This window comes from Vicugna pacos, chromosome 7, assembly GCF_048564905.1.
Source record: "Vicugna pacos chromosome 7, VicPac4, whole genome shotgun sequence".
Classification (NCBI taxonomy): Eukaryota; Metazoa; Chordata; class Mammalia; order Artiodactyla; family Camelidae; genus Vicugna; species Vicugna pacos.
In genome coordinates this window covers 85,140,782-85,283,122 of record NC_132993.1, presented here as the reverse complement: position 1 = coordinate 85,283,122, position 142,341 = coordinate 85,140,782, and the positions used below count along the sequence as shown (strand labels likewise).

The 142,341-nt window shown below is 55.7% G+C and overlaps 3 long non-coding RNA genes across 3 annotated transcripts; 1 reads left to right on the top strand and 2 right to left on the bottom strand.

The window, feature by feature from the left end:
• Nucleotides 1–11,430: 11,430 nt before the first annotated feature.
• LOC140697600 (uncharacterized) lies at nt 11,431–12,839 on the bottom strand. Its single transcript, XR_012074757.1, has 3 exons — nt 12,731–12,839; nt 12,319–12,408; nt 11,431–11,660 (listed from the first exon to the last, which is right to left on the bottom strand). It is a non-coding gene; the product is annotated as an uncharacterized lncRNA (long non-coding RNA).
• An 8,589-nt stretch (nt 12,840–21,428) lies between these two features.
• LOC140697479 (uncharacterized) lies at nt 21,429–22,409 on the top strand. Its single transcript, XR_012074623.1, has 2 exons — nt 21,429–21,846; nt 22,207–22,409. It is a non-coding gene; the product is annotated as an uncharacterized lncRNA (long non-coding RNA).
• Nucleotides 22,410–34,941: 12,532 nt separating this feature from the next.
• LOC140697481 (uncharacterized) lies at nt 34,942–124,208 on the bottom strand. Its single transcript, XR_012074624.1, has 6 exons — nt 123,981–124,208; nt 47,070–47,180; nt 43,558–43,692; nt 41,263–41,401; nt 36,899–37,093; nt 34,942–35,685 (listed from the first exon to the last, which is right to left on the bottom strand). It is a non-coding gene; the product is annotated as an uncharacterized lncRNA (long non-coding RNA).
• Nucleotides 124,209–142,341: the final 18,133 nt, after the last annotated feature.

Here is a 142,341-nt window from a genome sequence, read left to right as displayed (position 1 = left end):
CGCGGTGCCGTCAAGGGCTGTGGTGAGGAGGCGAGGCTTCCCCACAGAGCCCGTGTATTTGCTCCCATCTCCCCCTTGGTCGGTCCTGCGGTCAGTCTCTGCTATGCTCGGTACAGGAGGTGCACATCTCCGGGTAGTCCTGCTCCCGGAAGGTGGGCGCCGGGTGTTCAGGGGGCGGATGCAGGGGGCGCCGGCTGCCAAGGCAAGCTTGTGGATTTCCACCCAGTGCCCCAACAGCATGCTCTGGGGGCGACCTCTGATGCCTCAGGGTGGCAATTGGCATCCCTCCAGGTCGGTTGAGTCTTGGGAGGTTTCTTCCGTTAGACAGAAAGACAGACAGACAGACAAATAAATAGACAGACAGACAGACTAGACTCTTCCTCCATTTAGAAACACCCATATATCCTAACCTCCTGCTCTTCATCCATTAGATAGGTAGACAGATACATACCTAGTCAGACACACACACAGACACACACACACACAAACACACACACACACAATCTAGCCTCCGCCTGGTCATAAATTATGCAGGTACATAGACACACTAATCTCCTCCTCCATTAGATAATACTTAGACAAACTTAATAGACTTTTTATCTTCCTCCATTAGATACATAGTCAGTGAGGTTGATGGATACACACACAAGCCTCTACCTACACTTGCTAGATTGACACACTGATAGCCAGACACATGGGCCTCCTCCTTCATCTCAATTAGGTATAAGTTCATACATGGATATCTTATATATAGACAGACACACACACACACACATACTAGCCCTCTACTCCTCCATTAGATGCATATATCGACTGATAAACATAGTAGCTTCCTCCCCCTTAACTTACAGATACAAAGATTGACAGACCCGCACGCAAACACGCACACGCACATACACTGCCCTCCCCTGCTTGCTAAAACAGGTAGATGGGTAGACCGACACACTAACCTCCTCCTTCAAAACACAAAAATATAAAAGACGCACTGTCCTACTCCGATGCCTCACCTAGATAGATAGATAGATAGATAGATAGATAGATAGATAGATAGGGAGATACATAGCTAGATATGAAGGCAAGGAGATAGACATGCTAATCATCTTCTCCTCTGTTAGATAAACAGACAGACACACTCATAGACTAGCCTCTCCCATCCTCCAATAGATAGGCAGTCAGGATGCAAGTAAGACACAGACTCACTGGGGTGGGGTGCGGTCCAGGTTGGGGTCGGCAGCAGCAACAGGGAACTAGGATGTCCCTGGAGAGCCAGAGGATTTGCTCCCTTGTCCCTAGCTGCCTTGCCTGGGGGCGGCCTCAGCTCCCCCAGATTCGAGGGACTCAAGCCTTTGAAGTCGGCCTGCCCTCGGGCGAAGGCGTGGTGTGGGCCAGGGAGGATGTTGGGGGCAGAGGAGGGGCAGCACATCAGCTAAGGGGCATTCCTCGGCGATTTGGTCATTTTCCTCCCATCTCCCCTTCTCCTAGGCTCTGGGCAGCATCTACTCACCACGTTTGCGGGAGTTTAGTGTCCTTGTCATCCAGGCCATGGGATGATGGTGAGGTGAGTTCAGGGGACAGTTACGTAAGCGGGCAGTGGACTGATAAGGATGAGCCAATCAGTTTGCTCCCATATCTACAGGGGCCTCGCCTGGGGGCGGCATCCCCTGCACCAGGTTAACAGCAGGCACGTTTCCAGGTCCACCTGCCACCCGGAGGTGGGCGTTCTGCGGTCAGAGGCTGCAGTGAGGAGGCGGGGCTGCCCCACCCAGCCCGTGTATTTGCTCCCATCTCCTCCATGGCCGGTCCTGGGGTCGGTCTCTGGTACCCTAGGTACAAGAGGTTCAGCTCTCTGTGTTGGCCTGCTACAGGGAGTCGGATGCGGTGTGGTTAGGGGGCAGGGAGTGGGCGGGACAGTGGCGGCTACAGGGAAGTCAGAAGATGGGCGCTCGTGGTGGCCAGGCAAGCCTGTGAATTTCCACCCTGTGGCCCCCTCAGCCTGCTCTGGGGCGCCCTCTGCTTCCTCAGGGTGGCAATTGGCATCCCTCCAGGTCGCTCGAGTCCTGGGAGGGTTCCCCTGTTAGACAGACAGACAGACAGACAGACACACATACAAATAAACAGACAGTCAGACAGACTAGCCTCTTCCTCCACTTAGAAACAGCCATATATCCTAACCTCTTGCTCTTCATCCATTAGATAGGTAGACAGATACATACCTAGTCAGACACACACACACACACACACACACTCTAACCTCCACCTGTTCATAAATTACGCAGGTTCATAGACACACTAATCTCCTCCTCCATTAGATAATACTTACACAATCTTAATAGAATTTTATCTTCCTCCATTAGATACATAGTGAGATTGATGGATACACACACAAGCCTCTACTTACACTTGCTAGATTGACACACTGATAGACAGACACACGGGCCTCCTCCTTCTTCTCGATTAGATATAAGTTCATACATGGATAGCTTATACATAGACAGACACACACACAGACATACTAGCCTTCTCCTCCTCCATTAGATGCATATATCGACTGATAGACACAGTAGCCTCCTCCCGCTTTACTTACAGATACATAGATTGACAGACCAGCATGCAAACACGCACACGCACATACTGCCCCCATCCGCTTGCTCAAATAGGTAGATAGGTAGATAGACACACTAACCTCCTCCTTCAACAGACAAAAAAATAAAAGACACACTAGCCTACTCCTATACCTCACCTTGATAGATAGATAGATCGATAGATAGATCGATAGATCGATCGATAGATAGATAGATAGATAGATAGATAGATAGATAAATAGAGAGATACATAGATAGATATGAAGGCAAGGAGATAGACATGCTAGTCGTCTTCCCCTTTGTTTCATAAACAGACAGACACACTCGTAGACTAGCCCTTCCCATCCTCCAATGGATAGGCAGTCAGGCTGGAAGTCAGACACACAGAATCACTAGGGGCTGATTGCGGTCTGAGTTGGGGTCGGCGGCGGCGACGGGGAACGAGGATGCCACTGGCCAGCAAGAGGATTTGCTCCCTTGTCCGCAGCTGCTTTTCCAGGAGGCGGCCTCCGCTTCCCCAGATTCGCAGGACTCAAGCATTTGAAGCCCGCCTGCCCCCAGGCGAAGGCTTGGTGAGGGCCAGGGAAGAGGTTGGGGGCAGAGGAGGGGCAGCACAGCAGCTCAAAGGAATGCCTCGACGACTTGGTCATTTTGCTCCCATCTCCCCTTCTCCTGGGCTCTGGGCAGCATCTACAACCCAGGTTTCCGGGATTTAAGTCTCCTTGTCAGCCATGTCTGGGATGATGTTCCGGTGATTTCAGGGAACAGTTACGTAAGCAGGCAGTGGACTGACCAGGCTGAGCCGATCAGTTTGCTCCCATCTCTACAGGGGCCTGGCCTGGGGGCGGCATCTCCTGCCCCAGGTTCACAGCATGCATGTTTCCAGGTCCACCTGCTCCCCGGAAGTGGGCGTTCTGCGGTCAGAGGCTGCAGTGAGGGTGCAGGTCTGCCCCTCCCAGCCCATATATTTGCTCCCATCTCCTCCTTGGCCGGTCCTGGTGTCGGTCTCTGGTTCCCTAGGTACAAGAGGTTCAGCTCTCTGTGTTGGCCTGCTCCAGGGAGGCGGATGCGGGTTGGTCAGGGGGCGGGGAGGGGGCGGGGCGGTGGCGGCACTGTTTCCTTGGAGAGGAATGTCTGTTCTCTCGTCCCTCCAATGGATTGGCTGGGGCCTCTGCCTCGTCACGTTGTCACCAGGGCTGGCTCTCACTAGGCTAAAGACCTGCCAGTGTCATGGTTTCTAGTGCTGTCTCCACAGTGTGTCCGTCCGCCTGTGTCCTCCCCCGAGAGGTCGAGCACGTCTAACACACACTGGCCACCTGCTGTGCCTCTAGTTGGAACTGCCTGTGTGTGTTGTGTTTGTTTAGAGCACTGGGTTTCGAGAGGTTTTTAGACCCCGTGGATGTATAGCCTTTCTCCAAACTTGGGTTCTGAGGAACACTTCTTGCGGGTTGTGGAATGTCTTTCCGGCTATATTTCTGGGCTTTTGCTGGTTTCTTGATTTGCTTGGTTTTGTTTTTGCCCCAGGAAGTGCTAAGCATCTCCCTTCTGTCTTGTGACTGTGGTGTCTCAGGGCGAAGTGCAGTGCCTCACCCGAGGTTATGCACAGAGTTACCGAAAGGGCTTAATTGTGTACATGACATCTTTAGCCCACCTGGATTTCCCTTTCAAGTATTCAAAATGGTATTTCAAGTGAAAACAAAACAAAACATCACCAGCCCCCGCTAGAGCCATGTGGGCAGGCACGCAAAGCCACCTTTCCTGTGGCTTCATTGACAGGGAACAGCCAGGAGCGGTAAAGACACCCAGAGGGGAAGAGGACTCGGGGCTGTCAGGGGCTCGGTGGTGGGGTGGGGGAGGGGGGTAGTGCATGCTCTGGATCCAGGGTTTTACTTTGAAGAAAGGAATGGTGTGAGCCTGCATGGTAGTGATTGTCGCACGGCATCGTGAAGGCACCTAGTGCTCCTGAATTGCATAATTTCAGAGGGACAAAGTCTGTATTTTATTAAAAGAAAGTTAAAAAGGCAAAAGAAAGGATGCCATAACCAATATGAAAAAGACAGAGGCAAGTGAAGAAAAACCAAACACAAATCACTTCAGGGGAATGGAAGTCAAGGTTGGGTGCGGGAGGGGATTCATGGTGGGATTTTGAAGAAGAAGGTGTGGGTGGGCGCAGAGGGGTCTCAGCCCCACGGGCTGGTGATGCCGGAAATGTTTCTCCGTAACCCAGTGGTCCAGCTGCAGTTGCAGCATCTTCAGGACATTCGGAAGCAGTGGGAGCTGCGGGACCTTCAGGACCAGCAGGAGCTGCGGGACCGTCAGGAGCAGCAGGAGCTGCGGGAGCGGCAGGAGCTGCAGGATCTTCAGGAGGAGCATTAGCTCAGGCCACAAGCTTGGGAGGGGATCCTGGGCCACGTGGGTCGGCTCAGTGTGACCATGTGGCCCCTTAGAAGTGGACGAGGCAGGCGGGGTGGTCAGTAAGATTCAAATCATGAGGCTGCTGTTTAAAGCTCAGAGGCCACAGCCAGTCTAATGTTAGGACGCCCCAGCCGTCAGCCTGTGAGGAAGTGATCGGCACTCCCACAACCCACTCCCATGGGCGCTGAATTCACGTCGACCTGAGTGAGATGGACCCTGGGCCTCTGGGCGAGAGTCCAGTCTGGCCGTGTCGGGACCTCAGGTCCGCAGAGCCGTGGGACCCCCTACGAGTGTTGGCAAAGCCATGGAACATGTGGCCAGCTGTCACCGCTGCCGTGGGAAGCCATCAGGGCCTCGGCTGTGCTGAGACAGTGATGTTCCCCTTTGTGAGCAGCACCTCCTCCATCATCAGCAGTTCCTAACCCTACCTGCTTCCTGCGGGCACAGGGGCCCCGTTCGGCCATAACGTTCCTTGGGGTTTCGTCAACAACTTCCTTTTTATTTGTGATTACACTGTATGATACTGCCTTAGTTATTTTTAACCTTGTACAATACTCGTGTCCAAATGTTAGCGCCTTCTTAATAGGAGTCTCTCTAAGTTATTTAGGATGCTCTGTAAATAGTGCACCGCTTGCAGGTGCTGCCTGTTTCCTTCTGACCAAAATGAAGACAGGCATGACCGCCTGTGTGGACAGCCCGCCGTAGCCGGTGTGTGAGGTTCCCAACGCATCACACCCTGCTTGGCGAGTCTGCTGCCCTTTGGAACGACCCCTTCCGTGTGTCCCCTTGAGACCCTTGCATGCCTCCTGTGCCCCAGCCTCAGTAGAGGACAGCCTCGAACTTCCAAATGCTTCCATGTACCCTGACCCTGGGCCAGTCCACTCCAGGGTCTGTGTCCTGCAGGGTGGACCCCCAGACCCAGCCACCCTGAGCCTGCCATGTTTATCTGACTCCAAAGCCACCAGGGCTTCCAATATCTTCTGTCACTAGAAGCAATATCTAATTCTAAACTGTAGAGACAGGTCTGGTCCAAAGCAGATTGGTGATTCAGAGACAAGCCATGTGTACAAGTTTCCCCAGATTGCAGGGCACCATGGGGGCTGACACCCCCAAAACCTGGCTGATGGGTGGGCTCTGGGCTCAGGCAGGATCCGGCCAGCCTTCAGAGACGCGATGCTCTGTCTGCAGCTGATAGAAATCCTGCACCATCGTCCCAGGAGCGAGCTGGATAGAGTGCTTAGATTCCTGCTTTCACCTCTCTCTCGAGAAGGAAGGGCTGGGTTTGCCTGTCACCATGTCCAGGTTCACCCCCTGGCAGGGGGTGAACCATCTAGGTTCCAGGGTGCGCCCACCCCTCTGCATGGTGTGTTCTGTGATCGCCTGAGTTGGGATCCTGCTGGACTCCCCGCGTGGCCAGCCCTGCCCCTGACCCGCACACATGACTTGTAAGGAAACCGCTGCCTCCGTGTGTGTCGCCCGCGCAGGAAATGCAAGGTCACACTGTGCCCTGTATTGAGTAGCTCTCTTGGGAGGGGTCACAGATCTGCTGGTACACTTGTCATTCTCAGTATGCAGCCCCATTAGTTATGTGTGACTAACTCCCCAGAAACTGACTTATCCTTGGTTTTGTAATGGCTTCGGTGAAAAAAAGAGCAACAAAGCAAAAACCAAAAATCCAAACTCCGTAGAGACCATGAGTTTCAAAATACTTTGGTTTTGTGAAATAAATGAGGGGTGAGCTGTGGCCAGCTGACAGTTGGCGGCCTCAGCAGTGTCCCTGGGCCTGAACATCCCGCCTCCCCTGCTGCGGTTTGCTTTGAAAGTCGAATTTGCACTAGCAGCCTCTCATTTTCATGTAATACTCCAGGTTCCGCTGTGGATGATGAAAGATGTGACGTTTCTCCGTATGGCGCGTTGGGTTTCATCTGGCTTCACAAGTCCTTAGGCTGTGAGGCTGTGGGTGGGTCTAAATCAGGAGGTTCAAGGTCTGCTGGGAGCTGTGTCACCAGGCCCAGAGGTCAGCAGGTAGGACGGGGACCCCCACCTGGGTGTCAGGAGGGCGGTCGTGATGGGTCAGGCTTCCAAGTTGACTTTGGGGTACAGCAAAGAGATTTGAAGAGCTCCGATTCCACAGTACACATCGTCCAGTGACATATGTGGCCAGAAATATCCAGGCCAGGTGCCCAGTGGTTGGCAAAGTGGGCGGTGGGGGGAATAGTGTTGTGAGTTTTCCCAGGATGGACTCAGGAGCTCGAGTGAATCCCGTCCAAGGCAGGGGTAGCTGGCCCCAGGGAGCACTGACAGACAGTTGTCCACCACCGCCCAGTCCCTCAGTGGTGGGAGGGCACCCTTGATTCTGTGTGACCTGATGGGCAAGAGCCACAGGCAGGCCCTGTGCCTGGGAGGGATGCAGTGTGGGCGGGGCAGCTGAACATAGGGATGCATGTAGGAGCGTGGGGTGCAGGGGGCACTCGAGTGGCTGGGACTGGGGTTGGCGTGGCCAGCAGGGCGGCCAGTGAGACCAGCATGGACCATGGGACCAGCCCTAGCAACTGGAATCTGACCTAGATTTTCCCTCTCGTGGTCAGGGGCCGGCACCCCAGACGGGGAGCGCCTGGTGAACTTTCACATCTGGGAGGCCACAGGATGCTTTGGAAAGGATTCGGGGAGTTTCCCTTTGTCTCTCGTGTGCGCGCACACGTCGTGGAGGCAGGTCCTGTGATGGTGAAGCGGAATTTGTCTCCTCCATCATCTGTTTCATAACAAACCGAATTTCGAGGGTCCTACATTGGGGCTAGACCTCCTTACACGACTTGACATTGTGTTAACGACTCAGACATTTGTATTCCTTAATTACCCTGAAAATATAATCTGTTCCATATCAAATCTGTTTTCTAAGATAAAAAGAAATTATTCTGCCAGAGGTCATGCTTAATGCAAGTGTGTGTGTGGTGTGTGTGTGAATGGCATGGCTTAGGCAAAATTAAAACCACTTATTTGTTCCTGGGATTAAGATGGATGCATATAAAGAACAAATTAATTTGGAACATGAACAAATGACGGCCACACCCAGGGCATTCCCTGACGGACATGACTTGATTTCCCCTATAAATCCTGACCCTGGGAGGAGAGGGGGCAGCAGCTCTGGGACACAGAGGTGGCCTTGACTTCCACCAAGGTCCCAGTTGTGCCTGGGCATCTGTCTCCAACATCTGCTAGAGAGGAAGAAAGTCTCTTTTATTTTTTCCTTTACTGAAGTCCCGCAGCAACAAGGCACTGAATTGGTCCCATTCTCCGTAGTTTGTCCTTTGTTTCATTTTGTTGTGTTTGGGATTTGTGTATACGTGGAGGCCTGAGGGGAGAGATACAGGTGGGTGTTGGTGCAGGGATTCTGGAGGGAAGAGTCGGTAGCCCCTGCCCACCTCCCTCCCAGTTACCCAGGGAGCCACTCAAGTTCAGCATCTCTCAGCTAACAGTGACACCAGCAAAGTTGTGCTGGTGTTGTTGGAGCCCTTAGCTAAAGTGCGCACGGAGGTGGCGGTGCCTGGCCGCTGGTACGGAACAGCCAGGCAGGTCCCCAGGCATCGGGTTTGCCTCACCGCCCATCCCCGGATGTGCCCAGGCACAGAGTCACCCTCATTTAGGCCTCATGCTGTGAGATTGGAACAGCACATGGACTGTCAGCTGAGCCCTGCCTGTGCTTTAACAATGGATCTCTAGCAAAGTCATACAGCATTGGCCTGAAAACTCTCTGCCTTATTTTAGCGTACGTTCTATCCTAAAACTGTATCCGGCAGCGCCACCTGCCAGCGCGTCTTAGAAAACACAGACTCTTCCCTCAGTGAGAACACTTGTCCTGTCTCTTTCTGTAAGGCCTCTTTGACATCAGCCAGGGGGAGAACGCGGGCCCCCAGATGCCCTCATACTCCACACGCTTCTCCACTTATGTGGAGCCAACCCAGCCCCCAATGCCTGATCAGAGCCCTCCCGTGTCCCCGTCATGCTGTGCAGCGATGTAGGTGGTCACTGCTCCTTCCTGGGGATGAGAAGACATACAAGAACAGATTTCATTGAAAATGTGCGGGAGGCGAGATGGGGATCGTGATGGTTGGTGAGCAGTTGGCAGTCGCTGGAGCACGGGTGTCCTGGGCTCCCCCAGGCACTGACTTCTGTGGTTCCAGGCAGATCAGACTTTGGATGGGTTGGATTCCAAAACAGCTGGCAGTCGTTGACTAAGAATTGGCGTTTAAACAGAGAGGAAGTCCCAGACCAACCCCCAGGAGATCTCGCCACCTCTTGGGCTTTTAAAACATGTGCAGGGCCGCCTGCAGGCACAGCCACGTAGCGTCCAGTCCACGGGTTCTCACTCCCCGGGGCATGTGCATTGGGCAGTGGGCCCACCAGCAGCCAGAACTTGTTTCTTGCCTCCCACCAGCAACTCCCACGCCCCCTGAGGCCCGGGCACAAAGCACACGTCTCAGGGGATCACCCCCATGTCCTGGGACTCCTGATGAATAGACCACGATCTCTCCTGCTGGCCTGGAGCACCGGCACTCCCCGCCCAGGCATCAGTCCCATAGAGGCCTGTAGTTCTGCCTTTGGCCCTGGCGAAACCGTGGCTGCACAAGCCCTTTGCATCCAGCATCACATGCCGTGATGTTCCTAATTGTGTGTCACTTCCTTTGGTTTCCAAGACACGCAGCATGAGCAAAGGGATAGGCCCCGGTCACCACGGGTTGTCTGCCGGCTGGCCACAGAGCGTCCCGCCATGGCGGGTCCTGGCCCCCACGCCTCAGTGGCTCCCGCACCCTTCCTGCAGCGCCCCCACTTGGCCCCGGCACCCTCCCCATCTCTCGTGCACACTGACCGCACACCACCCTGCACACGCGGAGATGATGTAAGGTGATCATGGCCACCTCTTAGCAGCAGATTCCACTCTCAATTAAGGTAAACCCAAAGCCCACTCTTGGGTTCTCTTTACTCACTGAGAAGGGTTTTGGGAACCCTTCAGCCCTTCCGTGTCCCTTCCTGGGCACAGAGTGGCCCGGGTGACACATCCTCCCACCAGTAGAGCTCACTGAGAACGCTTCTGAAGACATGGAAACGAGATGTCTGAATCAGGACAACAACTCAATATCACTGGGTAACTTTTCATGATAGATTTGTATAATCAATACGGGTCTATTTTTACGTCCACTGGACACTGTAGAGCACCTTCCAGTCTTTTCCAAGATTGTTAAATTGAGACAAGTCATTGAATAATTTGTCCTATTTTTATTTAGAAACAAAGTGAATGGACTGAAATGTTAAATGTGAATGTACATTTCTTAATTGCAACTTTTCTACTGAGTGTTTGCACTATACTTTCTGGAATTGTATTTAACAAAAATAAAGGAAAAAAATTGCTTGACTAAACTCCGTGGCCAATTTAATTGAAAAACAGATCAGTGTGTGCATGTTTTAAAGACACTCCTGTGTGTTTCATGTACCCTGTCATTTTCTACAATGCAGTCACCCTGTCCTCCTTCGGGGCCCTGGCGTGGGGTCTGCTCCCCTTCTGATGAGCAGCCCCATCTCGTGACAGGTGGGAGCAGTGGATGGGCATACTTTGGTGCTCAATTTTTGCACCTAAATGTGAGATTCCAGGGAAGAAGATTTGAATTATTTGTAATTCCTCATGACTAGTCTCTCTAACCAGTGTCTTCCTGCTATTTTAATCTTTTATAAAACAATAGGAAAAAAACTTGCCTGACTGAAATGAAATATGGAAGTTAGGGTCCAGCCTCACTGTTGGTCTGTGCCCCAAGCAGACCTAGGGAGTCCTGGGCCCTTTGGGCAGATGGGGATAGCCACCTCCAGGCAGAGGCCTCGGTGAAACAGCACGATCCAGGGCTGCTGGGAACAGCATTTAGTAGAGTGAGTGATGGCTGTCATTGTGATTTAGGGAAAAAAACCCATCCCAGCCCAGAGTGGAGTGTGGGCTCTAATTGTGGCAGATGCTAAATCTCCTGCATCCTCAGAGAAAGTCAGTGGGTGCCTCTGTCCCCCTTGAGAACAGGTTAAGTTGTATCCCTGCCCTGGACCTTCCAAAGCTTCCTGCCCGATGACCCTGTGGGGTGGTGTGAAGCATGGTCAGGAAAGGAGCGCGGTCACCATGGAGACCTGAGAACTGCCAGTGGGGAGCCTGGACCACTGGGAAGCCATGGACAGAGGGAGGCGCAGGATGAGACCCCAGGAGATCGCACAGGAGGAAAGGTGGGGTGCGCGGGTTCCACGCTCTGGAAGCGCTCAGACTTTTTTCAGGTTCTGTGTCATGCGGGCGTGTGGGGGGAACCTAGTAACTGAGGGTGTAAGCCTGGGTGTGCTTGAGCTGTGACCGCCATGCGGCAGGCTCCACGGTGCTGCTGGTGAGGAGAAAGTATTCACCGGACACTTGTTAAAAATGGTAGGAAAGAATTTATTCAAGGCTAGTGCCAAAAGGGAGAGAGATCGGACTCCACTCCAGATACAGCAAAGACATCTGAGGGTTCTTGGCCACCGGGCAGAGTATGCGGCTCTGTGGATGGAGAGGTACCAAGAGGAGCTTGGTCAGGTATCGAGCACCAGGATTCTTGCTTCAGGTCAGCCAAGGACTTGGACATCAGGGGTGGGGGATGAGGAATTCTAAGAAGAGCCAAGATAAAATGGAACAAGAACAAGAAGTGTACATTGCCCTCCGAGGTGTTAAGGCTTCTTATAAACTTATGGACAGTCATCTGATGGGGTAAAATTGGAGGCCGAGAAACAAACCCAAACAGGTCAATGTGTAGGGCTTTAGCACCTAGAGAGAAGGCCTTACACATTGGGAGGAGAGGCAGAGAAAACTGTCCACCTGGAGAACACTGGCTCACAGAACAAGGGAATCCCCCTGGTGTCCCTTGGACGGTGCACTGGGTCTGGTGTCCCAGCCAGCGGGGCCTTTGAGCACAGGTCACTGGCGGGGAAGAAAAGCGGGCAGTGGGATCCAGATGAGGGGAGCAGTGTAGCAACTTGGGGCAAGGATGCAGATACCAAAGCTGGGCCTGTCTGACAGGGAGCTCAGGAGGGATCCAGCTGCTGCTCTGGGAGGTGGCAGGAGGTTGGGGGAGATACCCCGACCCTGGCTCCTGAAGCACCCCTCCCCTCCCTTCCTACTTCGGTCCACACAGCGCCCCTCATTCAATCCTGCCTTGGCCTACCTGTGCCCCACATAGACCCCGATGCTTCCCTCCCCATTGCCTGACCTCGAGCCTCGCTGCCTGCCTTTGACCATCCCCAGCATCCCCATCCTCCCTTGACCTACCTGCACCTGGGGTTCCATCCTGCTTCCCTGCTGGGGACTGGCCTTCTTGGATATGTGCATCTCCTGGCAGGCTCTGGAGCCCTGAAGTACCTGAAATAACCGTAAGTTAAGGAAAAGAATAAAGTTCAATGATAAAGAAAATTTCTATAATTTTATTCATTGACTAAAGTTTTTTACATTTAGATATAAAATATGCATATCTGTGTGCATATGCATGAATATATTTGGGGTATTTTTGTAACAAAATTACATATTAACATTTTATTTCTTTAAAAAATTTAAGCATTCTGGCAAAATGTTAGCATTTAAAAATCTTTCTTTTAAGAAATCAAATAATATGCAAATGCTTGAAGTTTCTTTTTCACCTTTCCTTTATCCCATTCCCTTCCTTTCATCCAAAGAGGTAACTTACCTGAAGTCAGTGTTGTTTTACTTTCCCAGCTGCTTTTTTTTTTCGCCAGTCCCGCGGCCGGGCGAGTGTGGGGCTCCAGCGAAAGCATGAGGGGCGGGTTCCTCTCCCGATCTCAAAAGATCTCCTAAAACGGCAGTGGCGTGGCCACCCTGCCGCTGCCTCACGCGGCCCACGAAGCATTCAAAGCGCCCGCACCGAGGTACCCGGCGCTCCCGATTGGCTGAGCCGGACCAGCGCCCCTGGGCGGGGCCGGCAACACGCAGCGGCCGCGTGTCCCGCCCCCACGCGGCGGCCGCAGGTCCCGCCCGCTGGTGAGCATGCGCGCAATCCCCACAGGAAAGAGTCTGCGCACACCACCGCCCGAACTCCGTCTCTCGCCGCGGCTCCATCCTCTGTCCGCGAAGGCTTGTCGGCTCCGCGGGACAGCAAGAGCTGCGGCCGGCAGGGGCTGTGCGGACCCAAGGCGGCTGCGGTGGCGCCGGCCTGTGGAAAATGCCAGCAGGCTGCGCTTCTGTTCGTTGCTCCCCGCTCCCCCACCCCGGAACCCCCTGCGACCGCCGGGGAACAGCCCGCCCACGCAGGGAGTACCGCAGCGAGACGCTTCGGCGGGAACGAGGCCGACGGCCGGCTGTGCCGTTTGCGCCCTTGAGGTGAGTACGGCGACGGCGGCGGGGCGCGGGGCGCCGGAAGGAGGGAGGATGCGGTGGTTGCCGCCCCGGGTCCCCGCGTACGGAGGGAGGCCCCCGGGCCTCTGCGGGGCGGGGAGGGCGGTCGCCGGCAGTCTGGGCGCCGGGGGCCACGGCTGAGGGCGCGGGGAGCACCCTGGAGCCCTTGTCGCTCCCCACCATGAGCACCCAGGAGCCCTTGTCGCTCCCCACCCTGAGCACCCCGGAGCCCTTGTCGCTCCCCACCCTGAGCACCGCGGAGCCCTTTTCGTCCCCACACTCAGCAACCCGGAGCCCTTGTCGCTCCCCACCCTGAGCACCACGGAGCCCTGGTCGGTCCCCACGCTGAGCACCCTGGAGCCCTTGTTGCTCCCTATCCCTCCCCTGGCCCCAAAGCTGTGCCCCCTCCGCTTGGGCGCTCTGCTGACGGGCGCGGAAGCCTCCGTGGAGCTCGGGCCGCCGCCAAGCCCGCCCCGCGCCAAGCCCGCCCCGCGCCTGGACTCTCAGAGTCGCCCCCGGCCTGCCTGGCCAGAGCGGGCTGGTGCCCTTGCCTCCCGCTCCTGCCCAACTGATCTGACTCCTTTATAATTTGGAAATCTTCCATTCTCACAAGGTAGGTTCTTTTTCCATTATAGGAAATTATAACTCTCCTTTGACAATTTTGTTTTCTGGTACTTTCTTTGACGTGACAAAGGGATGATTTTATCCTTTGGAAAGTCTAAGCCAACGAAATGCATAGTGACATTTAGGTCCAAGGCCAAAACAATCAGTTTCTTCCTATCACCGATTATGCTGTGGACATGAAAAGCATAAAAGTTGCAAAGAGAGGCACCCTTCATTGCAGATCTTTAGGCTGCTTAGTGGCTCGTTTGGCTAGCATAGGAGTTACAGAGAAATAGGAAAGACATCGCCTAATGTGTTCTGAAAGGTGGCTTTTTGTACAACTGTATACTCTGCCCTTCAAATTCTTTCAGGTTGCTTTTATAAAATATAAAATTGAGCATGTAAATATATATATTTATGTATAATATATATTTTGTTGCATATAAATGTGTATATGTTGAATGGAACATGTCTATTATCCATTCAATATATCATCGCAATAAATGACCATGAGAGAATTAGTTTCTGAAATAAAGATAGCTTATGAGTAGCTTTCTTTCTGGAATAAATGAAATAAGCTTTTCATCCTCAGTATATTTGCTTTGAAAATGGGCGTGACTTCCGCTTGTTCCCAGCTTCGCTGTTCCTTCTACCCCTCTGTGTCTCTCAGCGCCTGTCTTGTCTCTCTCTCTCTTTGTTTCTCTCTCCCTCTGCCTGTCTGTGTTTCAGTCTCTCTGTCTCTTTTCCTGGATGCATGTGCGTATCTGTGTATTTACGTGTTTGTATCATTAGGGCCCAGGGCAGGTCACTTCTGAAAATGTCTTGATGACATACTGATTCTTTTCATGTTGCTGAAGTAAAACTTCTTTGCAAGTTGTGTGAGCACTTTGGTGGGGTCAGCTCTAAGGATCGGCACTGCCGGGGAAGGGCTGCTGCGCCTGTGGCCCTTTGATGTGTCCTGCACACTGTTTCCCTGGAGAGGAGTGTCTGTTCTCTCGTCCCTCCGGGGGATCTGCTGGGGCCTCTGCCTCCTCACGTTGTCACCAGGGCTGGCTGTCACCAGGCTAAAGACCTGCCAGCGTCATGGTGACCAGTGCTGTCTCCACAGTGTGCCCATCTGCCTGTGTCCTCCCCCGAGAGGTTGAGCACCTCTAAGGCACACTGGCCATCTGCTGTGCCTCTCGTTGGAACTGCCCGTGTGTGTTGTGTTTGTTTAGAGCACTGGGTTTCGAGAGGTTTTTGGATCCCAGGGATGTGTAGCCTTTCTCCAACGTTGGGTTCTGAGGAACGCATCTTACGGGTCGTGGAGTGTCTTTCTGGCTATATTTCTGGGCTTTTGCTGGTTTCTTGATTTGCTAGGATTTGTTTTTTCCCCAGGAAGAGCTAAGCATCTCCCTTCTGTCTTGTGGCTTTGGTGTGACAGGGGGAAGAGCAGTACCTCTCCTGAGGTTATGCACAGTTACTGAAAGGGCTTCATTTTGCACATGACATCTTTAGCCCACCTGGATTTCCCTTTCAAATGATCAAAATGTGATTTCAAGTGAAAACAAAAGAAAACATCTCCAGCCCCCACTTAAGCCACAAGGGCAGGCATGCAAAGCCACCTTTCCTGTGGCTTCATTGACAGGGAACACCCAGGAGAGGTAAAGACACCCAGAGGGGAAGAGGACTCGGGGCTGTCAGGGGCTGGGGTGGTGGTGGGGAGTGCGTGCTCTGGATCCAGGGTTTTGCTTTGAAGAAAGGAATGGTGTGAGCCTGCGTGGTTGTGATGGTCGCACGGCATCGTGAAGGCACCTAGTGCTCCTGAATTGCACAATTTTAGAGGGACAAAGTCTATATTTTATTAAAAGTATCTTAAAAAGGCAAAATAAAGGATGCCATAACCGATATGAAACAAACAGAGGAAAGTGAAGCAAAACGAAACACAAATCACTCCAGGGGAATGGAAGTCTAGGTCGGGTGCTGGAGGGGATTCATAGTGGGATTTTTTAGAAGAAGGTGTGGGTGGGTACAGAGGGGGCTCAGCCCCAGTTGCATTTAAAGAGTAACCCACCTTCCTTTTTTCAGGTCTCTTAAGAAGACGTGGATCGCTTAAAAGGATTGGCAGTTACTGAAAATATGAGAGTCCCTTACTTTTTGTAGGACCATGGTCGATGCATGGAACACTTAGAGAAGATCATGGAAGTGAATGAACTGACCGATAGGGAACTGAGAGTTCTTATATATTAACTAGCATTCTTGCAAACTTAGCAAAGCTGTACCTCCATGTCTATTAGCAGTTAGGTGCAGTTAGCACCAGCAGATTTATAAAGAAGAATGACTGTTTACATGGGTTTTGTGAAGAATGATCTGCAGTCTTCAGCTGAATACTGAGGTTACGAACAAACCTTGTACTGTTTCCCTAAAATGTTTCTTTGTCTGCAGGGAAGTTACTTGTATCTTCATCTAAATCTCAGAGTCAGATGAAAATACTGCTGATGAGTGTTTTTGATGAATATTGAGGAATATTGGTCAAACTGAGTGAGAAGCTTCTGCCTGAGCAGTCAGCACTGGTCTCAGTGCCCCTGCCTGCGCACCAAGACCAGCTGCGACTAGAGATGGTATTCCACTGTTGCTCAAACTCCAAGGTTCTATTTTATTTAATAAATAATCGTAATTGTTCTCCTTTGAAAAATTAGTTTGTGTTATGCCCCCAAAAGCTATATTTAAGATTTATTATTTCTCTTATATGTTAAGTACTGTTAAAGGGAGGGAAAAGCAATTTGTAAAGTTTTTCCTAGTTTTTTGTTTTATACGTTGTTTCACCTTATCAGTTTACAGGAACTAAGTAGAGAATTCCCTTGTTTAGTCCAGTTATCCTTTCACTCTTACCCCTTCAAAATTTTAACTAAGTTTTAGGGTCTTTCCTCCCTGTTCCTTTATACAAATGTTAAGTACAAGTTTCAGGGAAGTTTTTCTACATAAATTCAAATAACTGGGGAAAAGAAAACCTACTTACCTTCTTATTAATGAGCAACAAGCAGGGGATGATTCGTGCAGGAACTGGTTTTGACTGGGTGGCATTCACAGGAAACTTGACTGTGCTCTGAGAAACAGTCTCAGGCATTGCCATTTGATCAGCCAGCCTTGTGATATTGGCTCACAGTGTTTTTACAAAATCTTCATCAAGCCAATAATAACATTTTTTGAACTCCAGAAATGTGAATTCTGCTTTGCTACATTTCTGGCTAAAAAGCTCATACACCCAGCTTTATAATTTATCAGTTTCAATATATACTTGGGCATGTATACCTGGGATCAAGTAGTTTTCAAACAACTTATTTTAATGATCAGAAAGAATACCGATGTTAACACCCCATTCAAAATTGCTGCTGTAATTTCTACCCAAAGTCTGAGAGTTTATCTTTACCTCAATTCAGGCTTAAATATGGTGCTAACGCTGATGGATGCGTACTGCAAAGCCGAGTTCATGTTCATATTAGGAAATGATTTTGGGAACTCTTACAGTAAGACTAGGCTGTGATTTTTCTCTTTCACATATCTAGAAAGGCTTGCCTCAGAAAAGACTGATACACTTCAGCAAACAGGATATACTCTAACTGGCACCTGGTGGTTCATGCACAGCTGTGCATTGGGCCTTTGGCAATAGCAGGTCAGGCCCTTTGGAGCAGGGAAGGTGCCCACACCTGTGCCATGCTGGCTGGAGTGTGGCCTGCATGTCTCTGCAGAGCTAGGGGCACAGTGCCAGACACTGGAAAACCATTCTTGTTCCCTCAACCATTATTTCCTTGTAGCAAAGTCATCCAGCTTCAGCTTCGTGTAGTGTTTTCTGACTTCACCTTTAAACTTATCAAAGGTAATTGTGAAAACGGTGTCTTATTAACTAGTATTGAAATACAAACAGAAATGGCAATGTTTATCTCCTGTGACTTAAGCCCAAATGCTTATAAACAACATTTATAGGCAGTGACACTGCTCATCTTATGTTATGGTTTAAATAGAAAGGAAACTCACAGCAGCCTTAATTTCCTGTGGGTAGGATTATCTGCACTGCTCCTAGTCCCTGAATTTTCAAATGAATAGATATTCTCTGTTTATGTGATACGAAAAAGGAAAAGTTTTCTTGCCTTACTGCTTTGGTATAAAGACAAAAAGCATGAGCACTATCCAGACCAAAAAAAAAAAATGACCTTAAGTCACATTGATCAAGGTATTCCTAAAGTTTGCAATGTACCAAAAATAGTCAAAGACTAGCAGAAATACTTAAAGAGCTCTAAGTTTTAAAATTTGAGATTGAAGATTTAATTAATGTTCATACTTTTTCAAGAAAGAGAATAAAGGTCAGTTTTGTTCCCCAAAATGAAAATTTTAAATAGAAAATCATAACAGCAGTGCTTAGGAAAATAGTTGGAGGTCATATTAGTTTTAATTATAATCATTAATTGCTGTAGGGTATTGATGATTGGGATCTCATGCATTTTGTCCACTGTAATTCTAACGTACAGTTGTATCACATACAAATTTTGATAAACTGGTAGGTTTTCACACCAGACAGATTCAAAGTAAAATTGTTTGCAAACATAAATCCATCATCTTCATTTCTTTATATTTTCACCTTTGTAAGTGTTTACAGTTTGTTATCATTTGTTTTATATATCTGAGCATTTTGTGTCTAGCTGTAACAGAAATAAAGAGCCCTGAGGTTCTCAAATGAACTATGTGGATATATACGCATGCAAACTTCTGTTTTGCCAGAACAATACTTTTATCGTGGTGTTTCTGGTTTTTTATTGTGGTTATTATTGAAAAGACGATGTTTGTCTTCTAGCGTTCTTATTTATAGGAGAGAGAAATATTCAACTTGCCACACTCTACCTTTCCCCTAATTAATTTAGCTTATATTCTCAAGTGGCATAGGGAAAATTCTGTCTTAATTTACTACCCTGTTTATTGAGTCAAGAGTCATGCAGAACCTCTTGAGGGCCAGGATCTGTGCTGAGTGTCAGAGGTCCTTTGATGAGGAAGACAACTGTGAGGAAGAGTGGCACAGACCCGGGTTACAGCACTGCCAGTCCCACACCCGGGAAGTGTCACCAAAAGACTGTAAACCACAGTGAATGGACCTGCTCATGTGTTTGAAGCACAGAGAGAAAGATCACTTGCAAAGTAGTGAATGTTCACAATGTTCTTTCTTTACTATATTTTGCAGGGCGCAGGTTCGGAGCCTGAGCAGCTTTAGCCCAGGGGAAGGAATAGACCGGGAACACAGTGGCTGGGGTCGTCAGAGGCCTGGAGGAAGCCGTTGAGGCTGTCAGCAAGTGCCCAAAAGAGTCAACACTTTTATCTTTAATTGTCTTGGTCTTTGAATTCAAACCTTTATGGCACTTGTGAAAGCCTTGTTAGCTGGCTATGATTTCATTCATTTTTGTTCACTCTGATTCCAATGGCTGAAAGAATTAATATCTTGAAACTAATGCCACGATGTGGAATACCAACATTTGTTCACTAGCTTTAAGAATATGTGGAATTTCAAGTACTCAGAGTGAAAAGCATATGCAGAGGAAGCAACAGGGCGACCATCTGCAAGCCAGAGAGATGCCTAGAACAGATCCTCTCCCTTTAGGCCCTCAGGAGAAAAAATCAAACTTGCCAATACCTTGATTTTGAACTTCTAGCCTTCAGAACTGAAAAGAATTGTACCTAAAGAAAGAGGGCAAAGCAAGGAAATCTGATCACTAAGAAGAGACTACTGAATACTCATTTCGCCCCAGCCATCCATTTATCCTCAAAGACAACCAACTTCAGAAGTAACATCAACATGGCTGAGTAAGCCATCCCTCATTTGTGTCCCCCACCCCCAACAATTTGGCATCCACTTACAGACAAAAATGCCTTTGTGGGAGCTTTGTGAGCCAACACCATGTACCAAGCAATCTGGTAGGAATCTCATCCACCTGGGCATTGGGTAATAGACATACAGACCTAGGTCCCTGCTTGGACCCTGCAGTGGTCTGTGAACCAGCTCCAGTCCCACTCAGCTACACTCTGGAAACCCCTGGAAAGTTTTATCTTAGATAGTCACCGTGGACAAGAAGGCTTTTGTGAAAGTCTGGGTTTCCAGTGGAGAATTTTCAGCGTGCCATTGAAGCAATAAAATTTAATGAGTTCAGATGCTTTGAAGAGGAGCAGTTTGATTTTACTCTCATCACCCCTCCCCTAAGGCGGCACAGTTCAGTATCAAGAGAGACCTCAACCTGTGATTTCTCCTGGAGGGGAAGGAAAGACTGAGTGCCAAGCTTTTTCAACTATATTGGATGCTGCCAAAGAGACCCCTTTTTCTCATCCAGACTACTGAATCATGAGCTGCATGACCAGAGGGTGGAAGTTGCTAGAACAGCAGCAGACAGAACCTTTGGAGGGCATTGAAGGGTCACAGAGCCTACTGTTATGGTCCCATCAAGAAGCTAGCCCCACACCACTGGGGACACTTTACCGGTAGATCTCCTGACTGGCCCATGGAACCAGCAATGCCTCACCTACACAACACCCCCCCCACCCTGTGGCTGGCTCCTCTATGTGCTCCTGACAGCATCGAGAGGAAGCTTTGGCAGCTGGCTAGTGAGCATTGCAAACAAAGCCAGCCTGAATCTACAGGACAGGGAGAGACCACAGCGTAAGCTTTAGCCCCACTTTTTGGGAGGTGGAAGGGAGGGTGTCAGCACCCAGCCTTCTGCATTGCTGAATCAAGAGAAGGCATACCACAAGACAGCAAGAAGTGTGGAGCAGGCTTATCCATAACCGATCTGAGAAAGCCTCAGAATCTCTAGCCGGGCTTACTAAAATTACTTCTCTCCTGAAGCAGTTAGTAAACACTAGAGGAGGTGACTGCTACTTCAGATACAAAGACAACAGAGCAAAACATCAAGGAAATGTGACCACAGGATTATGATAATCTTCTAGTAAATGATCCCAAAGTCATGGAGAGCTGTGATTTACCTGATAAAGAATTTAAATAAGTGTTTTTAACGTGTTGATCACCCACTGTGAATTGGGTGCCCCTGAGGAAACCCAACTGTCACCCAGATTTGGATGACCTGGCGATCAACGGAAACTCCGTGAGCTATAGGAATACACAAAGACAATTTGATGAAATCAGGAAAATACATGAACAAAATGAGCAGTTTAACAGAGATATTAAGGACCAGAAATTCTGAAGTAGAAAAATAAAATGAGGTGAAGAATATAATAGCATTCCTATCAGAACTGATCACACAGAATAAAGAATCTATGAGGTAGAAGATGGGAACTTTGAGATTATTCAGTCAGGAAAACAAAAAAGAATGATGAAAGCCTATAAGACCTATGGGATACAATCAAAAGAAACAACTTGCAAAGTATTAGCATTCCAGAGAGAGAAGGGGGCAGAAAGCTTATTTAAAGAAATAATGGCTGAGAAATTCCCAAATCTGAGGACAAATTTGGATATCCAAGTTCATCTATCATTCAAAGAGATCTTCTTCAAAATACGCTGTAATAAAACTATCAGAAATCAAAGACAAAGAATCTTAAAAGCAGCAAGAGAAAAGAAGTTTGTGAATTACAGGGGAACCCCTATACTGTAACTAGCAGACTCCTCAGCAGAAACTTCACAGGCCAGGAGAGAGCAGAATGGTAGTTTCAAAGTGCTGAGAGAAAACGGCCAACCAAGAACATTCTGCCTGACAAAGCTGTCCGTTAGAAATGAAGGAGAGAGAATTTCCCACACAAACAAAAGCTGAGGGAGTCCATCAGCACTAGATTTGCCTTCCAAGAAATGTTTCCAGGCACAATCCTCAAAGGGTATTTTTGGTAAGTTGATTATAGAGTTCTATTAGAAAATACACGAAAATGTTAAAAGCATATATATCCTTAACCCCACAATTGCACAGTATTTACACACATTCATCACATACATTGTACACCTGTGCAAATATATATGTATAAGGAAATTCACTGCAGTATTGTAGTAAAAATAGAGTAGAAACAACCTTAAAATTCATTAGCAAGGACTAGTTAGATGACATTTATAAAACTAGCCTGTTTAAAAATAAAGTAGACCTGTAATTATTGATGCAGATTCTACATCACTATAGAACAATCTCCAAGATCTATTAAGTAAAAAGCATGTTTCAGGACAGTGTTTTTAGTCTTCTTTTTTTTTTTTAACAGGAATGGTATATGTTTGTACCTGTACACACATGTGTATACTCACTGAATATTTCTGGTGGGCTACACCAGACACTGGGAAGAGTGGTGACATCTGAAGGACTAGGACTCAGGAGTAAGGGACCCATTTTCACTCCATGCTCTTTTTATTTGAATGTTCTCTGCCATATACATATACTGTCTTTAAAATTTTCTTGCCTTTTTGAGTCCATGTTTATTTTAATCAGTGTGAGTGTTAGAATTCTAGGTTTACTCTTAATCATTGCATTTTGAAAATTTTTAAATTTCACATGAAAAAATAAAATGGCATAAAGTCTCCTTCCCACCCATGACTCCAATCCCTGCAGTTCTCCCCAACCAAAGACAACTGCTCTTTTCAGTTTCCTATATAACTTACCAATTTGTGCATACACAGGCAAACAAATATATATTCTCATCCATCCTTTTTCAGAAAACTAGATTGTTACATAAATCTCCATATATTGCTATTTCCACTTAGTTGCATACCTTAGAACCAAAATCACAAGCCACAAAAGGAAAAATAGACTGGGCATTTTTCAAAATTAAGTACTCTTGTTCTTCAAAGGATACCATAAAAAACAGATGACCCACAGAATGGAAGAAAATGTTTGCAAATCTTGTATCTGAAAGGGGCTTGTATATAGAATATATAAAGAACTCTGAAAATGCTATAAATAAATGCTAAAAGAATTCTTCAGGAATTTCTAAAGGAATTTCTTTCAGGAAGCTGAAATGAAAGGATGCTAGTTAGTAACAGTGATAAAAAATAAGCATATAGCCAAATTTACAATTCTCTAATATTCTAATATGGTGGTGTGCTAATCACATAACCCTGGTGTAAAGGTAAAAGGACAAGAGCATTAAAATAACTATAGCTATACAAATTTTTTAGTGAATACACAATATTAAAAGAGGTAAATTGTGACATAAAAATGTACAAGTGGTAAGAGTTTTCATATGCCATTGAGGTTGTTATCAGCATAAATAGACTGTTACATCTACAACATGTTTTATGTGGAACTCATGATAACCACAGAGCAAAAACCTACAGTAGCTCCACAAAAGATAGAAGGGAATCAAAGCATATCACTATGGGAAATCAGCAGCACACAAAGAAAGGCAGCAAGAGAGGGAGGAAGGAGTAAGAACAACACAACAGCTAGAAGACAATAAAATTGCATTAATTCTTACCGATCAGTAATGACTCAAAATGTAAATAGATTAAGTTCTCCAAACAAAAGACATAGAGTGGCTGGATGGGGGGAAAAAAGCAAGAAAATAAACCAAAGACCCAATTATATGCTACCTATGGAGATTCTTCCAGCTTTAAAGACACACATAAGCCCATGGTGAAGATACGGAAAAAAATATTCCAGGCAAGTAGAAACCAAAGAGAGCAGAGATAACTATACTTAAATCAGACAAAATAGACTTCAAGACTTTAAGCTAAAATTGTACAAGAGACAAAGTGGGTCACATATAACGATAAAGAGGTCAATTCAAGAGAATGTAACAATCAACTGTGTAACAGCGGAGCACCCAAATATATTAAGAAAATACTAATAGATCTGGAGAGAGAAACAGACAACACTACAGTAACAGCTGAGGACTCCCACTATCCCACTTTCAACAATGGATGGGCCATCCAGACAGAAAATCAGTAGGGAAACATTTGAACTACACTTTGGACAAAATTAACCTAACAGACATATATGAAGCAGTCAATCCAACTGCAGCAGAGTACACATTCTTCTGAAGTGCGTACAGAACATCCTCCAGGATGGATCACATGATAGATCACAGAACAAGTATTAAAAACTTTAATAAGACTGAAACCATACTAAGTATCTTTTCTGACCAGAATGGCATCAACTAGAGATGAGTAGTAACAGGAGGAAAACTGGAAAGTACACAAATACGTGAAAATTAAACAACACGCTCCTGAACAACCAATGAGTCAGAAAAGAAATCAAAAGGAAATTTTTTTTTAAAAAAATCTTGAAACAAAAATGGAAACACAACATTACCAAAACCATTCATGGGGTGCAGCAAAAAAGTTATGAGGTAAGTTTATAGTGATAAACATTAATAAAAAAGAAGTCTCAAATGAATAAGCTAGCTTTAAATTTTAAAGAAGTAGAAAAAAATAGACTCAGCCCAAAGTTAATAGAAGGAAAGAAATAACAAATAGCAGAGCAGAAATAGAGACCAGAAAAAGCAATACAAAAGGTCAACAAAAGAGCTGGGTTTTTTTTTTAAGATAAAATTGATAAACCTTAAGCTAAACTAAGAGAAGAATCAAACTCAGACATGAAAACGATGTTACAACTGGTACCACAGAAATACAAAGGATCATGAGACTACCATGAACAATTATATATACACCAACAAATTGGATAACCTTAAAGAAATGGATTAATTCCTAGAAACATGCAACCTACCAAAACTAATAAGGAAGAAATGGAGCCTCTAACAGACCAATAATGAGTTAGACTGAATCAGTAATTGAAACTCTTAACAAAATCCTAGGGCCAGATGGTTTCCCTGGAGCTTTCTACCAAACAGTTGAAGAAAAATTAATGCCACTCCTCAAACTCTTCCATAAAATTGAAGAGGGAATTTTCCTAAACTCATCCTGAGGCCAGCATTACAGAGAAAACTACAGGCCACTTCTGTGATGAATATATATGCAAAAGTTCTCAAAAAATATTAGCAAACCAATTTAATAACACATTACAAAAATCGTACACCATGAATAAGTGGGGTTTCTCCCAGGAATGCAAGGATGATTTAATATCCACTAATCAGTCAATATGAAATACCACATTAACAAATTGAAGAATGGAAATCATATGGTCATCTCAATAGATGCAGAGAAAGCTTTTGACAAAATCTAACGTCCCTTCATGATAAAAACTCTCAAGTACAGGGTATAGAAGAAAAATACTTCAACATACTAAGGCCATATATGAGAAACCCACAGCCAACATCATACTCGATGTGAAAAGCTGAAATCATTTCCTCTAAGAACAAGACAAAGATGCCCACTTTCACCACTTTTGTTCAACATAGTATTGGAAGCTCTAGCCACATTAATCAGACAAGATAATAAAGAAAATTCAAATTGAAGACGAAGAAAACTGTCACTGTAGATTGCAAATGACATGATACTATATACAGAAAATCTTAAAGATGTCACAAAAAACTGTTAAAAGTAACACAAAGTTTTAGAATATAAAATTAAAACACAGGAATCTATATACTATACACCAATAAACTATCAAAAAGAGAAATTAAGAAAACAATCCCATTTATAACTGCATGAAAAAGAATAAATCTAAGGATGTAAAAGATGTACTTGGAAAACTATAAGATATTGATGAAAGAAACTGAAGATAACACAACTGCATCAGAAAAATGAAATGTAAGACCCAAAGCCATAAAATTACCAGAGGAAAACATAGGCAGTATGCTCTTTGACATTGGTCTTAGAAATATGTTTTTGGATCTGTCTCCAAGAGAAAAAAAATCATTTGTTTTGTTGATAGTTTCCTTTGCTGTGTAAAAGCTTTTTAGTTTGATGTAGTACCATTTGTTTATTTTTGCTTTTTCTCTCTTTCTATGGGGACAGACGTACTAGCCTTACTGTGATTATTTCACAATGTATGCAAATGTCAAACTGCTACGTCTCACACTTGAAACAAATATTGTACATCAACTAAATTTCTTTCCCTTTTTTTAAGTGAAAGTTCAATGGCAATAATTTCATTATATATCAGAGTTCTTAAGAGCAGCAAATATGTGATGACCTAAGGAGTAAACATCTAAAATTCAGATAAACCAGATATTTGGTTTTCTTGTCTTTTAGAAATACCTCTATCACATTTACAGTACTTTCCTAGTTAATTACTGTATTAAGTAGCTTGGATTTTACATGTAGACTGACTTTCTTGGATTTAGGGAAACAACAGCCGTCTTTCGTGTTGAAAGATCTAGTCCTGTGAGCTGTTTGAGCACCAGCAAGAATTCTTGAGTGAATTTCTGGGTGCCACTCCAAAACTGTCCACCAGAGGGACCACAGCTCTTCTTTTTCCCTTCCCTTCTAGCTCTTTTCCCTTCTAGTATTTTACTTCAGGCTGGAAGCCCTGGAGATGATTAATCGTGCTGATCGACCCTTGGAGCTACACCCAAACATATGCTCTGATTTTAAGCAGGCATAGCTTTACTAGGAACGAGTTGCCTATCACTCTAAAGAGATAAAGAGGAGGAGTTATGAAGTGTCCTGCAGGCCTGTTCCAAAATCTGTTTCCTCTTCTGTCCAATTTAAATTTCTCCTGAGCAATTTTGAAATAAAATTCCTTAAGATGGGTTGGGCTGAAAAGCAATATACATACTCTGTATAAATATAGAGAGTCTATTCTGTGCTAAAGTATGTATTATTTAGTCTTGAGAGAGATCTTCATTAACATTTTAATGTGTCTGAAACAAGCAATGTGAGATGTGAGCAATTTGAGATTCAGATGTTGTTTATCTTACCACAGCTTCCTAACATAGTTACCCAAGATGGTTCTCAGGAAAACCAGTGTTTTCCTTTTAGAGAAAAAGAGAGAAGGACACATTGAGTAAAGACACTAGATTCTTTGGCCAAAGAGATTTCCCCGCTTAGCAGCTAATAATGGTCTTCAGCCTGGGGTCTGAGCCCTAATGCTCCCCACCCGTGAGGAAACTCATTTAATTAAACGATTTATCATAATGGAGGCTGCGGGGCACTTAGGGGAGCCCATCTTCCGTCGCTGACTGTACAGACACTGTTAGGCACCCCAGAACCAAAAGCACCAAGTGAAGCTTGCCTTGTGTGGTTTGACCCCCAAGAAGCAGGAGAATGCCAGCAGGTGGGGCATCTATCTCTTCTGGGACCTTTCCTCTCCCCCCAGCTCTTCCCTCCCTCCCTCCCTCCCAGGCCACCTGGAGCACCTCCACACAAGGACAAGGCTGCACCCTCTTTCCCTGCTGCTTTCAGCCTGTGAACATCCCTGCTCTCACCAACCGGGATTTCCCATGTTACCAAGCCCAACCTGGCCTCCCAGCCACCCCCATCTGAGATGGAGAGAGTGTCCCCCTCCAGCCTCCACCCAGGGGTGAAGGGAGAAACGGAGACCCCAGGGGGACCCAGACGGCACCTCACCTCTGCCTTCGAAGCTCGTCCTTGCTGCTCTGGGCTGCACTGCACCCTGGCCCGCAGTGGCTGGGGGCCTGCCCCCCTCCCCAGCCCTCTGCTCCGTGCTTTCCATCAGTCTGTGTGCTGCAGGAGCAACTCCCGGGTCAGCCTGGGCTACTCAGCCTCCAAGCAGTTACCAGTGAGGAGGAGGCCACCAGATATACTCCCAGGACTTCCCTTTTGCTTTAGCTCCACCTGCCACTTGTTTTCCACAGGCCTCTTTTATCTGCTTGATGTGTTTCAGGCCAACAGCACTCCTTATCACAGCAACACCTGAGTCCTTAATGCTCCCCACCCACAATGAGAATCATTTAATTGGCTAATTCATCATGGTGGAGGTGGCAGGGCACTTTTATCACTGGCTACTGTTGGGAGCTGAGCTTGGTAAGCAGACACCATTAAGTGCCTCAGAAACACAGGTGCCAGGTGAAGCCTCCTCATGCCATTTGACCCTGAACATCAGGGTTGTCCCCCACCCCCACAGGTGGCCTCTTTTATGCCCAACAAACTCCTCCACAATACGGGTCCTCCCACTTTTGGTTTTAGGCACATGGCCTGCTTCTCAGCGGCAGTCAGGTCTCCCTGAAACCCAGCTCCCAGTCAGTCCCTGGCATCTGGCCTCATGTCCGTCTTTATAGTGTTGGTTCACCCCGTGGGGTCTCCTCATGCTTAGCTGGGGGCTGTCACCGGATCTGGGCAGAGATGTGGTCGGGGAACTCCCCAACCCTTCCCTCTCCCAGAGAGGCTTGGCCACCACAGAAGACGATGATGATGGTGCGGAGAAGGAGGATGCACCACACACATTTAATATTTCATTTCGCCTTTAGGATGCTATTACAGAGTAGGTAGACATAGCTCCACTTTTTAGATATGGAAACAGGCTCAGGGAAGGTCAAGTAACTTGCCCCAAGTCACATTAATAGTAAGTTTTAGATGGATTTAAACAGGAGCCTGGGCCTATAACACGTATTCCAGCTGAGCTCTTGGTGCCACTCAGCACCACCCTCCCTCTCATCCCACCAGCACCCTCTGCCTTGCTGGGCTCCAGCTCCTCCTGGGACCATTCCAGGGGTCTGCTCCCCAGGGCCAGACCAGTGCTGGGGGAAGAGCACCTTGGCTCGAATGCAGATACTGCAGAGAGTGGGAGTGAGTGTGGGCTGGAGCAGGGGAGGAGAGGGGATACGCTTGAGGTGAGAAGCCAGCTTCATGGGTCACCTCCAGGGGCTTCTAGGCTCTCTGGCCTCTCCCTGCCCCTCAGGATCTGCCCTGGTGCCTCCCCTCAGCCCATCTGCTGCCGTTCTTGGCCACAGAGCCTTCCTACGAGAGGTGAGCACAACCCGTTCCACTGGACACGCAGGGCTGAGTCGTTCTCTTGTCTCACCCCACACTGCTGCTTTCTGCTCACGCCACCCCCCGCCATCCCTCCCTAAGCTTCATTTATTCGCTCACTCCTCAAATGCTGTGAGGTGCCAGGTTCTGGAGAGGCAGAGATGACTATAGTTTTTTCCTGAGGACGCTGTCACAAAGTACCACCAACTGGGTGGCCTAAGGCAACAGAAATGTATCATCTCATAGTTCTGGAGGCTAGAAGTCCCAAATCACGGAGTCATCAGGGCCGTGTGCCCTCTGAAACCTGTAAGGAGCATCCTTTCTTGCCTTGTCCTGCTTCTGCTGTTGGAATTCTTGGCTTATAGATGCATCACTCCATTCTCTGCCTCCACCATCATGTGGGTTCCTCCCTGCATGTTTCTATCTTCTCTTCGTATAAGGACCCCAGTCATACTGGACAAAGGGCCCACTCTACTCCAGTGTGACCTCATCTTAACCAATTACCTCTGCAATGACCCTATTTCCATATTGGGTCACATTCTGAGGTAGAGGGGTTAGGACTTCAACACATTTTGGGGGGGAACATAATTCAATCCATTATACTGGGTAACAGGACCCCTGCCCTCGACAAACCATCCGAGTCATTGTGATGATCATGATCATTATCTTCAAGAGTGGGCCAGAATTCTCCAGCTTCTCTAGATGAGAACAGTCTGGCCTTGTAGTCAGGCCTGAAACCAAGGCATCCTGAGACAATGTGTGTCCTCGTGGAGGGGTGTCCTGGCCTTGATGGGAGCACAGGAGCCCAGGCATAGAAGCCTCTGGAAGGGCAGCTTTCCCTGCGCAGTTCCAATGACCTAGACCTTGTCTTACAGCCACCGGAGCTCAACTGAATCTGCCCACAGGCACTGGCTCTGCTCTGTGCCAGCACTGCTGTGCTCCAGGCTTCACATGTGGTGCCTTAAAACCCGACCTCAGTTCTGCCTCACGATATCCCTGAAATGGTGAAGTCAGCTCAAGGATTACCCCAGACAGATGTGGCTCTAGCTCCACGGAGCTCATTAGGGTCCAGCCATGTACTCCAGTGGTTGCCCTCAGCTGGTCAGGGCAAAGACAGGACTGGAACTCATGCCCTCCTACCACTTAACATTGCCCCCTAGAGCCCACCTCTGGTCCCCGCCCCTCCATGCCCACCACTGCTCCGCTCCTGGCTTCATTGCTTCCTCCAGGACCAGTGTGATGACCTGCACTTTCCTCGCCAGACTCCCTGTGCACTGCTGCTGCAGCCTCTGCTTTGCACAAATCCTGCGGAACAGCCTCCCAGCTCCTTAGCCCACTGACTTTTAAAATCTGGCCTCTGGCTCTGTTTGGTCTTCTTCTCTCAACACATCATAAACTCTTGCCAGAGTGACCTATACGGAACCCTTCCCTCCTCCGCACCCTTGCCCTCAGTACCCCCTGCCCTGAATGCCATCTCCTGCTCACCCCCTGCACCCCCAGTCCTGCCCATTCAAGATTAAGCTTAGGGACACCGCCCCCAGGAAGACCTCAGATTTGCCTCCAGGTGAAAACATACTCTCTTCCTCTAATGACACAGCGCTTTATATCTCTGCCATACAAGTTTTTCTGTGTTTGCTCTCAATTATGAACCTCTCCCCTGAAGAACTTTTAAAAGAAGGCCTTTGGAGTCGGACAGCTGAGTGTTGTAATGTCTTTTATTTATTTATTTATTTTGCTTGGGCTTTTGATTATTTATGCATTTATTTCATTGTGATTACACACAAAAGTTTCAAACACACAAAAGTAGAAAGAAGAGTAAATGGACCCCTGTGTTCCCACCACCCAGCTTCAACAACTATCCACAATTTGTAAATTTAAGTATCCTTTAGATTTTAAGCTCTACTCAATCCTCTTATATTTACTGCTCAGCGGGGAGGGGAAGAGGTAGACTATCCGATTATTCATCTTAAAGCTTCTAGAAAACTTGAGCTTTTAATTCTGTAAGTTTGATGAAAATCCTGCCTCTGGGCTAAAGGCGCACGGGCGGGTGGGGAAGCGCCTCGGAGGCGGGAGCTGGCAGCTACTTCCCTAGCCTGGCTCTTTGCTGGGGAAAGGCTCCATCACTCCGCACGGCTGGGAAGGGAGACTTTCAAAGGTTAAATGTCCCCATCGTTAGCCCAGCGGTGATGCCACGTAAGATGCTACGTCCATTCCTTCCGAGAGCCTGGAGTCCATCTGCTACCACCTGTCAACTCAAACAAAACAAGTCCCAGGTGTCATCCCTGGGAGATGATGCACGGAGTGTGCTACCTAGTTTCTCCACCAGGGGCAGCTGCGAGGGGCAGGCAGTCTTGGACCCTGACCAAGACTTCGGGTCTTTTTCAGTGAAATGTGTCCTTGTGACAGTCTTTCCTGGGTGGTGGTCCTGATTTCCAAGGGCCCAGCTAGACCAGTGTTCAGTTGAGGATCACAGACTGTTGGGAAGCCACAAAGCTCATATTCCAGTTGAGCAGAACAGACAGAATCTAGGAATAAAATATAAACCACAATAAATCATTTAACATAATTTTAAAATTCTGCTGCTGATTGAGTTCACACCATGTGACCAGAGCTCTCCCTGGAGTTGCGCCCTATGCTCAGACAGTGCGCTAAGAACTTTATAGATGATTTTAACTATTTACAACCCTGGGGGCTTCTATCTTTATTTAACAGAGGAGAAAACTGAGACTCAGCCAGACAAGCAGAATGTGCAGGGCCAGCTGCTCGGACATGGCAAAGCCGGGACTCAGTGGCCGGGTCTGCTGGCTCCAAACCCTGGGCTTGTGGCCACAGAGCAGTGACCTCACTCCTGGGGTCCTCGGGTGATTTGTGCCCCTACTCTGCATCTGCACTGTCTGCGTCCAGCTCAGGCTTAGCGGAAGCAGTGAGCAGACTCCAAAACCGAGCGTGGTGGCAATCGTGGGATGTGGGCACTGGATGGCCTGGCTCCCATCAGCTTTGCCACTCCTGGTTGATGGCCCTCGACTCTTACCTCCTCCGTGCCTCAGTTTCCTCATCTGTAAAAGGAATCCATGACCGATAACAGTACCAACTTTACTGGACTCTTCTGAGGAATAAAGCACTTCAAAATATGAAGTGCTTACAGGGAACTATAGCTTGTAATAACCTATACTGGAAAAGAATCTGAAAAAAAATGTATATATACACATAACTGAATCACTTTGCTATACACTTGAAACTAACACAACATTGTAAATAAACTATAGTTCAAATGCAAAAAAAGTGTAAAGTGCTTAAAGGAGCTATGAAGAGAGGACAAGGATCATGTGAGAATGGGAGCCAGTGTAAGATGAGTGAGTGGTGTTGCAGCCATTAATTCCTTTGCTCCGAAAGCAAACTCCGTGGTGGCCTCAGGTGAGGTGCACTTACCTCCCATCCACAGGTGGCGGGGACGTCAGCCAGGCTGGGTGACGACACAGACTCTGACAGCCCAGGTGTCTGGGCTCTCGAGTGGGACGAGGTATCTGCACTGGAGGAGAACTCCAACCATCAGGCCCAGAGAAACACAAAGAAGACAGTGACATCCCTCTGGCTTTGGCAGAACGCAGCCCTCTACCAAGGACCCCACTTGTTTTGCTCCCCCTGACATCCCCAGAGCAGCTGTGAGGGAGTCACAGCATGGGCCCCGTTATTTGAGGCTCAGGAGGGCTAAGTCTGTTACAGGGCAGGGCTGGGGCAGCAGGACTGAGCTACATGGCTGCAGGCCTCTGATGGGCTCCTGCATAAAGGGCTGGGCTCTCCCATCACAGGGTCTCCTGCGGGGCAGCGCGCAGGAGACAAAGGTTCCATTGGGGCAGGGGGAAAGGGGCAGCTGGGGGCTCTCAAGGCTTCCCTAGCACTTAATTCCCCATGCCCCACCTCCTTCCAGAAACCCAGCTCAGCATCAGGGGACACGCCTTGGCTTCTCTGACAAAGTGGTTCCACAGTTGGGCCTCTTCCTGGACAATCCTGACAGCAGGAGAAGGAAGGAAAGAATGGGGAGGGGAGAATCGGAGAGAGATGCTGTATTTGGGGAGAGGAAGTGGTAGAAAACTCTGGAGAAGGGCAGGGGCTTAGAAACAATCTGAAGGCCAAGCAGAAAAATTCCATACAATGGAACATTATTCAGCAATAACAAGAAGTGAGCTCTCAGGTCCTGGAAAGACACAAAAGCAACTTAAAGGGAGGTTGTTACGTGAAAAAGCGTCTGAAAAGGCTACGTACGTATGCTTCCAACTACATGACATTCTGGAAAAGGCAAAATTAGGGAGACGTAGAAAGATCACTGGTTGCCGGGGGAGGGGGAGAGATGAACAGGTGGAACACAGGGGATTTTTAGATCAGAGAAACTATTCTGCATGCTCTGTAAGGTGGATGGATGTCAACATGCTTTTGTCAGAACCCACATGGAGTACAAAGAGCGAGCCCTCGTGTAAACTACAGGCTTCGTTAATAATATACCGATATTAATTCATCAACGGTTAACACATGTATCACATTAATGCAAGACATTAGTAATAGGGGAAACTGTACAGGGCTTGGGGGGCTACTTTCTGCTCAAGTTTTCCATAAACCTGAAACTACTCTTAAAAATAAAGTCTATTAATTAAAGACAATGACAACAAAACAAAACAAAACACAAACAAAAGATCCAAAAAGAAAACTCAAGAGGGCTGGGCCCAGAGCAAGACCAGCGGCCCCTTGTGGCCAGGCTCCCCGAGCCGGCCCTGGATGTCAGAAGCAAAGAGGCCGAGCCCACCCTGCCTGTGAGGTGTGGCCACTGTAATGCAGCTCCCCAGCCTCTGGCTCAAACCAAATGAGCCAGAGGTCATTCAACTGAATTTCTTTTACCTCTTCACAGTTGAGGAGCCTTTTCTTCCCCCAGTTTTGGGGCAGAAATCTGGCTGCAAGGACTCGAGGCAGCTGGCTGCTGAATGCAGGTGGAGGTTTTAGCTTTAGATGAGTCAGCTCAGCAGGGAAGCACCCTTTCCAACCTGCCATGACTTTTCACTCTAACTCAGCTGCTTTGGGTCAAGGCTCAGCCCTCACAGGTTCAGTGCCTCCAGGTGCCACTCACCCTCCCACTGGAGAGACACTCCCTCAGAGTGGGCGTGGCTGACACCCAGGTACACCTGGAGCCCCCAGAAAGGACTTCCTTCTTATGCCAATGACCAGTGGTGCTCCTTGGAGCCAGGTGGCCCCAAAGGTGGCCTTTGGTGGAAAACAGGCCATCACGTCCCTGGGTTCCCACAGCGTGATGCTGGTGGTCCATGCCGTGTTCAGTGCTGGAGGAGGGCTAAGCCCTCAGAGTCCGTGGTAAACTGCAAGGAGCCGGGTCACGGCTCACATGTTCACTCTCTGTGTTGATTCTCTCTGACACACTACTTCTGGCAGCACAGGGTTGACCCATAGGCATGCGCTTTGGACTGAGCGTGGATCTTGTCTATTTACTTACTAGTTGAGTGACCTTCATGTGAAGCTCCCTCAGCCTCAGTTTCCTCGGCTGTGAAATGGGCATCATCATCTTGGTCTCACAGGGACCTCAGTGAGAACCCAACGCAAGGAAGGGAAGGGTGCCTGGTGGCAGTTAACACGTGCTCCCGGCCCCCAACACCCACCGACAAAGAAGGACCCTCCCTCCCCCAGTGTTCCCAGGCTCCCTGTGGGTCCAGAATCAACAGCTATTCCTCAGAAGCAGCAGAGGGAGGCTCTGGGCTAGAGGCTGGGAGGGCGGGGACACGGAAAGGGGGTGGAGTGGGGAGGGACGGAGGGAGGGAAAGAGTAAAGGACATCGTTCTGATGGAATTGTCCCGCAGCACAAGGGAACCTGCACTGGATCTGGAGGCACAAATGTAATAACACACATAACAGACGGTCTGACCAAAAGTCAGAAGATGCGCGCTCTGGGAGGCAGGAGATGATTTGAGATTACACAGAGGTCTCAGGGGGTCTACGCGGCTGTGACAGACACCTGTGCAAGGTCTCAGGCGGGGATGAAAAGGAAGCAGGCTCCTGGGGACTGAGGTTGGGGGGTTGCACTGTGTTCGGGACCCCTCAGGCCACAGCCCACCAGGGGCATCCAAAGGGAGCACAAAACACACACGGCAGGGGAACTGTCCCCGGGCTCTCACTGCAGCCAGGCTGGTTCATCTCTGTTTATTTTTTCAAAACAAAACTAAAAGCCACCACTCAAAATGTTTGAGAAGACTGCTCAAGTTAAAAGCTTTATGTGATCTGCAGCCAGAACATCGCAGACTGGTGGGCAGAGAGGAGAGCTCCCGGCAGCCCTCGGGCAGGTCCCGGCGGCCGGGCATCTCCCACTCCCTGCCGCTCGGCCGGCCGCCGCTGCTCCTCTCCGGGCTGCGGTCCAGGCAGCGGTCCAGGCAGCGGGCGTGGCCAGCCGGTGGGCTGAGATTGGCGGCAACCGCAGATGGCACACATTTCCGTTCTCTGCTGGGCTTCTGATCTGACCATCCAGCACTTCAAGGGCCCAGCGTGCTCCCGCCCCTGCCAGAGGTCCAAACACATCCGCCAAGACGGCAAGCGGGTCCAGGCCCGGGCGCGGACGTGGTCAGAATGAAGATGAAAAGACAGTTCCTGGCACTCTGCATCTTCACCGGGGAGGGGGAGCTCCTGGCCTCCGGGGTCCAAGGGTGGAAACCCGGTTCATTGTCATCACTGCTCGTGCTTAATGTTGGCTTCACTTCGCTCCAGGGTGACCCCGCTGCTGTTCCGGGCGCCTTCCTTCCTGTTCCAGTCCTTCTCCGTGTAAAACTCCGCCAGCACGGGGCAGTGTTCGGAAGCCACTCCGCCCCAGGACCAGTCATCTGGAATCCAAGGGTTCGTGAGGCCCTCTCTCACGACAGCCCAGTGACCTGAGGCAGAGGGAAAAGAAACCAGAGGTCAGGATATAGGGGATGGGGGATGTGAGGGCGGGGTGTCGCAGGCTGGCAAGTGGCTGCACACCTGGGCTCCCTGATGAGACTCAGCCTGGCTTGTCTGTGCAAATGCGCTGTCTCAGCCCATTTGATTTTCTCAGCAAGTGAGGGTTTACCACGTAAGCACTGAAACTACCCCTAAAAAGCTTAACAGCAAGGGGGCAGATGAAATGATTTCTAACTTCCCTACAGCCCAGTGTTCTCAGGCTCCCCAGCTCCCGTGGTGAGAGCACTGCCTTCCGCTAGCGCCTCCTTGCAGCCCCAGTCACTGTCTTGCCAGCAGGCCATTTTTACAAACTGCATCTCACCTAGTTTGATGACTGTCACTCCTCTTGAGACCCACTTTCTTCATCCTCTGGATCCTCCCATGACACAGTCCAACAGGAAACCGGTGCCCAGGACGGGAAATTCTAGTCTTGAGGATTTAAGTCTCAGCTGCATGTCGGGGTCTCACAGTGGGACCCCAGCATTAATACTTAAAACATTCTTAAATGTCTCGCTGAAGTATACTCTGCATCCATTGGCATTAGTGAAGCTTCCAGGCAGGACTAAGAACAACTGTTCTTGTCTTTCATCAAAAGACCCTACCATTGCGACTATATTTCTGTTTTCTGATCCAAAGTCTGCTCAGCAAGTGACTGCTATGGGGGGGGGACTGCTTTTCAGTGCTGAGATCACCCACCACACCCTGGTCCTGGAGGAGTCCTGTTTAAAGCACTTCTCCCATCCTGTCAGCTCACCCCTAACCACTGCTCCTCAGGGCATGGACGGTGAGTCAGTAAACCTCAGGCCACAACACAGCGGCTGAACATGATAGGTCTGGAGAGGTGTTTGCTGAATGACTAAGTGTCTTAAAATTAGGCTACATTATCAGCTCATCTTGGAATCTGGGGATGCTGCCCAGGATACACTGGAATTGCCCCTGTGGTACATCAGTGAATGTCTTTTAATTATTTTTCACACCCCTTCACTCTTAAATGTGACTCTATTTGAATCACAATGACACAGTCACCTAAATGATAACCCAGTAAATGCCTGGGAAGGCAACTCCTGGCTCTTGCTCAAACCAAGTGATCCGGAACTGTCAGCTCAGACAGGTGCATTCTACTCCATTTCGGAGCAGGAGGAAGGACGAGTGACTTGTGTTTACCTGTGAAAACCTTCTTCAAGGTTTCACTGATCCAGATGTTGTCCAGAGTCTTTGAACCTTGAGGATTCTTGGTGCTGATGTTGGTGAAGGTGCGTGCGGGGATCAGGGGGTAGAATTTTTCTTTCCTCAGAATATCATAGTCAGTGCTGTCTGGCCCCTAGCCGAAGTCCCCTAAAACAATCACGTCTTTTTCTCCTGGAAGTGAAAGAAAGAAAATCAGGAGTTTAAGAGGAGGTGAGAAATGAACCCAACACTGACCACAGCCCATTTAAGTGGGATCGTGGCTGTCTGATTTGACTCTTAAGGTTAGGACTACAGCATGGTTCTTATTCTCCCAGTGTTTCCAAACTCCTTGTGCCAACCCCCTCCCAAACTTAAGAACAGATTAGTGACACATCTGGAAATGGGGGTCAGTTTGATGGAGAGATCACCCCTGCTCCAACCCATGGGCTCCAAATCTCACAGCACAAAAAGGCCTAAGGGTCCTGCTCAGATATTTAACAAAAGCTCAACAAACATTTATCGAGCACAGAGGGAAGATCTTGGGAACACAGGGAGAAGACAGCCATCCACAAGGCAAGGAGAGAGGCCTCAGAAGAAACCAAATCTGCCCACACCTTGACCATGGACTTTCCGGCCTCCAGAACTGCGAGAAAGTAACCTCCTTTTGTTTAAGCCACCTGGACCGTGGTATTTTGTGACTGCAGCCTGAGCACACTAACACAGGGCCAAAGTGGAAAGCTTTTCCCTTTAAAGTATCTTCAATATTTCTCTCAAAGTTTGATTTACTAGAGTGAGTGGGATAGTGATGAAGTACTTTCCAAAGTGAGCAGAGAGGACAGTGGGCCCGAGCGAGCCTCCCTGGGATTCGTATGGACGGCCTGACCGTCATGGCCTGTCTCCAAGGTCCCTTCAGGGGAGCCACGTTATCACAGGGAGCGGCATTTCTGTCTCATCTTGCAAGGGAAGCTTTAAGGAAAGCAGTTCATAAACGAAGGCCAAATGCATCTGAGACTCAGCAAATCTTTTTCCTGGACATGAACATGCTTCAGTAACAATGGCTGGAGGGAAAGAAATCTAAAGTGGAAGGACACACGCCACCAGCAGAGGACTCTTGCTCACTGCACATGACGCCCTCCACCGAGGGGCGGGCGGAACAGAAGGAAAGTGGAGGGAAGCCTTCCCTGCAGCCACTTGTGTGGCCCACAGAGATTTAACCCCTCATGCTAGATCCTAACAAGAGCAGGGTGAGCCCAATCACGTGGTCTTGAGAAATTGGTGCCTCCTTCCAAATAGCAAAACTAACTTGAGAATAACATTAATAACATCTCATCCGTGGCCAGTGTTAATGACCATTCACCGAGCCCTCACTGTGCACTGGACCCTCTGTGCAGGTACGAGGCTGAGGCTCCGAGAGGTGGAAAGGCTTGCCCAGGGTCACCGAGCCAGCACTCAAATCCAGGGCTCTTAGCAAAGAGCAAGGATGGAAAAGCCCCGTGTGCCTGGAACAGTGCCTGCTGCCCGGCAGATGCTTGACAGACACGTGTGGAAGAAACAGTGAACAAGGCGAGGGGGAAAAAAGTGAGGGAAAAACCTCAAAATTAGGGTGCAGTGCAATTTTGAAAGGAAAGAAGGAAAAGGTGCTGCATTTATCGACTATCAAGGAAAACTGAAGTTAAGAAAGTCTGAGGCAGGAGGTTCCCATGTGGCAGGGAGGTTTTCACTGGGGTGCAGATCTGAAGAAGTGTGAGCCGTATGAGACACTTCTGAAGCCAGGGGAGATGCAGGTGTCGAGGGTCAATGAGCCGAGCTCTGTGTAACTTTAGGGATGAAAATAACAGCTCTTTTTGAACAGGCACGTCTAGGCTTTTTCTTTCGGTTAAATCAGTTGGGTGATAACATGGCGACAGTCCTTGCCTGAGAGTCCCCAGATGTGTGGAGACCGGAATTCTCTTAGAAGGCTGTCCACCGGGGTGGGTGCCTTAATCATCTTGGTTGCTGGGAGTGAGGGGAGAATGCTCGGGGCTGATTTGCTCCAAGTCTCAGGATTTATAAAATGCCAGTGAAAACAGCAGAAGCCGGTCCCCACGGGGGGAAGGAAGGTCCCCCCCAGATGTCAAGGATGACTGCACCCTGTGTCCCTTTTGCTGAGTTCACAGAGAAGGCCCCCTGGCGGGTGTGAAAGCAGAGAATTCCATCAGAGGATGGGCACACCCAAGCTGACGTCAACCTGGGTGCACATTCCAGACAAAGGCAGAAAAGCCCAGAGTTTACTAATCAAGTCGGCTCTGTTTGCTCTGATAGAAAGAAGCCCATGGAATATAGGCTTAGTCTTTGTTTTAGCTGAAACGCCTCTGCTCATCGATGCACCCGTGTTGCCCCCCGGGCAGGCTGCGGCACTTCCTGAATCCTGGGTCTGCCGCGTCACCAGTTAACAATGAACTGGACCTTAGTTACACACAGGGGGACACAGAAACATGAGTCACTGTCCATACATGGGTGTGTCAAGGCCAAGCCAGGCTGTGGGTCGATCGATAGTCCCCTGGCAGTTTGGAACATAACCTGCCTAGGTTTGCTAACAAAAACCTTACCAGTCCCTGGATATCAGGGAGGGGAAAAAAAAAACCAAAACAGAGAGAGACTAAGGTTATCAGAGAAGCTAGAGGCTGGCATCTTTCCTTTCTGCTTCCACGAAAAGGAAAACCTTGAGACTGAAAAGAAGAGAAACATGCATGGATCTGAAAAGCTATCAAGTCAGCCTTTTTAGGCTGGAGACTGCAGGTGAACAATTTCCCACATAGTTGCTCCTTGGATGAAATATCTCAGCTTAAACATCTTTCTGATACTATCTTAGCCTGAAGACTCATAATTTAAGGAGAATGCTGGTCACAGCACATCCTGGTTCAAAATGTAACTTGCATATCAATGTTTACAGCAGCCCTAAGATGGAAACAGCCCTAGTGTCCATTGACCAATAAACAGAATAGTATTTGGTCTTAAAAAGAAAGGAAATTCTGACACATAGTATGAACCATGAAGATGTAACATTAAGTGAAATAAGCCAGAAACAAAAGGACAAATTTTGTAAGATTCCGCTCACAGGAGATACCCAGAGTGGTCAAATTCATAGAAACAGCAAGTTGAATGGAGATGCTCAGGGACCCAGAGAAGGAGGTATGGGGACTTTATGTTTAACGGGTGCAGTTTCAGTTTGGGGAGACGAAAAATTCTAGAGATGGATGGTGGTGATGGTTGTAAAACAATGTAAATATGCTTAATATAACTGAAGGCTTAAAAATGGTTAAGATGGTAAGTTTCATGTTATACGTATTTTACCACAATAAGAAGTCTTTTCAAAATGTAACTTTGTAGTCTGACTGAATTATTTTTATAGCCAAATCTTCATAAGCCCATTGTGAGGGGCCAACTTAACAAGGAAAAAAATGCTGAGCAAGCTAGAGAACACTGGTTAAGACTCTAGTTTATGGAAGAGAATTCCAGCCTCCAGCTGTGAACCCTCATCTAGAGAAGCTTTGAAAAAACCAAGCGCAGTCACACACGTCCCTATCTTTACGGCCATGTCAAGTTTTCTTTCTGGTAAACCGTGCACAGAAAACCTTCTGTGTTATTGGCGGCAGAACCCAGAAAACAGACAGCCCACCTTTCTTCTAAAGTTCAGCTCTTTTCTATGTTTTCGTAAACCCATTGGCTTTTTTTTTTTTGAGTCAGTTCATGTTAGCTGAGTGCCTACTATGTGCTGGGCACTTCCTCAGAAGGTCACCAAGCCCCCTGAGCACCCTATCAGGTCACCACTGTCCGTCCCCCGCTAGACGGAGCTTGAAGGGGTGGTAACTTTTTCTGTCCTACAGAAAGAGCTGAGGTTAAAATTCAGCTTTCCCGTCAGCTTCAAGGCTCCTTCGGTAAGGTCTGCATCCCACCGGAGAGAAAAATGCAACTCACTGCTCGACCAGACTTTCCCACCCTTGTCATCAACTTTTCCTCCTTCACAAGAAGAGCACGTGCAGATGTGCAGGCAGCGCACCCAGGGCAGTTGACCCACAGTGAGCTGTCACCGGGGAGGGTGTCATCACTGAATCCGTTCCATCAAACAGAGGCTGAAGAGCCGCAAAGCTGACACCATGGAACCCGTGTGCTAGACTCACGAAGAAAAGCTGTCAGCATGTCCAGGGCAGCTGGGCTCCCTGAGATGCAGGGAGTGTGGTGGTTTCCTGGGCTTTGCTGCCTTCTGACCAGATGGCCAGATGGCCAGATGAAGGGATCGGACGGAGAGACACCCAGAAGAGGCAACCCCTTCTACAACTCCTGCCCTGCAGAAGTGGGAGCTGAGAAAGACAGCCTCCTACCTTTCAGGGTTTCCTGCAAGGTCTGCACGAAGCTGGCCTAGCGGTGGTTGTCGCTGTGATTCCTGCTCGGGTTCTCGCTCCCTGGGAACGTCAGGGCTGCCAGGTGAAGGTTCACAAGGATCAAGTCATTACTTCCCACCTGGGCAAGAGGAAAGGACACATCAAGGACAGGCGCGATGCTCTTACTTCCCGCTTTATCTGACTCACACACAGCTTCACGCCCAGCGCTGAGCACAGAGGCTGGCGCACCCTGGGAGATGGGCACCGGAAGGGTTTTCCGACCCCCTGCAGGACAGAGACCTATCTTGTTCTATCAGTGCACCCCGGCATCGCACCTGCTCCTCCTGGGCCTGGAAAATTGGACACATCTGGAAATGGCAAATTTTTGCTTTTTGCTTTTTGTCTTCTAAGCAACTAACACGGGGGAAGTGGGGGTCTAGCGACTGGTTGTTACCAAAGACCTGGGGCTCTTAGGCAAAGGGCCAGACCTCCATCCCCTGCCAGGACCCACTGCTGGGACCCTCCTCCTTCCCCACTGCCCACCCCTACATGTTCTTCTCCCACCAGAGACCACTGTGCCCTGATGCGCACTGTCACCCGATTTCAGACATGTCGAGAACGACAGCCGGCCGGACCCGAGCAGCGCAGGCTATGCCTGTGCCGCGTCCCCAGGGGTGGCCGTGGTGCACAGGTGCGGAAGCGCGAAGTGCGGGCGGTCCTCGAGCACCGCAGCGTTGCTCAGCTGCTCAGAGTTCAGCAACCTGCCCTTCCGTCTGTCATGGCAACAAAGAGTAAGCGCTGCCAAGCAGCAGCAGGGTGCAGGAAGTGGAGGCTGCCAGTTCTGCCTTACAGATGTGCCAGCACCACCGCCCAGCCTGGAGGGTGGAGGGCTCTCTCTGCAGCTGTGGCTCTGACCGTGGGGGAACCACCTCAAGGCTGTGGGCAGGAAAACCCAGTGTGGAGAGGTGAGCCGCATCTCTGCTCCTACCACTTGTCTGGCCCGCGACATGCCATGAAGTGCGGCAGGCTGCGCGTCTGTCGAGGCGATCGCTTCACTTGGACGCCTTGGCCAATATTTCGTGACCTGACAGCATTTTTCATTGGCCATTAAAAACAGCCTGCCTCTTAGCGTCACTGGCTGGTTCTGCCTGTTGCCTTGCTTGGCCAAAACCATTACAGCCACTTTACAGATAAAAGGGATCCAGTGTGGAGGCAAGACTGGTATTAACAGTGACACCTGGCTGAATTCCACATCAGCACCATAAGCACAACCCACAGACACCCCAGGGGTGTGCGTGTGTGTGTGTGTGTGCACGCGCACACGGAACACCAGTGCCTCTACAGCTATGGGCCTGAGGGGGACAGTCCTGGGCTGGACCCCAACCAAAGCCATCACAGCCCCAGCACTGGCTGCCCCAGCCCGGCGCTGCCAGAAACTGTGCTGGGGTCTGCAGCAATTCGCAGGCTACGGAACCTCTCTGGAGCGTGTGGTGGGTGGGCGGGGTGGGCAGCAGGTGGCTTGCTAAGTGCTATGGCCAGGGACCGCTGCCTGATCCTGTGACTTCACAGGGATAAGGCCAACTGCTGACTTGCTGATCTGTTTTGACTGCTGGCTTCTTCTTGCTCCTGCTGCCCAGCTTCTGACTGCTTGCTGTTTATTAATATTTCCCAGGGATGTCTGGGGAAATTAGAGAGAGAGCACAGATCTGGCTGCTTGCTGCTCTGGACTCTGGTGAGACAGGGCTTGTCTGGAGGTGTCAGTCATAGGGCTTCCCTGGCTCCACTGCCCAGAAGCTCCTTCTGAGCCCCTTTCAAGCCCAAATGACCCCTTCAGAGTCCCCCCTCTCCCTGGTAAGAGAGAGGGTCCTCAGAGAAGTCCAGTTGCCCTCTAATCCAGTGAGTCCCAAATGCCCAGCCTCGTTAACCCCTGTGCAGGGAAGACTGAAGAAGCATTGAAGCTTGAAACCCAGACATTGTGTGTGTCTGGGGCAGGGTCCAGGAACCCCTGATCTTAAGAATCTCTCCGGGTGATTCCGAGGTGGGCCAGGTTTGGGCAGCAGCCCCCTGACCTTCCCGCCCGCATGTCAACGTGACCAGAGCTACAGATCCTCCAGATCCCTCTCATTCTTGCTCTGGACGTGGTCCCCAGCCAAGGGAGCCCCAGGAGGGTGTGCTGCCCCAGCCCAGAGAGAAGAAAACCAAGGCAAAAGATGAGCTTCTCCAGCTCACAGCTCAGAAAGGGCCTTTTTCCCTTTTTTCAGACGGAGTGGCTCTTCACGGCGACATGAGCGGTACCTTGAACCTCGCAAGGTACGGGCTGGGACCCACGGGCTTCCCGTGCCCGTTGCCAGGCGAGCTCTCCTGCCAGGCGGCGTCTCTCAGCTCCACCCCGGCTGCTGTGTCCCACAGGAATCCCGCAAACCCGGGCCCCTGCAGGAGAAGACGAGGGTTAGTGTGTGTAGGGGGTCTATCTGGTGGCAGGGCTCAGCCCTGAGCGGAGGAAGAGGCAGGTGAGCCCAGGAGGAGACGATGGGGAGCAGCAAGCTCTGCTCTGGGTCCTGAGATTACATGCCCAGGGGCTGCTTCCGAGACAAAAGCACACCCAAAGCCACAGCGTGTTCCTCCTTGTCCCCCCACCCAATTTCCCAGACCGGCAATTTCAGGGAGCTTCACATACTGCCAGGGGTGCCTGGGCTCTTCTCTTTTTGAGGGGATGGGGCGGGAATGGGGACCCAGATTAGGCATGGAGTTATCTTTTTAATCATCACACCCCATGAAGTAGCTGCTCACACTCCCATCTGTCAGATGAAGACAGCTGCTCAGAGAGGTTAAGTAACTTCTTTAAAACCCCATAGCTGGTAAGTGGCAATGCTGAGGATCAAATACGAGAATCCAAAGGGTGGTTTTGCTTACAACAGCTGGGATCTGGCACCTAGCAGAAATTCAATAAACATGTGCTAGATGAACAGAGGTCAGGAGTAACAGTCTCAGTGGTTTGGAACCAGTCAAGGGTCCTCTTCAGGTGGATGGGGCCCCACGTGGGGGTCTGAAGCCCCAGGGCAGTGCGCTGCGAGGGCCAGTGAGTGGGGCAGACAGACAGGGTGGTGTGAGCAGGGTCAAGGTCTCTGGCCATCAGAGGGACCACTCTGAATCTGCCTGCTTCCTGCTGCTGCCACCGGGTGCCTTGTGGAAAGAGGAAAGTCTCCCCCTACCGCCAGTCCGGCTGCTGGGGGCTCTGTGCAGGGGTCGGGTATCAGCAGTGTCACCCGGTGGGGGCAGCGATGCTTGTTGCGAAAGGAGAAGTGACTGCATATCCTGAGTGGGCTCTGGCCGAGTCGCCAGCTTCAGCTTAGTCCCGGCCGCACGTGTGTGGCAGAGGAGGGAAGGGAGGAACAGCGTTCTGCCTGCTGTGCGCCTTTCTATTTTAAAATGATCGACCTGCCCACCCACTCGTGGGGGCACTAGTTTAACAATGAGAAGACCTGGGTCTCAGAACCGCCTGAGCCACTTAGCGGTGGGATCTCTGGGAGCTGCTGTGTTTTTCTAAACCTGTTTTCTCAGGTGTAGAGTGAAGGAAATATGATTTGCCCTGTTTGGATCAGAGGGTGATACACCCTTCCCCCCAATTTACTGTTTCCCAAGCGGTGGTGCCAGAGTAACCTTAAGTACCACTAAGGTCACCCTCTGCTGTAAAACCCAGGGGCCCTCCGGGTGGGCACCTCCCTGTTCATCACTGCCTTGCACGCCTGCTCGCCTATGTTCCCAGCATGACTGGGCCTTCCTGGCCTTGTATTGCTGCTTCTTCCACTACTGGTTCCTCACATCCTTCTGGGAGCTTTTCCCAAGCCCCCAGCTCAGGTGGGCCCTTATCCAGAAGAGCTGCCCTCAACATGGCGTGGTGGGAGGAGAGGGGGCATTAGAGTCAGAGAGCGCTAGCTGGGTCGGGGCCTGAACCCCACCTCGCATCAGCTGGATGACTTCTGGGCAAATCATTTTGTCTCACTAGACCTCAGTGTTCTCATGTGTGGACCGCCCCTCCACCAGGGGGTGAGGCTGGAGACCAAGGAGGAGGCACCTGGACGTCCCTTCAGACACTGGAGAAATGGCAGCTGCTGCCACACTCTCTCCTGCTGCTCCGCGGTCCAGGTGGCACATTTGTGACTTGCACACTGTTTGTTACATCCAGACAGTGTTTAAAATAATTTTAAAATGATCTACCCACATTTAAAATTCAGGAAATTTCACATTAAAATCCAGATATTGGCACCTTTTGAGAAACCAGGAGATTTGTCCACTGGCCCACAACTCTCCATGGCAACCTGAGACAGGCACCCGCTCCCTGCCCAGCACCACCGGGCCTGTCTGCCACCCGTGCCTGTTAATCAAGCATTCAATGCACGTTATCTTTCTAAATCCTACAGCCATCCTGTGAGTGAAGAGAGGGCTAGTTGCTCCCGTTTTACAGATGAAGGACTTGAAGCTGCGAGGTTTAAGAGGCTTGAACTTGGGCCTCCCTGCTGTTCTCCAACAGCCCTGACACCCTACCTGGAGTCCGGTTACCCGGCCTGTCCCCACCACAGGCTCTGTCAGGCTCAGGTTCGGATCCCCGGACATGCAATGAATGAAAACAAGCTGGGCTGGGTGGCTGGGTCTGTTTTTGTCACCATATAGATCTGGCTTGTAACACAGTGCCTGGCATGCAGTCGCCTTTCTAACGATTTGTTGAATATGAATGAATAAAAAGCGTTAAATGCGCTGTTAAGAGCCTTGTGAACCTACCTATGTGTGAAGTGCTATTAAAAAAAAGGAAAGGGGCATTATTGTTATTTTCATGTGGACTGAGAAGGGACAGCTGTGGGCTTGAGTGGTAAAGACCAGATACATTCCAGTTTGACAGTATTTCCAGCCTCCTGTGAATGCACGCTGGCTCCCACCTACAGCAACCATTTACACACTCCAAAAGCCAGAGAAATAGAACATAGGTCACACTTTAAGGTGTAGCTAAAAAGAGAGCTTACTGTCAATAAATGACTGGATACTTTTAATCCAGTAAACATTTATCAGTTAAAAGCCTCAAATCTCAACATCACTCAGCTAAGCACCATTCATGTGTGTTTACCAGCATACTAGGAATACTAGAGAGAAAAAAATATAGCATCTGCATTTATAGAAAAATTATATGATGATACATTTTTTCCACTCATAATTAGCCGGGTTTTTTTTTTTAAATCTACAACTCCACTGATACTGAACATTTCAAGTGAATAAAAACCAATCTTGAATATGATATGCCAGAGTGAAAATCTATATATACAGAGATTTACCCAAACCCAGATGGGTGATCCTACTGAAAGAACATGCAAAATTAAAATCGGCTGAAAATTCCCACAGACCATTTCCACGTGCACAGTTCCTCCCACTGAAAGCCAAGAGTGCACACGCAATTAAGTGGGTCTGAAGTTTTTAGTCAATGAACATGGGCTCGCCACAAACTTGGCAGCGGCTGGAACCGTGGAGAAGGGATTATGAGCACAAAGGACAGAAATACCCTACTTGTGGCCTTGGTTCCAGACAGGATTTCTCCTCTCCTCCCAACACCCAAACTCCCATTTCCGCTGGGTGGCAGTCCCTTCCCGATCCAAACAGGAAACGAGAACCAGGGCATTTTGAAATGAATGGCAAAGAGCTAAAAAGTGGGCAGAAATACAAAATCACACCAAGGATGTTGGCAAAGGAAACATTTAAATGTCTAGGGTTGGGAGGAAAAGAAAATGGGAAGAAAATCCAAGTTCTGCAGATGAGGATACCTTCTGGAGCTGAGTCGAGGGCGTCTCTGAAACAATGAACTTCCAGCATCCTCGGGGCCCCTTCCACTTGCGGATGTTGGGCAGGATTGGCTGGTTGAGCTCCGTACAGAACTGTGAAGACAGAGCACAGGTTGGTGTGTGTTCTCACAGCAGGCAGAGCCAGTAAACCTCGATCCTGACTCATCAGAGTCTCATCAGATTCCATCCCCGTGTTCTCAAATACCAGGGTCTGCAAAGACCCAGACGACAAAACAGGTACCACAAATTAAACAAACTGTCCACCTATGAAAGACACAATTATCACCTGGGGACACTCAGTTCACAGCAATCGACTCTCTTTGCAGCATTTTACCGCAAATAGTTCAAAACAAGTTGTCAGAATCCATTTAATTCTTGTAACACTAGGGGTTTCAAGGTTCCACGAGGGTCTACATCAGTATCAGATGCAGAGGAAAAAAGATGAATACATGGTGTCTTGTCTTCCCACCATGGAGCTTAGAGGTGCAAAAACTGCCCCCAGAATTTAGTTGATAATAGTGAAATAACTTGCATGATGAAAAATGGTAACTAGACAATGTGATCATTTCATAATGTATAAAAATATCAAACCACTATGTGGTATATCTGCGACAAATACAATATTGTAAGTCAATTATGCCTCAACTGAAGAAAAACCAGCTGACCCCTAGCTTCACCATGAGCCACCATACTGTCCACCTTGGTTTTGCTCTGAGAAGAGACGCCTCCTGTCGTGATGGTTCCTACGCCCCACGTGTGTCTACAGGGTGAGATTCTTTCCGCTTGTGCGTGTTCCACCAATATGGAACCAGAAGGCGACTTTATCGTCAAGGAAAACTAAAACTGCACAGGCAAAGTAAAATGAGGAGTTGAAAAACTATGGGCTTGAAAGTGTGTGGACCAGTTCCTCTAATTCACGCCTCACATGCAACCCCGCCGCTTGGGGATGGCTACTTTGAGGGGTCCTCGAATTTTTCAGATACGGGCTCAGTTTTTGAGATGCCCTGACATCTGGTACTGCCCCTTCCCAGTGACACCCTCCTGTCCCTTTGCTTCATGCACCTCGGAGCACCCCACTCCTCTCTGTCTCTGCCCGGCACTCCAAGCGAGTCTCTTGGCTTCCTTCTGGGGCATCACTGCTCTTTCTTTAATGAGCCAGCCTTACCTAATCTTACTCAGCCCCACGGCTTCAGCTTACACCTCTACCCCAAAGGCCCTCAAATCTATACCTGCAGCTCAGATTTCCCTCATGAGTTGTGAATTGCATTTCAACTTCCTTTTTAACATTCCCATCTGGAGGTCTCTATAGAAGTGAAAACCCAGCAGCAGGTCCCAAAGGAACATGCCATTCCTCTGCCCCACCCCATGCCCATCCTGGTTCCTGGCATTTGCATCCTTCCGGCTGCTCTGACTCTTGCCTCTCCTCCTGTGTCCCATCTTGCATCCAGCCCCGCCCATCATCACGTGTGTCTGGAGCACCCTCTTTCTTCTTCCAGTCCCACTGCTGTGGCCTGTTTCAGAGCCCCATCTCCTCTCACCTGGGTCACTTTTAAGAAGTCTCCCTGCCTCTGTTACCTGGTCACCTTCCACCTGTCCGCTGGGTCAGTTGTGACGGCTGCACTGATGCCCCACCCCTCGAAGTGTGGTCCTGGGCCCAGGAGCATCAGCATCACCTGGGAACTTGTTAGAAAAGTTCTGGCCCCATCCTAGACCTACTGGATCAGAAACTCTAGGGTGAGGCCCAGTGATCTGTGTTTTAACAAGCCCTCCAGGTAATCCTGATGCCTGCTAATGTCTGAGAACCACTGTAGCTGCTACCTCCTCCCAAAGCATCTGCCCCAGATTTGGGGCAGCCCCTTCCTGGAAGGCCTCAGCTGCAGAGAGCAGCACTTGTGCCCCTCCTGAGGCGCTCACATCCAGTGGCTGAGAGATGGCAGGATCTAACGGTCTGCTCTTTGCTCTCCTGTTGCTTATGCTGTAAGAGGGAAGATGAGGCATAAGCAAGTACTCAGCCAGTCATTTCTGTGGCAACTGCTATGGAGAAAATGAGACCGGGCAAGGGTGGAACGTGCTGGGAGGCTGCTCCAGATACACGCTGCTCTAGGAGTTAAGCTGCCTTTACAGTTAGATGTTAAGTGCCTGCCTCTCGCCAACAGTGGTTGCCATAAGGGAAGGGACTGTACCCGAATCACCTTCATGCAGCCCACCTGGCACAGCGCATGGTGCCCAGTGACGCTCTGAAAGCATCTCCTGGTGAACCAGGAGACTCCAGGGAAGACCACCGTCCTCAAATCCACGTGTGATAAATGAGAGGAGGGATTGCTCCTTGAAGCTAATTATCTAACATTGCCTCAATTTTAACCTGACTTTGAGTTTGCCTGGGAAGTGTTCTCTCTGGGATTTGCTCATCGGTGACTGTTGTCCACTCCCCTTTCAACACTGCCCAGAGGCCGTGGACAGTGTTATTCCCGAGGGACGCTTCACCCCAGATGAACCCCCATGGCCAGATGGTCCTGGCTGGTAACTATCCCTGGGAGAGAAATGAACCACTTTGGAAAATGCAAGAGGAATTTATCAACTCTGACTTTAGGGATCCAGCGAGGAAATGTACTTACAAATGGTCCAATTTCCTGCTGGGGAATCATTTGCTCAGTAGAGTAATCATTAGAGCTGAATCCAAGAATCATTAAAAGTGAGAGCAGCTCTCCACTGCCCATCTGGTGCCTCGCTGCTCTCCACGTAGGGGGTCCCAAGCCTGGCTGCTCGCCCGAGTCTCCTAGGATGTACCCCAGGAAGCTCTATTTTTAAACATCCCCCCCAGGTGATCAGCCAACCAACCACATTACAGAGCCTCAGCCTCTCGGGGCCCGCTGTGCTAGGAAGAGCCATCTGCAGGCAGCCGGAAATCTCATCTCTCCTAACCCTCGCAGGACCTTCAGACATCTGGAGACAGATGAACCTCTCGTTCACGCCACAAACCCCAGTGCAGCGTAAACATGCCCATTCCTGGCAAAGCCACTGTGATCGGCAGGGTGAGAACCGGGAAGAGGGGGCACAGGCTGGCATGTTTCCCACGTGCACCACTCCTACAGACAGGCTTTGGGGACTCACGTGGTGCTAGTCCAAGTGTGCTCATCGGTATCCCCTGGGATCTGAACATGCTATTGAATTAGAATCCCCAGCAAGGAGCCTGGAAATCTGTGCTTTAACAGCCCCTCCAGGCGGCTCTGACTCGAGATGCAAGTTGGTGTTACTGATGAAGGAAAGACGTTCTCCATTTTCTTTGCTTTATACCTGAAAGACGCTCTGCGCAGGGAAACTCTGGGAGATAAGGAACCATAACTCCTGAACCCTGAGGTATGTAAGGTATTTTGTAAGGTCCTTGATGACCTCTCTGGGCCCACAGAGTAGATCGTCCCTTTCCCTGCCCTCTTCTTCAGTATTTCTCATGTTATTGGGGACAATTAACAATATAAGGGACCAGGGAGAAGACTGCTGATGGCCGAAAGCCCCCTATGCCTAAACTTTCATGATCAGCGTCAGGTAAGGGGCAGGTATTCTCTTCTATTTCTAGGGCTGAAAAAAGACTTGCCAGCTTGTTGACATAGCTGTCTGTTTGCACCTACAGTTTGCAGCAAACCTAAGGATGGGAGCATCTTTTGGGTCCTTGCTACTCAGAGTGTGGGCCGTGGACCAGTATGTTAGAAGTGCAAGCTCTCAGGCCCAGCTCAGACCTCCTGCACTGGGATCTGTATTTTCCCAAGCTCCCGGAGGTGGGGAGGGTTCATGAGCTCAGCCAGCTCTGAGAAGCCTGCTCCAGAGCCTTCCCGTTTTACACACCGCCCCTGGCCCCCCACAGCGCTCACTCTACCAGTTCTTCACGAGTACAGCCTGGAAAGGTTATGCCCCAAAATGAGTTCACATTCAAGATTACATGGCTGATAAAAGAGTTAAGAGGTAGGGTCTGAACTGAGGTCTGTCTCCTGATGCTCCACCTCCAGGCCCGGACAGGACAGGTGGGGCAGGTCGGGCAGGTGGGGCAGATGGGGCAGGGGCAGGCTGCAGGGGGTGGGGCCAGCCCACCTTTAGCGAATCCTTAGATCCTTTCTCCCCAAAATTTCAAAGGAAAACAAAAGCTTCCTGCGAGAGCCCTCCACATCTGAATTCTGCCTCACGGGTCTTTGTTTTCTTTTCTTTTCAGAACAGCTGGTTCTCAAATTGTCTGCTTCGCCCACGTACCAGAAGGAAGACATATTACTCGTAAGTAAAAGTGGCTCACCATGGCCAAAAGGATCCTGCTGCAGCCCTGCCTCTAAGATCCTTTCCCAGGGCCCAGGGGTCTGCGGGATGGTGGAGCAGGGATTCCTCCGCCCCTTGGAGGCTCACTGGGCAACTATCATTTCCTCATATTGAAAGAAAGAGGTGGGCTTGTTTCTTTGGAGCCTTGGTAGTCTCCTCAGAGGGCCACCTCCAGGGGCTGGAAGAAGAGGAGCACGGAGGAGCTCGGGACCCTGGGCCTGTCATCTGACATCCTGGGTCTCAGTCTCCCCACGTGTAAAGTGCAAGGATACGAGGAGAGGACCCCGCCAGAGGCTCTTCTGAGTCCTGCAACTGCCTGATGCTAGGACACGAGGAGGAGAGGGTGGAGAACAGGGAAAGGTGGGAGCATGCGGGCAAAGAAGTGTAAAAATGGCAGAGAAAACACGGGATTCTCATAAGCATTAAAACTCCTTCTTCCCTCTTTCTGTGATAATCGCCACGTGAACTCCACGAAGAAGTGGGTTGCGATGACTGGGTTAACGTTCCAAAGGCTTTCTCCCAAACAGGAAGAGGACAGTCCACTCTGCCAAAACATAGCATCAGTTGTTTTCCTTAACGTGCCCTACGCCCCATGGGAAGATCCTTTGCTAAACTGCCAAAATATAACTTACTTACTAACAGGTAGTCATTCCAGTAGGTTCAGTTTGGGTAAATCCAGCAACAGTAAGAAAACATAGGTGGCCAATAATCTATGACCAGGTTAGCTCCTGAATGCTCTGAAAAACCGAGACCCAGAAGCAGGAGGAAGGGGAGGAAAGGGGACGAATGTTTCCTAAGTGCCAACTATTTGGCACTTTTCACATATTATCACCTTTAATCCTAATGCCAACCAAGGGAGGCAGTTAATAATTCTCTCATTTGACACGTGGGGAAAGCACGGTTCAGAAAGGAACACAGCAAGGTCACTCACTGCCGGCCAGTGGGCCGGGCAGGATGAAACCTGGGGTAGCCAAGCCTAATGCTCAAATGCACGTAGGAGAGAAGGCCCCGGAAACGCATGTTAAACCAACGCACCCCACGTGACAATGCACACCCACGCATCCCAGATTTGGGGTTCCCTGGAGCTAAAAGCTGCATGGCCACCATGCTGCTAATGTCAGTTTCCCAATGCGCCAGGCTGCATGGCCTGGGGACACTGCTCTCCCAGGGAGGTCAGCACATCAGGCTGCCGCCTTCCTTCTGGTAGGGTCAGGCACCAGCAGGACACACAGCCAAGCATTCAGAGCTTCCTAGGGCAGCCCCTGCTCTAATGGCTCATGGCCGTCCCTCTCCGTCTGTCGGGAGAAGCAATGGACTCACGGCCCTTTTGTCACTCCGCCCGCGAGCCCCGCTAGGTCAGCTCCATGTACATGCTCTTTCACAGGGACCCGAAAGGACTCTGGAGGACTGTTCGTCCTTGTTTACACATTCTTACCACGCTGAGGAAGATACAAAGCAAACAAGGAGGCATTTCCTCAGCCTCCACAACCAGCTGATTGTCAGCAGCTTAGAGCCCAGGGAAGTGACACCCACATGCACTCCTGTCAACAGAGCGGCTGCTGGTTCTGCTGGCCTCTCCTCTGTGCTCCCAGAAGTTACTCAGCACACGTTTCCTGACTGAGATAGTTAAACATAAGCAGGGCCAGGACGGAGGTGGGGGGGCGGCCTTGTCAGGGCAATTAGATTTCTTTGCAAGGGCGATTATAAAATGGAGAGTAAGGAGTTGAAGGTTTTGTGGAGCTGGAAGCCAGGTTAGAACAGGGAGGGAGAGGCACAGGGCCCAGGACCCTCGCGTGGGGGTTCCACACTCCTGTGCTGCCACCGTCCTCATCATCCCTTATTTCTGCCCTTCAGGGACACTTCCAGAGGCTCTTCTCCAAATGTCTCCAGATGCTAAGACTCTTAATCCTCGTCTGTAACACGGGGACAGAAATCACTCCCGCCTCTCTCGTTTGGTATGTCTGAAGCAGGGAGCACATGGCCCGGCGCCCAGCAAGCCTTCTGTGTTCCTGCAGTTGTCCCATTGACTGGGCCACACCCTCAGGACAGAGCCAGGGACAAAGGCTCCCCGCCTTCAACAATTCCTCAAACACGCCAGATGAGGAAGTGGGCAGGAGCAGGGTTGCGGCCAAACGCCATCAAGTTGCGTGCTGGAAGGGAGAGCCCCCTAAAAGTGCAGAGACGGACAGACAGACGGGACACCGTAGTGTAATGGTCTCTGTGAAGAAGGGAATGGGTTCATCCAATCATTCAATAAAAACTTAATAAGCACTGACCACATGGTCATCCTGGACTAAATTCTAGAGCTATAACAATGAGCAAAAGAGACTTGCCCCCTGAGCTTCCCTGCCCACTGAGCTTACAGTCTGGGGAAGAAGGGTGTTGGGGTGGCAGTGTAGGCATAGTTCTTTTTTGTTTTTAATTATAGCAAAAGTACTTTTATTGAGGTCATTCTAGTGCCAGGTACTTAACACATATGAATTTATTTCATTCCCACAACATTCATCTAAGGTAAGTGTTATTATGATCTTCATTTGATGCATGAGGAAACAGAGGCACAGAGAGGTTAATTAACTTGCCCAAGATCACACAGCCAGTAAGGGACAGAGCCAGCATTTGAACCCTGATAGTCTGGCTCCAGAACCCATGCTCTGCATACAGCTGCCTTCTGTCTCTGTAGTCACAGTTATTAATGAAATAATCTTCCAAATGTAAAATTGCAACTGCAATTTGTGCTACAAAGGAACAGTTAAGAGCCTGTGGGCATCCAAGATGGTACGGGTGGGGTTGGGTGAGTCTGACTTAGGGAAGGCTTCCCTGAAGAGCTGAGGCATGAGTTTAGAACTCTGGGGTGAGAAGGTGTTAATCAGGCAAAGAGGAGAGGAGCATTCCAGGCAACAGGGGAGCATGTGCAAAGGGCCCGTGGTGGAGCCCGGCATGGAGAGTCTGTAGGACAGAAAGGTCAGTGTGGCTCCAGCAGAGATAGTGAGGGGCAGAATGGTGAGATGAGCTTAAAGGAACAGTTAGAGACCTGGCTATGCTGGGCCCTGTGGGCCTGAAAGGAGTTTGTGCCTTATCCTGTGAGCAACCTCAAAAATCAATGAAGGGCATAAACGCCAGGTCTGCATTTTGAAAAGGCTACAGGGCTACAGCATAGAGTGCAGACTAGGGAAGAGCCAGACCAGCCAGCCAGGGCACCAGAGATGAGGGAGGCTCGACTAAAGGGAGAGTGGTGGACAGGTGAGAGAGACAATCAGGAAATAAGCACACCGTGGCTCAGAAGAATTGAAAACACACTCAAATGCCAGTACGTGAACGTTCACAGCAGCACTATTCCCAAGGGCTGAAAGATGGAAACAATTCAAATGTCTGTCGATTAATGAGTGGATAAATAGAATGCGCTATATCCGGACGCTAGAACAGTATCGAACCACAAAGGAAAGCCGAACTCATACCCACGACATCACTGACAGGCCTCGGAAACATCAGGCTGAGCAGAAAAGCCAGACACAAAAGGCCACAGATTGGATGATTCTATCTACATAAAACATCCAGAATGGGCAGGTCCACAGGGACAAAAAGCAGCATGGTGGTCACCAGGCACCAGGGGGAGGGAGGGACGCGGCGTGACCGCGTAACAGGTACCAGAAACTAGGAGGCAACGGCTGCACAACACGGTGAAGGTACTAAATGCCACTGAATTACTCACTTTAAGATGGACTCTGAAATAGTCAGTTTTATGGTATAGAATTCACATCAATAATTTTAAAAGTGACTTGGGCAAAGGGTGAGATGGTTTAAGGTAAAGCAGAGGAACCACTCTTTTCATTCGACAAGCACCAGGCGCTATTCAGGGAGACAGCTGTGAAGCTGGGCTGCTGCTCACGGAGCCCGGGATGAGCTCGGGAGCAGGGAGGCCGCCTCTGGGTGGGGTTTATTCCAGCCTCCTCTCCACACGGTTACCATGCACCTGGGAGAGATGCACACAGCCTGGTCATTCTTGGAACACAGATTCTCTGAAGCTCGAAAAAAGAGACAGTTTAAGGCCAAATAAAATACTTCGTCCCAAATTAGGCACTAATCTTGTGAGTAATGATTGAAACTAATTATTCTAAGTGGAAGCAGGTCTGAAAATAGCACAGAGTTTTGGAGGATTTTGTGGCTATTTTAGAAGAGCGTAGGAAGTTGCAGGTGGGGTGAAGTACCCCAAGTCAGAGCGGAGACCCTGGGATGGCCACGCCATGACCTGCACCAAGTGTGCCACTCCATAGATTCTGTCGTTTTTACGTCACTGGAGACACATGCCAACCATGAAGGCTGAGAATGCAGAGTTTCATCTGGTACCTCCTACTGAAATGATGAACCAAGAATTCAACAGGAAATGTCAACCATACATGTTACATCATTTCACTTGTAAGCAAAAAGGCATCTGATCTAAAATGATGGTAACATTTCCTAAGTCAAACCATGCTGACTTAGCCGACCACTGTTCTTCCTTTCCTAGAGTCTTCTTCCCTCTTTGATACTTTTCAGGTGAATAGGCTCAAGGAATGAGTAAGATGGGTATAGACAGAGGAAAGACTGACTCTAAACCCTGACATATCATCCCACAGTCCAACTGATTAATAAGAGCACTTTTACCCAAGAGCAACAGCCAGGGCAGGGGTGGGGAGAGAAGAAGCCAACACAAAAGGGTGGGAAACGATTATGCAGGTACTTAAATCCAAAGAAATAATGAAGGAGCAGAACAAAGCTGGCAGTTTATCCCTACCTTCCCACGTGAACACCCACATATTTTTTAAAACCCCAGAGATGTATTTTCTCGGTCCAGAAACACTGAAGACTAGTTCATTCTTAGACTCACTCTGGACAGCGAGGCTCCAGCACCTCCCACACGTGTTTCTGTGAAGAACCCAGGGTTATCGAGGAACTGTCACATTCAACAGAATTCGGATTCATGGACCCTCAGGGAAATTGCTCTGGTTGCCCTTTTTCTTCTAAAACGTCGGCCTCCAGCTATTCTAAATGGTGTTGATGCAGCCTGCCTGTATCAACCAAAAAGCAGCATCTTCAGCAGCAATAACCATAAAGACTTCAAAGCTGCGGGTGAAAGGATTACAGATTCATGACTTGTTTCATTTGCATTATGCCAAATCCTAGGCTTTAAAGCCCGTGTATTTCCTATTTTATTTCAGGGCAAACCACACAGATTTGATAGTTCTTTCCAAGAGACCTATGATATCTCACTCCGTTTATGGCAGCAACAACCACAGGTGGCAATTCACGAAACAGCATTTTCATTTTGGAGAATGTCCTGAGACTCACTGGTTCTCAATTTTCTGTGCTAACAGGAGACATGGAAAGCCAAATTCGCAAAGTATCTTTCAGTCAATCTCCCTCCCCATCACATATTCGGCCAGAGACAAATTAAAATAGCTAAACTGCCTGATGTTAGTTTGGCAGGCTTCTCAGGCTTCCTCCAAATTACTGGGAGTGAGTGGAGTGAAAGAAAACAGGACAGAGAGGAATGTCACAAAGATCAAGTTGTACACCAGGCCAGGGCCACGTGGACGCCGGGACAGTGTCCTGCAGGCACGAGGATAACTCCACATTGATGAGCCATGACCTTGGCGTGACCACGGCGTGACCATGGCATACAAGTCACTAGAATCCTCACCACGTGCCAGCACCACGGTTGGCTCTTCACAAATGTTACATGGTGTGACCCACAGAATGGCTCTAGAGGGAGGAATCATCCTTGCTCAAGAAATGAGAAATGTAGGGTTGGAGTGGTTAAGATCACCGATAGGGCAAACGGCAGAGCCAGGAACCAAATCCACATCCATAACCCCATTATACCACTTGGCTTCGACCTGAAGCAATTCCAAGGACACAGAGGGGGAGAAGGAACAGCGGAGCTGGGAACGAGTGGAAGTCACGCCCATTTTCACACGTCACTCTGCATGTCACAACCAGGTCCCAATGTCCATCCACCCTGCAGGGGAGGGTGTGGTGGGGGCTCACACGAGGAAACGTGACCAGAAGGCATAAAAGCAGAGAGCATTGTGGGGCAGCCCACCCGAGGGGCCGAGATGAGACACTCGGCCTGAATCTAAACATGACACAGTGACCCAGGAGGTGGTATGCCAGCGAGAACGAAGTCACAGTTATGTTCAGTTTCTCCCCACCCCCCGCCCCGACAGGGAGCTGGGAAGCAGGTGGCAAGGGGAGTGACTTTCTCCGGACACCAGGGCAGACCCCACCCAGGCTGTGTGGGGTGTGCTCTGCGCTCCGCCAGCCCTCTCTGGGGCCCTCCCTTTGCTGAGTCTGCGCGCGAGCTCCCTGTGATGCCAGCCCGCGGGACTGACAGGTGAGGCAGGTGTTTGTGCCTCTGGAGACACGATGGCTTCCCCGGGAAGGAGGAGCCAGGATGATCCCCACTGTGCCGACGGGGGACTGGGGAGACCCTGAGAGGCAGGCAGCTCGTCCAGGGTGACAGCACTGCGGACGACGGCGGGCCGGGTCCGAACCCAGCTGCGTCCTCAGAGCTGGCGCCCTGGCTGCATCCAGGCCTCCGCAGGGTCCTGGGCAGGGGGGCCGAGTTGGCGTCACTGTGTGAGGACACGGCATGGGCTGGGAGGTGAGCAGTCAGCAGCCCAGAGAGGCCCCTGGGGAGCTCTACGGAAGGAGGAAGCTTGGGGAAGGGGATCCCAGGAAGTGACCTCACTTCCCTGGCAACCGAACCCAACAGAACTTAGACCCGAGGTCACCGGGCACCCACTCTGTCGAGAAGCCCCTACTCGGCTCACCCGCTTGGTGAACTCAGCTCAACTCAGTCACCCATGTTCTGCTGCGTCCCAACACCCCGAGGTCGCGGTGCCCGCAAGGCCCGCAGCCAGGGGCTGGGCTAGCGGTGCCGGTGCTGGCTCAGCTCTCACCCCAGGCGCCTCTGGCCTTTTGGCCACAGGGACCCAAAGGTAACCCAGGGAGGCCCGGGGCAGGCCCGACCAGCCCAGGCCACCACTCAGACCCCATCCGGGTATAGCCCCACATCCCCTTCCATTTGCTGGTGGAGGGGGGCAGTCACGTTGGGCTAGGGTGCGGGGGGCCTGCCTCAAGCACGAGCAGGTCAGAGGCCTGGGGGGCCTGTCACGTAGACACCCCGGGTCCCAGCTGGCGGGCTGGGCTGTGGCCAGCCGGGCAGGGACATGCCGCACGAGTCCAAGAACGTGCTCTCTGGCTGTGTCTCTTCCCTCCCGGGTGGCCGTCTCAGCTGACCAAGGTCCCAGTCTGATCTGGCAGCAGAGGGTCGAGCGGGAAGAAGCGGGAGTGGTCCTGGCCGGGCAGGGCTCTGAGACCTCCGGGCCGGGCTCTGAGACCTCCGGGCCGGGCCCGCTGCCGCTCACTGTCATTGCAGAGCCGGACACTGCAGGAGCCGCTGGATCAGGACACCCACGCCGCCTCCCCGAGCGAGGGGCCGCTGCACGCTTCTCAGGGCCAGCACCAGCTCCAGGTGAGTCTGCACACGGAGGGGTCCCCGCCACCACCACGGCCTCCTCCCCAGAAACCGCACAGGCGGCACGCCAGGGTTTGCCCGCGGCTGACAGGCAGCTCAGCAGACCTGGCTCTGACCTGGAGCAGCTCCCTGCGAGTCAGGTGGAGGACCAGAAGCCCACCGAGGCACAGCCCCAGGGTGAGAAGGGCGGGGCTGGTGAACGTGTGCAGCTGAGGGAGGGCCGAGGGCTGGGCCACACAGGGAGGCGTCCCCAGAGGCTGCTGCTGGCACCAGAGCAAACATTGCTCTCAGACCACCTGCCTACAAGAGTTCAGTCACAAAACACATCCTGTGGGCACTTGCTGGGTGGGAGCTGTCCGCAAAGCTCTGGGAAGATGTCCGCCCTTGAAGAGGCCCACGGAAAGGGAGGCACGTGGCTCAAGTTTTCCTCTCTCAAAGCACGAGCGAGCGCATCCACGAGACTCAAAGCTCTCTCCACTTCCAACAGTCACAGATCCAGAGCAGGCGCGGGCACGGGAAGATGCCACAGACCAAAACCAGGACCATCAGGATCCAGCAGGAGACCCCGAGTTCCCTCCTGCTGCTCCTGCAGCTTCTGCAGCTCCAGCAGCTAACGCTGCTCCTGAAGATCCTGCAGCTCCTGCAGCTCCTTCCGCTCCAGCAGCTCCCACTGCTCCTGACGATCCTGCAGCTCCTGCTATTCCTCAAGGTCCCGCAGCTCCTGCTGCTCCTCAAGGTCCCGCAGCTCCCGCTGCTTCGAAAGGTCCTGAAGATGCTGCACCTGAAGCTGGACCGCTGGGCCACGGAGAGCCAGTTCAGGCATCAGCAGCCCCTGGGGCTGAGCCCCCTCTGTGCCCACCCGCACCTTCTCCTTCAAAATCCCACCGTGAATCCCCTCCCGCACTCGACCTTGACTTCCATTCCCCTGAAGTGATTTGTGTTTGGTTTTTCTTCACTTGCCTCTGTTTCTTTCATATCGGTTATGGCATCCTTTATCTTGCCTTTTTAAGTGTCTTTTAATAAAATATAGACTTTGTCCCTCTGAAATTGTGCAATTCAGGAGCACTAGGTGCCTTCACGATGCCGTGCGAGCATCACTGCCATGCAGGTTCACACCATTCCTTTCTTCAAAGTAAAAACTTGGATCCACAGCACGCACTGCCCCCCACGCCCTCACCCCCCAGCCCCTGACAGCCCCGAGTCCTCTTCCCCTCTGGGTGTCTTTACCTCCCCTGGGTGTTCCCTGTCAATGAAGCCACAGGAAAGCTGGCTTTGCGTGCCTGCCCACGTGGCTTAAGCGTGGGCTGGTGATGTTTTCTTTTGTTTTCACTTGAAATCGCATTTTGATTATTTGAAAGGGAAATCCAGGTGGGCTAAAGATGTCATGTGCAAAATGAAGCCCTTTCGGTAACTCTCTGCATAACCTCGGGGGAGGCGCTGCTCTTCCCCCTGGGACGCCACAGCCACAAGACAGAAGGGAGATGCTTAGCTCTTCCTGGGGCAAAAACAAAAGCACACAAACCAAGAAACCAGCAAAAGCCCACAAATATACCCGGAAAGAGACTCCACGATCCGCGAGGTCCCAAGCTTGGAGAAAGGCTACACAACCCCGGGGTCCAAAAACCTCTCGAAACCCAGCGCTCTAAACAAACAAAACACACACGCAGATCCAAGGAGAGGCACAGCAGGTGGCCAGTGTGCGTTAGACCTGCTCGACCTCTCGGGGGAGGACAGAGGCAGACGGATACACTGTGGAGACAGCACTGGTCACCATGACGCTGGCAGGGCTTTAGCCTGGTGACAGCCAGCCCTGGTGACAACGTGAGGAGGCAGAGGCCCCAGCAGATCCCCCGGATGGATGAGAGAACAGACACACCTCTCCAGGGAAACAGTGTGCAGGACGCATCAAAGGGCCACAGGCGCAGCAGCCCTTCCCCGGCAGTGCTGATCCTTACAGCTGACCCCACCAAAGTGCTCGCACAACTTGCAAAGAAGGTTTTACTTCAGCAACATGAAAACAATCAGTATGTCATCAAGGCATTTTCAGAAGTGACCTGCCCCGGGCCCTAACATTACAAACCCAGAAATACACAGGTACGCACGTAAATGTACACGCACATGCATCCAGGAAAAGGGACAGAGAGACTGACACACAGACAGGCAGAGCGAGAGAGAAACAGAGAGAGAGAGAGACAAGACAGGCGCTGAGAGACACAGAGGGGGAGAAGGAACAGCGGAGCTGGGAACGAGCGGAAGTCACGCCCATTTTCACTCATCAGTCTGCATGTCACAACCAGGTCCCAATGTCCATCCACCCTGCAGGGGAGGGTGTGGTGGGGGCTCACACGAGGAAACGTGACCAGAAGGCATAAAAGCAGAGAGCATTGTGGGGCAGCCCACCCGAGGGGCCGAGAAACTGGGCCTGAATCTAAACATGACACAGTGACCCAGGAGGTGGTATGCCAGCGAGAATGAAGTCACAGTTATGTTCAGTTTCTCCCCACACCCCGCCCTGACAGGGAGCTGGGAAGCAGGTGGCAAGGGGAGTGACTTTCTCCGGACCCCAGGGCAGACCCCACCCAGGCTGTGTGGGGTGTGCTCTGCGCTCCGCCAGCCCTCTCTGGGGCCCTCCCTTTGCTGAGTCTGCGCGCGAGCTCCCTGTGATGCCAGCCCGCGGGACTGACAGGTGAGGCAGGTGTTTGTGCCTCTGGAGACACGATGGCTTCCCCGGGAAGGAGGGGCCAGGATGATCCCCACTGTGCCGACGGGGGACTGGGGAGACCCTGAGAGGCAGGCAGCTCGTCCAGGGTGACAGCACTGCGGACGACGGCGGGCCGGGTCCGAACCCAGCTGCGTCCTCAGAGCTGGCGCCCTGGCTGCATCCAGGCCTCCGCAGGGTCCTGGGCAGGGGGGCCGAGTTGGCGTCACTGTGTGAGGACACGGCATGGGCTGGGAGGTGAGCAGTCAGCAGCCCAGAGAGGCCCCTGGGGAGCTCTACGGAAGGAGGAAGCTTGGGGAAGGGGATCCCAGGAAGTGACCTCACTTCCCTGGCAACCGAACCCAACAGAACTTAGACCCGAGGTCACCGGGCACCCACTCTGTCGAGAAGCCCCTACTCGGCTCACCCGCTTGGTGAACTCAGCTCAACTCAGTCACCCATGTTCTGCTGCGTCCCAACACCCCGAGGCCGCGGTGCCCGGAAGGCCCGCAGCCAGGGGCTGGGCCAGCGGTGCCGGCGCTGGCTCAGCTCTCACCCCAGGTGCCTCTGGCCTTTTGGCCACAGGGACCCAAAGGTAACCCAGGGAGGCCCGGGGCAGGCCCGACCAGCCCAGGCCACCACTCAGACCCCATCCGGGTATAGCCCCACATCCCCTTCCCTTTGCTGGTGGAGGTGGGCAGTCACGTTGGGCTGGGGTGGGTGGGGCCTGCCTCAAGCACGAGCAGGTCAGAGGCCTGGGGGGCCTGTCACGTCCGCACCCCGGGTCCCAGCTGGCGGGCTGGGCTGTGGCCAGCCGGGCAGGGACCTGCCGCACGAGTCCAAGCCCGTGCCCTCTGGCTGTGTCTCTTCCCTCCCGGGTGGCCGTCTCAGCTGACCAAGGTCCCAGTCTGATCGGGCAGCAGAGGGTCGAGCGGGCAGAAGCGGGAGTGGTCCTGGCCGGGCAGGGCTCTGAGACCTCCGGGCCGGGCTCTGAGACCTCCGGGCCGGGCCCGCTGCCGCTCACTGTCATTGCAGAGCCGGACACTGCAGGAGCCGCTGGATCAGGACACCCACGCCGCCTCCCCGAGCGAGGGGCCGCTGCACGCTTCTCAGGGCCAGCACCAGCTCCGGGTGAGTCTGCACACGGAGGGGTCCCCGCCACCACGACGGCCTCCTCCCCAGAAACCGCCCAGGCGGCACGCCAGGGTCCTGCCCGCGGCTGACAGGCAGCTCAGCAGACCCGGCTCTGACCTGGACCAGCTCCCTGCGAGTCAGGTGGAGGACCAGGAGCCCACCGAGGCACAGCCCCAAGGTGAGAAGGGCGGGGCTGGTGAACGTGTGCAGCTGAGGGAGGGCCGAGGGCTGGGCCACACAGGGAGGCGTCCCCAGAGGCTGCTGCTGGCACCAGAGCAAACATTGCTCTCAGACCACCTGCCTACAAGAGTTCAGTCACAAAACACATCCTGTGGGCACTTGCTGGGTGGGAGCTGTCCGCAAAGCTCTGGGAAGATGTCCGCCCTTGAAGAGGCCCACGGAAAGGGAGGCACGTGGCTCAAGTTTTCCTCTCTCAAAGCACGAGCGAGCGCATCCACGAGACTCAAAGCTCTCTCCACTTCCAACAGTCACAGATCCAGAGCAGGCGCGGGCACGGGAAGATGCCACAGACCAAAACCAGGACCATCAGGATCCAGCAGGAGACCCCGAGCTCCCTTCTGCTGCTCCTGCAGCTTCTGCAGCTCCAGCAGCTAACGCTGCTCCTGAAGATCCTGCAGCTCCTGCAGCTCCTTCCGCTCCAGCAGCTCCTACTGCTCCTGACGATCCTGCAGCTCCTGCTATTCCTCAAGGTCCCGCAGCTCCTGCTGCTCCTCAAGGTCCCGCAGCTCCCGCTGCTTCCAAAGGTCCTGAAGATGCTGCACCTGCAGCTGGACCGCTGGGCCACGGAGAGCCAGTTCAGGCGTCAGCAGCCCCTGGGGCTGAGCCCCCTCTGCGCCCACCCGCACCTTCTCCTTCAAAATCCCACCGTGAATCCCCTCCCGCACTCGACCTTGACTTCCATTCCCCTGAAGTGATTTGTGTTTGGTTTTTCTTCACTTGCCTCTGTTTCTTTCATATCGGTTATGGCATCCTTTATCTTGCCTTTTTAAGTGTCTTTTAATAAAATATAGACTTTGTCCCTCTGAAATTGTGCAATTCAGGAGCACTAGGTGCCTTCACGATGCCGTGCGAGCATCACTGCCATGCAGGCTCACACCATTCCTTTCTTCAAAGTAAAAACTTGGATCCACAGCACGCACTGCCCCCCACGCCCTCACCCCCCAGCCCCTGACAGCCCCGAGTCCTCTTCCCCTCTGGGTGTCTTTACCTCTCCTGGGTGTTCCCTGTCAATGAAGCCACAGGAAAGCTGGCTTTGCGTGCCTGCCCACGTGGCTTAAGCGGGGGCTGGTGATGTTTTCTTTTGTTTTCACTTGAAATCGCATTTTGATTATTTGAAAGGGAAATCCAGGTGGGCTAAAGATGTCATGTGCAAAATGAAGCCCTTTCGGTAACTCTCTGCATAACCTCGGGGGAGGCGCTGCTCTTCCCCCTGGGACGCCACAGCCACAAGACAGAAGGGAGATGCTTAGCTCTTCCTGGGGCAAAAACAAAAGCACACAAACCAAGAAACCAGCAAAAGCCCACAAATATACCCGGAAAGAGACTCCACGATCTGCGAGGTCCCAAGCTTGGAGAAAGGCTACACAACCCCGGGGTCCAAAAACCTCTCGAAACCCAGCGCTCTAAACAAACAAAACACACACGCAGATCCAAGGAGAGGCACAGCAGGTGGCCAGTGTGCGTTAGACCTGCTCGACCTCTCGGGGGAGGACAGAGGCAGACGGATACACTGTGGAGACAGCACTGGTCACCATGACGCTGGCAGGGCTTTAGCCTGGTGACAGCCAGCCCTGGTGACAACGTGAGGAGGCAGAGGCCCCAGCAGATCCCCCGGATGGATGAGAGAACAGACACACCTCTCCAGGGAAACAGTGTGCAGGACGCATCAAAGGGCCACAGGCGCAGCAGCCCTTCCCCGGCAGTGCCGATCCTTACAGCTGACCCCACCAAAGTGCTCGCACAACTTGCAAAGAAGGTTTTACTTCAGCAACATGAAAACAATCAGTATGTCATCAAGGCATTTTCAGAAGTGACCTGCCCCGGGCCCTAACATTACAAACCCAGAAATACACAGGTACGCACGTAAATGTACACGCACATGCATCCAGGAAAAGGGACAGAGAGACTGACACACAGACAGGCAGAGGGAGAGAGAAACAGAGACAGAGAGAGACAAGACAGGCGCTGAGAGACACAGAGGGGGAGAAGGAACAGCGGAGCTGGGAACGAGCGGAAGTCACGCCCATTTTCACACGTCACTCTGCATGTCACAACCAGGTCCCAATGTCCATCCACCCTGCAGGGGAGGGTGTGGTGGGGGCTCACACGAGGAAACGTGACCAGAAGGCATAAAAGCAGAGAGCATTGTGGGGCAGCCCACCCGAGGGGCCGAGATGAGACACTGGGCCTGAATCTAAACATGACACAGTGACCCAGGAGGTGGTATGCCAGCGAGAATGAAGTCACAGTTATGTTCAGTTTCTCCCCACACCCCGCCCTGACAGGGAGCTGGGAAGCAGGTGGCAAGGGGAGTGACTTTCTCCGGACCCCAGGGCAGACCCCACCCAGGCTGTGTGGGGTGTGCTCTGCGCTCCGCCAGCCCTCTCTGGGGCCCTCCCTTTGCTGAGTCTGTGCGCGAGCTCCCTGTGATGCCAGCCCGCGGGACTGACAGGAGAGGCAGGTGTTTGTGCCTCTGGAGACACGATGGCTTCCCCGGGAAGGAGGGGCCAGGATGATCCCCACTGTGCCGACGGGGGACTGGGGAGACCCTGAGAGGCAGGCAGCTCGTCCAGGGTGACAGCACTGCGGACGACGGCGGGCCGGGTCCGAACCCAGCTGCGTCCTCAGAGCTGGCGCCCTGGCTGCATCCAGGCCTCCGCAGGGTCCTGGGCAGGGGGGCCGAGTTGGCGTCACTGTGTGCGGACACGGCATGGGCTGGGAGGTGAGCAGTCAGCAGCCCAGAGAGGCCCCTGGGGAGCTCTACGGAAGGAGGAAGCTTGGGGAAGGGGATCCCAGGAAGTGACCTCACTTCCCTGGCAACCAAACCCAACAGAACTTAGACCCGAGGTCACCGGGCACCCACTCTGTCGAGAAGCCCCTACTCGGCTCACCCGCTTGGTGAACTCAGCTCAACTCAGTCACCCATGTTCTGCTGCGTCCCAACACCCCGAGGCCGCGGTGCCCGGAAGGCCCGCAGCCAGGGGCTGGGCCAGCGGTGCCGGCGCTGGCTCAGCTCTCACCCCAGGCGCCTCTGGCCTTTTGGCCACAGGGACCCAAAGGTAACCCAGGGAGGCCCGGGGCAGGCCCGACCAGCCCAGGCCACCACTCAGACCCCATCCGGGTATAGCCCCACATCCCCTTCCCTTTGCTGGTGGAGGTGGGCAGTCACGTTGGGCTGGGGTGGGTGGGGCCTGCCTCAAGCACGAGCAGGTCAGAGGCCTGGGGGGCCTGTCACGTCCGCACCCCGGGTCCCAGCTGGCGGGCTGGGCTGTGGCCAGCCGGGCAGGGACCTGCCGCACGAGTCCAAGCCCGTGCCCTCTGGCTGTGTCTCTTCCCTCCCGGGTGGCCGTCTCAGCTGACCAAGGTCCCAGTCTGATCGGGCAGCAGAGGGTCGAGCGGGCAGAAGCGGGAGTGGTCCTGGCCGGGCAGGGCTCTGAGACCTCCGGGCCGGGCTCTGAGACCTCCGGGCCGGGCCCGCTGCCGCTCACTGTCATTGCAGAGCCGGACACTGCAGGAGCCGCTGGATCAGGACACCCACGCCGCCTCCCCGAGCGAGGGGCCGCTGCACGCTTCTCAGGGCCAGCACAAGCTCCGGGTGAGTCTGCACACGGAGGGGTCCCCGCCACCACGACGGCCTCCTCCCCAGAAACCGCCCAGGCGGCACGCCAGGGTCCTGCCCGCGGCTGACAGGCAGCTCAGCAGACCCGGCTCTGACCTGGACCAGCTCCCTGCGAGTCAGGTGGAGGACCAGGAGCCCACCGAGGCACAGCCCCAAGGTGAGAAGGGCGGGGCTGGTGAACGTGTGCAGCTGAGGGAGGGCCGAGGGCTGGGCCACACAGGGAGGCGTCCCCAGAGGCTGCTGCTGGCACCAGAGCAAACATTGCTCTCAGACCACCTGCCTACAAGAGTTCAGTCACAAAACACATCCTGTGGGCACTTGCTGGGTGGGAGCTGTCCGCAAAGCTCTGGGAAGATGTCCGCCCTTGAAGAGGCCCACGGAAAGGGAGGCACGTGGCTCAAGTTTTCCTCTCTCAAAGCACGAGCGAGCGCATCCACGAGACTCAAAGCTCTCTCCACTTCCAACAGTCACAGATCCAGAGCAGGCGCGGGCACGGGAAGATGCCACAGACCAAAACCAGGACCATCAGGATCCAGCAGGAGACCCCGAGCTCCCTTCTGCTGCTCCTGCAGCTTCTGCAGCTCCAGCAGCTAACGCTGCTCCTGAAGATCCTGCAGCTCCTGCAGCTCCTTCCGCTCCAGCAGCTCCTACTGCTCCTGACGATCCTGCAGCTCCTGCTATTCCTCAAGGTCCCGCAGCTCCTGCTGCTCCTCAAGGTCCCGCAGCTCCCGCTGCTTCCAAAGGTCCTGAAGATGCTGCACCTGCAGCTGGACCGCTGGGCCACGGAGAGCCAGTTCAGGCGTCAGCAGCCCCTGGGGCTGAGCCCCCTCTGCGCCCACCCGCACCTTCTTCTTCAAAATCCCACCGTGAATCCCCTCCCGCACTCGACCTTGACTTCCATTCCCCTGAAGTGATTTGTGTTTGGTTTTTCTTCACTTGCCTCTGTTTCTTTCATATCGGTTATGGCATCCTTTATCTTGCCTTTTTAAGTGTCTTTTAATAAAATATAGACTTTGTCCCTCTGAAATTGTGCAATTCAGGAGCACTAGGTGCCTTCACGATGCCGTGCGAGCATCACTGCCATGCAGGCTCACACCATTCCTTTCTTCAAAGTAAAAACTTGGATCCACAGCACGCACTGCCCCCCACGCCCTCACCCCCCAGCCCCTGACAGCCCCGAGTCCTCTTCCCCTCTGGGTGTCTTTACCTCTCCTGGGTGTTCCCTGTCAATGAAGCCACAGGAAAGCTGGCTTTGCATGCCTGCCCACGTGGCTTAAGCGGGGGCTGGTGATGTTTTCTTTTGTTTTCACTTGAAATCGCATTTTGATTATTTGAAAGGGAAATCCAGGTGGGCTAAAGATGTCATGTGCAAAATGAAGCCCTTTCGGTAACTCTCTGCATAACCTCGGGGGAGGCGCTGCTCTTCCCCCTGGGACGCCACAGCCACAAGACAGAAGGGAGATGCTTAGCTCTTCCTGGGGCAAAAACAAAAGCACACAAACCAAGAAACCAGCAAAAGCCCACAAATATACCCGGAAAGAGACTCCACGATCCGCGAGGTCCCAAGCTTGGAGAAAGGCTACACAACCCCGGGGTCCAAAAACCTCTCGAAACCCAGCGCTCTAAACAAACAAAACACACACGCAGATCCAAGGAGAGGCACAGCAGGTGGCCAGTGTGCGTTAGACCTGCTCGACCTCTCGGGGGAGGACAGAGGCAGACGGATACACTGTGGAGACAGCACTGGTCACCATGACGCTGGCAGGGCTTTAGCCTGGTGACAGCCAGCCCTGGTGACAACGTGAGGAGGCAGAGGCCCCAGCAGATCCCCCGGATGGATGAGAGAACAGACACACCTCTCCAGGGAAACAGTGTGCAGGACGCATCAAAGGGCCACAGGCGCAGCAGCCCTTCCCCGGCAGTGCCGATCCTTACAGCTGACCCCACCAAAGTGCTCGCACAACTTGCAAAGAAGGTTTTACTTCAGCAACATGAAAACAATCAGTATGTCATCAAGGCATTTTCAGAAGTAACCTGCCCCGGGCCCTAACATTACAAACCCAGAAATACACAGGTACGCACGTAAATGTACACGCACATGCATCCAGGAAAAGGGACAGAGAGACTGACACACAGACAGGCAGAGGGAGAGAGAAACAGAGAGAGAGAGAGACAAGACAGGCGCTGAGAGACACAGAGGGGGAGAAGGAACAGCGGAGCTGGGAACGAGCGGAAGTCACGCCCATTTTCACACGTCACTCTGCATGTCACAACCAGGTCCCAATGTCCATCCACCCTGCAGGGGAGGGTGTGGTGGGGGCTCACACGAGGAAACGTGACCAGAAGGCATAAAAGCAGAGAGCATTGTGGGGCAGCCCACCCGAGGGGCCGAGATGAGACACTGGGCCTGAATCTAAACATGACACAGTGACCCAGGAGGTGGTATGCCAGCGAGAACGAAGTCACAGTTATGTTCAGTTTCTCCCCACACCCCGCCCTGACAGGGAGCTGGGAAGCAGGTGGCAAGGGGAGTGACTTTCTCCGGACCCCAGGGCAGACCCCACCCAGGCTGTGTGGGGTGTGCTCTGCGCTCCGCCAGCCCTCTCTGGGGCCCTCCCTTTGCTGAGTCTGCGCGCGAGCTCCCTGTGATGCCAGCCCGCGGGACTGACAGGTGAGGCAGGTGTTTGTGCCTCTGGAGACACGATGGCTTCCCCGGGAAGGAGGGGCCAGGATGATCCCCACTGTGCCGACGGGGGACTGGGGAGACCCTGAGAGGCAGGCAGCTCGTCCAGGGTGACAGCACTGCGGACGACGGCGGGCCGGGTCCGAACCCAGCTGCGTCCTCAGAGCTGGCGCCCTGGCTGCATCCAGGCCTCCGCAGGGTCCTGGGCAGGGGGGCCGAGTTGGCGTCACTGTGTGAGGACACGGCATGGGCTGGGAGGTGAGCAGTCAGCAGCCCAGAGAGGCCCCTGGGGAGCTCTACGGAAGGAGGAAGCTTGGGGAAGGGGATCCCAGGAAGTGACCTCACTTCCCTGGCAACCGAACCCAACAGAACTTAGACCCGAGGTCACCGGGCACCCACTCTGTCGAGAAGCCCCTACTCGGCTCACCCGCTTGGTGAACTCAGCTCAACTCAGTCACCCATGTTCTGCTGCGTCCCAACACCCCGAGGCCGCGGTGCCCGGAAGGCCCGCAGCCAGGGGCTGGGCCAGCGGTGCCGGCGCTGGCTCAGCTCTCACCCCAGGTGCCTCTGGCCTTTTGGCCACAGGGACCCAAAGGTAACCCAGGGAGGCCCGGGGCAGGCCCGACCAGCCCAGGCCACCACTCAGACCCCATCCGGGTATAGCCCCACATCCCCTTCCCTTTGCTGGTGGAGGTGGGCAGTCACGTTGGGCTGGGGTGGGTGGGGCCTGCCTCAAGCACGAGCAGGTCAGAGGCCTGGGGGGCCTGTCACGTCCGCACCCCGGGTCCCAGCTGGCGGGCTGGGCTGTGGCCAGCCGGGCAGGGACCTGCCGCACGAGTCCAAGCCCGTGCCCTCTGGCTGTGTCTCTTCCCTCCCGGGTGGCCGTCTCAGCTGACCAAGGTCCCAGTCTGATCGGGCAGCAGAGGGTCGAGCGGGCAGAAGCGGGAGTGGTCCTGGCCGGGCAGGGCTCTGAGACCTCCGGGCCGGGCTCTGAGACCTCCGGGCCGGGCCCGCTGCCGCTCACTGTCATTGCAGAGCCGGACACTGCAGGAGCCGCTGGATCAGGACACCCACGCCGCCTCCCCGAGCGAGGGGCCGCTGCACGCTTCTCAGGGCCAGCACCAGCTCCGGGTGAGTCTGCACACGGAGGGGTCCCCGCCACCACGACGGCCTCCTCCCCAGAAACCGCCCAGGCGGCACGCCAGGGTCCTGCCCGCGGCTGACAGGCAGCTCAGCAGACCCGGCTCTGACCTGGACCAGCTCCCTGCGAGTCAGGTGGAGGACCAGGAGCCCACCGAGGCACAGCCCCAAGGTGAGAAGGGCGGGGCTGGTGAACGTGTGCAGCTGAGGGAGGGCCGAGGGCTGGGCCACACAGGGAGGCGTCCCCAGAGGCTGCTGCTGGCACCAGAGCAAACATTGCTCTCAGACCACCTGCCTACAAGAGTTCAGTCACAAAACACATCCTGTGGGCACTTGCTGGGTGGGAGCTGTCCGCAAAGCTCTGGGAAGATGTCCGCCCTTGAAGAGGCCCACGGAAAGGGAGGCACGTGGCTCAAGTTTTCCTCTCTCAAAGCACGAGCGAGCGCATCCACGAGACTCAAAGCTCTCTCCACTTCCAACAGTCACAGATCCAGAGCAGGCGCGGGCACGGGAAGATGCCACAGACCAAAACCAGGACCATCAGGATCCAGCAGGAGACCCCGAGCTCCCTTCTGCTGCTCCTGCAGCTTCTGCAGCTCCAGCAGCTAACGCTGCTCCTGAAGATCCTGCAGCTCCTGCAGCTCCTTCCGCTCCAGCAGCTCCTACTGCTCCTGACGATCCTGCAGCTCCTGCTATTCCTCAAGGTCCCGCAGCTCCTGCTGCTCCTCAAGGTCCCGCAGCTCCCGCTGCTTCCAAAGGTCCTGAAGATGCTGCACCTGCAGCTGGACCGCTGGGCCACGGAGAGCCAGTTCAGGCGTCAGCAGCCCCTGGGGCTGAGCCCCCTCTGCGCCCACCCGCACCTTCTTCTTCAAAATCCCACCGTGAATCCCCTCCCGCACTCGACCTTGACTTCCATTCCCCTGAAGTGATTTGTGTTTGGTTTTTCTTCACTTGCCTCTGTTTCTTTCATATCGGTTATGGCATCCTTTATCTTGCCTTTTTAAGTGTCTTTTAATAAAATATAGACTTTGTCCCTCTGAAATTGTGCAATTCAGGAGCACTAGGTGCCTTCACGATGCCGTGCGAGCATCACTGCCATGCAGGCTCACACCATTCCTTTCTTCAAAGTAAAAACTTGGATCCACAGCACGCACTGCCCCCCACGCCCTCACCCCCCAGCCCCTGACAGCCCCGAGTCCTCTTCCCCTCTGGGTGTCTTTACCTCTCCTGGGTGTTCCCTGTCAATGAAGCCACAGGAAAGCTGGCTTTGCATGCCTGCCCACGTGGCTTAAGCGGGGGCTGGTGATGTTTTCTTTTGTTTTCACTTGAAATCGCATTTTGATTATTTGAAAGGGAAATCCAGGTGGGCTAAAGATGTCATGTGCAAAATGAAGCCCTTTCGGTAACTCTCTGCATAACCTCGGGGGAGGCGCTGCTCTTCCCCCTGGGACGCCACAGCCACAAGACAGAAGGGAGATGCTTAGCTCTTCCTGGGGCAAAAACAAAAGCACACAAACCAAGAAACCAGCAAAAGCCCACAAATATACCCGGAAAGAGACTCCACGATCCGCGAGGTCCCAAGCTTGGAGAAAGGCTACACAACCCCGGGGTCCAAAAACCTCTCGAAACCCAGCGCTCTAAACAAACAAAACACACACGCAGATCCAAGGAGAGGCACAGCAGGTGGCCAGTGTGCGTTAGACCTGCTCGACCTCTCGGGGGAGGACAGAGGCAGACGGATACACTGTGGAGACAGCACTGGTCACCATGACGCTGGCAGGGCTTTAGCCTGGTGACAGCCAGCCCTGGTGACAACGTGAGGAGGCAGAGGCCCCAGCAGATCCCCCGGATGGATGAGAGAACAGACACACCTCTCCAGGGAAACAGTGTGCAGGACGCATCAAAGGGCCACAGGCGCAGCAGCCCTTCCCCGGCAGTGCCGATCCTTACAGCTGACCCCACCAAAGTGCTCGCACAACTTGCAAAGAAGGTTTTACTTCAGCAACATGAAAACAATCAGTATGTCATCAAGGCATTTTCAGAAGTAACCTGCCCCGGGCCCTAACATTACAAACCCAGAAATACACAGGTACGCACGTAAATGTACACGCACATGCATCCAGGAAAAGGGACAGAGAGACTGACACACAGACAGGCAGAGGGAGAGAGAAACAGAGACAGAGAGAGACAAGACAGGCGCTGAGAGACACAGAGGGGGAGAAGGAACAGCGGAGCTGGGAACGAGCGGAAGTCACGCCCATTTTCACACGTCACTCTGCATGTCACAACCAGGTCCCAATGTCCATCCACCCTGCAGGGGAGGGTGTGGTGGGGGCTCACACGAGGAAACGTGACCAGAAGGCATAAAAGCAGAGAGCATTGTGGGGCAGCCCACCCGAGGGGCCGAGATGAGACACTGGGCCTGAATCTAAACATGACACAGTGACCCAGGAGGTGGTATGCCAGCGAGAACGAAGTCACAGTTATGTTCAGTTTCTCCCCACACCCCGCCCTGACAGGGAGCTGGGAAGCAGGTGGCAAGGGGAGTGACTTTCTCCGGACCCCAGGGCAGACCCCACCCAGGCTGTGTGGGGTGTGCTCTGCGCTCCGCCAGCCCTCTCTGGGGCCCTCCCTTTGCTGAGTCTGCGCGCGAGCTCCCTGTGATGCCAGCCCGCGGGACTGACAGGTGAGGCAGGTGTTTGTGCCTCTGGAGACACGATGGCTTCCCCGGGAAGGAGGGGCCAGGATGATCCCCACTGTGCCGACGGGGGACTGGGGAGACCCTGAGAGGCAGGCAGCTCGTCCAGGGTGACAGCACTGCGGACGACGGCGGGCCGGGTCCGAACCCAGCTGCGTCCTCAGAGCTGGCGCCCTGGCTGCATCCAGGCCTCCGCAGGGTCCTGGGCAGGGGGGCCGAGTTGGCGTCACTGTGTGAGGACACGGCATGGGCTGGGAGGTGAGCAGTCAGCAGCCCAGAGAGGCCCCTGGGGAGCTCTACGGAAGGAGGAAGCTTGGGGAAGGGGATCCCAGGAAGTGACCTCACTTCCCTGGCAACCGAACCCAACAGAACTTAGACCCGAGGTCACCGGGCACCCACTCTGTCGAGAAGCCCCTACTCGGCTCACCCGCTTGGTGAACTCAGCTCAACTCAGTCACCCATGTTCTGCTGCGTCCCAACACCCCGAGGCCGCGGTGCCCGGAAGGCCCGCAGCCAGGGGCTGGGCCAGCGGTGCCGGCGCTGGCTCAGCTCTCACCCCAGGTGCCTCTGGCCTTTTGGCCACAGGGACCCAAAGGTAACCCAGGGAGGCCCGGGGCAGGCCCGACCAGCCCAGGCCACCACTCAGACCCCATCCGGGTATAGCCCCACATCCCCTTCCCTTTGCTGGTGGAGGTGGGCAGTCACGTTGGGCTGGGGTGGGTGGGGCCTGCCTCAAGCACGAGCAGGTCAGAGGCCTGGGGGGCCTGTCACGTCCGCACCCCGGGTCCCAGCTGGCGGGCTGGGCTGTGGCCAGCCGGGCAGGGACCTGCCGCACGAGTCCAAGCCCGTGCCCTCTGGCTGTGTCTCTTCCCTCCCGGGTGGCCGTCTCAGCTGACCAAGGTCCCAGTCTGATCGGGCAGCAGAGGGTCGAGCGGGCAGAAGCGGGAGTGGTCCTGGCCGGGCAGGGCTCTGAGACCTCCGGGCCGGGCTCTGAGACCTCCGGGCCGGGCCCGCTGCCGCTCACTGTCATTGCAGAGCCGGACACTGCAGGAGCCGCTGGATCAGGACACCCACGCCGCCTCCCCGAGCGAGGGGCCGCTGCACGCTTCTCAGGGCCAGCACCAGCTCCGGGTGAGTCTGCACACGGAGGGGTCCCCGCCACCACGACGGCCTCCTCCCCAGAAACCGCCCAGGCGGCACGCCAGGGTCCTGCCCGCGGCTGACAGGCAGCTCAGCAGACCCGGCTCTGACCTGGACCAGCTCCCTGCGAGTCAGGTGGAGGACCAGGAGCCCACCGAGGCACAGCCCCAAGGTGAGAAGGGCGGGGCTGGTGAACGTGTGCAGCTGAGGGAGGGCCGAGGGCTGGGCCACACAGGGAGGCGTCCCCAGAGGCTGCTGCTGGCACCAGAGCAAACATTGCTCTCAGACCACCTGCCTACAAGAGTTCAGTCACAAAACACATCCTGTGGGCACTTGCTGGGTGGGAGCTGTCCGCAAAGCTCTGGGAAGATGTCCGCCCTTGAAGAGGCCCACGGAAAGGGAGGCACGTGGCTCAAGTTTTCCTCTCTCAAAGCACGAGCGAGCGCATCCACGAGACTCAAAGCTCTCTCCACTTCCAACAGTCACAGATCCAGAGCAGGCGCGGGCACGGGAAGATGCCACAGACCAAAACCAGGACCATCAGGATCCAGCAGGAGACCCCGAGCTCCCTTCTGCTGCTCCTGCAGCTTCTGCAGCTCCAGCAGCTAACGCTGCTCCTGAAGATCCTGCAGCTCCTGCAGCTCCTTCCGCTCCAGCAGCTCCTACTGCTCCTGACGATCCTGCAGCTCCTGCTATTCCTCAAGGTCCCGCAGCTCCTGCTGCTCCTCAAGGTCCCGCAGCTCCCGCTGCTTCCAAAGGTCCTGAAGATGCTGCACCTGCAGCTGGACCGCTGGGCCACGGAGAGCCAGTTCAGGCGTCAGCAGCCCCTGGGGCTGAGCCCCCTCTGCGCCCACCCGCACCTTCTTCTTCAAAATCCCACCGTGAATCCCCTCCCGCACTCGACCTTGACTTCCATTCCCCTGAAGTGATTTGTGTTTGGTTTTTCTTCACTTGCCTCTGTTTCTTTCATATCGGTTATGGCATCCTTTATCTTGCCTTTTTAAGTGTCTTTTAATAAAATATAGACTTTGTCCCTCTGAAATTGTGCAATTCAGGAGCACTAGGTGCCTTCACGATGCCGTGCGAGCATCACTGCCATGCAGGCTCACACCATTCCTTTCTTCAAAGTAAAAACTTGGATCCACAGCACGCACTGCCCCCCACGCCCTCACCCCCCAGCCCCTGACAGCCCCGAGTCCTCTTCCCCTCTGGGTGTCTTTACCTCTCCTGGGTGTTCCCTGTCAATGAAGCCACAGGAAAGCTGGCTTTGCATGCCTGCCCACGTGGCTTAAGCGGGGGCTGGTGATGTTTTCTTTTGTTTTCACTTGAAATCGCATTTTGATTATTTGAAAGGGAAATCCAGGTGGGCTAAAGATGTCATGTGCAAAATGAAGCCCTTTCGGTAACTCTCTGCATAACCTCGGGGGAGGCGCTGCTCTTCCCCCTGGGACGCCACAGCCACAAGACAGAAGGGAGATGCTTAGCTCTTCCTGGGGCAAAAACAAAAGCACACAAACCAAGAAACCAGCAAAAGCCCACAAATATACCCGGAAAGAGACTCCACGATCCGCGAGGTCCCAAGCTTGGAGAAAGGCTACACAACCCCGGGGTCCAAAAACCTCTCGAAACCCAGCGCTCTAAACAAACAAAACACACACGCAGATCCAAGGAGAGGCACAGCAGGTGGCCAGTGTGCGTTAGACCTGCTCGACCTCTCGGGGGAGGACAGAGGCAGACGGATACACTGTGGAGACAGCACTGGTCACCATGACGCTGGCAGGGCTTTAGCCTGGTGACAGCCAGCCCTGGTGACAACGTGAGGAGGCAGAGGCCCCAGCAGATCCCCCGGATGGATGAGAGAACAGACACACCTCTCCAGGGAAACAGTGTGCAGGACGCATCAAAGGGCCACAGGCGCAGCAGCCCTTCCCCGGCAGTGCCGATCCTTACAGCTGACCCCACCAAAGTGCTCGCACAACTTGCAAAGAAGGTTTTACTTCAGCAACATGAAAACAATCAGTATGTCATCAAGGCATTTTCAGAAGTGACCTGCCCCGGGCCCTAACATTACAAACCCAGAAATACACAGGTACGCACGTAAATGTACACGCACATGCATCCAGGAAAAGGGACAGAGAGACTGACACACAGACAGGCAGAGGGAGAGAGAAACAGAGACAGAGAGAGACAAGACAGGCGCTGAGAGACACAGAGGGGGAGAAGGAACAGCGGAGCTGGGAACGAGCAGAAGTCACGCCCATTTTCACACGTCACTCTGCATGTCACAACCAGGTCCCAATGTCCATCCACCCTGCAGGGGAGGGTGTGGTGGGGGCTCACACGAGGAAACGTGACCAGAAGGCATAAAAGCAGAGAGCATTGTGGGGCAGCCCACCCGAGGGGCCGAGATGAGACACTGGGCCTGAATCTAAACATGACACAGTGACCCAGGAGGTGGTATGCCAGCGAGAACGAAGTCACAGTTATGTTCAGTTTCTCCCCACACCCCGCCCTGACAGGGAGCTGGGAAGCAGGTGGCAAGGGGAGTGACTTTCTCCGGACCCCAGGGCAGACCCCACCCAGGCTGTGTGGGGTGTGCTCTGCGCTCCGCCAGCCCTCTCTGGGGCCCTCCCTTTGCTGAGTCTGTGCGCGAGCTCCCTGTGATGCCAGCCCGCGGGACTGACAGGTGAGGCAGGTGTTTGTGCCTCTGGAGACACGATGGCTTCCCCGGGAAGGAGGGGCCAGGATGATCCCCACTGTGCCGACGGGGGACTGGGGAGACCCTGAGAGGCAGGCAGCTCGTCCAGGGTGACAGCACTGCGGACGACGGCGGGCCGGGTCCGAACCCAGCTGCGTCCTCAGAGCTGGCGCCCTGGCTGCATCCAGGCCTCCGCAGGGTCCTGGGCAGGGGGGCCGAGTTGGCGTCACTGTGTGCGGACACGGCATGGGCTGGGAGGTGAGCAGTCAGCAGCCCAGAGAGGCCCCTGGGGAGCTCTACGGAAGGAGGAAGCTTGGGGAAGGGGATCCCAGGAAGTGACCTCACTTCCCTGGCAACCGAACCCAACAGAACTTAGACCCGAGGTCACCGGGCACCCACTCTGTCGAGAAGCCCCTACTCGGCTCACCCGCTTGGTGAACTCAGCTCAACTCAGTCACCCATGTTCTGCTGCGTCCCAACACCCCGAGGCCGCGGTGCCCGGAAGGCCCGCAGCCAGGGGCTGGGCCAGCGGTGCCGGCGCTGGCTCAGCTCTCACCCCAGGCGCCTCTGGCCTTTTGGCCACAGGGACCCAAAGGTAACCCAGGGAGGCCCGGGGCAGGCCCGACCAGCCCAGGCCACCACTCAGACCCCATCCGGGTATAGCCCCACATCCCCTTCCCTTTGCTGGTGGAGGTGGGCAGTCACGTTGGGCTGGGGTGGGTGGGGCCTGCCTCAAGCACGAGCAGGTCAGAGGCCTGGGGGGCCTGTCACGTCCGCACCCCGGGTCCCAGCTGGCGGGCTGGGCTGTGGCCAGCCGGGCAGGGACCTGCCGCACGAGTCCAAGCCCGTGCCCTCTGGCTGTGTCTCTTCCCTCCCGGGTGGCCGTCTCAGCTGACCAAGGTCCCAGTCTGATCGGGCAGCAGAGGGTCGAGCGGGCAGAAGCGGGAGTGGTCCTGGCCGGGCAGGGCTCTGAGACCTCCGGGCCGGGCTCTGAGACCTCCGGGCCGGGCCCGCTGCCGCTCACTGTCATTGCAGAGCCGGACACTGCAGGAGCCGCTGGATCAGGACACCCACGCCGCCTCCCCGAGCGAGGGGCCGCTGCACGCTTCTCAGGGCCAGCACAAGCTCCGGGTGAGTCTGCACACGGAGGGGTCCCCGCCACCACGACGGCCTCCTCCCCAGAAACCGCCCAGGCGGCACGCCAGGGTCCTGCCCGCGGCTGACAGGCAGCTCAGCAGACCCGGCTCTGACCTGGACCAGCTCCCTGCGAGTCAGGTGGAGGACCAGGAGCCCACCGAGGCACAGCCCCAAGGTGAGAAGGGCGGGGCTGGTGAACGTGTGCAGCTGAGGGAGGGCCGAGGGCTGGGCCACACAGGGAGGCGTCCCCAGAGGCTGCTGCTGGCACCAGAGCAAACATTGCTCTCAGACCACCTGCCTACAAGAGTTCAGTCACAAAACACATCCTGTGGGCACTTGCTGGGTGGGAGCTGTCCGCAAAGCTCTGGGAAGATGTCCGCCCTTGAAGAGGCCCACGGAAAGGGAGGCACGTGGCTCAAGTTTTCCTCTCTCAAAGCACGAGCGAGCGCATCCACGAGACTCAAAGCTCTCTCCACTTCCAACAGTCACAGATCCAGAGCAGGCGCGGGCACGGGAAGATGCCACAGACCAAAACCAGGACCATCAGGATCCAGCAGGAGACCCCGAGCTCCCTTCTGCTGCTCCTGCAGCTTCTGCAGCTCCAGCAGCTAACGCTGCTCCTGAAGATCCTGCAGCTCCTGCAGCTCCTTCCGCTCCAGCAGCTCCTACTGCTCCTGACGATCCTGCAGCTCCTGCTATTCCTCAAGGTCCCGCAGCTCCTGCTGCTCCTCAAGGTCCCGCAGCTCCCGCTGCTTCCAAAGGTCCTGAAGATGCTGCACCTGCAGCTGGACCGCTGGGCCATGGAGAGCCAGTTCAGGCGTCAGCAGCCCCTGGGGCTGAGCCCCCTCTGCGCCCACCCGCACCTTCTTCTTCAAAATCCCACCGTGAATCCCCTCCCGCACTCGACCTTGACTTCCATTCCCCTGAAGTGATTTGTGTTTGGTTTTTCTTCACTTGCCTCTGTTTCTTTCATATCGGTTATGGCATCCTTTATCTTGCCTTTTTAAGTGTCTTTTAATAAAATATAGACTTTGTCCCTCTGAAATTGTGCAATTCAGGAGCACTAGGTGCCTTCACGATGCCGTGCGAGCATCACTGCCATGCAGGCTCACACCATTCCTTTCTTCAAAGTAAAAACTTGGATCCACAGCACGCACTGCCCCCCACGCCCTCACCCCCCAGCCCCTGACAGCCCCGAGTCCTCTTCCCCTCTGGGTGTCTTTACCTCTCCTGGGTGTTCCCTGTCAATGAAGCCACAGGAAAGCTGGCTTTGCATGCCTGCCCACGTGGCTTAAGCGGGGGCTGGTGATGTTTTCTTTTGTTTTCACTTGAAATCGCATTTTGATTATTTGAAAGGGAAATCCAGGTGGGCTAAAGATGTCATGTGCAAAATGAAGCCCTTTCGGTAACTCTCTGCATAACCTCGGGGGAGGCGCTGCTCTTCCCCCTGGGACGCCACAGCCACAAGACAGAAGGGAGATGCTTAGCTCTTCCTGGGGCAAAAACAAAAGCACACAAACCAAGAAACCAGCAAAAGCCCACAAATATACCCGGAAAGAGACTCCACGATCCGCGAGGTCCCAAGCTTGGAGAAAGGCTACACAACCCCGGGGTCCAAAAACCTCTCGAAACCCAGCGCTCTAAACAAACAAAACACACACGCAGATCCAAGGAGAGGCACAGCAGGTGGCCAGTGTGCGTTAGACCTGCTCGACCTCTCGGGGGAGGACAGAGGCAGACGGATACACTGTGGAGACAGCACTGGTCACCATGACGCTGGCAGGGCTTTAGCCTGGTGACAGCCAGCCCTGGTGACAACGTGAGGAGGCAGAGGCCCCAGCAGATCCCCCGGATGGATGAGAGAACAGACACACCTCTCCAGGGAAACAGTGTGCAGGACGCATCAAAGGGCCACAGGCGCAGCAGCCCTTCCCCGGCAGTGCCGATCCTTACAGCTGACCCCACCAAAGTGCTCGCACAACTTGCAAAGAAGGTTTTACTTCAGCAACATGAAAACAATCAGTATGTCATCAAGGCATTTTCAGAAGTGACCTGCCCCGGGCCCTAACATTACAAACCCAGAAATACACAGGTACGCACGTAAATGTACACGCACATGCATCCAGGAAAAGGGACAGAGAGACTGACACACAGACAGGCAGAGGGAGAGAGAAACAGAGACAGAGAGAGACAAGACAGGCGCTGAGAGACACAGAGGGGGAGAAGGAACAGCGGAGCTGGGAACGAGCGGAAGTCACGCCCATTTTCACACGTCACTCTGCATGTCACAACCAGGTCCCAATGTCCATCCACCCTGCAGGAGAGGGTGTGGTGGGGGCTCACACGAGGAAACGTGACCAGAAGGCATAAAAGCAGAGAGCATTGTGGGGCAGCCCACCCGAGGGGCCGAGATGAGACACTGGGCCTGAATCTAAACATGACACAGTGACCCAGGAGGTGGTATGCCAGCGAGAACGAAGTCACAGTTATGTTCAGTTTCTCCCCACACCCCGCCCTGACAGGGAGCTGGGAAGCAGGTGGCAAGGGGAGTGACTTTCTCCGGACCCCAGGGCAGAACCCACCCAGGCTGTGTGGGGTGTGCTCTGCGCTCCGCCAGCCCTCTCTGGGGCCCTCCCTTTGCTGAGTCTGCGCGCGAGCTCCCTGGGATGCCAGCCCGCGGGACTGACAGGTGAGGCAGGTGTTTGTGCCTCTGGAGACACGATGGCTTCCCCGGGAAGGAGGGGCCAGGATGATCCCCACTGTGCCGACGGGGGACTGGGGAGACCCTGAGAGGCAGGCAGCTCGTCCAGGGTGACAGCACTGCGGACGACGGCGGGCCGGGTCCGAACCCAGCTGCGTCCTCAGAGCTGGCGCCCTGGCTGCATCCAGGCCTCCGCAGGGTCCTGGGCAGGGGGGCCGAGTTGGCGTCACTGTGTGAGGACACGGCATGGGCTGGGAGGTGAGCAGTCAGCAGCCCAGAGAGGCCCCTGGGGAGCTCTACGGAAGGAGGAAGCTTGGGGAAGGGGATCCCAGGAAGTGACCTCACTTCCCTGGCAACCGAACCCAACAGAACTTAGACCCGAGGTCACCGGGCACCCACTCTGTCGAGAAGCCCCTACTCGGCTCACCCGCTTGGTGAACTCAGCTCAACTCAGTCACCCATGTTCTGCTGCGTCCCAACACCCCGAGGCCGCGGTGCCCGGAAGGCCCGCAGCCAGGGGCTGGGCCAGCGGTGCCGGCGCTGGCTCAGCTCTCACCCCAGGCGCCTCTGGCCTTTTGGCCACAGGGACCCAAAGGTAACCCAGGGAGGCCCGGGGCAGGCCCGACCAGCCCAGGCCACCACTCAGACCCCATCCGGGTATAGCCCCACATCCCCTTCCCTTTGCTGGTGGAGGTGGGCAGTCACGTTGGGCTGGGGTGGGTGGGGCCTGCCTCAAGCACGAGCAGGTCAGAGGCCTGGGGGGCCTGTCACGTCCGCACCCCGGGTCCCAGCTGGCGGGCTGGGCTGTGGCCAGCCGGGCAGGGACCTGCCGCACGAGTCCAAGCCCGTGCCCTCTGGCTGTGTCTCTTCCCTCCCGGGTGGCCGTCTCAGCTGACCAAGGTCCCAGTCTGATCGGGCAGCAGAGGGTCGAGCGGGCAGAAGCGGGAGTGGTCCTGGCCGGGCAGGGCTCTGAGAGCTCCGGGCCGGGCTCTGAGACCTCCGGGCCGGGCCCGCTGCCGCTCACTGTCATTGCAGAGCCGGACACTGCAGGAGCCGCTGGATCAGGACACCCACGCCGCCTCCCCGAGCGAGGGGCCGCTGCACGCTTCTCAGGGCCAGCACCAGCTCCGGGTGAGTCTGCACACGGAGGGGTCCCCGCCACCACGACGGCCTCCTCCCCAGAAACCGCCCAGGCGGCACGCCAGGGTCCTGCCCGCGGCTGACAGGCAGCTCAGCAGACCCGGCTCTGACCTGGACCAGCTCCCTGCGAGTCAGGTGGAGGACCAGGAGCCCACCGAGGCACAGCCCCAAGGTGAGAAGGGCGGGGCTGGTGAACGTGTGCAGCTGAGGGAGGGCCGAGGGCTGGGCCACACAGGGAGGCGTCCCCAGAGGCTGCTGCTGGCACCAGAGCAAACATTGCTCTCAGACCACCTGCCTACAAGAGTTCAGTCACAAAACACATCCTGTGGGCACTTGCTGGGTGGGAGCTGTCCGCAAAGCTCTGGGAAGATGTCCGCCCTTGAAGAGGCCCACGGAAAGGGAGGCACGTGGCTCAAGTTTTCCTCTCTCAAAGCACGAGCGAGCGCATCCACGAGACTCAAAGCTCTCTCCACTTCCAACAGTCACAGATCCAGAGCAGGCGCGGGCACGGGAAGATGCCACAGACCAAAACCAGGACCATCAGGATCCAGCAGGAGACCCCGAGCTCCCTTCTGCTGCTCCTGCAGCTTCTGCAGCTCCAGCAGCTAACGCTGCTCCTGAAGATCCTGCAGCTCCTGCAGCTCCTTCCGCTCCAGCAGCTCCTACTGCTCCTGACGATCCTGCAGCTCCTGCTATTCCTCAAGGTCCCGCAGCTCCTGCTGCTCCTCAAGGTCCCGCAGCTCCCGCTGCTTCCAAAGGTCCTGAAGATGCTGCACCTGCAGCTGGACCGCTGGGCCACGGAGAGCCAGTTCAGGCGTCAGCAGCCCCTGGGGCTGAGCCCCCTCTGCGCCCACCCGCACCTTCTTCTTCAAAATCCCACCGTGAATCCCCTCCCGCACTCGACCTTGACTTCCATTCCCCTGAAGTGATTTGTGTTTGGTTTTTCTTCACTTGCCTCTGTTTCTTTCATATCGGTTATGGCATCCTTTATCTTCCCTTTTTAATTGTCTTTTAATAAAATATAGACTTTGTCCCTCTGAAATTGTGCAATTCAGGAGCACTAGGTGCCTTCACGATGCCGTGCGAGCATCACTGCCATGCAGGCTCACACCATTCCTTTCTTCAAAGTAAAAACTTGGATCCACAGCACGCACTGCCCCCCACGCCCTCACCCCCCAGCCCCTGACAGCCCCGAGTCCTCTTCCCCTCTGGGTGTCTTTACCTCTCCTGGGTGTTCCCTGTCAATGAAGCCACAGGAAAGCTGGCTTTGCGTGCCTGCCCACGTGGCTTAAGCGGGGGCTGGTGATGTTTTCTTTTGTTTTCACTTGAAATCGCATTTTGATTATTTGAAAGGGAAATCCAGGTGGGCTAAAGATGTCATGTGCAAAATGAAGCCCTTTCGGTAACTCTCTGCATAACCTCGGGGGAGGCGCTGCTCTTCCCCCTGGGACGCCACAGCCACAAGACAGAAGGGAGATGCTTAGCTCTTCCTGGGGCAAAAACAAAAGCACACAAACCAAGAAACCAGCAAAAGCCCACAAATATACCCGGAAAGAGACTCCACGATCCGCGAGGTCCCAAGCTTGGAGAAAGGCTACACAACCCCGGGGTCCAAAAACCTCTCGAAACCCAGCGCTCTAAACAAACAAAACACACACGCAGATCCAAGGAGAGGCACAGCAGGTGGCCAGTGTGCGTTAGACCTGCTCGACCTCTCGGGGGAGGACAGAGGCAGACGGATACACTGTGGAGACAGCACTGGTCACCATGACGCTGGCAGGGCTTTAGCCTGGTGACAGCCAGCCCTGGTGACAACGTGAGGAGGCAGAGGCCCCAGCAGATCCCCCGGATGGATGAGAGAACAGACACACCTCTCCAGGGAAACAGTGTGCAGGACGCATCAAAGGGCCACAGGCGCAGCAGCCCTTCCCCGGCAGTGCCGATCCTTACAGCTGACCCCACCAAAGTGCTCGCACAACTTGCAAAGAAGGTTTTACTTCAGCAACATGAAAACAATCAGTATGTCATCAAGGCATTTTCAGAAGTGACCTGCCCCGGGCCCTAACATTACAAACCCAGAAATACACAGGTACGCACGTAAATGTACACGCACATGCATCCAGGAAAAGGGACAGAGAGACTGACACACAGACAGGCAGAGGGAGAGAGAAACAGAGACAGAGAGAGACAAGACAGGCGCTGAGAGACACAGAGGGGGAGAAGGAACAGCGGAGCTGGGAACGAGCGGAAGTCACGCCCATTTTCACACGTCACTCTGCATGTCACAACCAGGTCCCAATGTCCATCCACCCTGCAGGGGAGGGTGTGGTGGGGGCTCACACGAGGAAACGTGACCAGAAGGCATAAAAGCAGAGAGCATTGTGGGGCAGCCCACCCGAGGGGCCGAGATGAGACACTGGGCCTGAATCTAAACATGACACAGTGACCCAGGAGGTGGTATGCCAGCGAGAACGAAGTCACAGTTATGTTCAGTTTCTCCCCACACCCCGCCCTGACAGGGAGCTGGGAAGCAGGTGGCAAGGGGAGTGACTTTCTCCGGACCCCAGGGCAGAACCCACCCAGGCTGTGTGGGGTGTGCTCTGCGCTCCGCCAGCCCTCTCTGGGGCCCTCCCTTTGCTGAGTCTGCGCGCGAGCTCCCTGGGATGCCAGCCCGCGGGACTGACAGGTGAGGCAGGTGTTTGTGCCTCTGGAGACACGATGGCTTCCCCGGGAAGGAGGGGCCAGGATGATCCCCACTGTGCCGACGGGGGACTGGGGAGACCCTGAGAGGCAGGCAGCTCGTCCAGGGTGACAGCACTGCGGACGACGGCGGGCCGGGTCCGAACCCAGCTGCGTCCTCAGAGCTGGCGCCCTGGCTGTATCCAGGCCTCCGCAGGGTCCTGGGCAGGGGGGCCGAGTTGGCGTCACTGTGTGAGGACACGGCATGGGCTGGGAGGTGAGCAGTCAGCAGCCCAGAGAGGCCCCTGGGGAGCTCTACGGAAGGAGGAAGCTTGGGGAAGGGGATCCCAGGAAGTGACCTCACTTTCCTGGCAACCGAACCCAACAGAACTTAGACCCGAGGTCACCGGGCACCCACTCTGTCGAGAAGCCCCTACTCGGCTCACCCGCTTGGTGAACTCAGCTCAACTCAGTCACCCATGTTCTGCTGCGTCCCAACACCCCGAGGCCGCGGTGCCCGGAAGGCCCGCAGCCAGGGGCTGGGCCAGCGGTGCCGGCGCTGGCTCAGCTCTCACCCCAGGCGCCTCTGGCCTTTTGGCCACAGGGACCCAAAGGTAACCCAGGGAGGCCCGGGGCAGGCCCGACCAGCCCAGGCCACCACTCAGACCCCATCCGGGTATAGCCCCACATCCCCTTCCCTTTGCTGGTGGAGGTGGGCAGTCACGTTGGGCTGGGGTGGGTGGGGCCTGCCTCAAGCACGAGCAGGTCAGAGGCCTGGGGGGCCTGTCACGTCCGCACCCCGGGTCCCAGCTGGCGGGCTGGGCTGTGGCCAGCCGGGCAGGGACCTGCCGCACGAGTCCAAGCCCGTGCCCTCTGGCTGTGTCTCTTCCCTCCCGGGTGGCCGTCTCAGCTGACCAAGGTCCCAGTCTGATCGGGCAGCAGAGGGTCGAGCGGGCAGAAGCGGGAGTGGTCCTGGCCGGGCAGGGCTCTGAGAGCTCCGGGCCGGGCTCTGAGACCTCCGGGCCGGGCCCGCTGCCGCTCACTGTCATTGCAGAGCCGGACACTGCAGGAGCCGCTGGATCAGGACACCCACGCCGCCTCCCCGAGCGAGGGGCCGCTGCACGCTTCTCAGGGCCAGCACCAGCTCCGGGTGAGTCTGCACACGGAGGGGTCCCCGCCACCACGACGGCCTCCTCCCCAGAAACCGCCCAGGCGGCACGCCAGGGTCCTGCCCGCGGCTGACAGGCAGCTCAGCAGACCCGGCTCTGACCTGGACCAGCTCCCTGCGAGTCAGGTGGAGGACCAGGAGCCCACCGAGGCACAGCCCCAAGGTGAGAAGGGCGGGGCTGGTGAACGTGTGCAGCTGAGGGAGGGCCGAGGGCTGGGCCACACAGGGAGGCGTCCCCAGAGGCTGCTGCTGGCACCAGAGCAAACATTGCTCTCAGACCACCTGCCTACAAGAGTTCAGTCACAAAACACATCCTGTGGGCACTTGCTGGGTGGGAGCTGTCCGCAAAGCTCTGGGAAGATGTCCGCCCTTGAAGAGGCCCACGGAAAGGGAGGCACGTGGCTCAAGTTTTCCTCTCTCAAAGCACGAGCGAGCGCATCCACGAGACTCAAAGCTCTCTCCACTTCCAACAGTCACAGATCCAGAGCAGGCGCGGGCACGGGAAGATGCCACAGACCAAAACCAGGACCATCAGGATCCAGCAGGAGACCCCGAGCTCCCTTCTGCTGCTCCTGCAGCTTCTGCAGCTCCAGCAGCTAACGCTGCTCCTGAAGATCCTGCAGCTCCTGCAGCTTCTGCAGCTCCAGCAGCTAACGCTGCTCCTGACGATCCTGCAGCTCCTGCTATTCCTCAAGGTCCCGCAGCTCCTGCTGCTCCTCAAGGTCCCGCAGCTCCCGCTGCTTCCAAAGGTCCTGAAGATGCTGCACCTGCAGCTGGACCGCTGGGCCACGGAGAGCCAGTTCAGGCGTCAGCAGCCCCTGGGGCTGAGCCCCCTCTGCGCCCACCCGCACCTTCTTCTTCAAAATCCCACCGTGAATCCCCTCCCGCACTCGACCTTGACTTCCATTCCCCTGAAGTGATTTGTGTTTGGTTTTTCTTCACTTGCCTCTGTTTCTTTCATATCGGTTATGGCATCCTTTATCTTGCCTTTTTAAGTGTCTTTTAATAAAATATAGACTTTGTCCCTCTGAAATTGTGCAATTCAGGAGCACTAGGTGCCTTCACGATGCCGTGCGAGCATCACTGCCATGCAGGCTCACACCATTCCTTTCTTCAAAGTAAAAACTTGGATCCACAGCACGCACTGCCCCCCACGCCCTCACCCCCCAGCCCCTGACAGCCCCGAGTCCTCTTCCCCTCTGGGTGTCTTTACCTCTCCTGGGTGTTCCCTGTCAATGAAGCCACAGGAAAGCTGGCTTTGCGTGCCTGCCCACGTGGCTTAAGCGGGGGCTGGTGATGTTTTCTTTTGTTTTCACTTGAAATCGCATTTTGATTATTTGAAAGGGAAATCCAGGTGGGCTAAAGATGTCATGTGCAAAATGAAGCCCTTTCGGTAACTCTCTGCATAACCTCGGGGGAGGCGCTGCTCTTCCCCCTGGGACGCCACAGCCACAAGACAGAAGGGAGATGCTTAGCTCTTCCTGGGGCAAAAACAAAAGCACACAAACCAAGAAACCAGCAAAAGCCCACAAATATACCCGGAAAGAGACTCCACGATCCGCGAGGTCCCAAGCTTGGAGAAAGGCTACACAACCCCGGGGTCCAAAAACCTCTCGAAACCCAGCGCTCTAAACAAACAAAACACACACGCAGATCCAAGGAGAGGCACAGCAGGTGGCCAGTGTGCGTTAGACCTGCTCGACCTCTCGGGGGAGGACAGAGGCAGACGGATACACTGTGGAGACAGCACTGGTCACCATGACGCTGGCAGGGCTTTAGCCTGGTGACAGCCAGCCCTGGTGACAACGTGAGGAGGCAGAGGCCCCAGCAGATCCCCCGGATGGATGAGAGAACAGACACACCTCTCCAGGGAAACAGTGTGCAGGACGCATCAAAGGGCCACAGGCGCAGCAGCCCTTCCCCGGCAGTGCCGATCCTTACAGCTGACCCCACCAAAGTGCTCGCACAACTTGCAAAGAAGGTTTTACTTCAGCAACATGAAAACAATCAGTATGTCATCAAGGCATTTTCAGAAGTGACCTGCCCCGGGCCCTAACATTACAAACCCAGAAATACACAGGTACGCACGTAAATGTACACGCACATGCATCCAGGAAAAGGGACAGAGAGACTGACACACAGACAGGCAGAGGGAGAGAGAAACAGAGACAGAGAGAGACAAGACAGGCGCTGAGAGACACAGAGGGGGAGAAGGAACAGCGGAGCTGGGAACGAGCGGAAGTCACGCCCATTTTCACACGTCACTCTGCATGTCACAACCAGGTCCCAATGTCCATCCACCCTGCAGGGGAGGGTGTGGTGGGGGCTCACACGAGGAAACGTGACCAGAAGGCATAAAAGCAGAGAGCATTGTGGGGCAGCCCACCCGAGGGGCCGAGATGAGACACTGGGCCTGAATCTAAACATGACACAGTGACCCAGGAGGTGGTATGCCAGCGAGAACGAAGTCACAGTTATGTTCAGTTTCTCCCCACACCCCGCCCTGACAGGGAGCTGGGAAGCAGGTGGCAAGGGGAGTGACTTTCTCCGGACCCCAGGGCAGAACCCACCCAGGCTGTGTGGGGTGTGCTCTGCGCTCCGCCAGCCCTCTCTGGGGCCCTCCCTTTGCTGAGTCTGCGCGCGAGCTCCCTGTGATGCCAGCCCGCGGGACTGACAGGTGAGGCAGGTGTTTGTGCCTCTGGAGACACGTGGCTTCCCTGGGAAGGAGGAGCCAGGATGATCCCCACTGTGCCGACGGGGGACTGGGGAGACCCTGAGAGGCAGGCAGCTCGTCCAGGGTGACAGCACTGCGGACGACAGCGGGCCGGGTCCGAACCCAGCTGCGTCCTCAGAGCTGGCGCCCTGGCTGCATCCAGGCCTCCGCAGGGTCCTGGGCAGGGGGGCCGAGTTGGCGTCACTGTGTGCGGACACGGCATGGGCTGGGAGGTGAGCAGTCAGCAGCCCAGAGAGGCCCCGGGGGAGCTCTACGGAAGGAGGAAGCTTGGGGAAGGGGATCCCAGGAAGTGACCTCACTTCCCTGGCAACCGAACCCAACAGAACTTAGACCCGAGTTCACTGGGCACCCACTCTGTCGAGAAGCCCCTACTCGGCTCACCCGCTTGGTGAACTCAGCTCAACTCAGGCACCCATGTTCTGCTGCGTTCCAACACCCCGACGTCGCGGTGCCCGCAAGGCCCGCAGCCAGGGGCTGGGCCAGCGGTGCCGGCGCTGGCTCAGCTCTCACCCCAGGCGCCTCTGGCCTTTTGGCCACAGGGACACAAAGGTAACCCAGGGAGGCCCGGGGCAGGCCCGACCAGCCCAGGCCACCACTCAGACCCCACCCGGGTATAGCCCCACATCCCCTTCCCTTTGCTGGTGGAGGTGGGCAGTCACGTTGGGCTAGGGTGCGGGGTGCCTGCCTCAAGCACGAGCAGGTCAGAGGCCTGGGGGACCTGTCACGTCCACACCCCGGGTCCCAGCTGTCGGGCTGGGCCGTGGCCAGCCGGGCAGGGACCTGCCGCAAGAGTCCAAGCCCGTGCCCTCTGGCTGTGTCTCTTCCCTCCCGGGTGGCCGTCTCAGCTGACCAAGGTCCCAGACTGATCGGGCAGCACAGGGTCGAGCGGGCAGAAGCGGGAGTGGTCCTGGCCGGGCAGGGCTCTGAGACCTCCGGGCCGGGCTCTGAGACCTCCGGGCCGGGCCCGCTGCCGCTCACTGTCATTGCAGAGCCGGACACTGCAGGAGCCGCTGGATCAGGACACCCACGCTGCCTCCCCGAGCGAGGGGCCGCTGCACGCTTCTCAGGGCCAGCACCAGCTCCGGGTGAGTCTGCACACGGAGGGGTCCCCGCCACCACGACGGCCTCCTCCCCAGAAACCACCCAGGCGGCACGCCAGGGTTTGCCCGCGGCTGACAGGCAGCTCAGCAGACCCGGCTCTGACCTGGAGCAGCTCCCTGCGAGTCAGGTGGAGGACCAGAAGCCCACCGAGGCACAGCCCCAGGGTGAGAAGGGCGGGGCTGGTGAACGTGTGCAGCTGAGGGAGGGCCGAGGGCTGGGCCACACAGGGAGGCGTCCCCAGAGGCTGCTGCTGGCACCAGAGCAAACATTGCTCTCAGACCACCTGCCTACAAGAGTTCAGTCACAAAACACATCCTGTGGGCACTTGCTGGGTGGGAGCTGTCCGCAAAGCTCTGGGAAGATGTCCGCCCTTGAAGAGGCCCACGGAAAGGGAGGCACGTGGCTCAAGTTTTCCTCTCTCAAAGCACGAGCGAGCGCATCCACGAGACTCAAAGCTCTCTCCACTTCCAACAGTCACAGATCCAGAGCAGGCGCGGGCACGGGAAGATGCCACAGACCAAAACCAGGACCATCAGGATCCAGCAGGAGACCCCGAGCTCCCTTCTGCTGCTCCTGCAGCTTCTGCAGCTCCAGCAGCTAACGCTGCTCCTGAAGATCCTGCAGCTCCTGCAGCTCCTTCCGCTCCAGCAGCTCCTACTGCTCCTGACGATCCTGCAGCTCCTGCTATTCCTCAAGGTCCCGCAGCTCCTGCTGCTCCTCAAGGTCCCGCAGCTCCCGCTGCTTCCAAAGGTCCTGAAGATGCTGCACCTGCAGCTGGACCGCTGGGCCACGGAGAGCCAGTTCAGGCGTCAGCAGCCCCTGGGGCTGAGCCCCCTCTGCGCCCACCCGCACCTTCTTCTTCAAAATCCCACCGTGAATCCCCTCCCGCACTCGACCTTGACTTCCATTCCCCTGAAGTGATTTGTGTTTGGTTTTTCTTCACTTGCCTCTGTTTCTTTCATATCGGTTATGGCATCCTTTATCTTGCCTTTTTAAGTGTCTTTTAATAAAATATAGACTTTGTCCCTCTGAAATTGTGCAATTCAGGAGCACTAGGTGCCTTCACGATGCCGTGCGAGCATCACTGCCATGCAGGCTCACACCATTCCTTTCTTCAAAGTAAAAACTTGGATCCACAGCACGCACTGCCCCCCACGCCCTCACCCCCCAGCCCCTGACAGCCCCGAGTCCTCTTCCCCTCTGGGTGTCTTTACCTCTCCTGGGTGTTCCCTGTCAATGAAGCCACAGGAAAGCTGGCTTTGCGTGCCTGCCCACGTGGCTTAAGCGGGGGCTGGTGATGTTTTCTTTTGTTTTCACTTGAAATCGCATTTTGATTATTTGAAAGGGAAATCCAGGTGGGCTAAAGATGTCATGTGCAAAATGAAGCCCTTTCGGTAACTCTCTGCATAACCTCGGGGGAGGCGCTGCTCTTCCCCCTGGGACGCCACAGCCACAAGACAGAAGGGAGATGCTTAGCTCTTCCTGGGGCAAAAACAAAAGCACACAAACCAAGAAACCAGCAAAAGCCCACAAATATACCCGGAAAGAGACTCCACGATCCGCGAGGTCCCAAGCTTGGAGAAAGGCTACACAACCCCGGGGTCCAAAAACCTCTCGAAACCCAGCGCTCTAAACAAACAAAACACACACGCAGATCCAAGGAGAGGCACAGCAGGTGGCCAGTGTGCGTTAGACCTGCTCGACCTCTCGGGGGAGGACAGAGGCAGACGGATACACTGTGGAGACAGCACTGGTCACCATGACGCTGGCAGGGCTTTAGCCTGGTGACAGCCAGCCCTGGTGACAACGTGAGGAGGCAGAGGCCCCAGCAGATCCCCCGGATGGATGAGAGAACAGACACACCTCTCCAGGGAAACAGTGTGCAGGACGCATCAAAGGGCCACAGGCGCAGCAGCCCTTCCCCGGCAGTGCCGATCCTTACAGCTGACCCCACCAAAGTGCTCGCACAACTTGCAAAGAAGGTTTTACTTCAGCAACATGAAAACAATCAGTATGTCATCAAGGCATTTTCAGAAGTGACCTGCCCCGGGCCCTAACATTACAAACCCAGAAATACACAGGTACGCACGTAAATGTACACGCACATGCATCCAGGAAAAGGGACAGAGAGACTGACACACAGACAGGCAGAGGGAGAGAGAAACAGAGACAGAGAGAGACAAGACAGGCGCTGAGAGACACAGAGGGGGAGAAGGAACAGCGGAGCTGGGAACGAGCGGAAGTCACGCCCATTTTCACACGTCACTCTGCATGTCACAACCAGGTCCCAATGTCCATCCACCCTGCAGGGGAGGGTGTGGTGGGGGCTCACACGAGGAAACGTGACCAGAAGGCATAAAAGCAGAGAGCATTGTGGGGCAGCCCACCCGAGGGGCCGAGATGAGACACTGGGCCTGAATCTAAACATGACACAGTGACCCAGGAGGTGGTATGCCAGCGAGAACGAAGTCACAGTTATGTTCAGTTTCTCCCCACACCCCGCCCTGACAGGGAGCTGGGAAGCAGGTGGCAAGGGGAGTGACTTTCTCCGGACCCCAGGGCAGAACCCACCCAGGCTGTGTGGGGTGTGCTCTGCGCTCCGCCAGCCCTCTCTGGGGCCCTCCCTTTGCTGAGTCTGCGCGCGAGCTCCCTGGGATGCCAGCCCGCGGGACTGACAGGTGAGGCAGGTGTTTGTGCCTCTGGAGACACGATGGCTTCCCCGGGAAGGAGGGGCCAGGATGATCCCCACTGTGCCGACGGGGGACTGGGGAGACCCTGAGAGGCAGGCAGCTCGTCCAGGGTGACAGCACTGCGGACGACGGCGGGCCGGGTCCGAACCCAGCTGCGTCCTCAGAGCTGGCGCCCTGGCTGCATCCAGGCCTCCGCAGGGTCCTGGGCAGGGGGGCCGAGTTGGCGTCACTGTGTGAGGACACGGCATGGGCTGGGAGGTGAGCAGTCAGCAGCCCAGAGAGGCCCCTGGGGAGCTCTACGGAAGGAGGAAGCTTGGGGAAGGGGATCCCAGGAAGTGACCTCACTTCCCTGGCAACCGAACCCAACAGAACTTAGACCCGAGGTCACCGGGCACCCACTCTGTCGAGAAGCCCCTACTCGGCTCACCCGCTTGGTGAACTCAGCTCAACTCAGTCACCCATGTTCTGCTGCGTCCCAACACCCCGAGGCCGCGGTGCCCGCAAGGCCCGCAGCCAGGGGCTGGGCCAGCGGTGCCGGCGCTGGCTCAGCTCTCACCCCAGGCGCCTCTGGCCTTTTGGCCACAGGGACCCAAAGGTAACCCAGGGAGGCCCGGGGCAGGCCCGACCAGCCCAGGCCACCACTCAGACCCCATCCGGGTATAGCCCCACATCCCCTTCCCTTTGCTGGTGGAGGTGGGCAGTCACGTTGGGCTGGGGTGGGTGGGGCCTGCCTCAAGCACGAGCAGGTCAGAGGCCTGGGGGGCCTGTCACGTCCGCACCCCGGGTCCCAGCTGGCGGGCTGGGCTGTGGCCAGCCGGGCAGGGACCTGCCGCACGAGTCCAAGCCCGTGCCCTCTGGCTGTGTCTCTTCCCTCCCGGGTGGCCGTCTCAGCTGACCAAGGTCCCAGTCTGATCGGGCAGCAGAGGGTCGAGCGGGCAGAAGCGGGAGTGGTCCTGGCCAGGCAGGGCTCTGAGACCTCCGGGCCGGGCTCTGAGACCTCCGGGCCGGGCCCGCTGCCGCTCACTGTCATTGCAGAGCCGGACACTGCAGGAGCCGCTGGATCAGGACACCCACGCCGCCTCCCCGAGCGAGGGGCCGCTGCACGCTTCTCAGGGCCAGCACCAGCTCCGGGTGAGTCTGCACACGGAGGGGTCCCCGCCACCACGACGGCCTCCTCCCCAGAAACCGCCCAGGCGGCACGCCAGGGTCCTGCCCGCGGCTGACAGGCAGCTCAGCAGACCCGGCTCTGACCTGGACCAGCTCCCTGCGAGTCAGGTGGAGGACCAGGAGCCCACCGAGGCACAGCCCCAAGGTGAGAAGGGCGGGGCTGGTGAACGTGTGCAGCTGAGGGAGGGCCGAGGGCTGGGCCACACAGGGAGGCGTCCCCAGAGGCTGCTGCTGGCACCAGAGCAAACATTGCTCTCAGACCACCTGCCTACAAGAGTTCAGTCACAAAACACATCCTGTGGGCACTTGCTGGGTGGGAGCTGTCCGCAAAGCTCTGGGAAGATGTCCGCCCTTGAAGAGGCCCACGGAAAGGGAGGCACGTGGCTCAAGTTTTCCTCTCTCAAAGCACGAGCGAGCGCATCCACGAGACTCAAAGCTCTCTCCACTTCCAACAGTCACAGATCCAGAGCAGGCGCGGGCACGGGAAGATGCCACAGACCAAAACCAGGACCATCAGGATCCAGCAGGAGACCCCGAGCTCCCTTCTGCTGCTCCTGCAGCTTCTGCAGCTCCAGCAGCTAACGCTGCTCCTGAAGATCCTGCAGCTCCTGCAGCTCCTTCCGCTCCAGCAGCTCCTACTGCTCCTGACGATCCTGCAGCTCCTGCTATTCCTCAAGGTCCCGCAGCTCCTGCTGCTCCTCAAGGTCCCGCAGCTCCCGCTGCTTCCAAAGGTCCTGAAGATGCTGCACCTGCAGCTGGACCGCTGGGCCACGGAGAGCCAGTTCAGGCGTCAGCAGCCCCTGGGGCTGAGCCCCCTCTGCGCCCACCCGCACCTTCTCCTTCAAAATCCCACCGTGAATCCCCTCCCGCACTCGACCTTGACTTCCATTCCCCTGAAGTGATTTGTGTTTGGTTTTTCTTCACTTGCCTCTGTTTCTTTCATATCGGTTATGGCATCCTTTATCTTGCCTTTTTAAGTGTCTTTTAATAAAATATAGACTTTGTCCCTCTGAAATTGTGCAATTCAGGAGCACTAGGTGCCTTCACGATGCCGTGCGAGCATCACTGCCATGCAGGCTCACACCATTCCTTTCTTCAAAGTAAAAACTTGGATCCACAGCACGCACTGCCCCCCACGCCCTCACCCCCCAGCCCCTGACAGCCCCGAGTCCTCTTCCCCTCTGGGTGTCTTTACCTCTCCTGGGTGTTCCCTGTCAATGAAGCCACAGGAAAGCTGGCTTTGCGTGCCTGCCCACGTGGCTTAAGCGGGGGCTGGTGATGTTTTCTTTTGTTTTCACTTGAAATCGCATTTTGATTATTTGAAAGGGAAATCCAGGTGGGCTAAAGATGTCATGTGCAAAATGAAGCCCTTTCGGTAACTCTCTGCATAACCTCGGGGGAGGCGCTGCTCTTCCCCCTGGGACGCCACAGCCACAAGACAGAAGGGAGATGCTTAGCTCTTCCTGGGGCAAAAACAAAAGCACACAAACCAAGAAACCAGCAAAAGCCCACAAATATACCCGGAAAGAGACTCCACGATCCGCGAGGTCCCAAGCTTGGAGAAAGGCTACACAACCCCGGGGTCCAAAAACCTCTCGAAACCCAGCGCTCTAAACAAACAAAACACACACGCAGATCCAAGGAGAGGCACAGCAGGTGGCCAGTGTGCGTTAGACCTGCTCGACCTCTCGGGGGAGGACAGAGGCAGACGGATACACTGTGGAGACAGCACTGGTCACCATGACGCTGGCAGGGCTTTAGCCTGGTGACAGCCAGCCCTGGTGACAACGTGAGGAGGCAGAGGCCCCAGCAGATCCCCCGGATGGATGAGAGAACAGACACACCTCTCCAGGGAAACAGTGTGCAGGACGCATCAAAGGGCCACAGGCGCAGCAGCCCTTCCCCGGCAGTGCCGATCCTTACAGCTGACCCCACCAAAGTGCTCGCACAACTTGCAAAGAAGGTTTTACTTCAGCAACATGAAAACAATCAGTATGTCATCAAGGCATTTTCAGAAGTGACCTGCCCCGGGCCCTAACATTACAAACCCAGAAATACACAGGTACGCACGTAAATGTACACGCACATGCATCCAGGAAAAGGGACAGAGAGACTGACACACAGACAGGCAGAGGGAGAGAGAAACAGAGACAGAGAGAGACAAGACAGGCGCTGAGAGACACAGAGGGGGAGAAGGAACAGCGGAGCTGGGAACGAGCGGAAGTCACGCCCATTTTCACACGTCACTCTGCATGTCACAACCAGGTCCCAATGTCCATCCACCCTGCAGGGGAGGGTGTGGTGGGGGCTCACACGAGGAAACGTGACCAGAAGGCATAAAAGCAGAGAGCATTGTGGGGCAGCCCACCCGAGGGGCCGAGATGAGACACTGGGCCTGAATCTAAACATGACACAGTGACCCAGGAGGTGGTATGCCAGCGAGAACGAAGTCACAGTTATGTTCAGTTTCTCCCCACACCCCGCCCTGACAGGGAGCTGGGAAGCAGGTGGCAAGGGGAGTGACTTTCTCCGGACCCCAGGGCAGAACCCACCCAGGCTGTGTGGGGTGTGCTCTGCGCTCCGCCAGCCCTCTCTGGGGCCCTCCCTTTGCTGAGTCTGCGCGCGAGCTCCCTGGGATGCCAGCCCGCGGGACTGACAGGTGAGGCAGGTGTTTGTGCCTCTGGAGACACGGTGGCTTACCCGGGAAGGAGGGGCCAGGATGATCCCCACTGTGCCGACGGGGGACTGGGGAGACCCTGAGAGGCAGGCAGCTCGTCCAGGGTGACAGCACTGCGGACGACGGCGGGCCGGGTCCGAACCCAGCTGCGTCCTCAGAGCTGGCGCCCTGGCTGCATCCAGGCCTCCGCAGGGTCCTGGGCAGGGGGGCCGAGTTGGCGTCACTGTGTGAGGACACGGCATGGGCTGGGAGGTGAGCAGTCAGCAGCCCAGAGAGGCCCCTGGGGAGCTCTACGGAAGGAGGAAGCTTGGGGAAGGGGATCCCAGGAAGTGACCTCACTTCCCTGGCAACCGAACCCAACAGAACTTAGACCCGAGGTCACCGGGCACCCACTCTGTCGAGAAGCCCCTACTCGGCTCACCCGCTTGGTGAACTCAGCTCAACTCAGTCACCCATGTTCTGCTGCGTCCCAACACCCCGAGGCCGCGGTGCCCGGAAGGCCCGCAGCCAGGGGCTGGGCCAGCGGTGCCGGCGCTGGCTCAGCTCTCACCCCAGGCGCCTCTGGCCTTTTGGCCACAGGGACCCAAAGGTAACCCAGGGAGGCCCGGGGCAGGCCCGACCAGCCCAGGCCACCACTCAGACCCCATCCGGGTATAGCCCCACATCCCCTTCCCTTTGCTGGTGGAGGTGGGCAGTCACGTTGGGCTGGGGTGGGTGGGGCCTGCCTCAAGCACGAGCAGGTCAGAGGCCTGGGGGGCCTGTCACGTCCGCACCCCGGGTCCCAGCTGGCGGGCTGGGCTGTGGCCAGCCGGGCAGGGACCTGCCGCACGAGTCCAAGCCCGTGCCCTCTGGCTGTGTCTCTTCCCTCCCGGGTGGCCGTCTCAGCTGACCAAGGTCCCAGTCTGATCGGGCAGCAGAGGGTCGAGCGGGCAGAAGCGGGAGTGGTCCTGGCCGGGCAGGGCTCTGAGACCTCCGGGCCGGGCTCTGAGACCTCCGGGCCGGGCCCGCTGCCGCTCACTGTCATTGCAGAGCCGGACACTGCAGGAGCCGCTGGATCAGGACACCCACGCCGCCTCCCCGAGCGAGGGGCCGCTGCACGCTTCTCAGGGCCAGCACCAGCTCCGGGTGAGTCTGCACACGGAGGGGTCCCCGCCACCACGACGGCCTCCTCCCCAGAAACCGCCCAGGCGGCACGCCAGGGTCCTGCCCGCGGCTGACAGGCAGCTCAGCAGACCCGGCTCTGACCTGGACCAGCTCCCTGCGAGTCAGGTGGAGGACCAGGAGCCCACCGAGGCACAGCCCCAAGGTGAGAAGGGCGGGGCTGGTGAACGTGTGCAGCTGAGGGAGGGCCGAGGGCTGGGCCACACAGGGAGGCGTCCCCAGAGGCTGCTGCTGGCACCAGAGCAAACATTGCTCTCAGACCACCTGCCTACAAGAGTTCAGTCACAAAACACATCCTGTGGGCACTTGCTGGGTGGGAGCTGTCCGCAAAGCTCTGGGAAGATGTCCGCCCTTGAAGAGGCCCACGGAAAGGGAGGCACGTGGCTCAAGTTTTCCTCTCTCAAAGCACGAGCGAGCGCATCCACGAGACTCAAAGCTCTCTCCACTTCCAACAGTCACAGATCCAGAGCAGGCGCGGGCACGGGAAGATGCCACAGACCAAAACCAGGACCATCAGGATCCAGCAGGAGACCCCGAGCTCCCTTCTGCTGCTCCTGCAGCTTCTGCAGCTCCAGCAGCTAACGCTGCTCCTGAAGATCCTGCAGCTCCTGCAGCTCCTTCCGCTCCAGCAGCTCCTACTGCTCCTGACGATCCTGCAGCTCCTGCTATTCCTCAAGGTCCCGCAGCTCCTGCTGCTCCTCAAGGTCCCGCAGCTCCCGCTGCTTCCAAAGGTCCTGAAGATGCTGCACCTGCAGCTGGACCGCTGGGCCACGGAGAGCCAGTTCAGGCGTCAGCAGCCCCTGGGGCTGAGCCCCCTCTGCGCCCACCCGCACCTTCTCCTTCAAAATCCCACCGTGAATCCCCTCCCGCACTCGACCTTGACTTCCATTCCCCTGAAGTGATTTGTGTTTGGTTTTTCTTCACTTGCCTCTGTTTCTTTCATATCGGTTATGGCATCCTTTATCTTGCCTTTTTAAGTGTCTTTTAATAAAATATAGACTTTGTCCCTCTGAAATTGTGCAATTCAGGAGCACTAGGTGCCTTCACGATGCCGTGCGAGCATCACTGCCATGCAGGCTCACACCATTCCTTTCTTCAAAGTAAAAACTTGGATCCACAGCACGCACTGCCCCCCACGCCCTCACCCCCCAGCCCCTGACAGCCCCGAGTCCTCTTCCCCTCTGGGTGTCTTTACCTCTCCTGGGTGTTCCCTGTCAATGAAGCCACAGGAAAGCTGGCTTTGCGTGCCTGCCCACGTGGCTTAAGCGGGGGCTGGTGATGTTTTCTTTTGTTTTCACTTGAAATCGCATTTTGATTATTTGAAAGGGAAATCCAGGTGGGCTAAAGATGTCATGTGCAAAATGAAGCCCTTTCGGTAACTCTCTGCATAACCTCGGGGGAGGCGCTGCTCTTCCCCCTGGGACGCCACAGCCACAAGACAGAAGGGAGATGCTTAGCTCTTCCTGGGGCAAAAACAAAAGCACACAAACCAAGAAACCAGCAAAAGCCCACAAATATACCCGGAAAGAGACTCCACGATCCGCGAGGTCCCAAGCTTGGAGAAAGGCTACACAACCCCGGGGTCCAAAAACCTCTCGAAACCCAGCGCTCTAAACAAACAAAACACACACGCAGATCCAAGGAGAGGCACAGCAGGTGGCCAGTGTGCGTTAGACCTGCTCGACCTCTCGGGGGAGGACAGAGGCAGACGGATACACTGTGGAGACAGCACTGGTCACCATGACGCTGGCAGGGCTTTAGCCTGGTGACAGCCAGCCCTGGTGACAACGTGAGGAGGCAGAGGCCCCAGCAGATCCCCCGGATGGATGAGAGAACAGACACACCTCTCCAGGGAAACAGTGTGCAGGACGCATCAAAGGGCCACAGGCGCAGCAGCCCTTCCCCGGCAGTGCCGATCCTTACAGCTGACCCCACCAAAGTGCTCGCACAACTTGCAAAGAAGGTTTTACTTCAGCAACATGAAAACAATCAGTATGTCATCAAGGCATTTTCAGAAGTGACCTGCCCCGGGCCCTAACATTACAAACCCAGAAATACACAGGTACGCACGTAAATGTACACGCACATGCATCCAGGAAAAGGGACAGAGAGACTGACACACAGACAGGCAGAGGGAGAGAGAAACAGAGACAGAGAGAGACAAGACAGGCGCTGAGAGACACAGAGGGGGAGAAGGAACAGCGGAGCTGGGAACGAGCGGAAGTCACGCCCATTTTCACACGTCACTCTGCATGTCACAACCAGGTCCCAATGTCCATCCACCCTGCAGGGGAGGGTGTGGTGGGGGCTCACACGAGGAAACGTGACCAGAAGGCATAAAAGCAGAGAGCATTGTGGGGCAGCCCACCCGAGGGGCCGAGATGAGACACTGGGCCTGAATCTAAACATGACACAGTGACCCAGGAGGTGGTATGCCAGCGAGAACGAAGTCACAGTTATGTTCAGTTTCTCCCCACCCCCCGCCCCGACAGGGAGCTGGGAAGCAGGTGGCAAGGGGAGTGACTTTCTCCGGACCCCAGGGCAGACCCCACCCAGGCTGTGTGGGGTGTGCTCTGCGCTCCACCAGCCCTCTCTGGGGCCCTCCCTTTGCTGAGTCTGCGCGCGAGCTCCCTGTGATGCCAGCCCGCGGGACTGACAGGTGAGGCAGGTGTTTGTGCCTCTGGAGACACGATGGCTTCCCCGGGAAGGAGGGGCCAGGATGATCCCCACTGTGCCGACGGGGGACTGGGGAGACCCTGAGAGGCAGGCAGCTCGTCCAGGGTGACAGCACTGCGGACGACGGCGGGCCCGGTCCGAACCCAGCTGCGTCCTCAGAGCTGGCGCCCTGGCTGCATCCAGGCCTCCGCAGGGTCCTGGGCAGGGGGGCCGAGTTGGCGTCACTGTGTGAGGACACGGCATGGGCTGGGAGGTGAGCAGTCAGCAGCCCAGAGAGGCCCCTGGGGAGCTCTACGGAAGGAGGAAGCTTGGGGAAGGGGATCCCAGGAAGTGACCTCACTTCCCTGGCAACCGAACCCAACAGAACTTAGACCCGAGGTCACCGGGCACCCACTCTGTCGAGAAGCCCCTACTCGGCTCACCCGCTTGGTGAACTCAGCTCAACTCAGTCACCCATGTTCTGCTGCGTCCCAACACCCCGAGGCCGCGGTGCCCGGAAGGCCCGCAGCCAGGGGCTGGGCCAGCGGTGCCGGCGCTGGCTCAGCTCTCACCCCAGGCGCCTCTGGCCTTTTGGCCACAGGGACCCAAAGGTAACCCAGGGAGGCCCGGGGCAGGCCCGACCAGCCCAGGCCACCACTCAGACCCCATCCGGGTATAGCCCCACATCCCCTTCCCTTTGCTGGTGGAGGTGGGCAGTCACGTTGGGCTGGGGTGGGTGGGGCCTGCCTCAAGCACGAGCAGGTCAGAGGCCTGGGGGGCCTGTCACGTCCGCACCCCGGGTCCCAGCTGGCGGGCTGGGCTGTGGCCAGCCGGGCAGGGACCTGCCGCACGAGTCCAAGCCCGTGCCCTCTGGCTGTGTCTCTTCCCTCCCGGGTGGCCGTCTCAGCTGACCAAGGTCCCAGTCTGATCGGGCAGCAGAGGGTCGAGCGGGCAGAAGCGGGAGTGGTCCTGGCCGGGCAGGGCTCTGAGACCTCCGGGCCGGGCTCTGAGACCTCCGGGCCGGGCCCGCTGCCGCTCACTGTCATTGCAGAGCCGGACACTGCAGGAGCCGCTGGATCAGGACACCCACGCCGCCTCCCCGAGCGAGGGGCCGCTGCACGCTTCTCAGGGCCAGCACCAGCTCCGGGTGAGTCTGCACACGGAGGGGTCCCCGCCACCACGACGGCCTCCTCCCCAGAAACCGCCCAGGCGGCACGCCAGGGTCCTGCCCGCGGCTGACAGGCAGCTCAGCAGACCCGGCTCTGACCTGGACCAGCTCCCTGCGAGTCAGGTGGAGGACCAGGAGCCCACCGAGGCACAGCCCCAAGGTGAGAAGGGCGGGGCTGGTGAACGTGTGCAGCTGAGGGAGGGCCGAGGGCTGGGCCACACAGGGAGGCGTCCCCAGAGGCTGCTGCTGGCACCAGAGCAAACATTGCTCTCAGACCACCTGCCTACAAGAGTTCAGTCACAAAACACATCCTGTGGGCACTTGCTGGGTGGGAGCTGTCCGCAAAGCTCTGGGAAGATGTCCGCCCTTGAAGAGGCCCACGGAAAGGGAGGCACGTGGCTCAAGTTTTCCTCTCTCAAAGCACGAGCGAGCGCATCCACGAGACTCAAAGCTCTCTCCACTTCCAACAGTCACAGATCCAGAGCAGGCGCGGGCACGGGAAGATGCCACAGACCAAAACCAGGACCATCAGGATCCAGCAGGAGACCCCGAGCTCCCTTCTGCTGCTCCTGCAGCTTCTGCAGCTCCAGCAGCTAACGCTGCTCCTGAAGATCCTGCAGCTCCTGCAGCTCCTTCCGCTCCAGCAGCTCCTACTGCTCCTGACGATCCTGCAGCTCCTGCTATTCCTCAAGGTCCCGCAGCTCCTGCTGCTCCTCAAGGTCCCGCAGCTCCCGCTGCTTCCAAAGGTCCTGAAGATGCTGCACCTGCAGCTGGACCGCTGGGCCACGGAGAGCCAGTTCAGGCGTCAGCAGCCCCTGGGGCTGAGCCCCCTCTGCGCCCACCCGCACCTTCTCCTTCAAAATCCCACCGTGAATCCCCTCCCGCACTCGACCTTGACTTCCATTCCCCTGAAGTGATTTGTGTTTGGTTTTTCTTCACTTGCCTCTGTTTCTTTCATATCGGTTATGGCATCCTTTATCTTGCCTTTTTAAGTGTCTTTTAATAAAATATAGACTTTGTCCCTCTGAAATTGTGCAATTCAGGAGCACTAGGTGCCTTCACGATGCCGTGCGAGCATCACTGCCATGCAGGCTCACACCATTCCTTTCTTCAAAGTAAAAACTTGGATCCACAGCACGCACTGCCCCCCACGCCCTCACCCCCCAGCCCCTGACAGCCCCGAGTCCTCTTCCCCTCTGGGTGTCTTTACCTCTCCTGGGTGTTCCCTGTCAATGAAGCCACAGGAAAGCTGGCTTTGCGTGCCTGCCCACGTGGCTTAAGCGGGGGCTGGTGATGTTTTCTTTTGTTTTCACTTGAAATCGCATTTTGATTATTGGAAAGGGAAATCCAGGTGGGCTAAAGATGTCATGTGCAAAATGAAGCCCTTTCGGTAACTCTCTGCATAACCTCGGGGGAGGCGCTGCTCTTCCCCCTGGGACGCCACAGCCACAAGACAGAAGGGAGATGCTTAGCTCTTCCTGGGGCAAAAACAAAAGCACACAAACCAAGAAACCAGCAAAAGCCCACAAATATACCCGGAAAGAGACTCCACGATCCGCGAGGTCCCAAGCTTGGAGAAAGGCTACACAACCCCGGGGTCCAAAAACCTCTCGAAACCCAGCGCTCTAAACAAACAAAACACACACGCAGATCCAAGGAGAGGCACAGCAGGTGGCCAGTGTGCGTTAGACCTGCTCGACCTCTCGGGGGAGGACAGAGGCAGACGGATACACTGTGGAGACAGCACTGGTCACCATGACGCTGGCAGGGCTTTAGCCTGGTGACAGCCAGCCCTGGTGACAACGTGAGGAGGCAGAGGCCCCAGCAGATCCCCCGGATGGATGAGAGAACAGACACACCTCTCCAGGGAAACAGTGTGCAGGACGCATCAAAGGGCCACAGGCGCAGCAGCCCTTCCCCGGCAGTGCCGATCCTTACAGCTGACCCCACCAAAGTGCTCGCACAACTTGCAAAGAAGGTTTTACTTCAGCAACATGAAAACAATCAGTATGTCATCAAGGCATTTTCAGAAGTGACCTGCCCCGGGCCCTAACATTACAAACCCAGAAATACACAGGTACGCACGTAAATGTACACGCACATGCATCCAGGAAAAGGGACAGAGAGACTGACACACAGACAGGCAGAGGGAGAGAGAAACAGAGACAGAGAGAGACAAGACAGGCGCTGAGAGACACAGAGGGGGAGAAGGAACAGCGGAGCTGGGAACGAGCGGAAGTCACGCCCATTTTCACACGTCACTCTGCATGTCACAACCAGGTCCCAATGTCCATCCACCCTGCAGGGGAGGGTGTGGTGGGGGCTCACACGAGGAAACGTGACCAGAAGGCATAAAAGCAGAGAGCATTGTGGGGCAGCCCACCCGAGGGGCCGAGATGAGACACTGGGCCTGAATCTAAACATGACACAGTGACCCAGGAGGTGGTATGCCAGCGAGAACGAAGTCACAGTTATGTTCAGTTTCTCCCCACACCCCGCCCTGACAGGGAGCCGGGAAGCAGGTGGCAAGGGGAGTGACTTTCTCCGGACCCCAGGGCAGAACACACCCAGGCTGTGTGGGGTGTGCTCTGCGCTCCGCCAGCCCTCTCTGGGGCCCTCCCTTTGCTGAGTCTGCGCGCGAGCTCCCTGTGATGCCAGCCCGCGGGACTGACAGGTGAGGCAGGTGTTTGTGCCTCTGGAGACACGATGGCTTCCCCGGGAAGGAGGGGCCAGGATGATCCCCACTGTGCCGACGGGGGACTGGGGAGACCCTGAGAGGCAGGCAGCTCGTCCAGGGTGACAGCACTGCGGACGACGGCGGGCCGGGTCCGAACCCAGCTGCGTCCTCAGAGCTGGCGCCCTGGCTGCATCCAGGCCTCCGCAGGGTCCTGGGCAGGGGGGCCGAGTTGGCGTCACTGTGTGAGGACACGGCATGGGCTGGGAGGTGAGCAGTCAGCAGCCCAGAGAGGCCCCTGGGGAGCTCTACGGAAGGAGGAAGCTTGGGGAAGGGGATCCCAGGAAGTGACCTCACTTCCCTGGCAACCGAACCCAACAGAACTTAGACCCGAGGTCACCGGGCACCCACTCTGTCGAGAAGCCCCTACTCGGCTCACCCGCTTGGTGAACTCAGCTCAACTCAGTCACCCATGTTCTGCTGCGTCCCAACACCCCGAGGCCGCGGTGCCCGGAAGGCCCGCAGCCAGGGGCTGGGCCAGCGGTGCCGGCGCTGGCTCAGCTCTCACCCCAGGCGCCTCTGGCCTTTTGGCCACAGGGACCCGAAGGTAACCCAGGGAGGCCCGGGGCAGGCCCGACCAGCCCAGGCCACCACTCAGACCCCACCCGGGTATAGCCCCACATCCCCTTCCCTCTGCTGGTAGAGGGGGGCAGTCACGTTGGGCTAGGGTGCGGGGGGCCTGCCTCAAGCACGAGCAGGTCAGAGGCCTGGGGGACCTGTCACGTCCACACCCCGGGTCCCAGCTGGCAGGCTGGGCTGTGGCCAGCCGGGCAGGGACCTGCCGCACGAGTCCAAGCCCGTGCCCTCTGGCTGTGTCTCTTCCCTCCCGGGTGGCCGTCTCAGCTGACCAAGGTCCCAGGCTGATCTGGCAGCAGAGGGTCGAGCGGGCAGAAGCGGGAGTGGTCCTGGCCGGGCAGGGCTCTGAGACCTCCGGGCCGGGCTCTGAGACCTCCGGGCCGGGCCCGCTGCCGCTCACTGTCATTGCAGAGCCGGACACTGCAGGAGCCGCTGGATCAGGACACCCACGCCGCCTCCCCGAGCGAGGGGCCGCTGCACGCTTCTCAGGGCCAGCACCAGCTCCGGGTGAGTCTGCACACGGAGGGGTCCCCGCCACCACGACGGCCTCCTCCCCAGAAACCGCCCAGGCGGCACGCCAGGGTCCTGCCCGCGGCTGACAGGCAGCTCAGCAGACCCGGCTCTGACCTGGAGCAGCTCCCTGCGAGTCAGGTGGAGGACCAGAAGCCCACCGTGGCACAGCCCCAGGGTGAGAAGGGCGGGGCTGGTGAACGTGTGCAGCTGAGGGAGGGCCGAGGGCTGGGCCACACAGGGAGGCGTCCCCAGAGGCTGCTGCTGGCACCAGAGCAAACATTGCTCTCAGACCACCTGCCTACAAGAGTTCAGTCACAAAACACATCCTGTGGGCACTTGCTGGGTGGGAGCTGTCCACAAAGCTCTGGGAAGATGTCCGCCCTTGAAGAGGCCCACGGAAAGGGAGGCACGTGGCTCAAGTTTTCCTCTCTCAAAGCACGAGCGAGCGCATCCACGAGACTCAAAGCTCTCTCCACTTCCAACAGTCACAGATCCAGAGCAGGCGCGGGCACGGGAAGATGCCACAGACCAAAACCAGGACCATCAGGATCCAGCAGGAGACCCCGAGCTCCCTTCTGCTGCTCCTGCAGCTTCTGCAGCTCCAGCAGCTAACGCTGCTCCTGAAGATCCTGCAGCTCCTGCAGCTCCTTCCGCTCCAGCAGCTCCTACTGCTCCTGACGATCCTGCAGCTCCTGCTATTCCTCAAGGTGCCGCAGCTCCCGCTGCTTCCAAAGGTCCTGAAGATGCTGCACCTGCAGCTGGACCGCTGGGCCACGGACAGCCAGTTCAGGCGTCAGCAGCCCCTGGGGCTGAGCCCCCTCTGCGCCCACCCGCACCTTCTTCTTCAAAATCCCACCGTGAATCCCCTCCCGCACTCGACCTTGACTTCCATTCCCCTGAAGTGATTTGTGTTTGGTTTTTCTTCACTTGCCTCTGTTTCTTTCATATCGGTTATGGCATCCTTTATCTTGCCTTTTTAAGTGTCTTTTAATAAAATATAGACTTTGTCCCTCTGAAATTGTGCAATTCAGGAGCACTAGGTGCCTTCACGATGACGTGCGAGCATCACTGCCATGCAGGCTCACACCATTCCTTTCTTCAAAGTAAAAACTTGGATCCACAGCACGCACTGCCCCCCACGCCCTCACCCCCCAGCCCCTGACAGCCCCGAGTCCTCTTCCCCTCTGGGTGTCTTTACCTCTCCTGGGTGTTCCCTGTCAATGAAGCCACAGGAAAGCTGGCTTTGCGTGCCTGCCCACGTGGCTTAAGCGGGGGCTGGTGATATTTTCTTTTGTTTTCACTTGAAATCGCATTTTGATTATTTGAAAGGGAAATCCAGGTGGGCTAAAGATGTCATGTGCAAAATGAAGCCCTTTCGGTAACTCTCTGCATAACCTCGGGGGAGGCGCTGCTCTTCCCCCTGGGACGCCACAGCCACAAGACAGAAGGGAGATGCTTAGCTCTTCCTGGGGCAAAAACAAAAGCACACAAACCAAGAAACCAGCAAAAGCCCAGAAATATACCCGGAAAGAGACTCCACGACCCGTGAGGTCCCAAGCTTGGAGAAAGGCTACACAACCCCGGGGTCCAAAAACCTCTCGAAACCCAGCGCTCTAAACAAACAAAACACACACGCAGATCCAAGGAGAGGCACAGCAGGTGGCCAGTGTGCGTTAGACCTGCTCGACCTCTCGGGGGAGGACAGAGGCAGACGGATACACTGTGGAGACAGCACTGGTCACCATGACGCTGGCAGGGCTTTAGCCTGGTGACAGCCAGCCCTGGTGACAACGTGAGGAGGCAGAGGCCCCAGCAGATCCCCCGGATGGATGAGAGAACAGACACACCTCTCCAGGGAAACAGTGTGCAGGACGCATCAAAGGGCCACAGGCGCAGCAGCCCTTCCCCGGCAGTGCCGATCCTTACAGCTGACCCCACCAAAGTGCTCGCACAACTTGCAAAGAAGGTTTTACTTCAGCAACATGAAAACAATCAGTATGTCATCAAGGCATTTTCAGAAGTGACCTGCCCCGGGCCCTAACATTACAAACCCAGAAATACACAGATACGCACGTAAATGTACACGCACATGCATCCAGGAAAAGGGACAGAGAGACTGACACACAGACAGGCAGAGGGAGAGAGAAACAGAGACAGAGAGAGACAAGACAGGCGCTGAGAGACACAGAGGGGGAGAAGGAACAGCGGAGCTGGGAACGAGCGGAAGTCACGCCCATTTTCACACGTCACTCTGCATGTCACAACCAGGTCCCAATGTCCATCCACCCTGCAGGGGAGGGTGTGGTGGGGGCTCACACGAGGAAACGTGACCAGAAGGCATAAAAGCAGAGAGCATTGTGGGGCAGCCCACCCGAGGGGCCGAGATGAGACACTGGGCCTGAATCTAAACATGACACAGTGACCCAGGAGGTGGTATGCCAGCGAGAACGAAGTCACAGTTATGTTCAGTTTCTCCCCACAACCCGCCCCGACAGGGAGCTGGGAAGCAGGTGGCAAGGGGGGTGACTTTCTCCGGACCCCAGGGCAGACCCCACCCAGGCTGTGTGGGGTGTGCTCTGCGCTCCGCCAGCCCTCTCTGGGGCCCTCCCTTTGCTGAGTCTGCGCGCGAGCTCCCTGTGATGCCAGCCCGCGGGACTGACAGGTGAGGCAGGTGTTTGTGCCTCTGGAGACACGTGGCTTCCCTGGGAAGGAGGAGCCAGGATGATCCCCACTGTGCCGACGGGGGACTGGGGAGACCCTGAGAGGCAGGCAGCTCGTCCAGGGTGACAGCACTGCGGACGACAGCGGGCCGGGTCCGAACCCAGCTGCGTCCTCAGAGCTGGCGCCCTGGCTGCATCCAGGCCTCCGCAGGGTCCTGGGCAGGGGGGCCGAGTTGGCGTCACTGTGTGCGGACACGGCATGGGCTGGGAGGTGAGCAGTCAGCAGCCCAGAGAGGCCCCGGGGGAGCTCTACGGAAGGAGGAAGCTTGGGGAAGGGGATCCCAGGAAGTGACCTCACTTCCCTGGCAACCGAACCCAACAGAACTTAGACCCGAGTTCACTGGGCACCCACTCTGTCGAGAAGCCCCTACTCGGCTCACCCGCTTGGTGAACTCAGCTCAACTCAGGCACCCATGTTCTGCTGCGTTCCAACACCCCGACGTCGCGGTGCCCGCAAGGCCCGCAGCCAGGGGCTGGGCCAGCGGTGCCGGCGCTGGCTCAGCTCTCACCCCAGGCGCCTCTGGCCTTTTGGCCACAGGGACACAAAGGTAACCCAGGGAGGCCCGGGGCAGGCCCGACCAGCCCAGGCCACCACTCAGACCCCACCCGGGTATAGCCCCACATCCCCTTCCCTTTGCTGGTGGAGGTGGGCAGTCACGTTGGGCTAGGGTGCGGGGTGCCTGCCTCAAGCACGAGCAGGTCAGAGGCCTGGGGGACCTGTCACGTCCACACCCCGGGTCCCAGCTGTCGGGCTGGGCCGTGGCCAGCCGGGCAGGGACCTGCCGCAAGAGTCCAAGCCCGTGCCCTCTGGCTGTGTCTCTTCCCTCCCGGGTGGCCGTCTCAGCTGACCAAGGTCCCAGACTGATCGGGCAGCACAGGGTCGAGCGGGCAGAAGCGGGAGTGGTCCTGGCCGGGCAGGGCTCTGAGACCTCCGGGCCGGGCTCTGAGACCTCCGGGCCGGGCCCGCTGCCGCTCACTGTCATTGCAGAGCCGGACACTGCAGGAGCCGCTGGATCAGGACACCCACGCTGCCTCCCCGAGCGAGGGGCCGCTGCACGCTTCTCAGGGCCAGCACCAGCTCCGGGTGAGTCTGCACACGGAGGGGTCCCCGCCACCACGACGGCCTCCTCCCCAGAAACCACCCAGGCGGCACGCCAGGGTTTGCCCGCGGCTGACAGGCAGCTCAGCAGACCCGGCTCTGACCTGGAGCAGCTCCCTGCGAGTCAGGTGGAGGACCAGAAGCCCACCGAGGCACAGCCCCAGGGTGAGAAGGGCGGGGCTGGTGAACGTGTGCAGCTGAGGGAGGGCCGAGGGCTGGGCCACACAGGGAGGCGTCCCCAGAGGCTGCTGCTGGCACCAGAGCAAACATTGCTCTCAGACCACCTGCCTACAAGAGTTCAGTCACAAAACACATCCTGTGGGCACTTGCTGGGTGGGAGCTGTCCGCAAAGCTCTGGGAAGATGTCCGCCCTTGAAGAGGCCCACGGAAAGGGAGGCACGTGGCTCAAGTTTTCCTCTCTCAAAGCACGAGCGAGCGCATCCACGAGACTCAAAGCTCTCTCCACTTCCAACAGTCACAGATCCAGAGCAGGCGCGGGCACGGGAAGATGCCACAGACCAAAACCAGGACCATCAGGATCCAGCAGGAGACCCCGAGCTCCCTTCTGCTGCTCCTGCAGCTTCTGCAGCTCCAGCAGCTAACGCTGCTCCTGAAGATCCTGCAGCTCCTGCAGCTCCTTCCGCTCCAGCAGCTCCTACTGCTCCTGACGATCCTGCAGCTCCTGCTATTCCTCAAGGTCCCGCAGCTCCTGCTGCTCCTCAAGGTCCCGCAGCTCCCGCTGCTTCCAAAGGTCCTGAAGATGCTGCACCTGCAGCTGGACCGCTGGGCCACGGAGAGCCAGTTCAGGCGTCAGCAGCCCCTGGGGCTGAGCCCCCTCTGCGCCCACCCGCACCTTCTTCTTCAAAATCCCACCGTGAATCCCCTCCCGCACTCGACCTTGACTTCCATTCCCCTGAAGTGATTTGTGTTTGGTTTTTCTTCACTTGCCTCTGTTTCTTTCATATCGGTTATGGCATCCTTTATCTTGCCTTCTTAAGTTTCTTTTAATAAAATATAGACTTTGTCCCTCTGAAATTGTGCAATTCAGGAGCACTAGGTGCCTTCACGATGCCGTGCGAGCATCACTGCCATGCAGGCTCACACCATTCCTTTCTTCAAAGTAAAAACTTGGATCCACAGCACGCACTGCCCCCCACGCCCTCACCCCCCAGCCCCTGACAGCCCCGAGTCCTCTTCCCCTCTGGGTGTCTTTACCTCTCCTGGGTGTTCCCTGTCAATGAAGCCACAGGAAAGCTGGCTTTGCGTGCCTGCCCACGTGGCTTAAGCGGGGGCTGGTGATGTTTTCTTTTGTTTTCACTTGAAATCGCATTTTGATTATTTGAAAGGGAAATCCAGGTGGGCTAAAGATGTCATGTGCAAAATGAAGCCCTTTCGGTAACTCTCTGCATAACCTCGGGGGAGGCGCTGCTCTTCCCCCTGGGACGCCACAGCCACAAGACAGAAGGGAGATGCTTAGCTCTTCCTGGGGCAAAAACAAAAGCACACAAACCAAGAAACCAGCAAAAGCCCACAAATATACCCGGAAAGAGACTCCACGACAAGCGAGGTCCCAAGCTTGGAGAAAGGCTACACAACCCCGGGGTCCAAAAACCTCTCGAAACCCAGCGCTCTAAACAAACAAAACACACACGCAGATCCAAGGAGAGGCACAGCAGGTGGCCAGTGTGCGTTAGACCTGCTCGACCTCTCGGGGGAGGACAGAGGCAGACGGATACACTGTGGAGACAGCACTGGTCACCATGACGCTGGCAGGGCTTTAGCCTGGTGACAGCCAGCCCTGGTGACAACGTGAGGAGGCAGAGGCCCCAGCAGATCCCCCGGATGGATGAGAGAACAGACACACCTCTCCAGGGAAACAGTGTGCAGGACGCATCAAAGGGCCACAGGCGCAGCAGCCCTTCCCCGGCAGTGCCGATCCTTACAGCTGACCCCACCAAAGTGCTCGCACAACTTGCAAAGAAGGTTTTACTTCAGCAACATGAAAACAATCAGTATGTCATCAAGGCATTTTCAGAAGTGACCTGCCCCGGGCCCTAACATTACAAACCCAGAAATACACAGGTACGCACGTAAATGTACACGCACATGCATCCAGGAAAAGGGACAGAGAGACTGACACACAGACAGGCAGAGGGAGAGAGAAACAGAGACAGAGAGAGACAAGACAGGCGCTGAGAGACACAGAGGGGGAGAAGGAACAGCGGAGCTGGGAACGAGCGGAAGTCACGCCCATTTTCACACGTCACTCTGCATGTCACAACCAGGTCCCAATGTCCATCCACCCTGCAGGGGAGGGTGTGGTGGGGGCTCACACGAGGAAACGTGACCAGAAGGCATAAAAGCAGAGAGCATTGTGGGGCAGCCCACCCGAGGGGCCGAGATGAGACACTGGGCCTGAATCTAAACATGACACAGTGACCCAGGAGGTGGTATGCCAGCGAGAACGAAGTCACAGTTATGTTCAGTTTCTCCCCACAACCCGCCCCGACAGGGAGCTGGGAAGCAGGTGGCAAGGGGGGTGACTTTCTCCGGACCCCAGGGCAGACCCCACCCAGGCTGTGTGGGGTGTGCTCTGCGCTCCGCAAGCCCTCTCTGGGGCCCTCCCTTTGCTGAGTCTGCGCGCGAGCTCCCTGTGATGCCAGCCCGCGGGACTGACAGGTGAGGCAGGTGTTTGTGCCTCTGGAGACACGTGGCTTCCCTGGGAAGGAGGAGCCAGGATGATCCCCACTGTGCCGACGGGGGACTGGGGAGACCCTGAGAGGCAGGCAGCTCGTCCAGGGTGACAGCACTGCGGACGACAGCGGGCCGGGTCCGAACCCAGCTGCGTCCTCAGAGCTGGCGCCCTGGCTGCATCCAGGCCTCCGCAGGGTCCTGGGCAGGGGGGCCGAGTTGGCGTCACTGTGTGCGGACACGGCATGGGCTGGGAGGTGAGCAGTCAGCAGCCCAGAGAGGCCCCGGGGGAGCTCTACGGAAGGAGGAAGCTTGGGGAAGGGGATCCCAGGAAGTGACCTCACTTCCCTGGCAACCGAACACAACAGAACTTAGACCCGAGTTCACTGGGCACCCACTCTGTCGAGAAGCCCCTACTCGGCTCACCCGCTTGGTGAACTCAGCTCAACTCAGTCACCCATGTTCTGCTGCGTCCCAACACCCCGAGGTCGCGGTGCCTGCAAGGCCCGCAGCCAGGGGCTGGGCCAGCGGTGCCGGCGCTGGCTCAGCTCTCACCCCAGGCGCCTCTGGCCTTTTGGCCACAGGGACACAAAGTTAACCCAGGGAGGCCCGGGGCAGGCCCGACCAGCCCAGGCCACCACTCAGACCCCACCCGGGTATAGCCCCACATCCCCTTCCCTTTGCTGGTGGAGGTGGGCAGTCACGTTGGGCTGGGGTGGGTGGGGCCTGCCTCAAGCACGAGCAGGTCAGAGGCCTGGGGGGCCTGTCACGTCCACACCCCGGGTCCCAGCTGGCGGGCTGGGCTGTGGCCAGCCGGGCAGGGACCTGCCGCACGAGTCCAAGCCCGTGCCCTCTGGCTGTGTCTCTTCCCTCCCGGGTGGCCGTCTCAGCTGACCAGGGTCCCAGACTGATCGGGCAGCAGAGGGTCGAACGGGCAGAAGCGGGAGTGGTCCTGGCCGGGCAGGGCTCTGAGACCTCCGGGCCGGGCCCGCTGCCGCTCACTGTCATTGCAGAGCAGGACACTGCAGGAGCCGCTGGATCAGGACACCCACGCCGCCTCCCCGAGCGAGGGGCCGCTGCACGCTTCTCAGGGCCAGCACCAGCTCCGGGTGAGTCTGCACACGGAGGGGTCCCCGCCACCACGACGGCCTCCTCCCCAGAAACCGCCCAGGCGGCACGCCAGGGTCCTGCCCGCGGCTGACAGGCAGCTCAGCAGACCCGGCTCTGACCTGGACCAGCTCCCTGCGAGTCAGGTGGAGGACCAGGAGCCCACCGAGGCACAGCCCCAAGGTGAGAAGGGCGGGGCTGGTGTACGAGTGCAGCTGAGGGAGGGCCGAGGGCTGGGCCACACAGGGAGGTGTCCCCAGAGGATGCTGCTGGCACCAGAGCAAACATTGCTCTCAGACCACCTGCCTACAAGAGTTCAGTCACAAAACACATCCTGTGGGCACTTGCTGGGTGGGAGCTGTCCGCAAAGCTCTGGGAAGATGTCCGCCTTTGAAGAGGCCCACGGAAAGGGAGGCACGTGGCTCAAGTTTTCCTCTCTCAAAGCACGAGCGAGCGCATCCACGAGACTGAAAGCTCTCTTCACTTCCAACAGTCACAGATCCAGAGCAGGCGCGGGCACGGGAAGATGCCACAGACCAAAACCAGGACCATCAGGATCCAGCAGGAGACCCCGAGCTCCCTCCTGCTGCTCCTGCAGCTTCTGCAGCTCCGGCAGCTAACGCTGCTCCTGAAGATCCTGCAGCTCCTGCAGCTCCTTCCGCTCCAGCAGCTCCCACTGCTCCTGACGATCCTGCAGCTCCTGCTATTCCTCAAGGTCCCGCAGCTCCTGCTGCTCCTCAAGGTCCCGCAGCTCCCGCTGCTTCCAAAGGTCCTGAAGATGCTGCACCTGCAGCTGGGCCGCTGGGCCACGGAGAGCCAGTTCAGGCGTCAGCAGCCCCTGGGGCTGAGCCCCCTCTGCGCCCACCCGCACCTTCTTCTTCAAAATCCCACCGTGAATCCCCTCCCGCACTCGACCTTGACTTCCATTCCCCTGAAGTGATTTGTGTTTGGTTTTTCTTCACTTGCCTCTGTTTCTTTCATATCGGTTATGGCATCCTTTATCTTGCCTTTTTAAGTGTCTTTTAATAAAATATAGACTTTGTCCCTCTGAAATTGTGCAATTCAGGAGCACTAGGTGCCTTCACGATGCCGTGCGACCATCACTGCCATGCAGGCTCACGCCATTCCTTTCTTCAAAGTAAAAACTTGGATCCACAGCACGCACTGCCCCCCACGCCCTCACCCCCCAGCCCCTGACAGCCCCGAGTCCTCTTCCCCTCTGGGTGTCTTTACCTCTCCTGGGTGTTCCCTGTCAATGAAGCCACAGGAAAGCTGGCTTTGCGTGCCTGCCCACGTGGCTTAAGCGGGGGCTGGTGATATTTTCTTTTGTTTTCACTTGAAATCGCATTTTGATTATTTGAAAGGGAAATCCAGGTGGGCTAAAGATGTCATGTGCAAAATGAAGCCCTTTCGGTAACTCTCTGCATAACCTCGGGGGAGGCGCTGCTCTTCCCCCTGGGACGCCACAGCCACAAGACAGAAGGGAGATGCTTAGCTCTTCCTGGGGCAAAAACAAAAGCACACAAACCAAGAAACCAGCAAAAGCCCAGAAATATACCCGGAAAGAGACTCCACGACCCGTGAGGTCCCAAGCTTGGAGAAAGGCTACACAACCCCGGGGTCCAAAAACCTCTCGAAACCCAGCACTCTAAACAAACAAAACACACACGCAGATCCAAGGAGAGGCACAGCAGGTGGCCAGTGTGCGTTAGACCTGCTCGACCTCTCGGGGGAGGACAGAGGCAGACGGATACACTGTGGAGACAGCACTGGTCACCATGACGCTGGCAGGGCTTTAGCCTGGTGACAGCCAGCCCTGGTGACAACGTGAGGAGGCAGAGGCCCCAGCAGATCCCCCGGATGGATGAGAGAACAGACACACCTCTCCAGGGAAACAGTGTGCAGGACGCATCAAAGGGCCACAGGCGCAGCAGCCCTTCCCCGGCAGTGCCGATCCTTACAGCTGACCCCACCAAAGTGCTCGCACAACTTGCAAAGAAGGTTTTACTTCAGCAACATGAAAACAATCAGTATGTCATCAAGGCATTTTCAGAAGTGACCTGCCCCGGGCCCTAACATTACAAACCCAGAAATACACAGGTACGCACGTAAATGTACACGCACATGCATCCAGGAAAAGGGACAGAGAGACTGACACACAGACAGGCAGAGGGAGAGAGAAACAGAGACAGAGAGAGACAAGACAGGCGCTGAGAGACACAGAGGGGGAGAAGGAACAGCGGAGCTGGGAACGAGCGGAAGTCACGCCCATTTTCACACGTCACTCTGCATGTCACAACCAGGTCCCAATGTCCATCCACCCTGCAGGGGAGGGTGTGGTGGGGGCTCACACGAGGAAACGTGACCAGAAGGCATAAAAGCAGAGAGCATTGTGGGGCAGCCCACCCGAGGGGCCGAGATGAGACACTGGGCCTGAATCTAAACATGACACAGTGACCCAGGAGGTGGTATGCCAGCGAGAACGAAGTCACAGTTATGTTCAGTTTCTCCCCACCCCCCGCCCCGACAGGGAGCTGGGAAGCAGGTGGCAAGGGGAGTGACTTTCTCCGGACCCCAGGGCAGACCCCACCCAGGCTGTGTGGGGTGTGCTCTGCGCTCCGCCAGCCCTCTCTGGGGCCCTCCCTTTGCTGAGTCTGCGCGCGAGCTCCCTGTGATGCCAGCCCGCGGGACTGACAGGTGAGGCAGGTGTTTGTGCCTCTGGAGACACGATGGCTTCCCCGGGAAGGAGGGGCCAGGATGATCCCCACTGTGCCGACGGGGGACTGGGGAGACCCTGAGAGGCAGGCAGCTCGTCCAGGGTGACAGCACTGCGGACGACGGCGGGCCGGGTCCGAACCCAGCTGCGTCCTCAGAGCTGGCGCCCTGGCTGCATCCAGGCCTCCGCAGGGTCCTGGGCAGGGGGGCCGAGGTGGCGTCACTGTGTGCGGACACGGACACGGCATGGGCTGGGAGGTGAGCAGTCAGCAACCCAGAGGGGCCCCTGGGGAGCTCTACGGAAGGAGGAAGCTTGGGGAAGGGGATCCCAGGAAGTGACCTCACTTCCCTGGCAACCGAACCCAACAGAACTTAGACCCGAGGTCACCGGGCACCCACTCTGTCGAGAAGCCCCTACTCGGCTCACCCGCTTGGTGAACTCAGCTCAACTCAGTCACCCATGTTCTGCTGCGTCCCAACACCCCGAGGCCGCGGTGCCCGCAAGGCCCGCAGCCAGGGGCTGGGCCAGCGGTGCCGGCGCTGGCTCAGCTCTCACCCCAGGCGCCTCTGGCCTTTTGGCCACAGGGACCCAAAGGTAACCCAGGGAGGCCCGGGGCAGGCCCGACCAGCCCAGGCCACCACTCAGACCCCACCCGGGTATAGCCCCACATCCCCTTCCCTTTGCTGGTGGAGGTGGGCAGTCACGTTGGGCTGGGGTGGGTGGGGCCTGCCTCAAGCACGAGCAGGTCAGAGGCCTGGGGGGCCTGTCACGTCCACACCCCGGGTCCCAGCTGGCAGGCTGGGCTGTGGCCAGCCGGGCAGGGACCTGCCGCACGAGTCCAAGCCCGTGCCCTCTGGCTGTGTCTCTTCCCTCCCGGGTGGCCGTCTCAGCTGACCAAGGTCCCAGTCTGATCGGGCAGCACAGGGTCGAGCGGGCAGAAGCGGGAGTGGTCCTGGCCGGGCAGGGCTCTGAGACCTCCGGGCCGGGCTCTGAGACCTCCGGGCCGGGCCCGCTGCCGCTCACTGTCATTGCAGAGCCGGACACTGCAGGAGCCGCTGGATCAGGACACCCACGCCGCCTCCCCGAGCGAGGGGCCGCTGCACGCTTCTCAGGGCCAGCACCAGCTCCGGGTGAGTCTGCACACGGAGGGGTCCCCGCCACCACGACGGCCTCCTCCCCAGAAACCGCCCAGGCGGCACGCCAGGGTCCTGCCCGCGGCTGACAGGCAGCTCAGCAGACCCGGCTCTGACCTGGACCAGCTCCCTGCGAGTCAGGTGGAGGACCAGGAGCCCACTGAGGCACAGCCCCAAGGTGAGAAGGGCGGGGCTGGTGAACGTGTGCAGCTGAGGGAGGGCCGAGGGCTGGGCCACACAGGGAGGCGTCCCCAGAGGCTGCTGCTGGCACCAGAGCAAACATTGCTCTCAGACCACCTGCCTACAAGAGTTCAGTCACAAAACACATCCTGTGGGCACTTGCTGGGTGGGAGCTGTTCGCAAAGCTCTGGGAAGATGTCCGCCCTTGAAGAGGCCCACGGAAAGGGAGGCACGTGGCTCAAGTTTTCCTCTCTCAAAGCACGAGCGAGCGCATCCACGAGACTCAAAGCTCTCTCCACTTCCAACAGTCACAGATCCAGAGCAGGCGCGGGCAGGGGAAGATGCCACAGACCAAAACCAGGACCATCAGGATCCAGCAGGAGACCCCGAGCTCCCTCCTGCTGCTCCTGCAGCTTCTGCAGCTCCAGCAGCTAACGCTGCTCCTGAAGATCCTGCAGCTCCTGCAGCTCCTTCCGCTCCAGCAGCTCCCACTGCTCCTGAAGATCCTGCAGCTCCTGCTATTCCTCAAGGTCCCGCAGCTCCTGCTGCTCCTCAAGATCCCGCAGCTCCCGCTGCTTCCAAAGGTCCTGAAGATGCTGCACCTGCAGCTGGACCGCTGGGCCACGGAGAGCCAGTTCAGGCGTCAGCAGCCCCTGGGGCTGAGCCCTCTCTGCGCCCACCCGCACCTTCTTCTTCAAAATCCCACCGTGAATCCCCTCCCGCACTCGACCTTGACTTCCATTCCCCTGAAGTGATTTGTGTTTGGTTTTTCTTCACTTGCCTCTGTTTCTTTCATATCGGTTATGGCATCCTTTATCTTGCCTTTTTAAGTGTCTTTTAATAAAATACAGACTTTGTCCCTCTGAAATTGTGCAATTCAGGAGCACTAGGTGCCTTCACGATGCCGTGCGAGCATCACTGCCATGCAGGCTCATACCATTCCTTTCTTCAAAGTAAAAACTTGGATCCACAGCATGCACTGCCCCCCACGCCCTCACCCCCCAGCCCCTGACAGCCCCGAGTCCTCTTCCCCTCTGGGTGTCTTTACCTCTCCTGGGTGTTCCCTGTCAATGAAGCCACAGGAAAGCTGGCTTTGCGTGCCTGCCCACGTGGCTTAAGCGGGGGCTGGTGATATTTTCTTTTGTTTTCACTTGAAATCGCATTTTGATTATTTGAAAGGGAAATCCAGGTGGGCTAAAGATGTCATGTGCAAAATGAAGCCCTTTCGGTAACTCTCTGCATAACCTCGGGGTAGGCGCTGCTCTTCCCCCTGGGACGCCACAGCCACAAGACAGAAGGTAGATGCTTAGCTCTTCCTGGGGCAGAAACAAAAGCACACAAACCAAGAAACCAGCAAAAGCCCAGAAATATACCCGGAAAGAGACTCCACGACCCGTGAGGTCCCAAGCTTGGAGAAAGGCTACACAACCCCGGGGTCCAAAAACCTCTCGAAACCCAGCGCTCTAAACAAACAAAACACACACGCAGATCCAAGGAGAGGCACAGCAGGTGGCCAGTGTGCGTTAGACCTGCTCGACCTCTCGGGGAAGGACAGAGGCAGACGGATACACTGTGGAGACAGCACTGGTCACCATGACGCTGGTAGGGCTTTAGCCTGGTGACAGCCAGCCCTGGTGACAACGTGAGGAGGCAGAGGCCCCAGCAGATCCCCCGGATGGATGAGAGAACAGACACACCTCTCCAGGGAAACAGTGTGCAGGACGCATCAAAGGGCCACAGGCGCAGCAGCCCTTCCCCGGCAGTGCCGATCCTTACAGCTGACCCCACCAAAGTGCTCGCACAACTTGCAAAGAAGGTTTTACTTCAGCAACATGAAAACAATCAGTATGTCATCAAGGCATTTTCAGAAGTGACCTGCCCCGGGCCCTAACATTACAAACCCAGAAATACACAGGTACGCACGTAAATGTACACGCACATGCATCCAGGAAAAGGGACAGAGAGACTGACACACAGACAGGCAGAGGGAGAGAGAAACAGAGACAGAGAGAGACAAGACAGGCGCTGAGAGACACAGAGGGGGAGAAGGAACAGCGGAGCTGGGAACGAGCGGAAGTCACGCCCATTTTCACACGTCACTCTGCATGTCACAACCAGGTCCCAATGTCCATCCACCCTGCAGGGGAGGGTGTGGTGGGGGCTCACACGAGGAAACGTGACCAGAAGGCATAAAAGCAGAGAGCATTGTGGGGCAGCCCACCCGAGGGGCCGAGATGAGACACTGGGCCTGAATCTAAACATGACACAGTGACCCAGGAGGTGGTATGCCAGCGAGAACGAAGTCACAGTTATGTTCAGTTTCTCCCCACACCCCGCCCCGACAGGGAGCTGGGAAGCAGGTGGCAAGGGGGGTGACTTTCTCCGGACCCCAGGGCAGACCCCACCCAGGCTGTGTGGGGTGTGCTCTGCGCTCCGCCAGCCCTCTCTGGGGCCCTCCCTTTGCTGAGTCTGCGCGCGAGCTCCCTGTGATGCCAGCCCGCGGGACTGACAGGTGAGGCAGGTGTTTGTGCCTCTGGAGACACGTGGCTTCCCTGGGAAGGAGGAGCCAGGATGATCCCCACTGTGCCGACGGGGGACTGGGGAGACCCTGAGAGGCAGGCAGCTCGTCCAGGGTGACAGCACTGCGGACGACAGCGGGCCGGGTCCGAACCCAGCTGCGTCCTCAGAGCTGGCGCCCTGGCTGCATCCAGGCCTCCGCAGGGTCCTGGGCAGGGGGGCCGAGTTGGCGTCACTGTGTGCGGACACGGCATGGGCTGGGAGGTGAGCAGTCAGCAGCCCAGAGAGGCCCCGGGGGAGCTCTACGGAAGGAGGAAGCTTGGGGAAGGGGATCCCAGGAAGTGACCTCACTTCCCTGGCAACCGAACCCAACAGAACTTAGACCCGAGTTCACTGGGCACCCACTCTGTCGAGAAGCCCCTACTCGGCTCACCCGCTTGGTGAACTCAGCTCAACTGAGTCACCCATGTTCTGCTGCGTCCCAACACCCCGAGGTCGCGGTGCCCGCAAGGCCCGCAGCCAGGGGCTGGTCCAGCGGTGCCGGCGCTGGCTCAGCTCTCACCCCAGGCGCCTCTGGCCTTTTGGCCACAGGGACACAAAGGTAACCCAGGGAGGCCCGGGGCAGGCCCGACCAGCCCAGGCCACCACTCAGACCCCACCCGGGTATAGCCCCACATCCCCTTCCCTTTGCTGGTGGAGGTGGGCAGTCACGTTGGGCTGGGGTGGGTGGGGCCTGCCTCAAGCACGAGCAGGTCAGAGGCCTGGGGGGCCTGTCACGTCCACACCCCGGGTCCCAGCTGGCGGGCTGGGCTGTGGCCAGCCGGGCAGGGACCTGCCGCACGAGTCCAAGCCCGTGCCCTCTGGCTGTGTCTCTTCCCTCCCGGGTGGCCGTCTCAGCTGACCAAGGTCCCAGTCTGATCGGGCAGCAGAGGGACGAACGGGCAGAAGCGGGAGTGGTCCTGGCCGGGCAGGGCTCTGAGACCTCCGGGCCGGGCCCGCTGCCGCTCACTGTCATTGCAGAGCCGGACACTGCAGGAGCCGCTGGATCAGGACACCCACGCCGCCTCCCTGAGCGAGGGGCCGCTGCACGCTTCTCAGGGCCAGCACCAGCTCCGGGTGAGTCTGCACACGGAGGGGTCCCCGCCACCACGACGGCCTCCTCCCCAGAAACCGCCCAGGCGGCACGCCAGGGTCCTGCCCGCGGCTGACAGGCAGCTCAGCAGACCCGGCTCTGACCTGGACCAGCTCCCTGCGAGTCAGGTGGAGGACCAGGAGCCCACCGAGGCACAGCCCCAAGGTGAGAAGGGCGGGGCTGGTGTACGAGTGCAGCTGAGGGAGGGCCGAGGGCTGGGCCACACAGGGAGGCGTCCCCAGAGGCTGCTGCTGGCACCAGAGCAAACATTGCTCTCAGACCACCTGCCTACAAGAGTTCAGTCACAAAACACATCCTGTGGGCACTTGCTGGGTGGGAGCTGTCCGCAAAGCTCTGGGAAGATGTCCGCCCTTGAAGAGGCCCACAGAAAGGGAGGCACGTGGCTCAAGTTTTCCTCTCTCAAAGCACGAGCGAGCGCATCCACGAGACTGAAAGCTCTCTTCACTTCCAACAGTCACAGATCCAGAGCAGGCGCGGGCACGGGAAGATGCCACAGACCAAAACCAGGACCATCAGGATCCAGCAGGAGACCCCGAGCTCCCTCCTGCTGCTCCTGCAGCTTCTGCAGCTCCGGCAGCTAACGCTGCTCCTGAAGATCCTGCAGCTCCTGCAGCTCCTTCCGCTCCAGCAGCTCCCACTGCTCCTGACGATCCTGCAGCTCCTGCTATTCCTCAAGGTCCCGCAGCTCCTGCTGCTCCTCAAGGTCCCGCAGCTCCCGCTGCTTCCAAAGGTCCTGAAGATGCTGCACCTGCAGCTGGACCGCTGGGCCACGGACAGCCAGTTCAGGCGTCAGCAGCCCCTGGGGCTGAGCCCCCTCTGCGCCCACCCGCACCTTCTTCTTCAAAATCCCACCGTGAATCCTCTCCCGCACCCGACCTTGACTTCCATTCCCCTAAAGTGATTTGTGTTTGGTTTTTCTTCACTTGCCTCTGTTTCTTTCATATCGGTTATGGCATCCTTTATCTTGCCTTTTTAAGTGTCTTTTAATAAAATACAGACTTTGTCCCTCTGAAATTGTGCAATTCAGGAGCACTAGGTGCCTTCACGATGCCGTGCGAGCATCACTGCCATGCAGGCTCATATCATTCCTTTCTTCAAAGTAAAAACTTGGATCCACAGCACGCACTGCCCCCCACGCCCTCACCCCCCAGCCCCTGAGAGCCCCGAGTCCTCTTCCCCTCTGGGTGTCTTTACCTCTCCTGGGTGTTCCCTGTCAATGAAGCCACAGGAAAGCTGGCTTTGCGTGCCTACCCACGTGGCTTAAGCGGGGGCTGGTGATGTTTTCTTTTGTTTTCACTTGAAATCGCATTTTGATTATTTGAAAGGGAAATCCAGGTGGGCTAAAGATGTCATGTGCAAAATGAAGCCCTTTCGGTAACTCTCTGCATAACCTCGGGGGAGGCGCTGCTCTTCCCCCTGGGACGCCACAGCCACAAGACAGAAGGGAGATGCTTAGCTCTTCCTGGGGCAAAAACAAAAGCACACAAACCAAGAAACCAGCAAAAGCCCAGAAATATACCCGGAAAGAGACTCCACGACCCGCGAGGTCCCAAGCATGGAGAAAGGCTACACATCCCCGGGGTCCAAAAACCTCTCGAAACCCAGTGCTCTAAACAAACAAAACACACACGCAGTTCCAAGGAGAGGCACAGCAGGTGGCCAGTGTGCGTTAGACGTGCTCGACCTCTCGGGGGAGGACACACGCAGACGGATACACTGTGGAGACAGCACTGGTCACCATGACGCTGGCAGGGCTTTAGCCTGGTGACAGCCAGCCCTGGTGACAACGTGAGGAGGCAGAGGCCCCAGCAGATCCCCCGGATGGATGAGAGAACAGACACACCTCTCCAGGGAAACAGTGTGCAGGACGCATCAAAGGGCCACAGGCGCAGCAGCCCTTCCCCGGCAGTGCCGATCCTTACAGCTGACCCCACCAAAGTGCTCGCACCACTTGCAAAGAAGGTTTTACTTAAGCAACATGAAAACAATCAGTAAGTCATCAAGGCATTTTCAGAAGTGACCTGCCCCGGGCCCTTACAATACAAACACGTAAATACACAGATACGCACGTAAATATACATGCACATGCATCCCAGGAAAGACACAGAGAGACTGAAACACAGAGTGGCAGACGGAGAGAGCAACAGAGAGAGAGATAAGACAGGTGCTTAGAGACAGAGAGGTGTAGAAGGAACACCGGAGCTGGGAACGAGCAGACGTCACACCCATTTTCAAACAAAGATACTGAGGATGAAAAGCTTATTTCACTTATTCCAGAAACAAATCTACTTATAGTCTATTTTTATTTGAGAAAACTAAATCTCTCCATCGTTATTTACTACCATAATATATTGAATGGAATATATGTATGTTCTATTCGACATATACATAGGTATATGCTACACAATATACGTTATACACAAAATATATATTTACATACTCAATTTTATATTCCCTAAAATGATCCTGAAATAATTTGAAGGGCACTGTAAACACTTGTACAAAAACCCACCTTTCAAAACACATTACGCGATGTCTTTCCTATTTCTCTGTAACTCCTATGCTAGCCAAACGAGCCACTAAGCAACCTAAAGATCTGTAATGAAGGGTGCCTCTCTTTGCTACTTTTATCCTTTTCACGCGCACAGCATAATCGGTGCTAGGAAGAAACTGATTTTTTCGGCCTTGGACCTAAATGTCACTATACATTTGATTGGCTTAGCCTTTCCAAACAATCAAATCATGCCTATGTCACATCAAAGTAACTGCTAGAAAACAAAATTGTCAAAGGAGAGTTATAATTTCCTAAAATGGAAAAAGAACCTACCTTGTGAGAATGGGAGTTTTTCCAAATTATACAGGACTCAGATCAGTGGGGTGGGGCGGCGGGAGGCAAGGGCACCAGCCTCTTCTGGCCCCATAGGGTGCGAGCGACTTCAAGAGTCCAGGTGCTGGGCAGGCTCAGTGGAGGGCTAAGCCCCACTGAGGCTTCCGCGCCCATCCTCGGAGCGCCCAAGCAGCGGGGGCACAACTTTGGGGCCGCGGGAAGGGTGCGGAGCGACAAGGGCCCCGGGGTGCCCAGTGTGGGGAGCGACAAGGGCTCGGGAGTGCCCAAGGTAGGGAGAGGCAAGGCCTCCGGGGTTCCCAGGGTGGGGAGCGGCAAGGCCTCCTGGGTGCCCATGGTGGGGAGCGTCACGGGCTTCGGGGTGCCCACGGTGGGGAGCCACAAGGGCTCCGGGGTGCCCAGGTGGGAAGCGACAAGGGCTCAGGGGTACCCAGGTTGGGGAGTGACAAGGGCTCCTGGGTTCCCAGGTGGGTAGCGACAATGGCTCCGGGGTGCCCAGGTGGAAAGCGACAAGGGCTCAGGGGTGCCCAGGGTGGGGAGTGACAAGGGCTCCTGGGTACCCAGGTGGGGAGCGAAAAGGGCTCCGGGGTGCTCAGGGTGGGGAGCGACAAGGGCTCCCGGGTGTCCAGGGTGAGGAGCGACAAGGGCTCCAGGGTGCTCAGGGTGGGGAGAAACCAGGGCTCCGAGGTGCTCAACTGCGCCCACAGCCATGGCCCCTGGCACGCAGAGTGCCAGCGCCCGCACTCCCCGCCCCGCGGAGGCCCGCGGGGCCTCCCTCCCCCCGCGCGGACCCGGGGCGGCAGCCGCCGCATCCCCCTCCTTCCAGTGCCCCGCGCCCCGCGCCCTGCCGCCGCCGCCGTACTCACCTCAGGGACGCAACCGGCACAGCCGGCCGTCGGCCTCGTTCCCGCTGAAGCCTCTCGCTGCGGTACTCCCTGCGTGGGCGGGCTGTTCCCCGGCGGTCGCACGGGGTTCCGGGCTGGGGGTGCGGGGAGCAACGAAACGAAGCGCCGCCTGCTGGCATTTTCCACAGGCCAGCGCCACCGCAGCCGCCTTGGGTCCGCACAGCCCCCTGCCGGCCGCAGCTCTTGCTGTCTCGCCGAGCCGACAAGCCTCCGAGGACAGGGGACGGAGCCACGGTGCGAGACGAAGGCCGGCCGGGGGTGTGCGCAGACTCTTTCCTGTGGGGACTGCGCGCATGCGCACCAGCGGGGCGGGGCGAACGGCCGCTGCGTGGGGGCGGGACCCGTGACCGCCGCGTGGGGGCCGGCCCCGCCCAGGGGCGCTGGTCCGGCTTAGCCAATCGCGATCGTCGGGTACCTCTTGGAGCGGGCGGTTTGAATGGTTCGTGGACCGCCGGAGGCAGCGGCAGGCTGGCCACGCTGCTGCCGTTTTGGGAGCTTTTCCGAGATCGGGATGGGAACTCGCCCCTCATCCTTTCGCCGGAGCCCCTGGGAAAGTAAAACAATAGTGACTTCAGGTAACGGTTACCTCGCGCCCTTAGGGGGGGAGTCTCAGTGGCCCCGCCCCCCAACCCCAACCCCCCCGCCACTTGAAAGCACCGCGCCCGCCTCCCAGGAGAAGGCTGCCTGCGACACGTGCACCCCATGAACATGGGGAAGCAAGACCGGCGGGGTCCAGGCCGCGCGGGACTAGGGCACACATCCAGGGGCTCGCACCGGGCAGCCCCCATCCCCCCGCGGCCGCAGCCGCCGCGGCCCCGAGACCGCACCGCACCCGCCCCCTGGGAGCAGGCCACGGTCTGAGAGCCGGTCGCAGGTGCTCCGGGGCCGTCAGGAGCCCTCCCACCTTCCGGAGCTGCACCTGCTTCTGCAAACCCCGGCATAAGTGGCAGCGGAGACGCGCCGTTCAGGGGCTACTAATGTGGGGAGGCGGGGTACACTACGAACCAGGGCGGTGAGCCCGGACCCGCCTCAGGGCCCTAACGGGAAGCGCGGCCGGGACCTCACCACGCACCCCTCCCTGTGCGCCTCCCCAACGGCACAGCCCAGGCCTCACCCGCCGACTCCCCGACTTGCGCGCCCCCACCAGCGCCCCCTTACCTGCCTGGCGGCGGCAGCGAAGACGACGACCCGCGGCGGCCCAGACCCCAGGCCGCGTTCCTCCTCCGGGAGCTGGTCCGGGAGCACCTGGCTCTCGCCAACTTCTACAAGCTCTGGGCCGTTTCCGGGGTCTGCGCGTCTGCGCGTGCGCGCCCCTCCTCCTCCCGCCCGCAAGGCGGACGCTGGGGCGGGGTCTCTTGCTGTATCGCCCTTGGACAGTGGGGCAGGGCGGGACCGGGCTGGGGGGGCGGGGCCGGGCAGGGGCCCGACCCCCCGGCCCGCCCTACCTGCCCTGCCCGCCCTGCCAGGTCTCCATCCCCAATGCCCCCACCCCACCACCCCACCACCCCACCAGCAATCGGGTCCGCACTCAACCAGGACTACCACTGGCCCGGGCCGGGGACACATCGCTCGGCCCCACTTCCCTCGGCCCCACTTCTCCTGCTCTCCTCCCTCTCCCCGTTACTGCCTCCCAGACCCGGGCCAGGCCCAGTTTCCAACTGGACCTCCAAGATGGGGCTCCCTCTCTTCACACCAAGAAGCAAGCACAGGGTCTCCCTGCAGGGCTGGTGGAACTGGACCCAGTCCTGGACCTCCTGCAGGAGCAGGCTGTGGGTTAGTGTTGGGGTTGTGGTTGGGGTTGGTGTTCAAGGTTAATGTTAGTGTTGGGGTTGGGGTCGGGATCAGGTTAAGGGATTTGGGGTTAGGCTTAGGATTTCAGGTGAGGGCTGAGGGGTTAGGGATTAGGGATAGGGGTAGCTTTAGGGTTAGGGTTTTAGGGTTAGGCTTATTGCTAAGGTTAGGATTTGGGAGGAGGAGGAGTCGTTAGGGTTAAGGCTAGGGGTAGGGATAGGGTTAGGTTTAGGGGTTAGGGTTAGGTTTAGAGGTTAGGGGTCAGGACCAGAGCCAGAGTTTAGGGATAGGTTTGGGGTTCGGGTTAGGGGTTGGGGTTAGTGTTAGGGGAGAAGGAGGAGAAGGGTTAGGGTTAGAGGGGAGGAGGAGCAGGAGTAGGATAAGGTTAGAGTTAGCAGTTGGGTCAAGTTAAGGTTTGTTTTAGGGTTAGGGTTTGTGTTCTCGTTCTGGCTTGAGGTTCTGCTGAAGGCTAGGGTTAGGGTTAGGGGCTGGGTTAGGGTTAGGACTTGGGGTAGGGGTTAGGGTTAGGGGTTAGTGTTAGGACTAAGGCTAGGGCTAGGGCTGGGCTGTACGTGGGGGAGGGGGAGCCAGACTAGGATGAGATGTCAGTTGGAAGATCCCAGTCCCTGCAGATGACAGCAGCCATGGGGTTGGAGGGGAAGGACACTACCCACATGAAGGAAGGAAGACCCCAGTCCTGGAGGCTCCCTGGTGTGCGGGGGGTCCTGCCATCAGTGGTCCCATCACCGGGAGGGAGAAAGAACCACTGGGAGTCATACATAGCTATCAAAGGAATAAAACCAAACACAAAATAAGAATCAGCAGAATGCGGAAATCCAATCATAAAGGACAGTCCAATGTCCTCTCACTCGGCTCCCACACACACACCCCCAGCAAACCCAGCTTACTTTAAAATTTATTCTCATGCTATTCTTTAGTCTCCAATTTAGCTGTCTCTTCCACTGCTGAGGTTACTAACATCTCTCAACTGAGACAATGAAAAATGTCTCATAGTTGATCTCCATGTCTTCAGTCTTTCCCCTACTCTCCATCCTCCACATAGCAGTCAGAGTATGTCCGGTATGTATTTAAATCAGATAATGTTATTAACCTAGTGGTATCTCAGCATCCTTAGTGAGGCTTCTAGATGACCTATCACAGCCCAGAAGACTCTGTATTCTCTCCTTGGCTTCTCTTTCCACTTCAGGTCTGTTTCTATGTCTGCCCTTCTCTCCCTTAGACATGAAGACTTTTTGCCTTCCTTGTCCTTTTGACCTACAGGGCTTTTCACATGACCATTCCCATGACTTTTCTTGCTCATCAGTTACTTACATGTCAACACAACTATCACCTCAGAACTGCCTTCTAGGACTGTCGTTACTAAAGGAGCTCCCTTCCTTTGCTACTGCTGCAGTCCATTGCGTCACCTGGTCCCAGGTCTGCTTTGATCACCACCGAAAGTGAGCAATTAGAGGAGGATGTGGCAAACTGATAGAATGATTCCATTCATAGTGACTCATGCTTTTAAATACATGGAGGATACACATACGCTCTCTCTCGTATTATGTGTGGCAATTTTTACACTGAAAGATTTAATACATTATTAAAAGTGATAATACAATTTTCAGCATTTTAGATTTACCGCTTTTCTTTGAAAGAGGCATTGCTGTCTGTGATATCCTCGACTTCATGGAATGAAGTGAGCATAGATTTTAGATTTGGATAATTGTTTACAATTGATACAGTCTTAACTTTATACACATAAAAACAATAAATTAAGTGGTCTGCTTCAAATCATACATCTAAGTTGGATTCTAGCTGACAATCCCATAAGATTTATTTATTTCCCAGGAGCATAATATGTGGTTGAAGGTGGACCCCAGATCATCCACCATTCTTCTAATTAGATGCAATATTAAGACATTTTGGGAGAATGTCATTCTAAGTGAAGTAAGCCAGAAAGAGAAAGAAAAATACCATATGACATCACTCTTATGTCGAATTTAAAAAAAAAAAAGAACATAAATACAAAACAGAAACAGACTCATAGACAGAGAATACAAACTTGTGGTTGCCAAGGGGGAGGGGGATGGGAAGGGACAGTCTGGGAGTTCAAAATTTGTAGATACTGACAGGCATATGCAGAATAAATAAGCAAGATTATATTGTACAGCACGGGGAAATGTACACAAGCTCTTGTGGCAGCTCACAGTGAAAAAAATGTGACAATGAATATATGTATGTTCATGTATAGCTGAAAAATTGTGCTCTGCATGGGAAATTGACACCACCTTGTAAAATGAATATAGCAATAAAAAATGTTAAATAAAAATAAATAAATACATACATAAATAAGTAAATAAGACATTTTCATTGCCTTCCTCACCTGGTCCTGCTTAATGGACCATAAGTCTTAAGCATCATTACTGAGGGTCATTTGCTTGATAAATTCTAGACTGATTGGTTGATTGACTGATTAACATGATCCAGCAATTCACATTTAAATGTAACTTTTATTCAAATAAGGATTTCACTAATTTTGAGATATAAATGTTTCATCTTAGATAAATTAGAAAATGATCTTGATCTTTACTTGCCAGAATATATAGGCTGTAAAAATGTCACCAAAAAGAAATTCTCAAAAATACATTTTGATATTCATAATTAATATACATGTTAGGATCACAGGGTATTTTGGAGTTAATAAAGTATTACAGTTTAAGAGACTGTTTTTGCATTATCTATACACTAGGTACTGTTGAGTGCTGACCATGTAATAGTTTTAAAGGTTTGGGTTATTTATCTATATTGAATTTTATAAAGTTTGCTCATACCATATACTTATTTCACTTCTAAAACTGTGCATTGTTTTTCACTCAAAATACTCTCATATGAAAGAGTGCCTTTGCCACTAGAACAAAGCCATACTAACATCACAGTGTTTAGAAATTCACACAATGTTATTTATCTTGAACTGTCTATTGAGTTTTTTTAATACATTTGTCTTTATTGATTTTATATAGTGACAATCAGTTTATACTATTACTGTACAGCATTTTATACATTTATGCAAATTAACTTTTTGTGATATGTTTACATTGATACAAGGAAAATATTCCTTTATGAGTAATGTTCATATATTATGACCTTACATTATATAAATATATATAAAAATATAACTCAAAAGACACCTGCACCCCAATGTTCATAGCAGCACAATTTACAATAGCCAAGACATGCAAACAACCCAAATGTCCATCAACAGATGCCTGGATAAAGAAGCTTGGTTACATATATACAATGGAATACTACTCAGCCATGAAAAAGAATAAAATAATGCCTTTGCAGCAATATGGATGGACCTGAAGAATGTCATTCAAAGTGAATTGGACCGGAAAGAGAAAGAAAATGCCATATAACATCATTTATATGAGGAATCTAAATAATAACAATAATAATAATCATCATCATCATCATCATCATAATGACACAAAAGAACTACTTATTATTTATAACTAACATGAATTATTTCTAGAATATGTATAAGCACATTTCACTGTCCTATATGTTTGGATTACCGCATTCTGCTGACTCTTATTTTGTGTTTGGTTTTATTCCTTTGATAGCTATGTATGACTCTCAGTGGTTATTCCTTCCTCCCGGTGATGGGACCACTGATGGCAGGACCCCCCGCACACCAGGGAGCCTCCAGGACTGGGGTCTACCTTCCATCATGTGGGTAGTGTCTTTCCCCTCCAACCCCATAGCTGCTGTCATCTGCAGGGACTGGGATCTTCCAACTGACATCTCATCCTAGTCTGGCTCCCCCTCCCCCACATACAACCCAGCCCTAGCCCTAGCCCTAGACCTACACAAACCCCTAAACCTAACCCCTACCCCAAGTCCTAACACTAACCCAGCCCCTAACCCTAACCATAGCCTTAACCAGAACCTCAAACCAGAAAGAGAACACAAACCCTAACCATAAACCAAACCTTAACTTGACCCAACTGCTAACTCTAACCTTCTCCTACTCCTGCTCCTCCTCCCCTCTAAACCTAACCCTTCTCCTCCTTCTCCCCTAATTCTAACCCCAACCACTAACCCTAATCACAAACCTATCCCTAAACTCCCGCAGCTCCTGCTGCTCCTGAAGGTCCCGCAGCTCCTGCTGCTCCTCAAGGTCCCGCAGCTCCCGCTGCTTCCAAAGGTCCTGAAGATGCTGCACCTGCAGCTGGACCGCTGGGCCACGGAGAGCCAGTTCAGGCGTCAGCAGCCCCTGGGGCTGAGCCCCCTCTGCGCCCACCCGCACCTTCTTCTTCAAAATCCCACCGTGAATCCCCTCCCGCACTCGACCTTGACTTCCATTCCCCTGAAGTGATTTGTGTTTGGTTTTTCTTCACTTGCCTCTGTTTCTTTCATATCGGTTATGGCATCCTTTATCTTGCCTTTTTAAGTTTCTTTTAATAAAATATAGACTTTGTCCCTCTGAAATTGTGCAATTCAGGAGCACTAGGTGCCTTCACGATGCCGTGCGACCATCACTGCCATGCAGGCTCACACCATTCCTTTCTTCAAAGTAAAAACTTGGATCCACAGCACGCACTGCCCCCCACGCCCTCACCCCCCAGCCCCTGACAGCCCCGAGTCCTCTTCCCCTCTGGGTGTCTTTACCTCTCCTGGGTGTTCCCTGTCAATGAAGCCACAGGAAAGCTGGCTTTGCGTGCCTGCCCACGTGGCTTAAGCGGGGGCTGGTGATGTTTTCTTTTGTTTTCACTTGAAATCGCATTTTGATTATTTGAAAGGGAAATCCAGGTGGGCTAAAGATGTCATGTGCAAAATGAAGCCCTTTCGGTAACTCTCTGCATAACCTCGGGGGAGGCGCTGCTCTTCCCCCTGGGACGCCACAGCCACAAGACAGAAGGGAGATGCTTAGCTCTTCCTGGGGCAAAAACAAAAGCACACAAACCAAGAAACCAGCAAAAGCCCAGAAATATACCTGCAAAGAGACTCCACGACCCACGAGGTCCCAAGCTTGGAGAAAGGCTACACAACCCCTGGGTCCAAAAACCTCTCGAAACCCAGGGCTCTAAACAAACAAAACACACACGCAGTTCCAAGGAGAGGCACAGCAGGTGGGCAGTGTGCGTTAGACGTGCTCGACCTCTCGGGGGAGGACACAGGCAGACGGATACACTGTGGAGACAGCACTGGTCACCATGACGCTGGCAGGGCTTTAGCCTGGTGACAGCCAGCCCTGGTGACAACGTGAGGAGGCAGGGGCCCCAGCAGATCCCCCGGATGGATGAGAGAACAGACACACCTCTCCAGGGAAACAGTGTGCAGGACGCATCAAAGGGCCACAGGCGCAGCAGCCCTTCCCCGGCAGTGCCGATCCTTACAGCTGACCCCACCAAAGTGCTCGCACAACTTGCAAAGAAGGTTTTACTTCAGCAACATGAAAACAATCAGTATGTCATCAAGGCATTTTCAGAAGTGACCTGCCCCGGGCCCTAACATTACAAACCCAGAAATACACAGGTACGCACGTAAATGTACACGCACATGCATCCAGGAAAAGGGACAGAGAGACTGACACACAGACAGGCAGAGGGAGAGAGAACCAGAGACAGAGAGAGACAAGACAGGCGCTGAGAGACACAGAGGGGGAGAAGGAACAGCGGAGCTGGGAACGAGCGGAAGTCACGCCCATTTTCACACGTCACTCTGCATGTCACAACCAGGTCCCAATGTCCATCCACCCTGCAGGGGAGGGTGTGGTGGGGGCTCACACGAGGAAACGTGACCAGAAGGCATAAAAGCAGAGAGCATTGTGGGGCAGCCCACCCGAGGGGCCGAGATGAGACACTGGGCCTGAATCTAAACATGACACAGTGACCCAGGAGGTGGTATGCCAGCGAGAACGAAGTCACAGTTATGTTCAGTTTCTCCCAACACCCCGCCCTGACAGGGAGCTGGGAAGCAGGTGGCAAGGGGAGTGACTTTCTACGGAACCCAGGGCAGACCCCACCCAGGCTGTGTGGGGTGTGCTCTGCGCTCCGCCAGCCCTCTCTGGGGCCCTCCCTTTGCTGAGTCTGCGCGCGAGCTCCCTGTGATGCCAGCCCGCGGGACTGACAGCTGAGGCAGGTGTTTGTGCCTCTGGAGACACGATGGCTTCCCCGGGAAGGAGGGGCCAGGATGATCCCCACTGTGCCGACGGGGGACTGGGGAGACCCTGAGAGGCAGGCAGCTCGTCCAGGGTGACAGCACTGCGGACGACGGCGGGCCGGGTCCGAACCCAGCTGCGTCCTCAGAGCTGGCGCCCTGGCTGCATCCAGGCCTCCGCAGGGTCCTGGGCAGGGGGGCCGAGTTGGCGTCACTGTGTGCGGACACGGCATGGGCTGGGAGGTGAGCAGTCAGCAGCCCAGAGAGGCCCCTGGGGAGCTCTACGGAAGGAGGAAGCTTGGGGAAGGGGATCCCAGGAAGTGACCTCAGTTCCCTGGCAACCGAACCCAACAGAACTTAGACCCGAGGTCACCGGGCACCCACTCTGTCGAGAAGCCCCTACTCGGCTCACCCGCTTGGTGAACTCAGCTCAACTCAGTCACCCATGTTCTGCTGCGTCCCAACACCCCGAGGCCGCGGTGCCCGGAAGGCCCGCAGCCAGGAGCTGGGCCAGCGGTGCCGGCGCTGGCTCAGCTCTCACCCCAGGCGCCTCTGGCCTTTTGGCCACAGGGACCCAAAGGTAACCCAGGGAGGCCCGGGGCAGGCCCGACCAGCCCAGGCCACCACTCAGACCCCACCCGGGTATAGCCCCACATCCCCTTCCCTCTGCTGGTAGAGGGGGGCAGTCACGTTGGGCTAGGGTGCGGGGGGCCTGCCTCAAGCACGAGCAGGTCAGAGGCCTGGGGGACCTGTCACGTCCACACCCCGGGTCCCAGCTGGCGGGCTGGGCCGTGGCCAGCCGGGCAGGGACCTGCCGCACGAGTCCAAGCCCGTGCCCTCTGGCTGTGTCTCTTCCCTCCCGGGTGGCCGTCTCAGCTGACCAAGGTCCCAGTCTGATCGGGGAGCACAGGGTCGAGCGGGCAGAAGCGGGAGTGGTCCTGGCCGGGCAGGGCTCTGAGACCTCCGGGCCGGGCTCTGAGACCTCCGGGCCGGGCCCGCTGCCGCTCACTGTCATTGCAGAGCCGGACACTGCAGGAGCCGCTGGATCAGGACACCCACGCTGCCTCCCCGAGCGAGGGGCCGCTGCACGCTTCTCAGGGCCAGCACCAGCTCCGGGTGAGTCTGCACACGGAGGGGTCCCCGCCACCACGACGGCCTCCTCCCCAGAAACCACCCAGGCGGCACGCCAGGGTTTGCCCGCGGCTGACAGGCAGCTCAGCAGACCCGGCTCTGACGTGGAGCAGCTCCCTGCGAGTCAGGTGGAGGACCAGAAGCCCACCGAGGCACAGCCCCAGGGTGAGAAGGGCGGGGCTGGTGAACGTGTGCAGCTGAGGGAGGGCCGAGGGCTGGGCCACACAGGGAGGCGTCCCCAGAGGCTGTTGCTGGCACCAGAGCAAACATTGCTCTCAGACCACCTGCCTACAAGAGTTCAGTCACAAAACACATCCTGTGGGCACTTGCTGGGTGGGAGCTGTCCGCAAAGCTCTGGGAAGATGTCCGCCCTTGAAGAGGCCCACGGAAAGGGAGGCACGTGGCTCAAGTTTTCCTCTCTCAAAGCACGAGCGAGCGCATCCACGAGACTCAAAGCTCTCTCCACTTCCAACAGTCACAGATCCAGAGCAGGCGCGGGCACGGGAAGATGCCACAGACCAAAACCAGGACCATCAGGATCCAGCAGGAGACCCCGAGCTCCCTTCTGCTGCTCCTGCAGCTTCTGCAGCTCCAGCAGCTAACGCTGCTCCTGAAGATCCTGCAGCTCCTGCAGCTCCTTCCGCTCCAGCAGCTCCCACTGCTCCTGACGATCCTGCAGCTCCTGCTATTCCTCAAGGTCCCGCAGCTCCTGCTGCTCCTCAAGGTCCCGCAGCTCCCGCTGCTTCCAAAGGTCCTGAAGATGCTGCACCTGCAGCTGGACCGCTGGGCCACGGACAGCCAGTTCAGGCGTCAGCAGCCCCTGGGGCTGAGCCCCCTCTGCGCCCACCCGCACCTTCTTCTTCAAAATCCCACCGTGAATCCCCTCCCGCACTCGACCTTGACTTCCATTCCCCTGAAGTGATTTGTGTTTGGTTTTTCTTCACTTGCCTCTGTTTCTTTCATATCGGTTATGGCATCCTTTATCTTGCCTTCTTAAGTTTCTTTTAATAAAATATAGACTTTGTCCCTCTGAAATTGTGCAATTCAGGAGCACTAGGTGCCTTCACGATGCCGTGCGACCATCACTGCCATGCAGGCTCACACCATTCCTTTCTTCAAAGTAAAAACTTGGATCCACAGCACGCACTGCCCCCCACGCCCTCACCCCCCAGCCCCTGACAGCCCCGAGTCCTCTTCCCCTCTGGGTGTCTTTACCTCTCCTGGGTGTTCCCTGTCAATGAAGCCACAGGAAAGCTGGCTTTGCGTGCCTGCCCACGTGGCTTAAGCGGGGGCTGGTGATGTTTTCTTTTGTTTTCACTTGAAATCGCATTTTGATTATTTGAAAGGGAAATCCAGGTGGGCTAAAGATGTCATGTGCAAAATGAAGCCCTTTCGGTAACTCTCTGCATAACCTCGGGGGAGGCGCTGCTCTTCCCCCTGGGACGCCACAGCCACAAGACAGAAGGGAGATGCTTAGCTCTTCCTGGGGCAAAAACAAAAGCACACAAACCAAGAAACCAGCAAAAGCCCAGAAATATACCTGCAAAGAGACTCCACGACCCACGAGGTCCCAAGCTTGGAGAAAGGCTACACAACCCCTGGGTCCAAAAACCTCTCGAAACCCAGGGCTCTAAACAAACAAAACACACACGCAGTTCCAAGGAGAGGCACAGCAGGTGGGCAGTGTGCGTTAGACGTGCTCGACCTCTCGGGGGAGGACACAGGCAGACGGATACACTGTGGAGACAGCACTGGTCACCATGACGCTGGCAGGGCTTTAGCCTGGTGACAGCCAGCCCTGGTGACAACGTGAGGAGGCAGGGGCCCCAGCAGATCCCCCGGATGGATGAGAGAACAGACACACCTCTCCAGGGAAACAGTGTGCAGGACGCATCAAAGGGCCACAGGCGCAGCAGCCCTTCCCCGGCAGTGCCGATCCTTACAGCTGACCCCACCAAAGTGCTCGCACAACTTGCAAAGAAGGTTTTACTTCAGCAACATGAAAACAATCAGTATGTCATCAAGGCATTTTCAGAAGTGACCTGCCCCGGGCCCTAACATTACAAACCCAGAAATACACAGGTACGCACGTAAATGTACACGCACATGCATCCAGGAAAAGGGACAGAGAGACTGACACACAGACAGGCAGAGGGAGAGAGAACCAGAGACAGAGAGAGACAAGACAGGCGCTGAGAGACACAGAGGGGGAGAAGGAACAGCGGAGCTGGGAACGAGCGGAAGTCACGCCCATTTTCACACGTCACTCTGCATGTCACAACCAGGTCCCAATGTCCATCCACCCTGCAGGGGAGGGTGTGGTGGGGGCTCACACGAGGAAACGTGACCAGAAGGCATAAAAGCAGAGAGCATTGTGGGGCAGCCCACCCGAGGGGCCGAGATGAGACACTGGGCCTGAATCTAAACATGACACAGTGACCCAGGAGGTGGTATGCCAGCGAGAACGAAGTCACAGTTATGTTCAGTTTCTCCCAACACCCCGCCCTGACAGGGAGCTGGGAAGCAGGTGGCAAGGGGAGTGACTTTCTACGGAACCCAGGGCAGACCCCACCCAGGCTGTGTGGGGTGTGCTCTGCGCTCCGCCAGCCCTCTCTGGGGCCCTCCCTTTGCTGAGTCTGCGCGCGAGCTCCCTGTGATGCCAGCCCGCGGGACTGACAGCTGAGGCAGGTGTTTGTGCCTCTGGAGACACGATGGCTTCCCCGGGAAGGAGGGGCCAGGATGATCCCCACTGTGCCGACGGGGGACTGGGGAGACCCTGAGAGGCAGGCAGCTCGTCCAGGGTGACAGCACTGCGGACGATGGCGGGCCGGGTCCGAACCCAGCTGCGTCCTCAGAGCTGGCGCCCTGGCTGCATCCAGGCCTCCGCAGGGTCCTGGGCAGGGGGGCCGAGTTGGCGTCACTGTGTGCGGACACGGCATGGGCTGGGAGGTGAGCAGTCAGCAGCCCAGAGAGGCCCCTGGGGAGCTCTACGGAAGGAGGAAGCTTGGGGAAGGGGATCCCAGGAAGTGACCTCAGTTCCCTGGCAACCGAACCCAACAGAACTTAGACCCGAGGTCACCGGGCACCCACTCTGTCGAGAAGCCCCTACTCGGCTCACCCGCTTGGTGAACTCAGCTCAACTCAGTCACCCATGTTCTGCTGCGTCCCAACACCCCGAGGCCGCGGTGCCCGCAAGGCCCGCAGCCAGGAGCTGGGCCAGCGGTGCCGGCGCTGGCTCAGCTCTCACCCCAGGCGCCTCTGGCCTTTTGGCCACAGGGACCCAAAGGTAACCCAGGGAGGCCCGGGGCAGGCCCGACCAGCCCAGGCCACCACTCAGACCCCACCCGGGTATAGAACCACATCCCCTTCCCTCTGCTGGTAGAGGGGGGCAGTCACGTTGGGCTAGGGTGCGGGGGGCCTGCCTCAAGCACGAGCAGGTCAGAGGCCTGGGGGACCTGTCACGTCCACACCCCGGGTCCCAGCTGGCGGGCTGGGCCGTGGCCAGCCGGGCAGGGACCTGCCGCACGAGTCCAAGCCCGTGCCCTCTGGCTGTGTCTCTTCCCTCCCGGGTGGCCGTCTCAGCTGACCAAGGTCCCAGTCTGATCGGGGAGCACAGGGTCGAGCGGGCAGAAGCGGGAGTGGTCCTGGCCGGGCAGGGCTCTGAGACCTCCGGGCCGGGCTCTGAGACCTCCGGGCCGGGCCCGCTGCCGCTCACTGTCATTGCAGAGCCGGACACTGCAGGAGCCGCTGGATCAGGACACCCACGCTGCCTCCCCGAGCGAGGGGCCGCTGCACGCTTCTCAGGGCCAGCACCAGCTCCGGGTGAGTCTGCACACGGAGGGGTCCCCGCCACCACGACGGCCTCCTCCCCAGAAACCACCCAGGCGGCACGCCAGGGTTTGCCCGCGGCTGACAGGCAGCTCAGCAGACCCGGCTCTGACGTGGAGCAGCTCCCTGCGAGTCAGGTGGAGGACCAGAAGCCCACCGAGGCACAGCCCCAGGGTGAGAAGGGCGGGGCTGGTGAACGTGTGCAGCTGAGGGAGGGCCGAGGGCTGGGCCACACAGGGAGGCGTCCCCAGAGGCTGTTGCTGGCACCAGAGCAAACATTGCTCTCAGACCACCTGCCTACAAGAGTTCAGTCACAAAACACATCCTGTGGGCACTTGCTGGGTGGGAGCTGTCCGCAAAGCTCTGGGAAGATGTCCGCCCTTGAAGAGGCCCACGGAAAGGGAGGCACGTGGCTCAAGTTTTCCTCTCTCAAAGCACGAGCGAGCGCATCCACGAGACTCAAAGCTCTCTCCACTTCCAACAGTCACAGATCCAGAGCAGGCGCGGGCACGGGAAGATGCCACAGACCAAAACCAGGACCATCAGGATCCAGCAGGAGACCCCGAGCTCCCTTCTGCTGCTCCTGCAGCTTCTGCAGCTCCAGCAGCTAACGCTGCTCCTGAAGATCCTGCAGCTCCTGCAGCTCCTTCCGCTCCAGCAGCTCCCACTGCTCCTGACGATCCTGCAGCTCCTGCTATTCCTCAAGGTCCCGCAGCTCCTGCTGCTCCTCAAGGTCCCGCAGCTCCCGCTGCTTCCAAAGGTCCTGAAGATGCTGCACCTGCAGCTGGACCGCTGGGCCACGGAGAGCCAGTTCAGGCGTCAGCAGCCCCTGGGGCTGAGCCCCCTCTGCGCCCACCCGCACCTTCTTCTTCAAAATCCCACCGTGAATCCCCTCCCGCACTCGACCTTGACTTCCATTCCCCTGAAGTGATTTGTGTTTGGTTTTTCTTCACTTGCCTCTGTTTCTTTCATATCGGTTATGGCATCCTTTATCTTGCCTTTTTAAGTGTCTTTTAATAAAATATAGACTTTGTCCCTCTGAAATTGTGCAATTCAGGAGCACTAGGTGCCTTCACGATGCCGTGCGAGCATCACTGCCATGCAGGCTCACACCATTCCTTTCTTCAAAGTAAAAACTTGGATCCACAGCACGCACTGCCCCCCACGCCCTCACCCCCCAGCCCCTGACAGCCCCGAGTCCTCTTCCCCTCTGGGTGTCTTTACCTCTCCTGGGTGTTCCCTGTCAATGAAGCCACAGGAAAGCTGGCTTTGCGTGCCTGCCCACGTGGCTTAAGCGGGGGCTGGTGATGTTTTCTTTTGTTTTCACTTGAAATCGCATTTTGATTATTTGAAAGGGAAATCCAGGTGGGCTAAAGATGTCATGTGCAAAATGAAGCCCTTTCGGTAACTCTCTGCATAACCTCGGGGGAGGCGCTGCTCTTCCCCCTGGGACGCCACAGCCACAAGACAGAAGGGAGATGCTTAGCTCTTCCTGGGGCAAAAACAAAAGCACACAAACCAAGAAACCAGCAAAAGCCCAGAAATATACCCGGAAAGAGACTCCACGACCCGCGAGGTCCCAAGCTTGGAGAAAGGCTACACATCCCCGGGGTCCAAAAACCTCTCGAAACCCAGCGCTCTAAACAAACAAAACACACACGCAGATCCAAGGAGAGGCACAGCAGGTGGCCAGTGTGCGTTAGACCTGCTCGACCTCTCGGGGGAGGACAGAGGCAGACGGATACACTGTGGAGACAGCACTGGTCACCATGACGCTGGCAGGGCTTTAGCCTGGTGACAGCCAGCCCTGGTGACAACGTGAGGAGGCAGAGGCCCCAGCAGATCCCCCGGATGGATGAGAGAACAGACACACCTCTCCAGGGAAACAGTGTGCAGGACGCATCAAAGGGCCACAGGCGCAGCAGCCCTTCCCCGGCAGTGCCGATCCTTACAGCTGACCCCACCAAAGTGCTCGCACAACTTGCAAAGAAGGTTTTACTTCAGCAACATGAAAACAATCAGTATGTCATCAAGGCATTTTCAGAAGTGACCTGCCCCGGGCCCTAACATTACAAACCCAGAAATACACAGGTACGCACGTAAATGTACACGCACATGCATCCAGGAAAAGGGACAGAGAGACTGACACACAGACAGGCAGAGGGAGAGAGAAACAGAGAGCGAGAGAGAGACAAGACAGGCGCTGAGAGACACAAAGGGGGAGAAGGAACAGCGGAGCTGGGAACGAGCGGAAGTCACGCCCATTTTCACACGTCACTCTGCATGTCACAACCAGGTCCCAATGTCCATCCACCCTGCAGGGGAGGGTGTGGTGGGGGCTCACACGAGGAAACGTGACCAGAAGGCATAAAAGCAGAGAGCATTGTGGGGCAGCCCACCCGAGGGGCCGAGATGAGACACTGGGCCTGAATCTAAACATGACCCAGTGACCCAGGAGGTGGTATGCCAGCGAGAACGAAGTCACAGTTATGTTCAGTTTCTCCCCACCCCCCACCCCGACAGGGAGCTGGGAAGCAGGTGGCAAGGGGAGTGACTTTCTCCGGAACCCAGGGCAGACCCCACCCAGGCTGTGTGGGGTGTGCTCTGCGCTCCGCCAGCCCTCTCTGGGGCCCTCCCTTTGCTGAGTCTGCGCGCGAGCTCCCTGTGATGCCAGCCCGCGGGACTGACAGGTGAGGCAGGTGTTTGTGCCTCTGGAGACACGATGGCTTCCCCGGGAAGGAGGGGCCAGGATGATCCCCACTGTGCCGACGGGGGACTGGGGAGACCCTGAGAGGCAGGCAGCTCGTCCAGGGTGACAGCACTGCGGACGACGGCGGGCCGGGTCCGAACCCAGCTGCGTCCTCAGAGCTGGCGCCCTGGCTGCATCCAGGCCTCCGCAGGGTCCTGGGCAGGGGGGCCGAGGTGGCGTCACTGTGTGCGGACACGGACACGGCATGGGCTGGGAGGTGAGCAGTCAGCAGCCCAGAGGGGCCCCTGGGGAGCTCTACGGAAGGAGGAAGCTTGGGGAAGGGGATCCCAGGAAGTGACCTCACTTCCCTGGCAACCGAACCCAACAGAACTTAGACCCGAGGTCACCGGGCACCCACTCTGTCGAGAAGCCCCTACTCGGCTCACCCGCTTGGTGAACTCAGCTCAACTCAGTCACCCATGTTCTGCTGCGTCCCAACACCCCGAGGCCGCGGTGCCCGCAAGGCCCGCAGCTAGGGGCTGGGCCAGCGGTGCCGGCGCTGGCTCAGCTCTCACCCCAGGCGCCTCTGGCCTTTTGGCCACAGGGACCCAAAGGTAACCCAGGGAGGCCCGGGGCAGGCCCGACCAGCCCAGGCCACCACTCAGACCCCACCCGGGTATAGCCCCACATCCCCTTCCCTCTGCTGGTAGAGGGGGGCAGTCACGTTGGGCTAGGGTGCGGGGGGCCTGCCTCAAGCACGAGCAGGTAAGAGGCCTGGGGGACCTGTCACGTCCACACCCCGGGTCCCAGCTGGCGGGCTGGGCTGTGGCCAGCCGGGCAGGGACCTGCCGCACGAGTCCAAGCCCGTGCCCTCTGGCTGTGTCTCTTCCCTCCCGGGTGGCCGTCTCAGCTGACCAAGGTCCCAGGCTGATCTGGCAGCAGAGGGTCGAGCGGGCAGAAGCGGGAGTGGTCCTGGCCGGGCAGGGCTCTGAGACCTCCGGGCCGGGCTCTGAGACCTCCGGGCCGGGCCCGCTGCCGCTCACTGTCATTGCAGAGCCGGACACTGCAGGAGCCGCTGGATCAGGACACCCACGCCGCCTCCCTGAGCGAGGGGCCGCTGCACGCTTCTCAGGGCCAGCACCAGCTCCGGGTGAGTCTGCACACGGAGGGGTCCCCGCCACCACGACGGCCTCCTCCCCAGAAACCGCCCAGGCGGCACGCCAGGGTCCTGCCCGCGGCTGACAGGCAGCTCAGCAGACCCGGCTCTGACCTGGACCAGCTCCCTGCGAGTCAGGTGGAGGACCAGGAGCCCACCGAGGCACAGCCCCAAGGTGAGAAGGGCGGGGCTGGTGTACGAGTGCAGCTGAGGGAGGGCCGAGGGCTGGGCCACACAGGGAGGCGTCCCCAGAGGCTGCTGCTGGCACCAGAGCAAACATTGCTCTCAGACCACCTGCCTACAAGAGTTCAGTCACAAAACACATCCTGTGGGCACTTGCTGGGTGGGAGCTGTCCGCAAAGCTCTGGGAAGATGTCCGCCCTTGAAGAGGCCCACGGAAAGGGAGGCACGTGGCTCAAGTTTTCCTCTCTCAAAGCACGAGAGAGCGCATCCACGAGACTGAAAGCTCTCTTCACTTCCAACAGTCACAGATCCAGAGCAGGCGCGGGCACGGGAAGATGCCACAGACCAAAACCAGGACCATCAGGATCCAGCAGGAGACCCCGAGCTCCCTCCTGCTGCTCCTGCAGCTTCTGCAGCTCCGGCAGCTAACGCTGCTCCTGAAGATCCTGCAGCTCCTGCAGCTCCTTCCGCTCCAGCAGCTCCCACTGCTCCTGACGATCCTGCAGCTCCTGCTATTCCTCAAGGTCCCGCAGCTCCTGCTGCTCCTCAAGGTCCCGCAGCTCCCGCTGCTTCCAAAGGTCCTGAAGATGCTGCACCTGCAGCTGGACCGCTGGGCCACGGACAGCCAGTTCAGGCGTCAGCAGCCCCTGGGGCTGAGCCCCCTCTGCGCCCACCCGCACCTTCTTCTTCAAAATCCCACCGTGAATCCTCTCCCGCACCCGACCTTGACTTCCATTCCCCTAAAGTGATTTGTGTTTGGTTTTTCTTCACTTGCCTCTGTTTCTTTCATATCGGTTATGGCATCCTTTATCTTGCCTTTTTAAGTGTCTTTTAATAAAATACAGACTTTGTCCCTCTGAAATTGTGCAATTCAGGAGCACTAGGTGCCTTCACGATGCCGTGCGAGCATCACTGCCATGCAGGCTCATACCATTCCTTTCTTCAAAGTAAAAACTTGGATCCACAGCATGCACTGCCCCCCACGCCCTCACCCCCCAGCCCCTGACAGCCCCGAGTCCTCTTCCCCTCTGGGTGTCTTTACCTCTCCTGGGTGTTCCCTGTCAATGAAGCCACAGGAAAGCTGGCTTTGCGTGCCTGCCCACGTGGCTTAAGCGGGGGCTGGTGATGTTTTCTTTTGTTTTCACTTGAAATCGCATTTTGATTATTTGAAAGGGAAATCCAGGTGGGCTAAAGATGTCATGTGCAAAATGAAGCCCTTTCGGTAACTCTCTGCATAACCTCGGGGTAGGCGCTGCTCTTCCCCCTGGGACGCCACAGCCACAAGACAGAAGGGAGATGCTTAGCTCTTCCTGGGGCAGAAACAAAAGCACACAAACCAAGAAACCAGCAAAAGCCCAGAAATATACCCGGAAAGAGAC